Source organism: Alternaria viburni, assembly GCF_023758015.1.
Source record: "Alternaria viburni strain BMP 2772 chromosome Unknown scaffold_1, whole genome shotgun sequence".
NCBI classification, from domain to species: Eukaryota; Fungi; Ascomycota; class Dothideomycetes; order Pleosporales; family Pleosporaceae; genus Alternaria; species Alternaria viburni.
Genome location: NW_026055770.1, coordinates 2,411,293 through 2,545,314, shown reverse-complemented (window position 1 = coordinate 2,545,314; position 134,022 = coordinate 2,411,293). Strand labels below are relative to the sequence as shown.

Here is a 134,022-nt window from a genome sequence, read left to right as displayed (position 1 = left end):
TTTCCATTTTCATCTCTCCCACGGCCTCAACCCCATAAACAGGAAACCTAAACAACACTCCCACTTGTGACATAATATGATTAAACATTGACCAGCCCGAGCACCCTCCTATCTATGTATACATGCTCCTGTCCCTAAAGCGCCTTCCCATATTGACGCCACGCCATACCAACCTCTGAAATGCAACAGCGAACGGTTTTCATGAAATTTCGTTGACGACAAAAAAAATAATGGAACGACTGATTCCGAAGAATGACTCGAAGAGCGCGGGGGTACCAAAGTACATTTGTGTACAAAGATAGTAGCATAGCCGTGAAATTTGCGAATAAAAAGGTCTTTTTTTATTACCTCAACGGCGACCCCACCCTGCCCTCCACCGGCGTCTCACCCGTCGTAACGCGTATACTAGGCAAGCGCTCTAAATTCAGATTCAACGCCGGTAACTGCGGCGCCCTCGTATTAATCGGACTTTCGTAGTTCGGAGGATCTTCATACGCAGGCGCGTCTTCCCCTGGTACCGGCCCACCATTGCTTCCACTCCCAACTCCATTTCCACTCCCACTATAACTCCTCTCCGGATTCAAACTCACAACCTCAAAGCCCTCAGCATGCGGACTAGGACTAGGCCCAGCAGTAGAATGTGAATTCGAGCGCGACGCATCCGCAAAGTCGTAATCGTCTGATCCGCGGGATTCAACGGATTGTGTGAGAGATGTGACGGAGAGGCCGCGGGCGTGGGCGTCGCGGCCGCGGGATTGGCCGGAGAAAGAGGCGGCGGAGTCGAGGAGGGGTCTGTTGTCGCTTTCGGAGGAGTTGGCTCGGAGGCGTGTGCCGTCGTGGCGCGCGACGCCCAAGTCGCCATATGCAACAGCGCTCACGCGTCTGTCTCTCGACCGGGTCCGGGCTTGGTGCTCTGCGATGAGCATCTGGGAGACGGAGAGGTCGGCTGCTTCTTCTGCGCGGCGCCGTATATCAGCTAGGGCTTGGACGTCGCCGCGAGCCCGGGCTTCTCGTCGGGCTTGACGCCGGGCTTCGCGGTCGGTGGCTTCGATGCGGCGGGCGAGCCGGATTTGATAGAGGGATTCCATTTCTTCTTCCCGTTGGCGCTCTTCTTCGTCGATGGTTTCGGGGAGCTCGAGGACTGTGTCTACGCCGCCGCGTTCGCCTTCGCGGGCGAGGACGCGCTCGTTCTCTCGTGCGGCGGACGAGTAGGCGGGGAGGGTCATGACGCTGCGGACGGAGGTGTTTCGGTCGACGCCGGCACCGGTCGAGCTGTTTATCTGCCTTTCCGGATCTCCTGCTGCTGCTCCGCTCATCTCACCACTCGCCCTGCTTGTGCTCCCCCGGTACTCGGTATCCTGCAGACTGGTCGAGTAGTCATTTCGGCGCGGGCGCTTGCGGAACGCTTTCCACGAGAATAACGAGGGGAGTTTGTCGGCGGACGACTGTTGTGCTTTCTTTGCGGCGCGGTACGGGGCGCGGAACTTGAGGGTTGAGAAGTATGTGATTATGAGGATGGCGAAGATGGCGACGGCGATGATTCCGACCTGGGGAATGCAGGGTTAGCCAGTGCGTGGTAGAGTGTGGTAGAGCGATGGCGTAAACTTACTACGACAAAGGTCCTGCCCTGCTTGGAGACTTCTCTCCTCTCGAGGGCGCCGTCCCTTGCATGCCGCGCGGGTAACAACATGGCAATGGCACCCAAACAACCATGCACCGGGCCCGTCCAAACGTCAAATGCGTCAACCAGAGCCTGTCACCGGAGTCTTGTTTTCACAATGAGATCACTTGTTTGGAGAAGTGTGGATCGCCCAGGCTGCCAAAGGCCCGCCTTATTGGTTCTGTTTGGCACTAGGGAGCTGTCGAACCGTTGTGTCGTGCGAAGGTTAAGGCAAAACGTTAAGAACAAGCGGCGGGAAGCGATGTCGTGGATGCGGTTAGGATATTGGGGGTTAATGGGTGTATAGTTTGGCGACTACGGAATGGCCGAACAACAATGGGGGAGAGCCGCGAGTAATGGTCTGGCTAGGTCTGCGCCCGGAAGTTGGTCTTGGCAACCTGGCTGAGTGTTGATGCGGTTGCCGGGATGATGGAGCTGTGACCAGGGGCTGTGGCACGACGAAAGAGGAAGATGGAATGTTAAAGGTTTGATAGCCAAAGTGCTAACACACGTTATCCTACTACAATCGCATCCTCAACAGTTATGCATTATGCAAGATGACAATCAGCCAGCGGCAGACGCCAAAAGCAAGCCTCATGTCATCTCCAAAACCTGCTGCTATTCTTAGGCGCCATCTCCCAGATTCAAGGTCCACACTAGCGCCGGCTCCTGATTGGCGCTCCTACTGCAGGATGATCGCATTCACATGTTTGATCTACAGCGCCGTGGCATAGACAAGACAAACGCTGGTCGCAATAACGGCTGCATGCTGTTACATATTTCAAGAATGGTATACAGTATATTTTTTGAGTAAATAGTATCGACGCTGGCTAATTCAACTCCAAGATGAATACAATAGATACAAGAACCTGGGTGCGCTTTCAATGACATGATAGACTAAAACTTCTTGTCCAACTTTTTCAAGAAACTGCCAATCCCCTTCTCCACTTTATCTACCCGCTTTCCGATGTTGGAGTTGCGTTGCGGTGCATTAGGATTCTCGTGGTCTTGCACTGCGGCTTCGTTCTCCGTCGGTCTGTACAGCTGCTGATGCAGGTTCTGTCCCTGTGGTGGGGTTCCCGTGCTACCGTACTGGTATTGCGCGAAGCCAGGGGAAGCCATTGGCTGGTATTGCTGGGGAGGGAAGCCGGGAGATGGTAATGCAGAGTGCACGGGAGGAGATTGGGGGGCAGGAGGGAAGCCAGGCGAGGATGGGTAGTTGGCGTATTGGTGGACTGGTGCTGTGGAGGTTCGCTTCATGGCTGGGGGTGGTGGGGTGCCGTTGTATTGGCCTGGTGGAGGGGCAGACGGAGGGGGTGCGAAGGATGGCGGACTTTGCGATGCACTCGGTGGGCCTGTGAAGCCCTGGCCAGGCGCTGGTGGTCCTGGGAAGTATGCCCCTGATGTCGGTTGAGGCGCGAACGAAGCTTGTAGCGGGTTGCCGTATTGCGCTGCATGCTGATCGTGGACTGCAGCAGATCCAAGTCCCGTGCCATCATTGGCGTCTGGTGGAGGTGGTGTCTTCTCGCGATGAGCAATTGGCTCAGGCGCGGCTGGAGCAGCCGGGTTGTATGCCATTGGAGCGTAGTTGGGTGGCTGCTCGCTGGGAGGAGGTGATGTAGGGGCAGGTGCTGTGGGAGGGCCGGGGAACGACTGGGTTGTGCTGACACTCGGGGTGCGACTTGTGTGTGATATGGCTGCGCTCTCCAACCTTGCGATCACTGGGCTCAGGGCATCATTCTTGTGTTCCGAGTGTGTTGGTGTGGCATTGGGGTTGCGCACAATCTGCATTTGATGTGGCTGCAGCACCCTGCGGATGGAGTCGAGGAAGAGGCTCGCGTCTTCTGGCGTCCAGAAGTACAAGTCCACCGTGTGCAGCCTGTACATGTATTTGCCTTGGTTCGAGGGATCGGGTGTGGGGAGGTGCCATTGCGACGTGTCTTGGTGGGGGCTCGCGCTGCCATTGTGACTCCTGAACGCGTCGACCGTGAGGGTGAACAGACATGGGTGTTTGTATGTGTGCTCGATCTTGACTGTGTCCAGCTCTATACAGCATGTCAGCTCGTGTGTGATAGGGAAATGTGTCAGCACTCACGGCCTGAAAAGGCATCCTGGTTGGGAGTGCCCGCATGGTTCGCGACTTCTATGCGCCCACTCTGACGCATAGGGTTGTGGTAGAGGTAGACATAGGAGCTCTTGTCGAAGCGGTGGTGCGGGGGAACCTGGGTAGGCGGGGAGATGTAGTAGTGGACGTCTGCAAAGCTAATCACAGTCAGTATAAGATCAAGATGCCCCAAGCTACCACTACTCACAGCGTCAAGAGAGACACTTCTCCCTGCTGCGGAGGCATGGTGTTAGTGTAAGATGGCAGTCTATCAGGCGTCCAAGATATGCTTCAGCCAAGGTGTGGGTTATGAGGTCAGCTGTAGTGAAGTAAGACGGAAGTTAGCACGCTCGCAGCAGCATCAACAGAACAAAGACATATATAGGGTCGCAAGGCTGTCATCTCAGCTCCCCACGGGTGCAGCCAACAGCTGCGCGTTCTTCTATTTGCGTCGTGCTCGAAGCGCCCGCGGTAGTGTCTTGTTTAGTAGGCGCCGGCCCAAGCTCTGCCGAATGGGCAGCGGGCAGCTCTGCTCCACCCGTGACTTGCGGACCTCCGAGCCAATCCAGAAATTTGCTGCATCGAGCATCGTCGAGCACGAGCATCCGCCGCCGACGACGCGCAATTGAGCCATCACCCTGCATTGAGCCTCGCCGTCAACTGGAACACATACACTGGACATACTGTCGCCCACACGCATCGCGCTCGCCCACCGCCGCAGCCCAGCGAGGGCAAATTCCCACGTCTACACCCGCCAACATGTCTCTCGTCAACCTCGCCCACGTCTGCTCGCACATGCAGAATGCGTCCAAAGCCCGGCTCGGACTGACGTCAATACCCGTCTCCAAGATGCACGTCAACATCGCACTCGGCCTCCAGCGCGAAGGCTTCCTCTCCTCCGTGACCCTCGGCGGGCCCACACCACCCAAGCCCTTCCTGCTCCAAACGCAGCAAGACCCCGAGCAACACGAGCAAATGGCCCAGAAGCTCGCAGAAGAGCCCTGGCTCGCCTACCCCGTCGACGCCCCCGCCGGCACAAAACAAAAGTCCCCCCTCGGCGCAGAACAAGTCCACGACATACACGTACCCCAGAACCCCGCGCGGAGACGGTTATGGCTCGGCCTGAAGTACTGGCAGAACGAGCCTGTCCTGAAGAATATGAAGTTGATATCCAAGCCCACACGGAGGATATGGCTGACGAGCGAGGATCTGGCTAAGATTACGCGGACAAGAGAGTCGAGCTATGTGAAGGGTTTGACGAGGCCGGGAGAGTGCATGTTTGTCACGACGGATCGGGGGATATTGGAGGCGAGGGAATGTGCGGAGCGGCAGTTGGGTGGCATGGCGCTGTGCAGGGTGTGGTAGAGAGACGGGGTGGTTATGGACTGTAAGACTGCATTGTACCAGTATCATGAGGGGGCGGGATTGCATATATGAGGGCTTGCATGGAGTAACGCGCGACGCATCTGTAGAAATATCAAACCCAATTACCATGTATTTCGTGTTTGACGGACAGGAATTGGTCGAATGCGTTAGTGCGCTGACACGAGGGCTGGACTGGAGGGGTGCAAGAACCAAGGCGATGCGACTCAACGTCACCAACAGTGAACAGCGGACATCCTGGCACAAGAGACTGCACAACATGGTCAGCCTGCTTCTCATCGCACATTGGGCGGCAAAATTGTTGTTGTGAGCTAAACATCGTTGTTGGACGTGGTTGTTGACATTTCATTTCGCTGTAGTTCAGAGCATGGATTCGCTCGCGACCAAAGGCCAAAATGAAGCAATTATCTACAAAATTCGTGCTAATCTACATAACATCCCAGGATGTATCCTCGTAGCAAACTTCGTGACCACGTTGCTTGCATCCCAGCGTCCCAATTACCAAACATCAAAGGGGGAATATGTCCAAAGAAATTCGTAAAGATCTGACCATGGCCTTTTGCCAGATGTGTCCCAAACCCCAACTCCAGTACCCGTGATGATCCTCATCATGCATCTCTCGTCTTCTTCTTAGACGTAGCTGCGGCGGCTCCGGCTGTGGCTCGCGCGGGGGCTGCGGGAGTGGTGGCCGTGACGCGATCGGTGGACTTCGCGCTTAACGACGACACGGTCACGGTCGTTGCGGTGGTGGCGGTGCACAAGGAGGGCCAGGATGGACGTGATGAAGAAGAAGATGATGTTCCTGCACAGAGATTAGCTTTGGGGGTGGTTTCAATTTCGAAAAGTAGAACTTACATGATACCGAACGCCCACGAGGCCTTGAGCATGGCGCATTGGCGGTTGGTGTCGACTCCGAATCCAGTTCCACTGATAGTAGCAATACCCAAGTCGGCGCTGTAAGCGCCACGCCTGCTGAAGTTGGTGCAATCAGCATCGGCAATGCCGCGAAGAGCGTAGACGGCTCCGATGAAGGCGCCCATGAAGAGAAGGTCGATAAAGGCAACGAACTTGGCCGAGTGCTTTGCGCGCGTGTAGAGGAAGAGGGTGCCTAGAGCCCATACTGCGCCGAGGACGGATACGATGAAGAGGACGAGGATGGACGTGGGTGTGAGCAGGTTGCGGCTGTTGTACCAATCGACGAACCACGCCAGCATACCCAGCGCAGGTATGAGGGTGATGATCTGGAAGATGCGCCAAAAGATGAAGGATAGTCCGGAGAACGACATGATGGCAGTTGACAGGAACCGCAGATGCTTCGTGGGAAGACGAGTTTGCTTTGGTCGGGGCTGTCAGCTGAACCACGGTTGGTTGATGCCGTGTAACTGAGCAGGTGCGATGCGACCAAGTGAGAGATGCAAGACGACGACAAGGCGCTGAGGAAATGCAGGGCAGCGCGCTTTTAAGATCCTGCAGCGACAACAGACCAGGATGCGTCTTGCTTTGCGATCGGGTTGCAGAACGGTCGCGGTGTTGCGGAGTGACGTATAGTCGACGGAAACCGGGATGTATACTTTAAAGTGGGATGTCTGCTCGGGTGGTGGGTATTGGTGAAGGCGGGGGAGGCTGGTACTGTGTGGCTGGATCGTGCCTTCCTCATTTCGAGCCAACCACAACACCAAAACACCGCATCCTACGACGACACCTCAAACACGCCATGCGCCGGCGGTAGAACACGCTTTCAAACTACGCCGGAGTACTAGAATGTGTTCGCATCCTGCCATGCTTTGATTTTCGCTGCTCGCTGCTCAATGCGCGTTAGTTGCTTCGCGTGGAACCACAACAACACACGCCGCAGCTGAGAGTGGGCCTAGACAGCTGTCGGCGCCCAACCCGCTTCCCTCAGCCTAGACGGCACATGGGCGTCGACGTTATTCGTGGATGCTGGGCAGAACCGCCGAGCAAGCGGCCGTTGACAGCCAGCAATCACCTGAGATTCGACCCGACCAAACGTCTTTGCGCTCATCACCCAGCGCCGTGGGCCGAGCGCCCCAAACACAAGGGATACCTTGCGTGAATCCGGACGTTATGGAGCAGCACCGCGGACCACCTAGACGTTCAAATCTCACGCCGCTCGCCTGTGCCGCTCTTCCTTTGCATCCTCGCCTGCGCCTAAGGATTGTTTTTCATTTCCTGCTGCATGGTGATGGGATGTGCTGACCGCCCAGAAGCACAAGAATCAGCCGGACTTATCACAGACTGCCATTGACTGCCATCCAAGCCATTACACTGGGGTCGCTATTGGTCTCTCCACACGCACGATGCACCTCGTCCGCAATAGGGACTGCCATTGTGCTGGGCTGTTCGCTTCGCGGATTAACCTGCAGCAACTCGGTAGGATGCGTTCCTTATCAGCAGCCAGACCGCTTTCGATCACTGCTTACTGCCCTGTGCTCCACATCCTGTACGGCGGGACGAGCGGACATGGGTTTTCGAGAATAGGTTCAATATATACAACTCCGTACCGCATAGCTGTCACCCTTTTTACCCCTCGCGTTTTTCTACGCGCGTGTGGAATTTCTTGCCAATTCGATTCCGTACATTTTGATGTCATTGCACACTCTTTCAGCCGTCATTTTCTAATCAAGTACGACCACGTTCTCAGCCGGCGCATCTCGTTCTTTCCGTGTCTGGATTCACGCGGCAAAAATAGCATTCATCCGAATATACGAGGGAGCGAACCCCAGCATACTCCAAGCCAATTTCCACTGCCTCCCGACGTATCTCTTAATCTTTCGAAGCCCATGCCAGGAACTGATAGAATCTTGGGTGTATTGGAGATATCAAGCGACATTGTCTGAACAAGTCATCCAGCCTGTCGCCGATCGAAATATTGCTATTGACTTCAAGAGGACATGTCCGCACGAGGCGCTCGTAGTCGCAAGGTACAACAGAAAGAAGTTGAGAAAAAGGAAAAGAAAATTGCTGTAAAAGGAAAGGTGCCAGAAGCCACACAAGAAAGCCGAGATGGATTTGCGGAATGGCGCCCATCACCAAACCCCAGCAATCCGAGAAGTGGCATAACACGCTCCTTCACAGTATCCAGCAACAACAGCCATACGACATCTCGAAGTAGTTCAACGCACGATGGCGGAAATGGTAGCAGGCCGCGACTAGCCACCCTTCCGTCCGACGTCTCCTCTGGATCCCGACCTCCGCCAACGAAATCATCGAAGGCAGAGTCAGTCTCTGACACATCTTCGAAAGGCAAAGAGAAGATAAAATATCAGGCAAAGGGAAAAGACACAAAGGCGCCTCGTGGTAGAGGTGGAGGCGTGCCGATCAAGAAGACCGTCGCGCCGTCACCTGGCCCTCCCGTCTTCAGATCTGAGTCGTCAGCGGGTTCCTACGCTCTTCCGCCTGACCAGAAAACATGGTTGAACTTCAAGATATGGACCGACGGAAGAGAAGAAATGCGTCCATACGCCGGGTTTAGCTATGACGAAGATATGCAACACGGCAGTGTACTCATATACTTCAAAGAGGAAGTAGACGAGGACCACCCAATCCCCTCCATTCGGGCAGATTTAGATGTCCTCCAAAACTCGGGATCCACCTGGCTAAGCAATGCACTGCTGTATAGTCTCATCGATGATAACGACGTGGATGACTGGGCTCTCTCGGAAAATGCAAGTTCACCATCTCAACCTTTCTCGCCGAATTTCCCACAGCCAGCACAACGACGAATGCTGGGACCCACATCACCCGGTGGACGGTCTCCACCGCCCTTCGATATCGATCAGTCAAATACCAGTATAGATTCTCGGGCTACTTCTAGGGCTTACCATCCATCCGAGGCCTCTCATGGACGCCAACCTAACTCCCCGCCTCCTTTCCAGCAGGGCTTCCAACGCAATCCAACCCATGAGATCTGGTTTACTGCGCCTGACAACGTGAAGGCACCACAGGCACAAAGACTACATCATGTTGCTATTCGTAATTTCTTGGCCATGCTGCATGGCAAGCCCATAGTTGGGTCAGATGTGTACGATATGCTAAGTACGCTGCAACCTCAAATACACGTCATGTACGATCTCGACACGGACACACGATCTGGAATGACAGCCAGGGAACGAAGCGTGCAGATGATAGTGGAATATCTCGGCCGGTATGGAATTGACGACCTGCGCAACAACATCCGACGAGCTCTTGGGCTTCTGGCTTGGGCAGAACAGGATAGTGTAAAATGGCGACAGGGCTACCTCGAAAGCTTTGTTCACCTGGCTGGTGTCATGACGCAGGAAATTGAGGATCATCCAGATTTCAAGCGACTGTCAGTAGTCACAAGGCGGAACCTTGGGTTGGCTGCCAAGACACTGCAGTTGCGCGTCATGGAAGCCGAGGAGAAGCTGTCCACATTTGATTTTGGTGATCTTTGGGAGGACAAGTTGAAGACCGCGAACAGCCCAGTCTACCAAAGCTATCAATCGTTTCGCCAGTTCCTTATCGGGCATTTCACACGCATCTACGGTAACTGGCCGCCGAACTCCGACAAGACATGGCTTAATCGCAAGGTTGTAAATGCCATGCAAGAAGACTTTGGTTCGCTGTATGATTACTTCGTCGATAGGGAGGTGATATGGAATCCTCGAGAGGAGCGGGCCTCCCGTAAGTGGGAAATGGCCCATAGGAAGAACGACAGCTTCAAGGCAGACCTGCCAGAGCTGGGGATGACAGATATGCTGGTCACCTACGATGCGAAGAATGGGTATGCGCATATCCCGCATCCGTACCCGTTACTTCCGAGAGAAGTGCCAAAGACAAGTAAAGACAAGGAGAAGAAAAGCTTCTTTTCGTCGTTGAAGAAGGACAAACCCAAGGATGCTACGAAAGACGCGAAGGCACAGCTGCAGCTCTCCATTATCTTCAGCGATGCAACGAACATTGAGAAGCTAGATGTCAACTTCAATGGTAATTGATACACGACTGCAATTTGATGACACGCACTGACATTTGCTAGGATCCACACTTATCGACAAGTTTGAACAGTTTGAGCTCACCACCGACCTGAAACACATGTCACCACGCGAAGCCCGTCTCGGACGCTGGGTCCTCCTCTACGGCATACTACAAGTCCTCTCAACCCTATCAGTCGATGTCCAGGGTCTCAGACACACCGACGGCGTCCGCTCCTTCCTCAACACCGATCTAAAGCGCATGCCCGAGTGGGTAAGCAACGGCCAGATCGAGCACCTAGAAGCCCGTCAACAACGATCCTGGTGCTGGCAGCGCGCCTGGGACCCCATGCCCGCGCAGTCCGCACCCGTAGAACTCGAGGCCACATCAACCAACGCGAACGAGCGTACGAACCACCATGATCACCAAGAAGCACGACGTGCAGAGATATCCGCGCATAATTTCCCCAGTCCACCGCCTCAACACGCTCTTCCGCCGCCGCCTCCGACTGCGGTTTCGCATAATCTTGACGGCGCAACGTTGATGCAAAACGACATTCGTCGGCTCGGCGAGAAGATTAATAACCTGTCTCTCTCGCACAACGCAGGCGTGCATTTCAGGCAAGAATTCGAACGGCGCCGCGAGAACGAAAAGGTTATCCAGGATGAATTCCACGACCGCAAACCGCGATTACAAGGCGAGACGTTCGGACCAAGGGCAGCTCGGGATCAAGTCAACAACAACAACCACATCACCAACATCAACAGGAACGACACCTACTCCCCACCCCGCCTAGACTCCCTCGCCCTCCCCCCTCTCCCAAACTCCCACGCCAACACCCGCCCCCGCCCCCGTTCCCGCGACCGCGACCGCACCCACCCCTCCCAACGAAGCACATCCCGCCTAGACGCCACATTCCTCCTCACAGACTCCGACTACTCAACCCCCACCCACCACACCAACGACTTCATCGACCGCCAACAAGCGTCCCTCCTACCACCACCCTTATCCCTGCACACCAACTCACGCAGCCATACAGCTAGTTTGACAACAGACATAGGCCACTATCCGTTTGGTGCAGGTGAGAATGAGGGAGATGGGGATGGTGAGATGCAGTGGCCGGTTCCGCCGGGGTATAGTGAGAGTAATAGGGATAGACGGATGGATGGGGATGGGGGGATGGGGACGTGGAGGGAAGGGAGGGAGAGTACGGTGTTGGGGGATGGGTATCGGGTTATGAATTTTGAAGACGAGGAGTATGGGGGCAGAGATGGTGGGAGGGGTGCGGGTGCGGGTGCGAATGCGGGTGTGAGGAGGGATGCGAGACGTGTGAGGGAGAGGGGGACGTGGGATACGTGAGGCTGGGATTAGGTCGGAGTGGCGGAAAGAAAAATTTGGCATGCATTGGATTTGGAAATGTCTCGGCCTGGATATACCCTTGTTTTCGTTTGTCTTGTTTCTTTCATGGGCTGGAGTATAGTATCAAAAGCAGAATGTTGCATGTAGGGAAAAGGCTTCATAATGGTAGGGTACACTAGTCTTTTCGCATCGTGGATTATACGTGGTGAAGGTGCATGCTTGTTGTATTCGTGTAAGTTCTACTCAGACCAGTCGAGCAGATGGGCGATAGTGTACATGTAGCTGTGTGTACTCATTACAACTTCACTAACACAAACTTCATCGTTATACACTCCATAAAACCACAAAATTGGAAAACCGAGAAGCATATTTCCATACAACAGGTCCGTTTTAGGTAAAACTACCTAACAACCAGCCACACCAGAAACATACACACCACTCTACTTCTCCATCAAACTCTTCACCCACCCCGGCACAGCCGGTCTCTTCTCCCAGCCCTCTTTCCAACTCTCCCTCCACCCTTCTTTACTAGCCGGCATAGCAAACACCGCCGTAACAAACCACACCGTCTCCCCTTTCTTAATATCCTTCTGCAGAACCGGCAACACCGTCCTACTCTCCTGCAGATTACTATTCGCATCCGCTAGAATAACGCTTCCCTCGCGGTTTGTCTGGTAAACATCCGCGATACCCACTGCACCCGTACGAGGCGAAGCCGCAAACGCGGATGTGGAGTCTGAAGCGCCGCCCTCGGGGATGGAGGTATCTAGTGCACGCAGTGTGCCGTTCCATTCGGTGAGAAGACGGCCGTCTGATTCGCGAGCTCCGTACACAGCCCATGCACCCTCTGCGCTCTTGATATCGCGACCAGAAGTCACACGATGGACGCGGAGATGCCAGTTCGGCGTCTCTTCCGCCGGCGGCACCAGATACGACGTAATCTCTACATCATCCCAAGGCTTCATACTCGACACCAGCACGGGCACGCCCTCGAAGTTCTCAATCGACGAGTCCCCGTTCAGCGCTCTTCGCATCTTCCACAGCTCGCCGCCGTCGTCGGAGAAGGCAAGTTGGGATTCTGGCACGAATTGCTCGAGCTCCTGGTAGCCGGTGGAGACGGAGTAGGCAAAGGCGGCGCTGTAGGCGAATTTTCCGTATTTCGCGTTGCTGTTTTTGATGGCGTAGTGGCAGGATTGGCCGCTGGAAAGCATGAAGCTGTGGCCGCCTGAGCGGCACACGATTTGGCGGGGGTGAGGTAGCGAGCGTACGACACGCGTGTTGGCATATGGATGCGGTTCTTCCTTTGCGGACCAGAAGGGATGGGATTCGGGTACTGCGAGACAGGCGAAGGCGAGCATGCACCAGTACGGGCTTTGAGGCGAATTGTAGTTCTCCGCGAGGTAGTAGTTGGGGTACGAGTAGCCTACAGTGAGCATGCCGTTGGATTGAAAAATGTCGTGTTGCGTTGTCCACCACCGGAGATTGCGCATCCAGATTCCTTTTACTACGCCCCAGGAGAGGGGAGCGGGCAGCTCGAGATCTGCGTATGCGATTGCGCCCCAGAAGGCGACCATGGCCCAGCGGTATGTTAGTGAGCGGCCGAAGGTGATGGCGCGGCCTTCGGGGTCGAAGAAGTGGACGAAGTCTTGGGCGTACATGCGTGCGCGCTCTTTGTATTCCTCGGCTTGCTCTGGGTCGATGTCTGCGGCGAGTTTGGAGTAGAGGAGTTGTAGGTATTGGATCGCGAAGGAGCCGGAGTAGTAGTCCATCTGGCGGTACGTATCAGGTCCGTCGTTGGACCAGCCGTCGCCGCGGTAGTACGTGTTCAGCTGTTTGATGTCCTTCTCCAGCTGCTCTTTTGACCACTTGGCACCATTCCTCTCGAGTCCCAGATTGGCGAAGACGCGGAACCAGAGCCTGATACAATGTTAATATCGCATCTTGTGACACACAACAGGGCAGATAAAAAGATATCAAGGGCCATCGTACCAGTTCGTATCCGGCATCTTCTTATCATTCATACTCCCCAACCACGTCTCTACATTCTTCTTCTGCCTCTTCGTCAACGGATCCCAAAACTCTTTATTCGCAACCGCAAGCGTGAACCCAATCGGACACGCCTCCACCATCCTCTGATCCGTATCCTCCATATACCCCCAAAACTCCGGACTCTCAGGATCCGTCCCAGAAATGAGGCCTTGGACAAACTTGTCCGTTGCAGCATACTTGTTACCCCCAGCTAACAGAGGTGCAAGACCCCATAACGGGCGAGCGAAGCCTTCGACCTGCGCACCTGTCTCATCGAAGCGTGTACCTGTGCTACCTACCTTGATCAAAGCATTGTTGGGTGAGAAACCCGGAATGAGGGGATCCAGCAGCGAGCCCACAGCGGCAACGACATCGTCGCGCGTCTTGAGCGGATTCGTGGAGAAAGGATGGAGGTTGAACGCCCGATTGGCGTTTGCCGTCTTCGCCGCCATGCTTCGTGTGACCTAACGGTATTTGCTTCTGCGAGTGGCTTGACAACAAAACGTGACGATCACTGACTTGACGGTGGATATCGCAACGCCAACTTCCGTGTTCCGCTATCTCCGCTGCGCGGACGATTATGTTCAGGCTTTCTTGGCGATGAGTTTGGCCTGGAAGAATCTTGATGTAAGATGCGGGTGGATGCGTATTGGTGGTGTTAAGCGCAGCCGATTAATGCCCAGGAGCCCAGAACCCCAAGACGGTAGAACAAGATGCAGGCAGCGGATTGGGCGTACTGAGGCGAAAGGCTTGACTCCAGTTCGGTATTCGATTTCGCCGTCGTCGAGCACAATCACAGACACACAGTCTTTCCAATGCTTGACGCTGTTGCTCTTGTTTGTGGGGTTGTTGGGTTTAAGTGACGGATGCAACGTATTGGTGATGCGCAACCTCGGTGCAAGATCGTACCAACACAATCCCGAACCCTCTCTCATCAGCCTGAACACATACAAAGTAGACAAGTAGACCAGCACCCCACGACCAAATTCGACAGGCCACAGACGTCCATAACCGTTCCACTCCACAAGTCATCCACAACGCCTCGCCCTCGACCCATCACGCGTCGGCGCGGTCGTGGGGCATCCCTCGCCCCGACCCCATCGCAGGTCTAATACGCGGATAAATAGCCACAACAACCGTAGCGCCTTCCTCAGCGGGGGAGAAGACATGTGTCGGATTACTCACCTTGCCCAACGCGGAAAGGTCGCAGGCCGTTGCTTCCCATTCCACGCCCCCGCAAGAAAACGGAAGGACAGCGGGGGGAGACCCCAGACCGTGATCGAACCTGGAGATATTACTCTTGGCAACCCTTTGATATGCAATCCAACTCGCAACGCCACCCAGCCGTCAATTGGACGGAAAAAGAGGAGGACTTGGCACTTCCAAGACGGCCTTTCATAGCTCCCACTAATCCCACCGCGTGCTTTCCGCCGAGCCAAGCCTATCTCACTACCAAGCATGCTTCGACAGAGTGCGGCGCTCGTCCTGCATGTGCCCCATTGGCCGGAGCCACAAAGGGACGTTCATCTGATGCTCTCGGTACCCTGTCTGTGTGGCTAGCGGCAGCAGCTGTCACTGTGTGTGGAGAGAAAGAGCAGTGTGGAAACGTGGAGTCTGGGGTCTTGAGTCCGGGGTTGATGGAGGATCACGATAGCTTGCAGGCCAGCCATGGGGCAAAGACCGCGGTGACGGACCAGGCGAGTTACCCCGTCTTGAGCAAGGAGCTAGTGCTGCGAGGATAGCGCATGGGCCGCTGTACCGTCTGGCTGTTTATATATCATGGCCATGCACATCCCACTGGAGAGCTTTTTTAGACCAGCAATCTGCGGAGATCTTCTCTCTTCTCTCGCTATTCTCTTCGAACGACACCTGGTGTGCTATACACCAGCGTCTGGTCTAGGGTCAAGCTTGTGGTTTGATCGTTCTCTCTGTCGGTATGTATTCGGTCCTTGTGTCCCATAACAGCTTCTCCATGCGTCATGCATACTGACGATAAGATAGATTCATACTCCCACCGACACGGTAGCATCCCCCGATCTACCCGACATCATGGCAGCTCCATCCACCGGCGCGAAGTTTATTCGCATGATCGTCAAGAACGACTCCATCAAATCCGACCCTCATGAGATCTACGGATGGCGCGCCTTCGCCATGGCGGGTTCCGCCTGTTTCGGTGGCATGTTGTTTGGGTTCGATATCGGAACCATTGGAGGTGTGCTTGAACTGAAGGAATTCCAAGAGTGAGTATCTCTTCTTCACTCCAATCGCTCCGTGACACTGACAACCCACGCAGCAAATACAACATCACCAACCTCGACAAAGTCGGCAAAGCCAACCTGAACGCTAACATCGCTTCCACCCTCCAAGCCGGATGTTTCGCCGGTTGCTTCATCGCCTCCTGGGTAGCAGACCGCTGGGGCCGCAAGACCGCCCTCCAAATCGCCGGTCTCGTCACCATCGTCGGCTGCATCATCCAAGCCGTAGCCATGGGCGCCCTCGCAGCCATGTACGTCGGTCGCTTCATCGCTGGACTAGGTGTAGGAGGCGCCTCCATGGTTGTCCCTCTGTACATTTCCGAAAACGCACCCCGTGGTATCCGTGGTGGACTTACCGGTCTCTACCAACTCTTCATCGCAACAGGAACCTGCCTCGCCTTCTGGGTCAACTACGGATCACTCATGCATCTCTCTGGTGGCGCACAAGTCTACATCGTGCCTCTTGCTCTCCAGGCTCTCCCCGCCGTTCTCCTCGTCGGCTGCATGGCGCTGAACAAGGAATCCCCTCGTTTCCTCGCTAAGCAGGATAAGTGGGAGGAAGCTACCACAGTGCTTGCTCGCATGCGCAACCTACCGCACTCGCACGCCTACGTCCAGGACGAAATCAAGGATATCGCCGACCAGCTTGAACACGAGCGTATGCTCGTTGCGGGTGCCAGTGTCAAGGACCTTCTCAAGGAGATGTTTACTATCCCCGGTAACCGGAAGCGCGCCCTCATTTCCATCGGTCTCATGATTTGCCAGCAGATGACCGGAACAAACGCCATCAACTACTACGCCCCCCAGATCTTCGCCGCCCTCGGTCTCAAGGGCAATTCCGTCAAGCTCTTCGCCACAGGTATCTACGGCATCGTCAAGATGGTCGGCTGCTTCGCTTTCCTCATCTTCGCCGCTGATTCTCTCGGTCGCCGCCGTTCGCTCCTCTGGACATCGATTGCACAGGGAATGGCCATGTTCTACATCGGCATCTACATGCGCGTCGACCCGCCGATCATGGGCGAACCAGTACCAGGAGCCGGATACTTCGCTCTCGTCTGCGTGTTCCTCTTCGCCCTGTTCTTCCAGTTCGGTTGGGGACCCGTATGCTGGATCTACGTGTCTGAGATCCCCGCTGCTCGTCTCCGCTCCCTCAACGTTGCCATCGCCGCTGCTACCCAGGTATGTCCTAATCCTACCCCTTCTCCCTCTACAGAAAAACACATACTAACAGCCCCCCCAGTGGCTCTTCAACTTCGTCGTCGCGCGCGCAACCCCCAACATGATGGCCACCATGGGCCAAGGCGGCTACGGCACCTTCTTCACCTACGGCGCCTTCTGCTTCTCCATGTTCATCTTCGTCTGGTTCCTCATTCCCGAGACCAAGGGCCTGTCCCTCGAGAAGATGGACGACCTCTTCGGTATCACCGAGTTGGTCAAGAACATGGAGGCGGACCGTGAGAACCACGCTGATGATATGGATGCTAAGAATGCGACTGTGGTCAGGGAGGAGAAGGTCGGTCATTAGATCGACGCGTCTCGGAATGATTGATGTTCGCTGGTTTATTTACTGTTTGGGGTTGGCTAGGCGGCTGGTTGTCGCTTAGTTGGCCTGGACATGTTGTAATGAAGTCATGGGCTTCGTGCCGCTCTTTGCACAGATTCTTGGGTTTTGTGACTTGGATATTGTGATGGTGAGGGTGTGGGAGATGCGAACGCTACTGACGGACTGTATGAGCAAAAAACATTCCATGATTCGTGATATATATACTATGCAGGTACTCAATGCCGAAGCAAACCCCCGTACAATTCCCATCTCCATCTCCCCTACCAACGCCGAATGCATTTCCGTATCGTTGTGCACATCCCTCACCCTCCCCTCCCCCTCCCCCCCCTACTCCCTACCAATCTCCCCCTCATCCAAAATCCCCTTCTTAACCAGCTCCTCCGGGCTCGGCCTGGCCTGCAACCCCTTCTCCAGATTATCCGCGCGCATATGCATATCGAGTTCTTTCTGGTGTCCTTGCAGGGCGGGCGCGGCGTTGGAGGCAGGAAGGATGTTGCGCTCGATGAGGTCGGCGCGTTCGGGGCGGGCGTTGAGGCCTTTTTTGAGTTGGTCGGTTGCGCGTTGGCGCTCGAGTTCGAGGGCTTTGGCTTGGAGGGCGCTGGGGGGGTGGGTGTTAGCAGAGGGGTTCGGAGGGAAGGTTTATAGGGGTGAGGGTGGTGGATGGGTGGTAGAAGGGTGGTGTGACGGACGGATGGTGTAGGGAGGGATGGCGAGGGGAAGGGACATACGGAGCAGTCGTAGTATCCAGTAGAATATGTCTGTTCTTCAGATCCTGCGGCTCAGGCCTATGCTGCAAATGTTTCTCCAGACTGTTCCGGTGGTCCAGAGAGCGAACGGGCGAGATGGGTGTCTCGTCGACGATGACCTCAGCCGCGCTTTCGTTCTTGATATCCTCAGTCGCCATGTTGGAAGTAATTCGTCAATTCGCTCGTCGATAGTGAGGTTGAGTGAGTAAGTAAGTCGAGCAAGTGGTAAGTAGAGAGAGAGAGAGTGTGTGTGTGATCAAAAGGGAACTTGTGAAGCTGCAGGTATGGGCTAGCTCCAGGTACTTGTATTTGAAGCAAAGCAAGCTGGTTTGTCGGGTGCCTGCCTGAGCTTCCAAGCTCCCCCCCATCACGTTGCACCGCACCACCCCGACCGCGGCTTGGTTGCGGGGCAGCCGCACATCCCTGCATGAGCAAACCTTGGAAGCGCGTCAGGTGTGTGACGGGCGTCACCTACGTACGCCAGATGAGCGACAACCAAAACATTATTGTCTCCCGACTATTTCATTCATCTGACATTCTGCCATGGCAACAGCTGCCATTCATCCTTCCTTCGTACCCTTGATTGTGTTCGTGGGGTCATCCATCCAGGTACACAGCCACTGCCTTGATTTCGCTTTCGCGTCAGCCGGAAGCTCGTACCTGACCGCCAGAGCGTCCATGCACCCCAGAGCCTGATGTCACGATGGCGGCGGATGAGTCTTTTTACGTTTTTTCTCGTTCAAGGCGCCGAAAGATGCAGCGTCGCAGTGTGAGGCTGCAGTACAGATGGGGGACCCATAGCTTGGGCAGCTACCTACCTGCGGGCGATCATCTGGGGCGCAAGTTGCATGAGTGGGTAATTACGGCGTTGGGGCGGCTTTACTACTAGTTAAACGACAAACACGCTAAGCTGAATCTACACGAGAACGGCCTGTACAACAACGTCAATGCTAACTATAGTAAACTTCTGTCATCTGTTTGGAAATATGGGTGAGTGTTTGGATGAGCGGAGCAGTCACGAAAGACCTTTTTTGGTGAGAGGAAAAGATGAGCATAGGCATATTCTTTGTATACAATATCCCATGTACTAAACATCATCACCAAAGAAGCTAGCTACAAGAAAAAGACCGACCATCATCTACCACCACCTCACACCTCATCCTCATCTCAACCTAAGCCGACTGACAAGCCGTAACAGTCTCAGTCTTCGTCCCCGGAACCGTCGTAACAGCGGCGCACGCCTACACAAACAACCACCACAGTCAGCTTACTAGATCCACCAATAGCCAGAATAGTATAGAAGGGTACGTACCGGTCCAAGACCACCAAGGTTAATCGTCTCAAGCGCACATCCGGCACAGTCGGTGAAGACAGTAGACGTCGTTGTTGTGGCGTTAAAGGTGCAGGTTCCAACCTGGATGTCAGGGAATGTGAAGACAGTCTTGGTGCAAGGTGTAGGCGATGGGGTAGGCGAGAGAGATGGAGGTGGTGTCGTGAGAGGCGACGAGGATGCTGATTGCATCAGGAGAGTTGCGACAACGACGGAGAAGAGTGACGAGAACATGGTTGGGCTTGGTGATGCTGGAAGGTATCGATGTTGAGTGACTTCAACAACGAGCCAAGCATGCCAACTATATAGACATCTGAACAAGACATCTCACCAAGTGAGATGAGATGAGGTCAAAGGGTTAAAGGGCCAAATTACATCACTCGTATTGTTCATTGTACTGGTGCGGCAGCTTAGAAGAGCTCGGCGGTAAGCCGGCACGGATTCATATGGAAGAGAGTTCGAGATCAATATCATTATCGCATTAACTATGAAACGTCCATGTTATGGGCGTCCAATCCCGTGACTATTGACAAGCCTCCAACTCCGGTAATGAGAAAGTTACATCATTGAGGAGAGATACTGCCTAAAGGACAGTCAGAAGCTGAACATGCCGCGTACGCTTTTTCCATCTTGGTCACTGGTTCCGGCCCTCTTAGTCAAGGTGAACCATGCTTGTCGAATCAATCTGTACTCGTGCTATGACACAGCTGACATGCTCACGAGAGTAAGACATTTGTGCTGATGAGGTACATTTAAGCACCGTCATCCTCACCAATGCGGATGGCACCCTCGCGGCTGAGACCGTTGGCCCAGAAGCCGTTAAGCTCAACATCGCTCTCGCGCATGTTGGCGTGGGCAACCAAGAGCCAGGCACCGAAGACAGCCTTGGCGAGGACATCGAGGACAGCGTAGGCAATGATCTCAGTGTCGACGCTAGCCTTGCGAGCACCATCGGCGATACCCCAAACACTGGAACGGATTAGTATGAAATCGGGAGGCGAGAGTATTGATGAGACTTACATGGGGTAGGCAGTCCAGAGGACGGCGGTGTAGGCAGCGATGGAGATGAAGAAACCGCGGAGCTTGTCACCCTTGGCGCGGGCGTTGGCACCACCGTTAAGACCAAGGTGCCAGAAGACGAAGAGGAAGGCAATGCACGAGATGGTGTACCAGCCCCACTTCTGAGCAGTGTCCTCAGTGCCGAAGGCAGCGAAGAGACCAGTGAGAACCATGATGATGTCGGCAACAACCATCATGATCATGTGTCCACCGGACATGCCAGCAAGGAGACCGAGGTCGAGGAGCAGGAGAGGGGTGGTGATGGTCCAGTCGACGTAACGGGCCCAGTAGACCTGGCGGTAGACGACGTTGTAGGTGTCGGGGACGTGGTCGTGCTGCTCGCGCTCAACCTCCTTCTTGAGGGAGACACCAGCGCCGGAGGCCATGGCGAAGTAAGAGAGGGCAGCGGTGAGGGTGATGATGGTGGTGATGACATGGTAGAGACGCTTGTTCTGGGGAATGTTAGAATCTGCTGTCTGGAGTAGCTCCAGATGGTACTCACCAAAGGCACCTTCCAGGACATGACGGTGAAACCGGCAGAGGCGATCAGCATGAGAACAAAGACGACCCAGAGGGTCTTCATTCCAGCATCGCCGGCAACCTCGTAGGTGGGCTCAGGTCCGGGGGCGACGGTTGGGATGGGAGCAACCGAAGGCAGCGACGAGGCCGTCGCGGTGGGCAGCGGGAACATCTCCGAGGTCTTCTTCAAGACTTCCTCAATCATGATGGCGGTTTGTGTTGTGATGGGACTCCGGGACCTGTACAGCAACAATTGGTGCTGAGGGATCTATGGGAGAGTTGACGATGAGAAGCAGGAAGAGGGTGAGACGAGGCGGAGTTATAAAGAGGAGAAGCTAGGCAGCTATGCGGTCACCTGTTGGAGCTGCGGCAGGAGCTATACGAAACAGGAATCGAGACGTCATAGCCCCTCACGGCATGCACTATTGATTGGTTCCCGCTACGGCCTGCGTGAGAAGCAAGGATGCGCCAACGCCAGCTCTGCGCCTGGAGCTTCAGAATAAGGGTCTCCGCCGGCTGCGCGAACATGTTGTAATCATGGCAGCGCTGTCAAGCTGGCTGTCAATTCACCCCATCTGCGCGTGTGGTTGTGACATTGAGCGCTCTCGTAGGGTGGGGCGGGCTGGCAGGCGCGAGGTACTTTGGTACATCATCAGTGCTTCATCACGCCAAGCCGTCCAGGATGTTCCCCACAGCAACGCGCTGTGCACGCCCCCAGCAGCTCCCACTGCTCCCATTCTAGCCCTGGCAAACCGGTTTCAGTACCACCGATTGTATTAACTTTTCGATCTCCTCCTCCGTGCGCCGGCATGTGTCTCATGGATGGGTCCCACGATCGCCTAGATTCTATCGAGTTTGCTGACATCGCCATGCCCATCGAGCTGTACTCCGAGTATATGCGACGCGACCCCGCCCGCTGTACATTGGCGCGCGTTTTACATTCCGTCAGTCCACAGCCCCTCACGGTGGTGTGATGTGGACCAACCATCGAGAGCTACTCGACAGCCGAACGGCCCGAAGTGCATAGCTTTGCACTTTATAGCCAGCATCCCAGACGACTCTTCATTGTAGACGCGCATCGCTGTCCATCACCTCATGTGTTGAGACAATACCTAGGTACATGTCACCGGATCACGCGGCAGTGCGGAGAAGGCGGAGTGCATACGCCTGTACACCCTCACATCAGCGCGGCCGGTCAAACCTAGATGCAGTTACCTGCTACAAGTGGTTCTGCGACTTGCGTAGATCGACAGCCTTGTACGTTGTATCTGGCAATGCGCCAAGCAGGTACATCGCGACAGCCTCATCAGCTGAACAGAAGATTTCCTCCGCTTCACCAATATGTACAGATCTTCGCGCAAGCCTGCCAGGCCTTGTCGGCTACCTGCTCGGTACTTGATGGCTTTGCAAGTCTCACCACCGCGTAGCCCGCCTCCTCTTTTTGGCTGTCGTCAAAGTAATCTTCTTTGTCAAGGTTCCGGCACGGCTCGGAATTGTCCTTCAAGATCTTTCAGCAGTTTCGAAGCGCCAGCTTGATCGTACCTTCTGATCTGGGCGCCTGCATCGTAAGGAACTGTCATTCGGAATTCGGAAGAGTCGGAATGATTGCGCCGTTGCACTTGAAGTTCAGCATCGAATGCGCGCAAGCTAGCGACTTCAACTTTTCATTCCAGCCAGGAACGCGGCCAGTATTTTCCATCAGTGTCTGTAATAGATGCACCGCATCCTGCAGTACCGCGCGACGCCGGTGACCAGACAATCTCGTCTTTGAACCACTGCGTCTATTCCAGCCCGTCTCGTATTTGAACGAGGGCCCAGGTCGTGCAATACGGGCATCGCGCTGCCGCCTTCATGTCCCTCGGTCGAGGCATGCGGCAATGCGGCTTCAGAGATTGATGTAGACGTGGACCTGTTGAGGTTTCGGCAGGTCCTAGCTCAAGTAAGTGGAATCGGGCCTAGGATTGCGGCTGACTGCTACTGAACGCACGTTCGCCGCATCGTAACAACCGCGACGTCGCACATGCCACACCAACACCATGATTGAAAAAGTCCCACGTTCAGCGCGCTCTCGAAGGCACTTTACATACGCCTCCCCCCACGGGTGACAGCGATACTGGACCCCATAGGCCCTGCAAGCTATGCACCAGTGGAATATTCGCCCTTAGCGTGCCATCAGGGTACTCTGAGTAAGACCCTTCTGGTATATCGCCCGCCTTCACACGTCCAACCAGTTCCGTACGCCGTGAATCCTTCCTGAAGACCCATCAAAGCACCGTCAAGCATTTCCACCTGTCCATCAAGGTGCTTGATTGCGTCCAAAGGATCCAATATATAGTGCTTGTTGTTACCCAAGACTGCACAAGACACGCCCAGCCGAACCAAGCTTCTCCCAAGGGTTGCTTCTCCACTGAACCATTACCAAACATCTGGGTCACTCGGGTCCACGCCAACCAGAGATCGACAGTATTGAAGCACATTTGTCTAGATTTGCATCAGGCGAATCTTCCGTACTATCGCTATTCTTCACTCAGTTGCCAGTGTTCTACCCATCAACATGGCTTCTACCGCCCTCGATATTGCACGCCTTGTGCTCCGTCAAGATGATGGCGCAGAGTCCCAACCTGAGGAGGTCATCACCTGCGGCGGCGACAACGAGTACGATGGCCGCATGGGCACCCGTATCTCATCCATCTTCGTCATCCTGGTAGCATCCAGCTTCGGTGTGTACAAAAACCTCCGCCGATCTTCGCATGCTAACATCGCACAGGTGCCATGTTCCCCGTCCTAGCAAGACGTTCCCGTAGCAAGCTGGTCCCTAACTGGGTCTTTTTCGCCGCCAAGTATTTCGGTTCAGGCGTCATCATCACAACGGCATTTATCCATCTCCTGGCCCCAGCAAACGAAGCTCTCGGTAACGAATGTCTGACCGGTGTTATCGCCAAGTACCCCTGGCCCGAGGGCATCGCCCTGATGACGCTCTTTCTCATGTTCTTCCTCGAGCTCATGACAATGCGTTACGCCAAGTTCGGCAGCGACCACGACCACAGCCACAGCCACGAACCCACTGGCATCTCCCCAGCCGCTCACGCTGACGACAAAGCCCACGACCTCGAGGGTAGCACCGGAGGCAGCAGCGGCAACCACAACATCCGCGGCGACGACCACCTCGGCCACCAACGCGACCATGAAGCCGAGCTAAAGTCCGACATGGCCCCCCGTCCCCTTGTCCCAGACGGCTACGCCTCGCAACTAACCGCCGTCTTCATCCTCGAATTCGGTGTCATCTTCCACTCCATCTTCATCGGCCTCACCCTTGCCGTAGCCGGCGAGGAGTTCATCACCCTCTACATCGTCCTCGTCTTCCACCAAATGTTCGAAGGCCTCGGTCTGGGAACCCGTCTCGCGGAAGTCCCCTGGCCCGCGTCCAAGCGCTGGACCCCGTACTTCCTTGGTCTCGGCTACGGTATCTCCACCCCCATTGCTATTGCTATTGGTCTGGGCGTGCGCCAGTCTTTTGCGCCTGAGAGCAGGACTACGCTGCTGACGAATGGTGTTTTCGATTCCATCTCCGCTGGTATTCTGATTTACACTGGTCTAGTGGAGCTTATGGCGCATGAGTTTATGTTCAGCCCGTATATGCAGAAGGGGCCTGTTAGTAGGACGCTTAAGGCGTTTGGTCTTATGGTTCTTGGTGCTGGTAAGTCTTGTCCGTGCCCCATACCATCGACTTTATACTAACGTAATCTCAGGTTTGATGGCTCTGCTCGGTTACTGGGCTTAAGTTGTTTTCCACTTCTCGTATCTTGCACCTTTCAGGATTGTTACATTACTCTTTCCACTGCTTCTTTCTTTGTTCGGGATACCCGTAGATCAAGGCTGGCTTTCTCTGCTAATGTATTGCCTACTTCGGTAGAGGGATGTATCATGGATTAATGGGATTCACTAGGCCTGTTTCATGCATAGACGGGGTTTTCATCATGGTCTCAATGAAAGCATACATTGTTCATTGTTCGCCTCAAGTGACACTTGGCGCGACGTTATGGATGTTGTTGTCAACCTTTGCATACTTACCCTTTGGAGTAATCTAGTCGGTGCTTCGTAGTAGAGATGGTCATGTGATGAAGCGAAATGTTGTACTCACGTGGGTGCCAAACCTAAAGTTGACCAACGTTAAGCGTTGAAACGACCCCATCCCGATAACCTTCAAGCGCATGCAACACTAAATCCCAACAAGTTTCTTCTTCCAAAGTGTAAAGCGACGTATATATTGGCTATGTAAAGATTTCTTGTATAAAAACTCTCTCTCTCGCAACTGAGTAGTAATAGTAGTTGTGGGGGGTATCATAAAAACCGAACTGACTTTGTGCACACAACACGCGTAGACACGAGCCCAAGAAACGGCCAAATCTTGCTATCCCAAGATTTAGGCCATAAATTCAAAACATTAATGGAGTTGAACGAGAGTGTATGTATATATAGCGGCCGTCATGGAAGTGGAGAGAAAGAAAAACAAAGGAAACGGTCGTGGGGGGCGTCGAAATCGCATTCGACGCATTGTGCCGTTGTGCGCCGGTTTGGAAGTAAGGTGGAAAATGCAAAATGTCCTTTATGGTGTAACGCCGTTGTGCCCTATGCATGCAAGATGAAGTGAAGAAAAAAGGTGGGTATGTGCAAAGTTGAGCAAAGCAAGAGAGAGAGATAAATGTGAGCTGTGCGTGCGTGCGTATGTGGTTATGAAGATGCTTCCAGAGCGTCAATGGACGCGTGGAGGTATCTGATTCGCTCTTCGAAGGGCGAACCCAGGGGGCTGAGGGTCTCGTGTTTCTTTAGGTCGGACTCGCGGGTCGTTGCGTAGGAGATCCATGTACCGGGTAGTTTGGGACGGAATTCTTTGACTGGACTTCTAGACTGATCTTGTCCGTCGTCCGTGGGTGATGCTGCACGAGAGTGGTCGCTGTGATGATCCATGTGTTCGAGACCTTCGAGGTCTATACCGCTGTCCCGGTCGATGACGCGGTCAGATTGAGGGAAGAAAGGCGAGTCCAGAGCGTCGATGGCGTTGTGTATTGGGCTCCAGGGACTGAGAAGACCCCTCGATTCCTGCGGTTCGGCGGCATCGTTGTCGTCATCTTCGGCGACGAGTACGCGGCCACCTATCTTGACATCGCTGACGTGCACTTTGTACTCCAGCGCCTTCTGACCGTCTTTGATCAACTGTTCTGTCCATCCGAGACACTTCTTAAGGCTCTGGTTCATCTTCTGGCTGTCGTTCAACATCTCGCGATGTTTGGAAAGGTCGAGCTGGAGGCGCTTCTCGTCACGTGAGCGGTGTGCTTCGTCTCGCTCTAGCTGAGCGCTCGGGCTCAAAGCGCCCTCGTCGAAAGAAGACTCGCTGTCATCTGGGTCCTCCTCTTCCTCCTCGGGTGTTTCGTCCTCCTCTTCTGCTTCAGACATGTCCGACAGGTCTCCTATATTTCCAGAGCCAATGGCAGAAGTTTCAGGAGGCGAGCTAGCCATATCAGCAGAGAAATGCCCAGCTCGGCTCATGCGACGGAAGCGTCTGAGCTCTGCCTTTTGCTTTCGGACTTCCTTCTCCAATGATCGGTTGATAGCGAGGAGTGAAGAGTTGCTGATTTCGAGGTCAAGCACTTTACGCTCCCTTCGTGCATTGGCAGCAAGTTCGTTCATCATCTCGAGTGCGCTCTTGCTGTCACTGTTCCTTTTGCTATCTCTCGTTGGACTTGCTGAGACCGGGGAGCCAACAGGGGAGAATGCGGTGTAGCGCCGAGCGGGCGTAGGTGCTGCATCATCGGGGAGGGAGGCACGATTCTCAGTCTGAAGTGGGCTTGGCTGCATGGCGGATGGTTCATTAGTCGGTGCCTTCTTTGCACTCGTCACAGAGTCAATGGACGACAGACTGGAGCTCTTGACATGCCCGCGCTTTATAGTGGAGGCGACGCTAGACCTCCGTCTGGGGCCGTCAGATACATCTGGCATGTTCGATCCAGTCAACATGGCGAGGGCCGAGTTTCCTGAACTGCCTCTACTGAGGGCTGGCCGGACCTGAGAGGCTCCCTTACGATATGAGAGATGTGCAAAGTCCTTTGTAGGCGAAGGCGGGCGAAGCGACCCCCCTTGTCCGCCTTCCAAGGGCGGGAGCAGATCTGGAGATGTAGGAGGCGGCGGAGTGAGAATCGGCTGGCGGTCTTTTCTCTCCGAAAGGGAGTCGGCGTGGAAGAACTTGCTTTCGGGTTGGGAGTCGGCATGGAAGAACTTGCTCTCGGGCTGGGATCTTCCCAGGGACGACAGCGGTGGCGATGGCACGGTGGGCTTCGCAGGGGGCTCGTCTTGTCTTCCGTCGGCGTAGAAGAATGCGGGCGCCTTCTTGGTGGGTGCCAGTACCGGTGCTGGTTGTTCGTGCGGACGTGCGTCGTTGGCGTGGAAGAACAGGGATGAAGCGTCTTTCCTGCCAGCGTCGGACGGAGCGGTGTTGTACATGGAGAGCGAGGGTCTCGGGGTCGGCGTGACATGGCTGCTGCTTGGTCCTGGTGTACTGCGCGGTCGCCCGCCTACCGCTGATGAACCGCTCCTTCCAACAGCGCTGTGCCCACTGAATCCGCCAGTCTGCTCCCTGGCGTGGTGGTCAACCGTGGAGCCTGGTCGCGAGCTGCTCGGGGTAACAGAGGGGGTGCCGCTGGGCGTGGACGAGGCGCTGTCTACGCCGACCCGTGACTTCCTCGTGGAAGAGCGAGGCGTGACATTGCTGCTCAGGAAGGGCTTGATGGGCGTCACCTCGTTGTGCGAGGGCGCCGGAGCCGCAACCTTGGGCGTGGTGCCATTGCTGGTGCGGGCGGTGCGGGTGCTCGAGGAGCTGACGGTGGAGGAGGCGGTGGGCGCAACGGCAAGTCTCGGGGTCAAGGGCGTCTTCGCGGCGGTTCGGGTGCTGGCGAGCGTCGGCTTCAGCGGCCGTGGGTTATTTCGGTCGGTTCGTTCGATGGGCATCCTCTGGTGAGTGCGGCTATAGTTGTGGTGTTATACTGCGGATGCGGAGGGAGATCATGGCCTTGCCGGGGGGCAATGGGCGCGGCTCGGGGGGTAATGGCGGTGTTGACGATGGTGTGTTGATGGACGCTAGTAGCGTGTCGGATGTCTGCAGGTCATACAGCACGGCGCTCTACGTGTATTGCCCCACTTCTACAATGCCAGCGGTGGAGGAGTGCAGATGGTTGGCGTCCAGTCCATGGTCGGGGGCCAGACAGGAGCAGGAGAAGGGTTCAGGTGGGGAGGCGTCTGTGTTGGTGCGAGATGAAGTAACTTTGGTGGCCCTGAGTGATCCTGGAGCCTTTCAAACGCCGCTAGGCCGAGTGGGGAGTAGACGTGAAAGCGCGTCATGACCTCGAGAGGGCCTCATCTCGCGTTTTTATGGGGCCTCCTGTCGCCCTCACAAAATGACCCCCCACTTACCATGAGCGATGCAGGGTCCATTCACCACCATCATGCGCGCAGCCCTGTCGCTCACACGTGCCCCAGCATGCACCGAGTCATCGTAGTCACGACGCGTCCGACCTGCCTCGAGTGGCCACCGCAACCACCATGACCACCGCCAAAGGAGATGACACCTCCCGAGATATACCAGAGCGGCCGCAGCCTGCCCGAACCACGTCCACTGAGCACGACTCCCTAAAGTACCACCTCCTCGGCCCGTCGCTCACCAAAGCCGGACAAGACAGCGTAGACCAGTCCAAAGTTTCCGAGGTCATCTACAATGCATCCAAGGGCTCCAAGTTCTTCAATAATGAGGAGGTCAAGGACAAGAACCTCACCGAGAAGATCAACAAGATCCTGGAAAAGAGGCGCCAGCTGGAGAAGATCGACTTGACCTCCGACCAACGCAGAGCTGATGACTATATCGCTGAGCTGGAGCTGAGCAGGGAGCTGAGGCAGGTCATTGTACACCTTGACTGCGATGCTTTCTATGCGGCAGTTGAAGAGCTGGATCGCCCGGAACTGAAAGACGTCCCGTTCGCTGTCGGCAAGGGCGTGCTGACTACCTGCAACTACCATGCACGCAAATTTGGCTGTCGCTCCGGTATGGCTGGGTTTGTCGCCATGAAGCTGTGCCCGCAGCTCATCTGCGTTCCTATGAATTTTGCGAAGTACATGGCCAAGGCAGAAGAGGTCCGTGAAGTGCTGGCGCTATACGATCCCGACTTCCAAAGTGCGAGTTGCGACGAGGCATACCTCAATTTGACAGAATACTGCCAGGAGCACCACATGACACCCGAGGAAGCAGTGAGCCAGCTGCGCGCAGACGTCTTTGCAAGAGCCAAAATCACCGTCTCCGCTGGCATCGCCGCCAATGCTAAACTCGCCAAGATTTGCTCAAATCAGAACAAGCCAAACGGGCAGTTCCTGCTTGCCAGCGACAGGCAGACGATCATGGAGTTTATGAAGACCCTGCCTACGCGAAAGGTCAACGGCATCGGTCGCGTCTTCGAACGAGAGCTGGATGCCATAGGCGTCAAGACGTGCGGAGACATCTACGCACATCGAGCATACATGGCAAAGCTATTTGGGCAGAAAGCATTTCAATTCTTGATGCAGTGCTATTTGGGCTTAGGGCGTACCGTCATCAAGCCAGCCGAAGACCACGAACGCAAGAGCGTCGGCACCGAAACTACCTTCAGAGAGCTACAGGGCCGCGATGCCCTGCGCGACAAGCTTCGCCACATCGCCGAGGAACTAGAGGGCGATCTCAAACGCACCGAGTACAAAGGAAGAACGCTCTGCATAAAGATCAAGCTCCACACCTACGAAGTACACACGCGACAGACAACGCCGCCTTTTGCCATACACAAAGCAGACGACCTCTTCAAGTACAGTCTACCAATGCTAGAGAAGCTCATGAAAGAGATACCGAACATGAAACTACGCCTAATGGGTCTACGAGCTACGCACATCATCAGCACGAAGAAGCCTGGAATCGACTTCTTCGGCCGCGCAGCCAAGACATCTTCATCCACCACCAAGACCCCCACTTCCAAGGATGAAGGAGCATGGGAGACATGGCCCGAGGAAGAGTTCGAAGAAGCCGCACGACAAGAACGAAATAATGAAATGAATGAACTAGAGAAGCTGTCACAGGAACAGGAGCAACAGCAGGATGAGCAGCAGGCATCCGAACCGCAATGGCAATGTCCTATTTGCTCCATCCCACAGGCGCCCGATGACGCAAGCTTCAACGCGCATATAGACTTCTGCCTTTCGAAACAGACTATCAAGGAGGTTGTCAAGTCTACAACACCGCTGCCGCCCCCGCCGCCAGCTTTCGAGAAGCAGTCTAGTATCTCCAAGACGATTTCCAAGAAGGGCAAGCGCGGAAGACCGAAGAATGAGGGCACGTCTTCAGAGCAGGAGGCGAGGGAGAAGAGACGAGCGTTCTTCACGCTTGGAAACGGATGATCTTGCATCTCACTGTAATCGAACATAGGTAATGCAGACGTTAATCGACTGTTCGGTTTGTTGTCGCCAAATTTCGCGCGTGTGACGTGATCGGGACGAGAACGTGGGGCAATCTTGAATGCCGACTGTGCCGCTTGAATACATACATGAGCGTACGTACCACAGATTCGCATCCTTTTTACCGGTCTTTATTACACAGCCTCGTTACACAGCCTCTTCTATCTCAAACGATTCGGATGCCCGTCGAGCAGCATGCAGTAATGCGTGCGAGTGGCGGCTTTTATTTTCGATCGAACCAGAGACTCCTGAGTGGCTGGTGCTACCACACGTGAAAGCGCTTCCGATGAGTGTGGCTTTTCCAGCACAGCCTAGCAGCTCTTACCTACACCCAAGTAGAGGTACTTAAAGCTCGAGATCCTTAGGATATAAAGGGTCCCAAGTACGATTGTCATCAACAAACTCTATCATCTGAAGGAAACAGCAAATATGGAGAACGACCTCATGACCCCTGCGACGTCTCTAGGACCAGAGGTCTTTGCGCAGATTGAGAAAATTTCCCAGCTTGAATTCGAACGCGACGAAGCTCGACATTGGGCGTCAAGGCGTATCCGCTTTTTGGTCTACGATGATTCCGACTCCAAAACCAACGGTTTCGATAGCGATGACGAAGACGGAATGGAACGACACGCGGCAAACTTGAGTCTTGGTAATCCTGCAGCTCGAATTCCAAAAAGAGTTGGTATGGCTGTACGACCAGAAAGTCACAACGATTCCGAACAGCTTAAATGCCGAGTTTGTGCCTCGTATCCCGAGTTCCCACACAAGTGGAAGCCCAGGAAATTCCGTCTGGTCAATCCGGTGCTTGAACACCCCGAATTGTTCAATCATGAAAGTCGCCACTCGCGCGACTATTGTGGGCACTATGCGGCAGTATCATATTGCTGGCCCCCTCATGGAGAACCCCCGACTCCAAGAACATACACGGTCCGGGACCTCGACGGGCGTGTTCGATCTAGCCGTGCCCTTGACGACGTTCTAGATCGCGCTGTAGACTTTGCCAATTCATATGGCCTTCGCATGATATGGATCGATCAAGAATGTCTCCCCCAACCGACTGAGAACAGCCCGAAAGAAGACTGGAATGAACAAGAACTTGGAATACAGTCTATGGACATTGTTTACAACAGAGCTGTGGTCACAGTGGGTTTACTGGACGTCGAAATCACATCGCAGGAGCAACTCACGGCCATCGAGGCTTTGCTCTATCATGACCCAAGACGCTATGAAGATATGATAGATCGGCCTTTCTGCGAGGGAATACTTGAATTTCTCGATAGAACTAGTCAGGATCGGTGGTATACCCGAGCGTGGGTTATTCAAGAGGCTGTTTGTGCTGGGAGTGGCTTGATGCTAGCTTTTCGGCGTAGTCCAGGTCTGAAGTTCCGATCGTCTCATCGCTTTGAGCGGACCTGCCGTAATCGTCCTTACCACTCACTCGACGATGACCAGGAGTTGTTTGAGTCAAAACTCGTCTGCATACACGTGCTTGGATTCTGGCGCATTCTCGACCGAATGAAGTCTAAGCTTACAAGCGACTCTGTTCATATGGGATACCATCATGTGCGATTTAGTCTCGGAAAAGAAGCTTATCCGGGAGCTCGATCCGTGCTTGAAGCAGCAGACCGTCTCCATCCAAGGGCCGAGAAAGGAAGCTCGGTGCCACAGATTGTAATGTTTGAGCTGGATGGGTTCTATGGTAAACGACCTGTGATGAATGCCGCAGGTGCTCTGACGTTGTTGAAGCATCGCGAATGTTACTTCAATGCCGACAGAATTGCTATCATAGCGAATATGTGCGATTATGATTTCCGGCTGGACACGAGAAAAGTCAACGCCAATTCCGGTTCACTACGCATAGCTATTCTGGCATTGGCACTGAGCAATGGCGACCTGTCTCTGTTAGTTCCAGAGGCTTACCCACCGCAGGATCGCGACCATCAAGAAGATGCGTGTGCTCGAAATGCACCGACCCTGTTCCAAGACTTTCACCGGACTGCTCATCGAATCGATCACTGCCAAGTTCACGACTATATCAACGCAAGGCTTCAAACAACACAAGCAGGCGAGTTCACTGCTGACGGAATGCTCTTCAACTCGTATCTATGGTCAGTGCATCGTGAGATTGACTTCACACCTATTCAAGCGGTGTGGGCTGATACTTGGGAATCATACAAATCCTGGCACCTGGATTTTCCGCGCCTGAAAGACGAGACCCTGGAACAAGCTCATACGCGCCAAAACACATTCATTCAAAGACTTGATCAACCAAGCATAGCCTCACAAGCTCTTCGCGACTTTCGACATATGGGCCGTATCCCAGGCGAATCAGCTCTATGGAAAGGCCTCGATCATACTGGAATACATTTTGAACGAGTGATTGATGTTAAACGCGTCCGACAGGACCCGCAAATGGGTGACAAAATTGCTCAGATCATCTTTAGTATCCTCCACTATGTCAGGTACACCCTGGCCGCATCAGAAGAAGGAGAATTGATGAAGGGCTTGGCCAACAGCATATGGCAGTCAGTCCGAGCTGATCAGGCTCCGGATTCAGACCACTTTCTACCAGATAAGGTCGACGACACACTCTTCGCTCACCCGGATGTTATGGAGCGCCCCTTTGCCACTTTACAGCTCGACGAGACTCACGGATCCAGCTTCGCGCAGTTATGGTTCATCGACCGAATCATGCAACACGGACGACTTTGGTGTGGAACATACACTCCACGGGATCACCAGATCTTTCACCGCTCGCCTGGCAGCTTACAAGCGGACTCCACCTTGGAAGAAGATTTGGAGGCACACCAAAAGATCCTAGAAGCGAACAACCTGCCCGAAAAATTGATCATCCGGAAACAACTCTCGCGCATGATGTTCACTATGCTGATCGAACGCATTTTCGCTAGCAAGCCCGGATTATCGAAACACCGCCACACCATGGTGGCTTATGCTTCCACTGAAGCCTTGGACTTGTGGTCAGACCGTAAAGAGAGGATACGACAAAAGACTCTCATGTCCACCTTCGACGTAGACGGACCATGCCTGGTGGCAACGCCATACAATTCAGAATGGGAAATACTGCCGCATCCAAGGCTCCGTAGCGCGAGTGTATGCTGGGTCGTTGAACCAAAAGAGAGCAGTGGCGGTGCCACACGGACACATATCAAGAAGGAAGACGACTCCACAGATTTGAATCCTGGTCTTGCAAGCGGATCAGAGGTCGGAGAGAAGGAGAAGGCAAAGGAAGTAACATCTGATAACTCACAGGAAGCAAAGCCTTCCTCAGGCGTTGAGTATCACACCCCCAAGAATCGTTTGGGACAGCGGGATCTTGACTTACGAGTATTGGCAAAGGTGAAGTGGTTGTGGCAGATTATGGATGTTCCTTCTCAGATGTACCTGTTTAGTTAGGGGCTTTGGGCATGATGGGCGGAACCACTGAACAGTTACAACGAATCCCAGGTTGCAGCGATAGATTACTTGGCTTGCGACTTCCCGCAAGCTTCTTACCAATCAGTGATGCGCATCGTTCATTAATACCAAGTGCTCTTCACGCAGCAAGTATTCTCTTGTCTGGAGAAACATATCGTGTCAGAAGCCAGAATTCGATAAATCGTGTAGTGTCCAGTAGAAATGCTCCAAAGCAATGCGATGAATGACTGCATCCAGAAATAGCAGCCAATTTGATGAAGAACAAAGCCCGTGGCTGAAGGCAGAAGTTTGGCGGGCATAGCGCAAAGGCAGGCGGCTACTCTCGCCCCACCAAACCCACTCACATCCCACCCGTGGACTCGTGCAACAGTCTTTCTCCACCCAAGCGCCGACGAAGATCCCCTGCCTTGCTGTTCTCGCGACTGGACCCTTTTATTTAATCATCACCCCCTCGCTCACCACGACGGCGTCACCAGCCCCAGCCCCCGACAAGCCGCCCAAGCCGCCCTCGCCTCTGCGCATCGCCAGCCAGCTCACGACCGCCTCGGCCATCCTCTGGGACCCCAAGTTCACCTCGCGAGCGCCCCCGGGCAGCCTCCAGCCCGTCCACGCCGGCACGCTTGTCGCCCCGCACCGCACCGACTCGTCCATCAGCGTCCGCAACCTCGGCGACGGCTACACCCAGCCCATCGTGCCTACCATGGACAACCGCCGACACCCCAGCTCCTTCCAGCAGCTCGAGAAGCTCGGCGAGGGCACCTATGCCACGGTAGGCAGGAGCGCCATGTCGGCTATACTGTGTGCTAACGTGCCCAGGTCTTCAAGGGTAGAAATCGCCAGACGGGCGAACTCGTAGCCCTCAAGGAGATCCACCTCGACTCGGAGGAAGGCACGCCCTCGACGGCTATCCGCGAGATTTCCCTCATGAAGGAACTACGCCACGAGAACATCGTCCTGCTGCACGACGTCATACATACCGAGAACAAGCTCATGCTCGTCTTTGAATTCATGGACAAGGACCTCAAGCGATACATGGACTCGCGCGGCGACCGCGGTGCTCTGGACCCCGCCACCATCAAGTCCTTCATGTACCAGCTGCTCAAGGGAATCGCCTTCTGCCACGAAGCCCGCGTCCTCCACCGCGACCTGAAGCCCCAGAACCTTCTGATCAACAACCGTGGCCAGTTGAAGCTGGCCGATTTCGGTCTCGCTCGCGCCTTCGGCATCCCAGTCAACACCTTCTCCAACGAAGTCGTAACCCTGTGGTACCGCGCCCCCGATGTGCTGCTCGGCAGCCGGACCTACAACACCAGCATCGATATATGGTCAGCAGGCTGCATCATGGCCGAGATGTACACAGGGCGGCCGCTGTTCCCCGGAACCACCAACGAAGACCAAGTCCAGAAGATCTTCAGGCTGATGGGCACACCGTCTGAACGATCATGGCCAGGCATCTCGCAGCTGCCAGAGTACAAGAACAACTTCCCCGTATACCACACCCAGGACCTGCGCCTTATATTGCCGCAAGTCGACCAGGTGGGGCTTAGTCTACTCAACTGCATGCTGCAGCTGCGGCCAGAGATGCGCATTAGTGCTGCGAACGCCCTTTCACATCCGTGGTTCAATGACCTGCCTCAACGGCAGCAGGAGATGCAGATGCAGGCTCAAGCACAGGCACATGCGCAGGCCCAACAAGCGCAGATGGGCGGCTACCAGGTGCCTCAAAACGCATACTAGACGTATGTCCCCGTTGATCAAGAATCGCGAATTCGGATGAATCTCATAACGGCGCAACTGGAGGCTGCCTATACTGCACGCGAGTATTACAAGAGCGCGCCCGGGTACCAAACGAGTCGAGATTCGTATTGCTATAAAGGAATATAGTTTATCTGGAATGGGCAAACGTACATTCCCGGTTATCCCGGTTCGACATGGCCCGGAGGGCCATTTTAGTCTGAAGGCGAGCGTCTCAAAGTGACGATGACCAATGGTGTGACCGGCGGATTACTAGCGACAACATGTCAGTTGCCACCGCGCCCGTACGTGTCGATGGGGAGGCTTCGTGTGTGGAATGGGGAAACTTTTGTCATGGTTGGGATGGGGCCACTTGATAAGGGTGACTCGTTCAGAAGATTCATAGACATGCGGCATGTTCTTGAGGTCGTTTTTTGGTTGGCATCTTTAGATGGCTGTGGGACGTATATTTATTCCATGAAGCCCTTTCTTATTGGGTAGCTACACCCAAACAACGACGCATTATTACGAAGGTTTACACTGCTTTGACAAAGATACCATGTATTCCTTTGTTCAATGTTTCTAGTAACGGGTACAACGTGTGTAGGCGAGCTTGTTCTCTCTTTTCAAGACCAAGCAGGCACTTGTATCTCTGTCGATATCAACTGACAAGAGTATCATCTTCGCCATCGTCACCCAGGTGTTCACCTAGACCCTCGAGCCTGTTCACTACCTCATATGTTAGTCCTGCCAGACTTGACTAGACCAGTATGTTGAGAACTATCAATCAATACCCGCCAGAATCCATTTTCTTCCTCCCATGTCAGTTCCTCGAATAGACCTGAACGCATTCTAAGCTACATACACTGGTAAATTAGGAAGGCAACTACTGAAGAGCAGCTTCTAGTGTGTTTACTGTTGGAGCGGCGTAATTAGTCTTACCTATCCCTGTTAATAACCCTACCGTCTTTAGTACTTGTTATAGACTAGAAACACTTTTAGTTTTGCTCGTGGACATGCTAGCTCTATTATTGATCTTCTTACCCGTCCGCGTGCGATTTCAGAACTACATGGGTAGCATATACAACATCCCCAGCCGAGCTAGACATTCTAAAAAACATTCTGCATGACCTCGAGAAGCCCACGAAGTGTAGCCCGCATTGTAACACCAAGCTATTCAACGGTCTTCTGTTGCTAGAACTACACCGTCTCCTCTCGCATGCAGGAGGAAGGATAGCAACATTAACACTACGTTGATCTATGGTATAAAGACGCTACCTAGGTACTTCTAGCGCGATGCCTAGTTATTCTATTCCAGAAACGCGACGTGAACAGTTGTGGAATACGACACAGCTTTCCGTATCTTGAGCTCGAAGCTATGCGGGCGATGGGTAATAAGAGATTGAAGTGCGCCATAGATACTAGTTTGCGTGCGCGAAGAGAGTGTCTTGAGTATAGATAAGGCTGTAGAATAACTAGGTAGAGGGGGTGTATGTTAAGAGGATTAGGTTAGAGAAGAAGAGAGAGTAGAAAGAAGAGAGAGTAGAAAGAAGAGAGAGTAGAAAGAAGAGAGAGTAGAAAGAAGAGAGAGTAGAAAGAAGAGAGAGTAGAAAGAAGAGAGAGTAGAAAGAAGAGAGAGTAGAAAGAAGAGAGAGATGTAACTACGGTGTTAGGTTAGTAGAGGATAATACTGCATGGTAGAAGGAAGGACACATTAGGAGGAAAGAAGTAGAAAGAGTAGAAAGTCTTGCGGTTTTGCTTGATTTGTATGAGGTCTTATCTGCGATTTTAATAAACAGATAGAGAGACAGAGGGTGTATACTGCAATATTAGAGCTCCGGCCTGCTGTACTATAGTTGTTAGCACTTTTGCTTATCCTCTTTCTCCTGCGAACCTATAGGATATTGCATTTACTTCGCCACAGCATCTATCTAGACGCTACGTAGTTTCTACAAGAGAGCAACGCGCATTCTGTTGCTTAAATCTAGGTATCTCTATACATTCTTTGCTACATGCGAAGATACTTAATTGTAGTTAACAATAAATTAAGACACGTTCTCGCTTTATAATCTTGCTAAGACACTATTAAATTGACGAAAAGCGCTACACAGATATTGCTAAGAAGATGTTCGCGCGTCTATTTGCTCAATTGTCTCTCCATGCCTTCTTGCAGCATTCTATTAGGCTACCCTGTCCTAAAGCAGCTACGCTTCGCTTCTTTGGATTGCTCTACATGCTGCGGACGGGGGATAATAACAAGAGTTACGCGCGACTCGCTCTGAGACGTGGTAAGTTCTCCTTGAATTACTTCATGTCCTTGTGCATTGTTAGTCTCTTCCTAAGACACGAGGGCTGAGTCTCGCGACTTACGCCCTTGCTTTACTTCTGATTAAGCACTACGACTTTGCTGTCTATGCTACTTTGTGGCTTCTCCTCCGTCTTGTCTTCGCTATTAGGGCGTAGTCCTAGTTTGGTCTGGTCATTGAGATGGTTCTTTGGTATACAGTGTGATCGCGATAGCTTTGCTGTGATTCTCAGCCAGTCACTGAGAAGGGAGCGTAACGAAGACAGGAACTGCGAGCGTAGATGCGCAATTCCATCCTCACATTCTTTCTTTAGACACCAGCAGCAGCACATCATCGTTGTATACTCTAGTCGTTAAGAAGGAACTCTACTGAGAACCATGATACATCTTAGCACTGGCACATTCGTGACAGCAATCGATCAGATAGGATGCGAAGGTAGTGCCAGTCTATTCAACATCAATTGGCCGTATCGACTCGTGAGAATGGGTCGTCTTTGAAAGGATGAGTAGTGTTTGAGAATTGACGATCTCAATCTTCATTCCATATTTACTTTCGAACAAAAGCTTGTACGGGTAGACGGATCTAGGCGAGATGTCAGAAAGATTAGGTTGATACCTCGCTTACTTGTTTCAGATTTCGGGAGTGAATGCCGTGATTGTGGTGAAAGGTACTTTGGGTGTTTGGGAGAAAGTTGGAGAAGACGGTACGCTTCCGCTCGGCCACCGCGGACTCCGAGTGATGCGTCCACCGCGCGAATAGAAATACAAGTCAGCATTTCTACGTAGGATACTTACCACGTTCTAGTTACTGGTGGTGAGACGACTGTTATTCCCTTAGCGAATAGACTCATGATGTGGTGGCGTGATTGCTGCATAGGTACCTTGGTAGTCTCAAAGCTCTATCGGTAACTGTGAGCATGCTCTCCCAGTCGTCTTGCGATCGCACTTGGCTCGGGATAACTCGATTGTAGCGGTTCTAAGCGGTACATTGGGTGGTTGGATATGTAACCTTGGAATGGCGCTGATTTGCCTACAGAGTCTGAGCTGGTACGCCTCCGTTTGCATCCACGGTACTGCGATGTGCTGTCCTAGTCATATCACTTGTCAACAAATCTCTTCATCGCGCAACAGGGCGTCTCGGGGATATCATGGTGCTTTTCTCGATTCATAGCACTAAAAGAAGACTCGGTATTAGCAAAGCAAGTTGGTAGATGGACTTCATACCAAGGGACTGTGCGTACCTGACTGGCGAGACAGTCGTCGAATAGTCGGTAACACTCGACGTTCAAACAAGATATGCAAAGGCCACGATGATCATTCCATGTACAAACAATCCGTCTGACGATGTACGCTGAGTCTTACCTGAGATGTGCAGCCTGAGCTCAGGGCACTGACTCTTCCCGCGTTGTACCTCGTACGAACCTCACAATGATGTGCCGGAGGTATTGCCGTATCTAGTTTTTGATCTGCCTTTTCACGATCCATGACTCAATCAGCATAGACGGATGGCCTTACATTGTTTCGACAAATCGGACGGGCAGTTGTGCCTTCTGTATCGGGGGATAGAGTTCTATCCACACCATGCATGAAGCTGCATGATGTCATCGCAGGAAACCGCTTCTTTTTGACCCAACATCCAGCTCAATGAAGCCATATCGCATGTTCGAGACACCAAAACGCCATGTTCATGCTAACGAGTGACGTTGGCTTCAGTCCTCCGCGGAGCTCATGCCAAGCATCACGAATCTTACCAATGGCGCAGCCGCTAGCGGAGCATAGACATGGGAAGGTACATACATAGCATTGCCAACGCCCCGGATCTACAACAAGCCTCAACACCATCGCTTATTCACCCATTACCAAGACTGACTGCATCTCACGAACTTTTGAGTTTCTTCCAGTGGGCAATCTTGCTGCCTTCCGAGCCATGACGTGTGGCGTACCTGTGATACGACTGGTGGCAAACCTACTTCTGGAGGCGGGTCCAGCGTGTCTCATTCGCGGTCTCGACGCCGTTGAACCAATTTTGATCGCTGCCGGCAGCATCTCGGAACCTTGACTGTCTCGATCCGACGGTGGAGACCGCAAAAGGCCCTTTAGGAAAGAGGATATAAGCCATGAGGGAGTCGCTACTGTCCCCAGTACAGAAACTCTGAGTTTGCTATCTCGTGCGGAGAAGCACAATGGTCGACGACGCCTCGTGGCGAATGCGGCATCCCATGCAGCCCTCACTCGCTACGCTTACCAGGGGTATTTCCGCGAACCTTACCAACGCATCGCCAGCTGCGCCTCGCTGAAACTACCCATCGAATACGGATTCGGATTATGGCTACAGTCTACCTTACCTCCCGACCAGATGCATGACCTCTGTCGTACCTGTTGGGTGGCATGACGACGACTGCGCGGCAAACACCGGCCCATACCGCCAATTAGGTGTACATGAAATCTCTCGAGTATGGAGCAACTGTCGGCGCCATTGCTCCGTTTCATGACCATCCCGTGGGACATGGCCAGTCAGTACCAGTTTTGATGTTCGGGAAGCGGTCAGTCCGGAGTTGAGGCCTTGTCGCCAGTTGGAGCAGTGTTCAGAGGCCTGACATCCCGTCATGGAGACCATTCAGCCTCACGGACGGAACCCCTCGTCCTTGCCCATGCCAGATTTTGCGTGCACAGTTCCCTTTATCATACCAGAGCCGCATCAGCACTTGGAAAATATATCGCAAAAACCCCGGGACATCCATTACGGAATACCTGCCCATAACAGCCCAACGGGGGAATCTCGGCTAGTTACAGTCACCCTAGTAAGGCACTAACGAAGCTCCCGTCGCTTTGCAAGAACCGCCCGTGCCAACGCTGCAGGATGCCCAGCGGTCAGGCTAGGATGTTTCTCCAAGCAAGGTCCAGCCCACCAGACCGCCTAAGCCCCATGGCTTGCGACCGTGTGGTAGGCGTTTGACCGGCGTCCGACGCGCTGCCCTGCAGACTCTTTCCCCAGCCGTGGAACCAGGGACGCAGGCCGCTTCTCCATGCTGGATCATTGGACTCGCAAACCATCACCCCCATGTCACCTCGCGCAGTGATGCTAACTAGTTGAGTCTAATATGCACTTTGGACGCTTGGGCTTTTCAATCGTCCAGGTTACCTAGGTGCGAATGAGCATTCATTCAAGCACAATGACACAAGGAACCTTCGATGATATCTCCCCGAGTGTAGGCGCAACATGTCTGTTGTACTAATAGGAACCAGCGGATCCGCTCGGCGACTGCATTCCTCATCAAGTAGATGACGAGACGTTCCCACACTAGCTTGTCCTCCAACATGGCTTCCACTCCTACCACCACTGCTCCGGTCAAGCGGGCTTGCGATAGGTACGTCGCCGTCGGTACACATTTCACATGCCACACCACTAACATCATCAACTTCTAGCTGTCACCGAAGAAAAGTAAAGTGCATTGGCGAAGGCACGGCCCCTTGCAAAAACTGCGTCTCTGCTGGCCTTGCATGCACATACAATGCCATCCCACAGAAGAAAGGACCTAAAGGCAGTCGTGCCAAAGTCCTGTCCGAACTTCGCGAAACACAACGCAATGCCCAACTTGCTGCCGGATTCCCAACTGACCTTGGCTTCGATGGCCGTTCACTATCCTCGACATTCGCTCGCACGCCGGGCCTCATGCCCCCCGCTCTCGTTGAGAGTTGCATAGAATACTTCTTCGCCCATGTCTACCCCTCAGAACCCGTCCTGCACCGCCAAAGAGCGCAAGAAGCCGCCGTTGGTATGGACCGCTCCACCGAGGCGTATTGCATGGTAGTCGCACTATGCGCATACGTCATGATCCAGGCCAACCACAAACCACCCGTCAACGTCCTACCACGACCAGAGATGGCCCACATGTCAAACGTCGGCATCGGCCATGTCCTGCTGGAAGAGTCTGTCCGTGTGCGACAAGGCTACGACCACCGCGAGAACCCCTCCCAGATGAGCGTGCTCACATCGTGGTTCTACTCTGGTTGCTACTTTGGACTTGCGCGCGAGAACACAGCATGGGCATACCTCCGGGAAGCCACCACACAAGCGCAACTGCTAGGCATGCACGACGAGGAGACTTACAAACACGACCCTCTGGATATATCGCGCAAGCGCGTCTTATACTGGCTCCTCTTTATCGCTGAGAGGTACGACTTCACACCTACGCGCCTTGCTAGACCCTTTGCTAATTGCCCGCAGGACTTATGCCCTACACAAACACCGCCCAATCACATTATACCCCACCATCCACCCTCCTTCGCTGGACGAGGTCCCCTCCGATCGGCCCATTGCCGTTGGCCTGGAACTTATGATCAACATGTTCAAGATTATCGACGACACATACATCAACCTCTGGAACCGAGTGCACAACACACATGCAAGCGCTGCATGGATTACGCAAATTCAAACCCAGCTCTCCGAGGCGGTACCAGCATACTTCGAGTGCACAGAGGTCCAGGAAGTCCAGATTCGCATAACTCAACAATGGCTGCGATCGCAGACATGGCAGCTAAGTGTCTGCCAGGGTCTTGTGAGCAGCGTCTCCAACGACATCCCCCTCACATTCAAATACCCAATCGAAATCGCAAGGGACCTTCTCACAATCTCGCATCAATTCTCGCAACAAGCCATGGAGATGCACGGCGTCGGACTGGTGAGTATTTTCCCGTTAATTTTCCGCATCATCATCCCCCAATTTTTGGAGATTGTCACCGCTAGAGCCCCTCCATCTCCAGCTGCAACAATCCCTGTTGTATTCGATCGCGCTAGTGCCGCACTAGGCAACGTCTATCTCTGACGTCCATGCCCTGACTAGCCAAACTGGCAGCACTGTCCCTTCCACCTATACCCCTGCCACGTTTTACCCTATCTGTCACGCCAAACGTTAGCTAACAGCTCTGCAGATCGAGAAGCTATTCGACATTGCGTGTTGTCTAGCAGATGTCGTTGCATGCACCTCGTTTTCGCCTGACGCATTCGCTTTGGGCCCTCGCGACTATGTATCGCGATTCCTCACCCTCATTTCGACTCTCCGTGGAGGACAGACTCGATACCTCCCTCTATTGCTCACCAAGCTCTCTGAAGTCCTCCCGAACCTTCCGCTTCCCCGGTCTCTGAACCTCCCCCAGACGGTTCCCGCTTCGACGCTCGGCTTAAATTCTACTGGCTCGGGGACACTTCCCTCCAATGTCGCCGACGACTACTCGGCAAACCCGAACGCAACGTCGCCCTCGTATCCTAACAACGATCTGATTCGTCGACTGGCCGCGCAGACTGGAGCCCAACTCCCTTTCAATACGACCCAGCATTCCATGGTCAATGTACCTACTACGCACGTAGGCGACATGTCCCTGTACGACTCCTCCCACAGCGCAGCGCATTCCCACTCTTCTAGCTCAGCTCCTAGGAGCACTTCCACGACACCGGGCCCCTACGAGACTCCAATGGCACAACGGGGGTCGCAACTCGTAGGTCATCCGACCATGCAATTACCCACTTCGCACGGCCACATGCAGAGTCATCACATGGGCGTTAATGCCACAGCATACGACCCACGGTTTTCTATTCAGAGTTACCCTGTCGACCCTATGATGTACAAGCAATAGTTTTTTTCTTTGAAGAGTAGGAATATCAACAACGGCGCGGTGGAGTTTCTGGTCCCGACAATGGGCCAATTTTAGATTCGGTAGCATGGTATAGCTTTTGACCATTCAAGTAACGTTCAGCTTTTACAACGGCAACCGCCCTACAATCTTCGAGTGATCAAAGCTTCGAAAAGGAGCACGTGGAACACGGACGACGTTGAACCGCCATGTCACAAGATCCAAAAGCGTCATGTTGCCAGGGCTCAGCACACGAATACCGCGATTCCCGGTCATTAGCGATCTAATGAGCTACGAATGTCAATCCTCCGGTAGTTCTTCCGACGGGAAGGAGCTCATGGTGTCAGAAGCACACGTGCGGGAGGATGAGCTTGCATGCAGGACTAAGACCACCGTGGATATTTTAAGCGATTTGACATGTGTGCCATGGGTTAATCGAAGCACCGGCTTGCCTCTTCAAGATGAAGTGTCAAGGGCTATCCATGTGCTGGATTACCGCAGCCATGGCCCGGACGCCCTTCTCGATCGCGAGGATTACGAAAGCGTAGCCAAGAGACGAGCACTGGCACTCGGAATCCTTGGAGGTGGACAATGATTGACTGCGGAACGAGGCGGTTAGGTCTGGGAAAGCCGGTTTTGACATGACAAGGTGGCACACTATTGCGGCTGTGTAGCTTCGACGGGACCCGCAACCAGGGAAGGGTATGGCAATCCCGGCCTGTCGTTATTACAACACGAGTTCGGAATCTACCGACGCGTGCAGGATGAAGATCATGAAGCTCAAGGAGCAAGGTATGCGAACCCGGATAAATGGTTCACAAGGAAGAATAGGGTGAAGTGAGCCCTAGTCAGCCTAGCATCATGTACACGCGTTCAACTTGCTTGTAGTAAAGTCAATCGCTTATGCATAAAACAATTCCAAAATAGCGAAACATGATAGGTGTGGTGAAGCAACTTGGGCAGCCTTAGCTACACAAGACAAGTCGAATACGTTAAAACCTCGCGAAACACGTCGTCATGCCACATGCCATATCCCACGCGACTTTGCCATATGCAACAAGGTAGCGACTCATGTCCATTGGGCTGCAACAGGGCTTTCATTTTACCATCTGGGCACCAATCACACGATTCGCGTTGAGAGTGTCTCAAGCTTTATCTCTGGGGTCGGCCCGTCTAACGTCGGAGCGTTTGCTTAGGCACTTTTCGCAAAAGTTTCCTCCGAGTGCTGGCTGAGTGACAGCCGGCCGGGGACGGGGGTGGACCATGTCGCGGTTCTGGCGCTGGAGGCGTTGGATGGGACCCTGGGGATCAGGGACGGGTCAGCCTCGTGGGAAGGAAGAAAAAGGCTTGGTCTTTTCGAGAAGAAAGTCGATTGCGCGTTCCTGTCTTGGTAACAAAGGCCATGTCTCCTCCAACGGCGACGGAAAGGCTTGGCGCAACGTGATCAGATGGACCGTGAACCCATGGGAAGGGTACGGCTTAGTCTCATGGTGAGAAATGCATCGCCGTCTACGAATGCAATCGCCGTCTTAGAGTTCTGTTATCATCCGGTGGCCTTTGCCCGCCCTGGGCGACACAGACAGAGGGATTGCGCGATTAGTCGTACGTTGCTGTCGCGTACGACACGTTAGTATTGCGAGGTTTGGGGCATAGTTTGGTACAGCGCACGCACTGGGTCTGAGACTGGCGGTTTGAGCATTAGCATTGTTGAGATTTGCTGCAATTACAGCTGGCCCAATTGCCCAACGTGGTCCTACGACGTCGTGACGCTCGACCATGGGGGTCCATCGTTTGCAAAAAACTCTAATCCCCTACTCCTGTTGTAGCAAAGTGGCGACTATACCAACTCACTCCATGCTCCTCCCATGCACCGGTATCTTCCACCCTTCTTGCATTCCTTCGTCCATGCTTTCTTTCCGGTCGGACCGAATTCCACAGCGCTACGTTTCGCACTCCGCTGCCATCCCAGTGATGACCACGCCGAGTGATCAGGAACCGATCGCCGGGCTCTTCGAAATGGGGCACACTTCCCCTCCCTGGGCGCTTGGAGATGCAAAGGGTCTCGGCTTACGGGTTAGTCATGTGAGCATGGCAATCGTTCAGCGGACTTGCAGGTCGTCGCATCAACTATCGCGCTACTTCGCATGTGGTTGGTCCAGCTGACTAAGATGCATGCAGACTCTGATTGGCGGGTAAAGAGGCCGCTGACTCGTACTCGGCTGGCTTGTGCGGCACATGAACACCCAGACGGTGGTAGTTGTGCATCCCCGGATGCTCCCATTCGCTCCCTGGTTAGCTGCACAAATTATTATTGTTCAATATTGTACAGATATGGAATGGAACGCACGGCATGCAGCGGCAAGATGCGATGCGACATTTCTGCTGCGCAGCGACAACGGAACGGATACTCATTTCGCAATCTACCCAGATATCATCTGATCCATAGCGACATCGGGACGGAGTCTAATTGCTTCACTTCACTCCCATTGGCGCGGAGTCTTCCTTGCACCGCTGAATCAGCGGAACTGCCCGGGCAGTGGGCAGAAAAAACCGCAGTATGTCCTTGCAACCACACTACGAGTTGCTTTTCCTGCACGCCATTGTGCGTCTTGCAGCGGCATACCTCAGCACGGCTTGAATTTCGGGACGTCGTGTGGCTGGCATGTGCATGCACCGTTACACCGGACGCGCGCGCCGTCGCTGCGCAAGGCTGCAAACGTCCAGCGTTGCACTTGAAAAAGGACTCGTGATCCTAGTCTTTGACGGTTCGCGGTATCAATCGTGACGACGCCTTTTGCTTTTGAGCCTTGCGTTGTCGAAGAACGCCTGGCCCAATCATATCCGGCATGGCCAACTCGATCCTCGCGTACTTCAAAAGCCGCGGCTGGGGATACACATCGCGACGCGCGATCGCAAAGGCTGCAGTTGGGAAAGGGAATCGTATGCCGAGGCCAATAATTGCAGCCACAAACTAACCTTGCCGTCCAATCGCCTCGCCTATGTATGTAAAAAAAAAGCAGAGATACATCGTAATCGTTCTTTGCGCTCGAATGCGAGCGGTGATCTACTGCAATCGGTGTGCCACAAGCGCAGCTCCGTTCCCTAGGATCCGGATGCGCGGATCGCCTTCTCCCGTTCAGGGTCCTATCGATACACGCCAGTAAAGCCTCTGGATCCTTCACCTTCCTGCGTGTTATGCGCTGAGCCGAATCTTGTCCAAGCGATGGAGGTGCGGAAACGTTATGTTGTTCTGATCGGTGTACTCCGAATAAGAATTATTCCTGCATCTGGATTATCACTTCTGCGTTGGTGGCTGCGAGTCACCATCCGAGTGATGTGGCTGATTACCGGGTCATGTAATCTACCCGTGGACGCTGCATATCCAGAGGCAAACGCGACTTCACTCCTACACATACTCTCGGGAATACACTGCCGTGTATGGATACTATCGGAATTGTTTTTGGCGACCCTATTCCCGTTGGGTATTCCTTTGACAATGGTAGCATACGAGCCCAGGACAGTTATTGAGCCAGCGGCAAGATCGCCCATCGAGTTCATGCATATATGGTAGCATTTGCTCTCTGGTATAGTAATTTTTTTTTCAAGACTCACATAGGATAGAGCAATAATCCGTTGAGTCCGAATTGTCGCAAGTTTACAACCATTCCAGAAAATTCGCAGAACGACGACACATTCTAGATTCCAATTTTCCAGCTTCAAGTCCGACTATGAATTCGCTATCAAATTCCGAAGCCAATCAAAGCAAACCCACGAGAGGCGTCGCATTTACATACCGATTAAATCACTTTACCGTTCAAGTTCGAAAGCCAAGCTGCCAACAGCTCTCTTATGCAAGTCGCTGTCGTCATAGCGGTCTCGCCTATTCCATGCATCTCAATATCTCACTTTAACCACCCCGGACCACCACCTACACCAGATGTTTATTTCCTTACCCGGCCCTGCATCACCATTACATATCCTCGGGCTCGATGCCGTCTCCCCGCTTACACACGTCCGCGGAGACTACATCTGCGTAGCTGCATACGGGACGAAGCTTGAACGTGGCAGAATCTAGCGTTATGCAAGTACGGTTGATGCAAGGTTCAAAGAGGATGAGGGTGGCAAGAGACATGAAAACGAAGTACCTTCGATGCCCCGCTGTCCTCCAGTACCTCGCCAACTCCGTTCAGCCTCATCTCACACCAAACAAGAACATAGCCACATACGTCTTACTCAGCAACTAACTCTTCAGCCTTCTGAGCGACTTCGGTAAACTCACTTTAGATGGACAGCTTTCCACCCATCTCCACTTGCCAAAGTCGCTTTTACCCGTTTTACCAGGACTGGCGAAGGCTGCGTTCCGACTTCCCTTTCTGATCATCAGACAATCCCGCATCGTTCTTTCTCTCTATAAAAATTGAAGCAAGGAACCCGCTCTAACCGCGCCCCGCGGAGAGCTTGATGGATTGGACATATGATGACCAAAGTACATCACGAAGATCAACGCCATCGGGTGTAGCATTTCTCCGTAGATGCGTAGTGATGACTTGCAGATATGTTGCGCGTCGCTTACCACGCGAGGATATATAGCAATAACCACGACGACATCTCCTTCGGCATCTGCGGCATCTTCGGCAAAGCCACGGAGTACACATCCCCCCTTCCCGTCCATCTCCACTTACCACATTCGCCCTTGTCCGATGCACTAGGACCTGCAGTCACCACATCCTTTTTTCCCTTTCCGTTGAAGATTCTACGTCAATTTTACATGAATGCAGGGGGCTTCCGCTAGCTGAGCCGCCGGGAATAACTTTTAGACACTGGGTATAACGCCTCGCGGGCACGAACTGCTCAATGAGGCGTTTTTTCTTCTTTTTTTTTGCCTGCTTGACCACGTCGCTGGTGAGCATGCGGGCCAAGAGCGAGCGCATGGCGCATAGATAGGGCATAGACACGGGCGGACTCGGGACAGGGGGGTGATTCCTTGTAGAGGCTTTCACACGCAGCGTGGCTTGTCGAGCGAGTATAGACGGGACGCCGTACGGAGATTGAGTAGGGCTGTGGTGATGACTTGCAGATGTGCTCCGCGGCGTCGCTTAGCAAGCGAAGGTACATGTGTGTTGCCGATTTGTACTGTCGCGTGCGTTTTTGCATACATGGCTGGTCTTCGATGAGCTCAGCGTGGGAGTTGGGACTTTGCCGCGGAGCGCCCGTAAGCTGGGAATGTTGGGGCTTGAGGAAAGCAAGTGCGGCAGTGTTTGGTGAATGGATTGGTAGAGATGTACATGCAGAAGATATCTGCACGACGGTTTGCAGTATCTTGTTGTCGCTCTTAGCTATATGTATACGGATTGAGACTACAAGAGAGCTTCCAATATACTCCTTCACGCCACGGTCTCTATGTTCTTTTGACATCATACTATCTAGTGTGTTTGCCAAAAAAAAAAAAAAAACTATTCGTGTTCTCAGGGCTTCTACAAGTCGTATAGTCTGCTGCTCGTAGTGCTTAAGACCTATATTTTAAGTAGAGAATTTCCTCGAAAGGGAGATCCACGGTTCCAAAAGAAGGAAAAGGTCTTGAGCCTTTTGCAATTGCTCTTAACATTTTCATTCCACTACTTATCCACACTTATATACACATCCACATACGTACGCCTAATTGACGCACTATCTACAATATCAATCCCCAAGTCTGGGTCAAAGGCGCACTCTATCGTTGTTGATGGATAACCAGTCAGTGTAGTTCAGCCCAGCAGCGAGGAGCTGCACCCATTCTGTTGCAAAAAACGACAGACTCGATAAGTTTGGAAGAAGCCGGTCCAGTGTAAAAGACGAGATAAGTTGCCCATAGATTTATTAGACATTATCTTGTCGCTGTAAGGCGCCTCTTCATCTACTGTACTATTGTGAGACGTAAAAGAAAAACATCAACGACTTCTTATAGCTAACCTTAGCTTACTTATCGACACCACAACCCCAGAAAGAGATTATTTGGTGATAACACCTACATCATGACCTTCATATCAAGACTCCCTCCACGACACCATACCATACCACAACAACTGCCAACTCACCAAACCACAACATCACATTAAACGTCTTGACCTCACCCTGACGACAATAACCACAAAGATTGAAGCTTACACAACGCCGAAGCGCGTATCTATCCATTTATACAAAAGCCACACAACTATGCTCATTCTATTTACTCTTCTCATCATCCATTTCGATTCCATCTTCGCAACGTAAACGTGGCATGACGCTGGAAATCTGCCAGAAGGCCAGATCGATGTCAACCAAAACAGCATACAGACTTCAACGACAACCCACAAACGCCAGAGAAATGCCAACCAAACTCGCTATCAGCAACCATGCATTTCTTCAACCTTTTTTCCCCTTTTCTACCTCACCACCTCACCACCTTCACCTACGCGGAGTCAATCACAATCACGAAAACTCAACGCGACTCCCCCCCAACCTCGCCTGCTTAGCCTGCGCCCTTTCCGCCCTCCTTCTCCTCCTATTAGAATCATAATTACTAAGATCCGTCTCAGTCCCATACACCGGACTACTCAGCACCGTATCCGCGGCAGCCGGAATAGGAGGCGGAGGAGGGAAGCCAGCCTGATCAGGCGCTAGATGCTGTTGCTGGCCATTACCGAACATGGGAGGAGGGCCCGGCGGAGGCGGGGGAATACTAGCTTCAGGCATGCGCAAGGTGCTCGAACTAGGCATGGGCATAGGAGGAGGAGGAGCACCACCACCAGACTGTTGAGCCATTTCCGCGGCTTGAGCAGCTTCCATGGCTTCGGTTCTGCGCCAGCGGTCGCCGCCGACGCCGCTCATGGAACTTACGCTGCCGGCGCGGTTTTTGCGTTGGCGTTCGCGGCGGCGGGCTTCGCGTTCGGCGGCGGCTTCTTCTTCGTTGAGGCGGCGGAGGGTTACGTGGCGGCCGTCGTTGTGCATCTTGACTTTGACGGATACGGGAGGGGAGGCCACGTCGTCTCTGCTGCCGCGGCGTTCCCGTTTGGTGGGTGAGCCGGCAGAAGTGACTGTGGCTGCCGCTGCCGCACCGGCGGGTATTATTGGAGCGTCTCCCGTGCGGCGTCGGCTGTGGTGACGGCCTCCCGGTGAGTCATAGGCTTCGGAACCGGAATCTGACAGGACACTGTAGACACCGGCGCGAGGGGGACGACTGGGGTTGGGCGTGACGGTAGAATCCATGGGGCGAGATGGGCGCTGCGCTACTGAGGGCGTGATACCGGTCATATCGCTCTCAGACAGAATGGTGGACGGCGGTCTATGGCCTCTCCTTGGAGGTGCTCCATCACCCGTGTACTTCTTGCGGCGTTGGCTGTTCATGCGGGCGACCCGTTCCTCTTCCAGATCTTGTTGTCTCATCTCTTCCACGCGGTCGTCTTCCTTCTTCTTGCTGCGTTTGCTGAGAGAATGCTTCAGAAAACCGACGACTCCCATCGTAGCGACACCCTCCTTTAGTCCATACTGCCGATCCCTAGGCCTCATCTCAGTTTCTTCACTGAGGCTTGTCCGGCTATCGAAAGAGTCGATGGAGGTAACACTTCCATTTGTGCGGTGACCAGGTCGCATAGCACTTCCAGACAAAGCCGATGCTTGTGGGTTGTCTCGACGCCAGTCGTTTCGACGGTTTGCTGGAGATTCGGGTGCCCTTCCTTCCTCGAGCCTGGAGATATCTGTCTGAGTGACTTCGGATGGTCCCAATGGGCGGCTATAACTGAAGTCGCTCCCTGTCTCGGTTGGAGGATGTTTTGGTTTGCGATTGAATAGTTTCTTGACGGCGAAAATACCACCAGCTGCAGCGCCAACTCCTAGGAGCTTGTCCTTCCATGTGGAACCTTTGTTGCCATCGGCACGGTATTTCTCATCGCTCAAGTACGATTCAGTGAACTCAGAGTCGGCGACACGAGAGCGGGAATCACGGCGGGACCGAGAGTCGGGTCGGGAACTCAGAACTGTGCCACCGTGCCTGCTGCGGGTGCGGCTTCGAGATCTTCTTGACCCCAGCGCAGCTAATCCTGCACCGGCTGCTCCCGCAGCTGCAAGCTTTCCAGCGCCAGGGCCTCTGCTCGTGCGTCGACTTATCCTGGTACTGTATGAGCGGTCGGTGATGTAGGTGCTACGGTCATCAAAGTCCATCTCGGGCTGGGTCCTGTAGGAAAGGACGAAGTAGAGGATGACTAGGATGAAAGTCCATACTGCGAAAAGGATGAACAAGGCCAGTGGTGATCCGTATAGTGTCAGGCCAAGTGGGATCTGAGCAAGTCCAAGCAGTGCGATAGTGCGGCCTAGCCATTGATGAACCTATAAATGTCAGTCTTCGCTATACTTGCGCATGTTGTTCACTCACCATAAGCTTAAGAGGGATCTTGAATCGCTCCTTGCCCTTTTCTAATTTATGAATGAGAGCGCCACCAAGGAATTGGACCATAACAAGAGTGTACAGCGCAACGCCGATGCCGTGGTGAGGGTTGGTCAGAGACCTCTCGAGGCCAACAGCTTGGAAGCTGCAGACGATGGCAGCAGTCGAGAGTAGGACTGCTGCTACCTGCAACCAGATGTGGACTCGCAAGGCGGTTCGTGGGTTGCGATGGTAGAAGCGAGCCATAAAGATAGCTGCCGGTATTACGAATAGGAAAGCAATGACTGCTAATACACCGTGGGCTATGATGAGAGCCTTGTAGCTGGCCATGCTGCGGAAGCGATTGCCCATGCCTGAGTAGTCAGTCTCTGTAGTCTTTTTTAACAACGAAGATTCTTACCATTCAATCGCATCGTCTCAAAGTTCGGGGCTTGCAAGTTGGGCAGCAGAAAAGTGTTGCGCTGCGAGTCCCATGTGCCATCTCCCACATGCATCGTGGCCGAGTCGTAGACGCTCGACCCGGGGTCCGAGAGTTGGTTCGACATTATCGCAATAATGTTCGGTTTCGCGCTCAATGGCCAATTCCTTCAGAACAGTCGTAAAGTAGGTGCGTAAGTCGTTAAACACACCAGGCTGACGGACGAGGTAACGACAGAAAACCGGAATCTCGCTAACAACGCAGGCAAGCAACAATACGTGGAAACAGAGAGTCGTAACGTCGTGACAGGCGTAAGAATAGCGAAAGTAGGCCGGAACGAGGTGGTAGTCGTGTATTCGTGTAGAGCGTGTCCGGTTGGACAGCTCGCGGTGGTGGGGGAACGTCAGCTCCTGGCGCCGTGCAATGGACGTCGATGGGAAGAAGCGGTTTCTCTGACTGCAGGGAGCGAAAGTCTTCTCTTGGGTGCTGCAGCTGCAGATGTCACGAAAGGATGGAATCGGTAGCCAGCTCAATTAGCTCGTCGAGGGCTCCACCAGCCGCATGTTTATGGGTGGAATGGCCTGGCAACGTAATCGATAGGTTGAAGGGCGGTGAGTGGCTGGGGCCGGCCAACCACAGCCCGCCGCACCCCTGCACCCAGCCGCCCAGATTCTGAGACGACTCGAATTTCTGGTTTCCGAGGCCGATTGATTAGCTCGGCACGCTGCTCTTGGGCGCGCATGCGCTGGCAGTGAGGCGAACCGTCGCTAGGCCTTAGGGGACATGCTCAAGCACCGTGTTCGCAGGTGCATGGCCACGAATTAGAACACGGATTAACACGAGTCGATCGCGCAGAGAAAAAGTCGTTTCAAGCAGTGGTATCTCGAGTCCAAACGCCGTAACAAGCCCAACACGCTCACCGCAAGGACGTCATCCCTCAACATCCAACATGTCCCTTAGCGCCTTTTCAGACGCTCGGAGCCATCTGCCTCTCTCTTCTAGTTCATCTCCGATTCCACCGCCCTCTTCCTTCCGTCTCCGGGCCTCTCTAGCTGCCGCCACGGTTCCCTGTTTCTGCGTCTCCAGCGGCCTCAGCTCGCGCTCCAGCTTCTCCAAGTCTCTGGTTCGGTTCGGGATGGTAGCCTGCAGACTTGCGATCTGCGCATTCAGGGCTGCGAGCTCCGCCTCCCGTTCGCTGAGCACTCGCTGAGTTTCTGGAAGTGGGAGAGACAGCTCAGGGTTCGTCGAGACTGGTGTTTGCTCGTGCTTCAGCTGCTCAATGGTCGCTTCCAGGCCAGCAATCTCAGTCGGAAGTGACTCAAGCTGTTGCGTACGTAGTTGAAGACCCTCATAGCGCAGTGCGAGCTCTTTTCCCTTGTCCTCCAACTGCTTCAGGATCTCGGCTACCTCCAGCTTGCGCTCCTTGAGCTCTGCCTTGAGACCCAGTATCTCCTTTTCCTTCTCGTCGTTCTCGTGAGCGTCGACTAGGCGGGGTGGGTTCTCCGTTATGCTGCGCAGGAACTTCTCCTTGGTGACCTGCTCGACGTAGCTGAAGCGTAGCTTGCTGAAGAGTTCCTGCAACAATGTTAGGCCTGCTCTCTCTCGTGACATTTCGGAGACGCGTACTTTGTAATGTAGTAAGTCAGCCTCGAGGGCAGCCGGATGAGTGTCGCCATTCTGCTCGCTGTCCTCCGACGCCGCCGAGTTGCGCTTCTTCGCGGCCTGTGGGAGATCCTTGGGCGATAGTGTTTCTGCAATAGCGAGGAGCTTGAGTGACTTTGACTGCTGCAACTGTTCCAACACTGCGGCTGGTGTTGGCGCCGCCGATTTCCGCTTAGGTCCCATTGTGTTTGTTGTAAATGAATTGGGGCGGCCTCGAGCCCTGGTTTGTGTCACACTTTGTAGAGATAAAATTTTGTTCTGTCTAATTAATTACTAATAATGCTACTAAACCTAATAATCTTAATAAGTTAAGCAGCCTAACAACGCTAAATTTATAATATACAGCCTATCTGTTCCTATAATAGTAATAGTAGAGCTATAATTACTATCTTTAATAGCTATTTGCAATACTATACTAGACTTATATAACTATTCTTCTAACCTCTATAGTAGCGTTAGACTATATAATAACTACTACTAGTATCTCTATTTATATATTAGATACTATATATAAGACATAAGATCTTCTTTATCTATAAAACGCTCTTCTTACTCTAGACGCAGGCTTAGTAGTTATTGCGTATAGAATTTACCTTTATATTTCTCTTTTACTATATATTCTATAGAGTAGTAATTTAGTCTTTTACTATCTTAGTATCTCTACTACTTAGTATAGCTACTTTTAGGTATTCTTTTAGAGTAGTAGCGTTAATAGTAATAGTATTAAGATACTTAGCGTATATTTATATCTTACTCTTTTTAAGTTCTAAATATATCTCTTTAAAGTTAATAAAAGTCTTCTTATTATAGAATTACTAGACTTAGGTAAAGCTTAGGTTTATGTAGAAGTTAGAGACTTAATCTAAGAGAGTAAGTAAGTTATTAGAGATAGAGTTAATAATGCTATAAGAGCCTACTAAGCTAATAAAGGTAAGTCTTAATAAAGAAGGTGTACTAAAGTGCAGAACTTAAGAATAAGAGTTCTTAAAATTACGTAAGATAAGAATATTAGTATTATTAAAAGTATCTATTATATAGTAATAGCTTTAAAAGTAGAGGTTTATTTAGAGAGGTTCTAATATAGTATAAGTAGTAGTAGATATATAAGAAGATATACTAACTTATATATAAGAATATATAGCATTTCTACTTTATAACCTACTTTATAACTTATTCTAATAGTTCTCTAACTAATAAGCTATAGTTATATTACTATTTTATCTAAATTTTAAGAGAAATAATAAAGTAATTATATTACTTATATAGTAATTTTTTTAAAATAAGCTACTTACTAGGGTATTAGTAGCTAAGCTAGAAAGGCTTAGCGCGCTCTTACATATACCTTAGATATAGAGTACGTGTTAAACTTTATTTTACGCCTTTATAAGACACTTAGTAGAAGGCAGTTACCTATTTAAGACTTAATTTTTTAGATTTAAGATACCTATTACGCTGTTTAAAATAAAACGTAAATGAATTGGAAGATTTAATGTTTGTTTGGGATCGCGAATGCCCGCGCAGGGCTGAGTTCCCCGCGGCGACTACCGCATGCAGCTAGCACGGCCCGCCGCGTGGAATGATTTCACATGGCCGCCCGGGATCTCTCAAGGTCAGACTTCTGCGACCCTTCCTCTCCACCCCAACAACAGTCGCCCACCATGGCCAGGGACCTGAATGACGACGCGTATATTGCAGAGCTGCTGAAAGAGGACGCAAAGAATGCGACCAAGAAATACGAACTCGTTGGCATCGATGCCTTCAACCCGAGGTGCGTCATGAGCCTCCGTACACGCCGTGCAGTCGCATGAGCGTTGAAAGTACATGAGCACTCCATTATGAGACTGCTCATGCTGACATGTTGTAGAATGAAATCTCGCGCACCTAGACCGAACAAGGGCTTCCTGCGACACCTCATCCGACAGACTGACAGCCACAACTCTGCGCTCCTTGCCAAAGAGGCCGCCGAGTCTCGCGCCCGACTCAGAATGATGGATCGAGAAAAAAGACAGGCGGCAGGACAAGGGGACGCATATCCGCCAAGCCGATGGGATGTCGAAAGCGCAGGCAACCAGGAACGGTTGGCGCCATCAGGAAGCGACATCGACCGATGCGAAGCAGAGTCAAGCAGACGACAAGATCGCGGCAAGGATGAGGACAGGCATAGGAGGAGGCGCGATGAAACAGAGGCAGATGGTTCGACGACCCCGAAGTCTCGCCGGCATCGAGACCGAAGCAGAGATGGACACCGACACAAGAGGAGACATGATAGTGAGGAGGAAGACCATTCCAAACGGAAACGGAGACGATCAAAGTCGCCCCGAGACAGATCGCGTAAAGACAAATACACCAAAGAGCAAGAACGCTACAAGCCCCGGGGAAGAGACCACAAGGACCGCGAGCACGCAGGGCGCACATCGCACTGGCGAACATCTTCACGGTCACGATCACGATCACGATCACCTCATTCCTCAAAGCACAGAAAACACAGCCGACACCGAGACCGGACTCGCTCCCTCAGCCCAAAACGCAAATCCACCACCTCCAAACCACCCAAACCCAGCCGCCACACCACCAAGCGCTCCCCCTCCGCTGCATCCTCCTCCTCCGACCCCCTCGAAGCCATCGTCGGCCCCCTCCCTCCCCCGCGCTCACCGCCCGTTCGCTCCAAAGGCCGCAACGCGTACAAACCGCAAAACGGCGGCATCGAATCGCGCTTCTCCTCCACCTACGATCCCACCATGGACGTGCGCCCGGCATCCGACGCAGAAGACGACTGGGGCGACGCACTAGAAGCACTGCGTGACCGAGCGCGCTGGCAGCAACAAGGCGCCGATCGACTGAAACAAGCCGGGTTTACGGATGATCAGGTGAGGAAGTGGGAGAGGGGGGATGTGCAGGGGGAGGAGGATGTGGTGTGGAGGAAGAAGGGGGAGGGAAGGGAGTGGGATAGAGGGAAGGTTGTTGATGAGGAGGGGGATGTGGAGGTTAGGGCTGATTTTGGGAGGTTGAAATAAAGGACTTTCAGGATTGAATTCAGAATTGCGTTCTTAAGAGATAATTGCTATTCCGAGATAAGGTACATTGTCTCTCACACTCCTGTTCCCTTTCCACTCCAATCGTTACTACTATTACACGTCCCATCCCCATCCACTCCTCCTCCCCCTCCTACTCTACTCATCCCACTCACTCCCAATGCCTCCCCACCAACCCCATCTTCCTCCCATCCACTCCCTCCTCATAACTCGCACTATCCGAACCCCTATCCGAATCCGTATCCGGGAAACTCAAATCACTACGCAGAGTCTCGACGTCTGCTTTGTCGCCTACGACTGTCGTGTCGTCGTCGCCGAAGGAGTAGCATGGGTTGCGGGGAGGGAGGCGTGTGGGGCGGGAACTTGAGGCATTGTTGTTCCTGTTGTTGTAGTTGGCGGTGTGAGTGTTGAAGTCGCGCTGGGGAATTGGAATCTTGGGAGGTGGTGGTGGTGGTATTGGGCGTCCAGCGTACGTATCTGGATAACGATGATGGATGCCCTGCGGCGAACGAGGCATCACATCCAATTCCACTGGATACGTCGGATACCCTGTCATACCATTATGACTCGTATCCGGCATCCTCGCTGGCATATTATCAAGTTCAACCGCCATCCTCCTCTCCCCTTCTTCCCGTCCAGCCCCAACCCGTTCAATCTCCTCATTCGAGCTCGAGAACCCAGACCACAACCTCGGTATCAAGTGCCCCGTCCCCTCATTCCCACCATTCCCATCATTCCCATCATTCCCATCATCCCCATTCCTCCTCAGCACAGCATCCAAGGGCCCACTGATACTAAGCTGCTTTCCCGCTCGCTCTTCCTCCGGCGCCCCGCTTGTGCCGTCTAGGAAACTTCCTTTTGTAGGGGTCCTGATGAGGAAGATTGTTATAAAGACGAGAGCGAGGGAACCGAGGAGAGCGCTGATGGCGAGGGATGCGGGTTCGATGGCAGGGTGATGTGGGGAGGGGAGGAGGACGGGAGGGGGTAAGAGCCAGAGAGTGGGGAGGGGGGTGGGTGGTGTTGAGGACATGAGGAGGATTGTGATACTGGTGATGCTATACTGTGGGTGGGAGGAGGAGAGTGAGTCTGTCTAAGGTGTTGGCAGTGATGCGAAACCAGGATATGGGAGTATGTACTTGGCAATTGATTGTTGCAAACGCTGTTATCTGCTCTTCACGTCTGCAGCTCTGGCACGGTGTTGTCTGTGAATTTCTAACGACAATCAGAAAAACGGAGATGAAGATACGCTTGAGAATAGATCGTCCCAGTCGGCTAGATCGAGCTGTATCGCATCGTGAACTTGCGATGAAGGTTGGTGCTCCCGCAAGGCATTCGAGGATGTAACTTGGAACGTCTCCAGCGCAATCTCCTTATCCACACATTTTGGATTTCCTTCTCTTATTCTCTCAGCACCTCGATACTTCCCCACAATCTGCATGAGAGACTCGTGTAATTTCGCTGCTGCGAGTGAATCTTCTCTCGCATCCGCAATCATCTGCAATCCTTTCGCCAAATCATTATCTTGTTCTAGCTCGGCCTGCAGTTCGCTAGATCTGTTGAGGCAGGCGTCCATGAGTAACGCAATAGTAGCAATGAAGATACTGTACAGACCAGCTGGAGGACGTTGTGGGCGATGCGCGAAAGGATGACGCGACCGTAAAATTTTTATTTCGAGGTAGATGAGTTGGCTGGCTGAGTAGAGACAGGCGGTGCGGGAAGACGGGCTTGTTGAGATGGCCATAGATGCGGGTGGGCGGGTGAGAGAGGTGAGGTGTAGTTTACAGCGCTGGGTGTGGATGAGCGTGTTGAGGAAGTAGGCTTGGATGAAGGTGTGGTTTGGCTTGCCGGAGGAAAATGTGTTGTCGTAGGAGTCTAGCAGGAAGAAAGCGGGTGTTTCGTGCATCATGTCCACGAGCTGTCTGTCCATTGCCATAAGGTGAGCATCGCGTTTGGACGGATCCGATGTGATCTGGTCGACGAAGTTGCGTGAGATCTCTGCTAGACGGATGCGCTGGAGGAAGTATGACATGTCTGTGTGCTGGGAGAGTGGCAGAGATGGTTGGGGCCCGACAGCAAGTAGATCTACGTCGTTGATGTTTAGGGGCTTGTTTACGTTCATATGAAGGGGACTGGATTGGTATACGCCTTCGCTGGGACCGCCGTATCTTGCTGCAAGAAGCCTGTGCAAATCTGTCAGTCTACTTTATACCATCAATGAATCAAGTCTTCTCAAGTCAACGTACCAGTCCGTAGCAGTCAGATACCACCAAACACGACGACCAACCTCTGCTTTGAGCGTACCTGCCGCATCGACATTAGATATATGATCGATCTGATGCAGACCCATTTCCCGACCCAGCAACAAGCCAGTCGAGATCAAGGAGCGGTATCGTAGAGAGACACCCTCTATATTACACAAGACGTATGATAGAATGATGATGCCTTGTATAGCCTCCAGAGCCAGCGACCGCCCCTCTTGCAATGTCTCGAGTACAGTGTATGTCGCCTTGACCCAAATAGATGTCTGAGAGCGCGCTTGGGTCGAGGAGATAAAAATGGGGCGTTCTCTGTCCAGTCCGTTCGGTACACTCCATACATGTGTTGTATGAGCGATGATGCTTAGTAGTAAAGCTACTTTGCTGGGATCGGTAGGCTCACAACTTTCGATCGAGCAGTATATTTCGTTGAAAATCGCTGGCAGGGAGGGATAATGCGTTACATGTTGAATGTAGTTGAGCTCAGTAATGTAGATGTCGAGGAGTGTCATAGCTTCTTCCTTTAGGGGTAGCCATATACGTGGCATTATTCGGCCGAGTTGCGTTGTGTAGCTCAGTGTTGATGGTATTGTACGGATCGGACCGATCTCAAAGGTGATGTGGTTTGTGGTAGGCAGTTCGAAAGAGCTCTGACTTATGGAGACACCTTCGAGGTGTTCTACCATTTCTCTCGTTTCCTGTATCCTGGAAGGCCGGTGCCTCTCGATTTCGTCTGGAGCGGTTCCAGAAACGAAGGCCGTTCGGACACTTTCTCTGTCATCATTGCCCGCCTGCGGAGGGAAGGTAGTCTCTCGTATGATACGTTCTTCGAGCTCTCGCACACGAGTTTGAAGCGCAGCTATCTCAGCCTGCATGTCAGGTCTTCCGGTTGAAGATAAAGGTGTTTGGACGCTCTCATATGGCTGTTCCTGTGTGAGGGAAGCCCCGATCGAGACGGGTGTTTGAAGGCTTTGAGCTTCGCGTGCCGCCGGAGTAGGATCAAATTGACATGTCTTTCCTCGTGATCTGCAACTTGTGCATGGTAGCGGTCGATCACAGCGAATCTTGCGCGACCGACAGAAGTTGCAAGAGTATTGTCCTTTGCGATTGGAACGCTCTCGCTCGCCCGAAGCTGGCATGGCGGTTCTTGAAATCCTGGTAGACAATCGCAATGAGAGAACAGTGGCAAGAGATCAAGAAACATGTTCTCTAGGCTGGGGAGGAAGATGGTTGGTCACATGAGGTATGTCTGCAGATGAGTGCCAAGCATACCGCGGGTATTCCGCGGAATACCCGTCAACAGAGAAGCGATGCTGACAGCATATTCCTACCTGGGTACAGTGCCACATGGTTACAGAGTCATTCGTACGCTCGAAGGATTCAGGAGGAAGTCGATCTGAAACGAATTGACCCTACAGACGGTAAGGATTTCATAGGAGCGTACTGTGCAGTGCTTCGGGAGGGTGGCGCTTTAGGATCTCCATCGTGCGGACCTGCTATTCTTCGCTCACAAATATGAACGAGCCGATATGGAGCTGCAAGTAATACATGTAACAGGTCCGACGCTATCGCGATCCGTGTAATAACAGGACAGATGCGGATGTTTGGATTCAGTGATGTGATGCGGAAGTGGCGACCAATGGCAATGGCAATAGCGAGACGAGACGCCGACATTCGCACCAGTCATGCTCGCCAAGACGCAGCCACCATCTGACTCGCATCCAAAATAATTCCATCCTCCACTTCCACCCCATCTTCCCCTCCACCACAACACCAATGTAACCAATGTCATTCATCCCCCGCCATGCCTTCCCGCAAATCCCGTCGCTGCCCCGGTCCTACTTCCTGGGCCACCACAAAGCCGGCCTGGCAAAGATGAAATCGCTCCTCTCGTCCATCGACCTAGTAATCGAATGCCGCGACTACCGTGTCCCACTCACCTCGCGCAACCCTCTATTCGAAGATGCGCTGGAAGGAAAAGAACGAGTCATTGTATATACGAAGAGGGATTTGGGTGGAGGATCGCGCGATAACCGCAATGAGGATGTCATTGCGAAATGGCATCACCCTACTACGACCATGTTCGTGCGGAACGGGAAAGAGGCCGAGGGCGAAATTAGCGGACGGAAGAGCGTGATCAAGCTCCTGGATATCCTGCGCGAACACGCGCAGAAGAGGTGGAAGCTAGTCGGCCACCGCGTCATGGTAGTAGGCATGCCCAACGTGGGTAAATCCACGCTCCTCAACGCCCTGCGCGCGCAAGGAATCGGTCGAGGGAAAGTCGCAGCCACGGGCGCGCAACCGGGTGTAACGCGCAAAGTGAGCAGCAGCGGCGTGAAGATCATACCGAGCGAAGACGACATGGAAGCAGCGGAGGCGGCGGCGAAGAAGAAGCTGCAAGGCGTGGGCGGAGGTGTTTATCTGCTTGATACACCCGGTGTCTTCATCCCGTATGTCCCCGACGCAGAAGCCATGATGAAACTAGCGCTCTGCGGCTCCGTCAAAGATACCATCATCGCGCCTGTTATGCTCGCGGATTACCTGCTCTACCACCTGAATCTCCAGTCGCCGTCGCTATACTCCGAATACGCGTCGCCTACTAACGACATCATCGAGCTCCTTACTGAGATTGCGAAGAAGACTGGTAGACTGGGTAAGGGCGGGGTTATAGATACAGAAGCGACGTCGTTGTGGATGATTCAAAAGTGGAGGCAAGGCAATATGGGACGCTTTCTGCTGGACGAGGTGGACGAGAAGAGTTTGGTGAAGGCGAAGATTGATGAGGAGGGGCTTACGCCTAGTTTTAATCAAGCGAGGAAGGCAGAGCGGGAACGCAGGAGAGAGAGGAATAAGGCGAGGGGGGAGAAGTAGGATGGTGAGGCGGAGTGGAGGTGGGCATGTGGCAACGGGTTGCGCAAAGCGTCTAGTACAGATGTTTAATGCGACCACGGCCTAATGGGACCACGGCTTCAAAGGGATGTCCGCCATACTCATGCTCTGCGATTGTTCTTTACCGCATCCAGGACAAAGGACGGTACAGTTGGCCTATAAGTCAGACCGAAGCCCTCATCTCACAACGCAATAACCCTAGCGAAGTCACCAAATCTTCCTTGAAATCTTTCTTTCCCATCCTTCAAACAGATCTGGGCGCAACATTCCATCTTCTTACACCCCTCCATCCACAAAACTCCTCCTCACATGCCTTACCCCACTCCAAGTCCATCAAAAAACCAGAACTCGCAAAACAAATACATCAATCCGCTCAAACAGCCCCCACCGGACCCCCCACATCAGTCCTACCAAGCATCCTGTTATACGGCGGCGGCTCATCGTGATACGGCGGCGGTTCCTCGGTATGAACAGCCATCTCATACAACCTCGGCGCAGCATCCAATTCATGATACGCCAGCGGCCCCGGCCCAGCTTCGAATACATTAGGAGGTTCAGTTGGAGCAGCCTGCCAATCCGTAACCACCTGCACAGGCTGCGTACACGCAATACCGGACCACTCTCTATCCGCACATCTCCCCGTGATCTCGATCTGGAGTTCGTATTCTAGGTTTAGGCCGTAGCTAGTGAAGCTCGGCGCGATGGTGTTATTGTTGCAGTCTTTTGCGAGTTCGATGTTCGCCACGTCGAGCAGGTTGAGGCCGTCGTAGAGGGATTCGCCGTCACCTGTTTCGTATTTGTGGTCGCAGAGGACGATGGTGCGGCGGTCGGTGTGGTTGGTTACTCTGCTGGGGTGTTTGAAGAAGGCTTCGTTGGGGAGGAAGACGTTGATCTTTGCGTTTAACTGCACTTTTAAACGCCGGATGAAGAGATCAGGTAGGGAAGGCAGCGATTCCGAGCGTTTGGTGTGTTGCACTGTTACGATGGCTGGGAGGGGAGATCCGATGACTAGGATGCTGGGTGGAGTGGCGAGGACGTTGAATTGGGCGTAGGGGATTTCTGCAAAGGACTCGATGCCGAAGAGGAGTTCTTTGTCGGCGAGTTTGTCTTTGAAGCGGCCGAGCTTGCTGGAGTTTTCGCCGTAGTTGGGGAGGAGTTTGCGTGTCCGGATTAGCTTCGCTGCGCTGCAGTGTTTGGGTAGCTTGGTGCCGAAGTTTAGGTCGGGTTGCAGGAGGGAGCGGTCGTAGGGGGGCGCTGGTGGCATGTAGGTGATTTCTTGTCGGACACGCACTGGTGGTGTGCCGGGTAGATCGGACTCCATGTACGCTTCTAGGTGGTACACGACCCGTGGACTTGTGGGCGTGGGACCGTTTAGTGTTGGAGGTAGAGGGAATCCAGGAGAATGCTGGAATCGGGGGTGGTTCCATTGGTCCCCTGGATGAAGCCATACTCTACCTAGACATAGGTGGAAGAAGTCAGTACATGTCTCACATGCAGTTCGTGCAGCGATATTTCTTACCAGCGGGAGGCGGTATCGTAGCATGGTTTCCGAATGTGAAGGAGAAAGGCAGCTCGACTCTGACTGGATCTCTCGCATTATTGGCGCGGAGGTGGAAGTCATCGGCTGCTATTTCGTGTATGTAGAGGAATTGCGATAGTCCATAGAACTCAAGGTGCACGCTTCGTCCATGGGCATCTTCAACGGCAGAGAAGCCTTTTAGACTTATGCTTATGCGTTTAGGTTGTGATGTGGGCACCACGATTAGCTGGCCTTGTACGCAGTCCCCGCTTGTGTAGGTCGGTGGCGGATTGAGCACTTCGATGTAGACGGGATTGTCTCTGCGATTAGCTCGGCTGCCGGTCGCAGCAATTGTTAATACCATGATCAGCTGAAGGACGATGGACGACTGTATGATAAGAATAGGAGAATGATTGTGGTTATGGAAAACAATGGCATTGTATAAGGCTGCCCACGGGGTCAAGTATCGACGGCGATGTCGCTTCGGTGCCGCCCCTGTTCCTCGGGACCTGCCATACCAAGCCCTAGGGTGTCACGAGTGAGAGCCGAAGTTCCATCTTGGTATTCAAACCCGGGTTTGATTGTCCTGGACGCCCTATGGGCCTAAAGACCCGCGTATCAGCACCGGTGGCTCAGCCTCGATGCTTCGACAAGCAAGACTCGCGAGATCGCCGTCAAATCTCCGTCTGTCAGGCCTGCCGTGGTGTTGCAGGTGTCTTGCGCGATGACGAGGCGCTTTGTGGTGATGCTCATTGGTGGTGTTGGCGGCGCCGGGGTCGTGCCGTCATCGATGGAGGGCGCGACTCGCGACTTCTGGACTTTTTGACCCTCTAGCAGCCCACGCCCGTCCCAACCAACACGGCCAGCCATGTCGTCCAGCTACACCTGCACGGCCTGCTCCAAGGCCCTCTTGAGGTCCTCTACCTCGCTGCTCCAGGTACACAGCCACAACCCCCTCCCCAAAGCGGATAATTGACTCTCGTAGCGAACGAATCGAGCGTCTCTGCGCCAAGCACGTCGAACAATCTCCACCACCTCACCCACCGCCTACCATGCCTCGCAATCGCTGTCAGCAGATGTCAGGCCCGAAGCGATCAAGAAGCCGCACCCAGCTGTTGCGTCGGGCGTGACTGGCCTCGCCCAGAAGCTGCGCGAAAAGGCACCGCTGATGACCGAGACGTACGTCGCATACGGCGCAACACGAGACCTCATCAAGGAATGCACGAAGCCCGGTGAATACAAGATACCCCAAGCGCTGCTGAAGCGGGGCGAGATACCCGTCGACGAGAACGGTGTGCACCTGGGCGAGGCCGAAGGGTGGTGGTATGACAGTAAGTACTCACAATGAGAATACCCAGGCCTTTCGCTAACGTATTATTGCACAGCCCTCGGACTCAAGCCAACCTTTTCAAATTGGGCCCAAATCACCTTCATCCACATGTACATGCTACAAGTCCGCTTCCGCATGTTCCCCCAGTCACACGCACCGGTATGGATCCAGCACCTCACCAACCAAGCCTTCTACGCCGCCGAGGACAGACTGGTCATATGGCACAAGTTCAACGCCAATTCGCTGCGTCAGAAGCATCTCAAAGATATGTTTTCGCAGTGGCGGGCGGTGCTGCTGTCATACGACGAGGGGCTGATGAAGGGCGACGCTATGCTTGCGGCGGCTATCTGGCGTAATCTGCTCGGCGCAAAGGAAGATGTTGACTTTGAGAAGCTGGCCCAGATTGTGGGGTATATGCGGAGAGAGCTCAAGAGGCTGGATAGTGCTACGGATGATCAGGTCGCAGATGGGACGTGGACGTTCCGTGGCAGTCCCGGAGACGAGGCGCCTGTTGTTAAGGCGCCGAGTAGGATGATGGCGGCTGAGACTTCCAAGGCGTGATTTATGAACGGCACGAACGGGATGTAAGAGAAGAACCATGTATCAACAATATGTATATATCTTATGAGAGATGCGATATGGAAACAAGCCTGTTCATATTCCTGCACATTTCACTCATGCGCCTGCATACTCAAGCTCAACGCCTTCTGCAAGTCTCCATCGTCTTCACCCTCACTAGCTGAAGCTTGACCTTTTCCTTTACTTTGATGAAGCGCCTCTAAAAGACTTTGCTTCTTGACATACTCCATCACAATCTCTTCTTCTGTCTTTTCTTCCATCGTCTTCTCTCCTCGGTGCTGCGCCTGATACTCACCTTGCGTTGTGCCTGCGACATGGCCAGGATCATATGAAGGGGGTCGATGGCCGCCTGGCGATCCATCACTCGGCGTAGCTGCCATTTGCTCTGATGTTCCTGCTCGCTCCCTATCGAGATCTTCACATCCATTGTCTTCGTTCATCTGACACTGTTCCTGGCGACTTTGCGCGATGGCTTGCTTCAGCTGCTTTTCGTATTCCAGGGCTTCTCTTAAGTGTTGCTGCGCTTCGACTTCGCTGGAAGCCATCGCCTGGAGTAGTTCCCCACTGGAGTCCGCTTCAGCGTCTGCGCGTAGTTCGTTTTGTACTGGCTGATCGATGGACCCGCCAGTCTCCGCCGCTCCGAGCGGTACTTCGGGCTCGGTATCCATAGTATACGAATTGTACTCCGATGTGAGTGTGGCACTTTCAAGATCTTGGATAGAAGCATCCGCAGACCGGACTGAATCCGCAGTAGACTCATCACCCACCTTTCCCTTCCGCTGCGCATCAAGCACATCCTTCATCATCTCATCGAGTCCATCTTTCTTCTTCAAATACTTCTGAATCAACCCCCACCTCTCAACAACATCCTCCCTCTCCTCCTCCCCACTCTGCACCCACTCCTGATACCCCTGCGCCGTCCGACTCGTAACAATATACGTCTGCACACTACTCCCAAATCTCTTCTGAACCTCCTTATGCACCCCCTTCATCATATGACTCGGTATCCCGAACAGCGCCGCCCCCGGCTTAGCTATAAATCCCCCAATCCCCTTTCCAACCCCCTTGAAGAATCCACTGGCGCCTTCTTTCTGAGCACCCTTCCAGGGCTGCGTGAAGAGACCGGTGACGCCGTCGTACCAGCCGAAACCGAATTCGCGGCCTATAGCTACCATGCCGGATTTAAGGTCAGAGACTTTTTCTTGGGGCCGCACGGTGGTGTCGTTCCAGAGTTTGGGTGCGTTGTGGAAGCCTTTTGTTATGCCGACAGATAATTCCATGGGGGATTGGACGCCGGCTTTTACAATGCGGCCGAAGCCTCTGCTTGTGCGTAGGCCAGTGGGGCGTAGCATGTCATTGTCTTTGCTGGAGCTGGATGCTACGCTGGGAGTCCGAGATGTCGGAGTGGGGAGGTTGGGGGTGGTCTGAGAGCGGGCAAGCGGTTTCCGCTCCATTGCGCTGGGATGGGGGTGTTGTTGTGAGCTTGAGGAGGCGGAGCTTTCTCCTACAAGCGAAGGTTCGCTCCTCTTTGCGGCTTTCCGTATTGAAGTGTCGGACTGCTGTCTACTAGGTCCAAATGGAGCTTGAACTGCCTTCGCCGTCTCTGAAGGCATTTCAGCTATTCCCATGCTCATGCTGCCCAGCGTTCTCAGTATACCCATACCAAATCCAGAGATAGGCTCCAGAGGACCCTCATCAGTCTCGTATTCTTGCGCCCTAAAGAGTTTGAGGTCATGGAAATCCAGAAGATTGGCATTTGCCAAAGTGCACGCAGCGAAAGCGCTCAGTCTGATTTGAGTGCGTTTGATACGCCACACGGCTACTCGAGATGGTGCAAGGGCGCAACGGAGCCGGTCGGGATCGAGATACTGGTGGAATGACTGGGCGCCCATGTCACTGCCGCGCTCCGTAGCGATCTTACTTGCAAGGTCTTTGGCACGCTCGAGACTTTCGGGCTTTAAGCAGAAGTTGATGGCATCTGCTAGTTTGTCCGATGTGAGTTGCCGGTAGGGAATTGGATCGGGGCCGGCGCCAGCTCGTGCGATCATTGCGCCCCAGAAGGGTTGATCACCGAAAAACGGGATGACTAACGTAGGTCGGCCTGGAGTAAAGTCAAAAGGTCAGCTTTTGGTTGATTCATCGCTCGTGAGGCACATAACTCACCTGCTGCAATGCCTGCCGCCGTAGTACCCGCGCCACCGTGGTGAACAACACATTCGACGTGCTTGAAGAGCCAATCATGAGGCACATTCCCTAACATGAAGACGTTCTCGGGAACACGAAGTTCCTCGGCCCCCATACCTCCCCAGCCCTTGGAAAGCAGTACACGTCTTCCGCCTGCAATCCTTTTCGTGGCCTCGAAGATTAGTTCAGTCATGGCATTCGGATCGTCCAAAACGATACTTCCGAATCCAATGTACACCGGCGGTGGTCCATCATCAAGGAACTTTTGCAGCTCAGGCGTAGGCGTGTAATTAGAGGCCAGATTCAAGAAGTAGAAACCAGAGATGGATATGTGAGAGCCCCAGTCCTTCGGTTTCGGAATAAGAGCTGGAGACCAGCAGTATGTGTGAGGAACCTTGAGGCGCTGGAGCATTCCTGGGGCCCAGATCATACTCACGGGCTCTAAGCCGAGGCACTTAGCGCGAAAGCGGTTGATGATGTCGCCTAAGCCTTGCCATGAGAGGGCTTCGATCATAGCGTAACTGATGTAGTTGGTGAGTTGAGTATCGGCGTTCGAAGACTGGATGTTTGCCAAAGGATGAGGGAAAGCCTGAGTGGGAGAGTATGGCATGGTGAACATGATATGCAGGGGTATTCCCAGCTTCTCAGCGCAATGAATATGCGCAAAACTCGGTGGGTTGGCAATGATACAATCCGCGACGAAGGGGAAAGAACCGGCGTCGTTTGCGGAGCGATCTGAACGATGGTCGTCGGGCATCCCATCACCCGTTTCGTAGCACGATCGCCAGCAGCCTTGGATGTATTCCGCGACATCTCTTCTCCGGCGACCGACATCCCCGCTGGCCAGACTACGGAAACCGGGCATCAACCCGGGATTCTTGACCATGAAAGCCATCAGCTGAGAAGGGTCGCCGCCGATGCTGAAAAACTCCAAGCCGTTCTCTTCTACAAACTTCTTGAAAGTAGGATGAGTTGCCAGACGAACACGATGGCCATAGGTCTCTTTCAAGACTTTCCCGAGAGCAACGAAAGGTTGCACGTCTCCGCGCGAGCCGACGACCTGGATGACCACATTTAGGGCTGGGGGTGGAACTCCTTCTTTACCTCCTAATGAAGGTGGTATGTATGCAGGGGGAGGCGGGCTGCTGTCTTGAACACTCTGAACGTGTTCACGTAAAGCTGGAGTAAAGACCTGAGATAACCGACGGTTGAGCTGGTTGATGCGGATGTTGACACGGCCGTCTTCGGTGACGCTTGCGCTGGTGCCTAGGCCGTCTTTTTCGTTCCGGATCTCGCCATAGATGTCGCCATATGGGGGAGGCGGAACTTCTTCGTCGGTCGCATCTGGAGTGACGAGGTCGGTCGTTTGCAAGGGAGGGTCATGTGTCGTTGATGCGGCGGTTTCAGTCTGGACGGCAGAAGCAGCAGCTTGTGCTTGTTGAAGCATTGCATACTGCGCACTGGTATTAGAAATAGAGGGTTCGTCTTCTAGGCGAGGCTGCGTGGTCATGGTGTCAAAGAGGGCAAGCAGAGTGCACTGTTCTGGCCTTCCCAGGTAGGTACGGCATCAGTAAGTACTTCATTGTCGAAGAACGGCTTACGCCCTGGTGGAGGCATCGCACGAGTGCATTCGTGTCTACCAGTCGTTAACGATGCTAAAGTCACATTAGTGGTAAGCTTTGCGCCTGCGAAGGATGCGCCTGCGTTCGCGAGAGGCTGAGGCAGGACCAATTAGGCAGACCTTGCGAGCTGAACACGGGAAGTTGGACCCCTTAATTACGTCATCATCATCACCAGCCTCCATAGACACGTACGAACCACAGGTGCGGTACTCACGCCATGAGTGTGTATTCATTAGGAGAAGCGTGCGTGTTCCAGATTTCCAGCTTGAGTGCATACCAAGACATTAATGTCCAACATTAAAACAGACCTTGCACGATACCGAAAAACAAGCTTGTCATAGCCAACGTGCACAGCGCGTCCCAAACACCATGTACGCTCGCAATCGCACCACCAGTGAAATCCGCTAGTACACCTGTGGCGGTACTCGTCGGCTGTCCGAGCCCTCCGCTACCGCTGTTGATAGAGTTGCCGTCGTTGCCATCCGCGGTAACAGACGCGGTGATGAACATCGATCCCTCGACTACAACCACGGGTGTTTCTCCAGGAGTGAGTGAAACTTCGATGCCATTGATAGTAGTCATGGCACCAGGCATCAAGGTTTGACTGTTTGGTAGCAATAAGCCTCCTCCATCAGTTGCGGGAATGAAAGAGACCCCGGAAGGGAGAGAACCAGGCACAATCGTTGTGCCCCCAAGGACCACGCTGCTTGCTGCTGCATTGATCGCAATCGTTGTGGTACCGGCAATCAAAGCGGAAACATCGCGTGAGATGGTCATAGTGCCGATGACGGTCACCTCGCCTGGCTCCAGTTCCGACGCAAGCTCGCTGACGTTGACGGTCGTTCCATCTATGATTACTGTAGATGGACCTGGTGTCTGAGTAGCTTCCAGTAGCGGAATGGTTTGGGTACCGCCGATGACAAGAAAAGAAGCTGAAGCGTCTCGGGAAATCGCAACGTCGTTGATGGTAGTCACTTCTCCTGGGTCAAGTTGTGTGGCGACTTGATCAATGTCAACTGTCGTTCCACCGACTACCGCAGGATCTGATCGAGTTGCCAAACTCGGTGGAGGGAGCGCAAAAGTCGTAGTGCCGCCTATAACAACGAACGAAGCGGAAGTATCGAATGAGATTGCAACGTCGTTGATGGTGGTTTGTTGTCCAGCAGTGACCATGCTCGTAGCACCGCCAACCATGATAGCCGAGCGCGATGGGTCAATTATGATGGGGCCAACACCAGGTAAGACTGTAGTCTGCACTTCGTCTGGACGAGAGATTACTGTGGAAGCCGGAGGGTTAATAGGTAACGGAGGAAGTACAACCGGAGGTGGCACAGGACTTGTTGCTGTCGGACGGCCTGGAAGAGTATTTTGAGGTGATGCAGGAATAGTCGGTTGGTCAGTCGTACTAGACTGGAGATTTGCCGGGGTTGTAGTTCTGATGATCGAGGGCCGGGGAGCCAATACTACTGTAGACGTACTTCGATCTGGTCAGCTGGCAATGTTACTAACATGAACTTGCTGCTTACCTGGATTCTGAAATGGTAGGCTCCAAGATGGCTGGATCAAGTTGGCCATAATCGAACAGTGTTGAAGCAGTTATAACGGTCTCGGTGAATGGAGGTGCAGCACTCGATTGCGGTGCTCCCGGCAACACTATCGTCACGACGCTGGTGAATATTGTCGTCTGGGTAGTATTTGGGCAGTCAGTCCGTGGCTCTGTTCGAGTTGTCATCATCGCGATAGAGCTATTCAGATAACGATTTGTCCTGCGAAAGATAAGCATGCTGCTAGTCCAAGCATGGTGAACCTACGTGAAAGTCGTCGCAGCGGCCTTCGCCGCCCTTTTCTCAAGGGCTGAATCAGATGTAAGTCTCGTTCCCTCGTCGGATGTAATTGGCACTGCCTGGTCGGATGTAACTCCCACTACCTCGGTTCTGGTCGATGTTGTGCCGTTTTTGAAAGGGGTGATGTGGACTATTATGGAAGCGGTTACAGTAACTACGTTTGGAGGAGGGGTAGCAAATTCGGTCGGGGTTGAGGTGACAGTCGACACGTAGGTGAGACTAGTAATGAACGCGGGACATTCCGATGTTGGTGTCAAAGAACGAGCGAAGTTTACCGCGACGCCAGGACCTGTATCTCATAAGTCTATATCATGTGTTTCTAGCCAGAAAGCTACCTGAAAAGAGCAAAACAGCAAGTGCAACCACTCTCATCCGGCACAGTAACTCCGTGTTCGCGTTGGACCACCACATGTTGGAAGATGTGAGATCTTGGGGATTGTCGATGTATGTATCAACCTACAAGCAACGCCTTAGACAAAACGAGGACGAGTGGTCGAAGGGAGCCGGCTAGATACGATATCTTCTATGGCGTGAGCTGATCGGTGGGCGACCAGCCAACATTTTTCAGCCTTGCGACCGGCCCCCAACCATGGTCTGGGCACGACCGTCGTGGTTGGCTAGAGTGTACTCCAATGCCTTAATCCGGCGAAATACGATAAACTTTGATTTTCTCTGCAGGCTACATGGTGTAAGGCTTTACATAGCCCACCAACCATATCATCGAATGTCTGGTTGTGGAGAAGGGCGAGACCAGCCGCAGAACTCCGGTAGTAATCAAGTATAGGCGCATCGACGCATGCGGAGAATTGCAGTTCTGTTGTTATCCTCAATCGCCGCCACCTGCAAAATACCATTATCCTTTACAGCCTGGGGACTTTGAAAAGATGGCGGAAGCACTATCGCTCGCTGCGTCAGGGGGCTGGCTTGGTAACGACGGAAGCTGGTCAACGTACGTCTTCCGCACTTTGTTTTACATATATTCAGGTCTGAGCTGACAATGATAGGTTCCTGGTTCAAGTAGGGACGCCACCGCAAACATTTAATGTGCTGCCGGCGACTCAGGCTCAGAACGTCTGGCTTCCGATTGCCGATGAGTGTGTGAGACTGCAAGGCGGATCAGCCTCGTGCGGCAGCTCTCGCGGTGCAGCTCCGTTCCAACAAAGTCCAAGTCCTGGGTTTCAAGCGAACATGTCGTCGACCTGGGAAGCCATCGGTCTTTATGAACTCGGAATGGGAAGGATCCACGGAATCACCGGGAACGGCCTCCATGGGTTTGATAGTGTTGCGCTGTATAACTTCACATTGGAACATCTGGCGGTCACTGCGTATGCCTCGCCCGGCTTCTGGATCGGACAGATGGGACTGTCGCCGCTGCCACTAAACTTCTCAGAGACGATAAGCTCGCCATCGTTGATCTCAGCTCTCAAAAGCGATGGTCATATACCCAGTCTGACGTATGGATATCAGGCTGGCGCCCCGTATCGCAAGACGAAGATACCCGCCAGCCTCGTTCTTGGAGGCTATGATCTTGCACGTGCATCAGAGCCTTTGACGATTGACATCAACACCGACATGTCCAGAGCTCTTACAGTCGGTCTCCAGGATATCATAGTAACCGACTCATTGAACGGAACACTTTCGCTGGTTGACAATGAGCGAATCCTTGCTCCGATCGATTCGTCCATCCCAGAGATATGGCTTCCGAAGTCTGTTTGCGATCGTTTTGAATCCGTATTCGGTCTGGAGTATCATGAGAGGTCGGGCAAATACGTCCTCAGGGATTCGGCCAGGGATCGACTTCGGGGACTCAATCCCACATTGACGTTCACTATTGGTACCAACGCCGTCACGGGTGGCAACACTACTTTGATCCAACTCCCATATGCGGCTTTCGATCTGCAGGCAGGGTATCCAATCTTCGCGAATGCGACGAACTATTTCCCGATTCGAAGAGCTGATAATGAGAGCCAATATGCAATTGGCAGGGCGTTCCTACAAGAAGCTTACATCGGCGTTGACTTCGAGAATGGCATATTCAACGTCAGCGCGGCGAGATGGGATGATGGGGAAGCTGATATAGTAACTATCCTAGCTGCTGACCGTGATTCCGAGGTAGCCCGCGGGCAGGGCATCTCTGATGGTGCGATAGCTGGGATCGTCGTGGGCTGCGTAGCAGCGATCGTACTCTGCATCCTATGCGCATGGTTTTTTGTATGGAAACCTAGACGAATGCGGAAGCAAAGCACGGTGCTGGTAGAAGAGAAGGGGGCTCACGACGCGCTAGATCCAGCTCCGGAGCTAACAAGTGTGACCTTTCACGAGTTGCCAGCCAAACACGGCGATAGCGAATTAGAGGACATTGTGACTATACCAGAGCTGGGTAGGGAGGAGCATGTTCATGAGTTGCACCCAGATTGCGTTCGATGAAGGAGGGCTGGTGCCGGATGAGGCCTGCCGAACGAGAGACGCGCCGATGACTAAGCACGCTAGCATGATAGCTTCCGAGGCTGTCGCGCTTATGGTCAGCTGCGCCAGGTTAACACCACCTTCTTTCAACATATTATTTCTCAGAAGACTTGTACCTTCCTTTATTTCACCTACAGAGCTTGAGCAAGCGGCACAATTCTTAACCTCTTACTGAATCATATCATCACCTTTTGCACCATGGTGCACCGGAGAATGAGCATATACCTTCTTTTCTCGGCGCCTTTTACATGCAGCAATCAGTTGGCCTATCAAAGCAATATGATCGTGCTTCACATCCATACCGCCTCCATATTCGCCCAATCCGAACTGCTCGATGATCGGACAAGATGACCTCCACTAAGGACCGGCTAGACAGTGTGAAATAACAGTAAGCAGTACGTGAATACTATGTGGCGGATCGCGACTGATGTTATCTCGTTCACAATACGACCTTCCCGGCAGCATGTGAACAGAATCCTGATTCTTCTCCTGATCAGCGCAGCCCATCACAAAGTCCCAACGCAAAACAATGACGGTCAACCCACACACCCTCACGCTGTCCACCGCTCTCGAAGCTCGCTATTCGCCCTCTGGCGAGAAGTGTGCTATCTGCCAGGAGTCATTAGAGGATGTGCCTCCTGTCTACGATTCAACAGATGAACATACACCCGACACGAATCACCAGGCTGGGATGGAAGCCGTTATCACCAAGGTCTGTGGCGACAAACACTTCTTCCACCGAACTTGCATCGAGTCATGGTGGAAGTCCGGTAACCCTCATCTAAACACTTGCCCTATCGATCGTACACTTTGCTATGGTGGCGTACGTGTACCCCAGGAGCCCGTCAATCTTCCTACGTATACTACATTCCCAGGCCATGACCCGCATGCACACGGTACCGTTCACATAGGACGTCTTTCAGCTGATGATTTGAACTTCATTACCAGCGCACGAAACCAGGCATTCATCTCAATGCTCACTCCGCATCAGGTCATTACGATCGGTCCACTCGTGGGCAATCTGCTTGAAAGTGCGATCGAGACTGTGCAGAGACGTACATCGGAGCTTGCTAACGAAGTTACGATCGACTGCTATCTGGATGCTCGCGACCTTGCGGAAGGGCTGGCCGCAGGTTACATCACGCGCGAAGATATAGATTTGGCCAACAGCATCGCCGAGAATATAATGATCACGGCTGTGAACCGTAGCATTGTGCCGGTTGGAGCGAGGGAAGGTGTGCAGGCTCCTTCCACTGCCGGTCCACATATTTCTGACGACATGTTTGGGCAAACGGTAAGAACTGGAGCCGACGAAGCCGTTCCTAACCCCCAACGTGATCAACTCGGCCACAATGGTTTTGTGATTCACAGGACTGTACGCCTCCAGCTACAAATGCACGGGCCACAGCATTACCTTGATAGTATCACTCATATGGTTGGCTTCTTCGACGATGACCAAGATGATTCTGGTGGGGGTAACATGGGTTAGGATTCTGTTAACGAGCCTGGTGATACCATCAATGCCAGCTTCTTCGAACCTCACCATTGAGATTATTGTAGATAGGCAATGGCAAAAAGAGTGTTCGTACGATATACGTGGATGAGCTAGGTGAAGCTGAGTCAAACTGTGAAATCGTCTTCAAGATACCCCGACGTCTACGTCGCTTTCTACAAGCGTGCGCCTTGCCACAAATACTAGCCACCATACCCCTGAAATTTTCCGGATTTATCCATCGGCTCTTATACCAGGTAGAAAGGGAGGTTAATAGCAAGAAGGCAAGCCGGTGGGGAACATACGCAGTTCACACACGGCTCGACTCGAGCTGACACCCCACCCCGCCACCGCATGCGGCAAAGCGCCAGATCCCGCTCAGGATGGCTGGCTAGCCTCCCAAATAATCTCAGCACGTCACGAGCACGAAAGCAACGGAAGCACGGTGTTCTAAGCCCGCAGGTGAAATCGCAAAGATCTCCGACTATTTCCATCTCTTGCAGCTCCGATGGCCATGGCCCCTTGGATATGTCTCCACTGAAGCGTCCGAGTGAGGATGCGGAGCATGAGGACGGGCGCCGACCTGCACCACGAACGCCGAGGATTCGAGCTTGTAAGTACATGGACCGCGCCCCACTTCATCATTGCTTCTCTTGTTTTTCTTACAATGTGTTGTTGTAGGTGCGGAGTGTAAAAGGCACAAGATCAAGTGTGAGCCCGTCGACAATGAAGCGAAATGCGCAAAGTGTTTGCGCAGCGGAACGGAATGCGTTCCTTATAATTTGAATCAACGGCTTTTGGATGAAGATGCGGCGTAGGTCCATACAGCACATGCTTTCTGTATTGTCGCTAAGTACCTCAGTTGGAAATCGAATGCGACAGCCGAGTTGTCGCAGCTGCGCTCTGCGGTGCAGCGTCTGCTGCAGCACAACAAACTGCCCGGCTTGGATAGTCCAGTCAGTCAAGATACGCCGCCGCATTCAGCAGGACGCACCATGACCATCAGCCCGACAAACGTCATGTCTGAGAGCGGTCATGCGACATTTGTTGTTCCGCCGCCCATGGATATGACGAGGGATACCTCTGTCGAGCGCGAGTCTGGAGAAGAGTCTGGCTTGGTGACAGCGCCCATGAAGAGTTTATACGACCTTACCCGGATCCGGAACCTTCGGAGTAGCGTACGATGGAAGCCCAACTCTAATTCTGTGGAAGAGGACTTTATAGCTCAAGGCATTGTGTCGTTACCGGAAGCTGAGGATCTGTTCAGACGGTATATGCAGGACATTCGGCTTTATCTCTGGGCTGGTGTACTTTTCCCGTATGACTCTCTGGATGCAGTCCGTCGCCAGTCCACTCTTCTCACTGCTGCTGTGCTCACCATCTCCGCACTACACACGCCTGGTCGAGACGAAGCATTGCAGAAATGTTACAACATCTTCGTTTCATTGGTCTACAGTGCCTTTCTCGCTCGGCCTCAGAACCTGGATGATATCCGTGCGCTAGCACTTGCCGCTTTCTATCTCTCGAATCTGAGCTGGAAGTTGGCTGGGCTCGCAGTGAGAAACGCTGTCGAGATGAATCTGCATATGTCATACCAAAAGCTGATGCGAGGGCATGAGGACCAGCGCGACAACGTGCGTCTATGGTACGCGTTATACGTCTGCGACAAGCAGTTCAGCATCGCATATGGACGACCATCTATTGTCCACGAAGACATTGCCATCAAGAACATTGAGAATTTCCTCGACAGTCCCAAAACGACCCCAGGAGATATCAGACTGGGAGCGCAAGTGACTTTGTTCAAGATCCTGACAGAAGCATACATTGCCTACGGCAGCGATCCCGAGCAACCGCTGACAGAACCCGACTTCCAACAACTCCGCCTCTTCAACTTCGCCATTGAGCAGTGGCGACTCGCATGGCAAGCCCGATCCGCTGACAGTCCATCCATCGGATCCTACCCATCGAAAGGCGTGGTACTATACTACCACTTCGCCAGATTCCAGCTGAATTCCCTCGCGCTGCGTGCTCTACCCCCGCCCAGCGCAGCCACATCCGAATCCCTCTCCTACGACCGCCGCGAAGCAGCCAACATCGCCATCACAGCCGCAACCAGCACCCTCACTCTAATTTTCGAGGAGCCTGATCTGCGCAAGGCCATGACAGCAGTACCCATCTTCACGCACACCATGGTCGCTTTCTGCGCTACTTTCCTGTTGAAAATGGCAAAGACCTGGGGCGGCATGGCGCAAGTGCAATCGCCAGAATGGGCAACCGAACCCGTTGGCCTAGGTCTCAATTTCAACATCAACCAAGTCCTATCCTTGTCGCGGCGCTCATCCTCTTTTCTCGCGAAGGTGGCGGAGAATCTGAACGAGAAACATATCACGACACATATTGTTCAGGGCATCAATGATCTGTTGAAACGGCTGGATGTTGCGGGTACACCGTCGGGGTCTGTGACCCAGGGAGGCTTTCCGGCTGCTTCGCCTGCTGCCACGACTGTGTTTGATCCTGTCAAAGCGGCTACGGCGCGCAATGATGAGGGTGTGGATGTGACGGCAGGGAATGAGTATAACATGTATGATTTGATTGGTTCTTATGGGTTTGGGTTTGACGAGACGTTTCTGGGTCAGGTTGCGCCTACGAACTTGGATTTCTGGCAGACGGAGCCTTTTTGATGGGCGGTATGTATTCGTAATATGGGGGAACCCCTCCTACCTTGTTCTCCAATGCACTTGAGGGTCTTGGGATCCTTGTGACAATATACTCCACACCTACCTTTACATTATATCACTCTTGAGGTTGTATTCCAGTCATGTTTGACGCTCCTGATTATTCCTACATCACACCTTCATCCAGCCGACACCTCGCATCCATCGTGGTTATTCGAGCGTGGTGAGAGGCGGCGGTATCGGGAGGTGAAGGTGGGTGTGCAGAGCTTGTGAAGGAAGCTGGCAAAGGCCATGGTGATGTTTGGCGAAACGAGCTGCAGTTTGCTACGTCGATGGGATAGGCAGCAGCAGCGATTGCTGTGGCGGAGCGAGTATGTAGGCAGCTATGCAAGTTTAGTAATGCGCAAGGCTGGACAAAGCTGCCCAGGTGCTTGAGGCTGTCCAGGCGAGGCTGATGCTCTGAGCTTCCGCGCGCGCTCGTGAGGGGAAGCTGCGACGGCCGCCGGGGAAGCTCCTGCTCTCCATCGAGACGGTGACAATAATAGAAGCGAGGTTTCTAAAAGTAAATTGTGCGGTCTCGCCGGCGGCACAAGCAACGTGTGAGTGCATCGACAACGTCGCGATTGTTCTGCCCCTCGCTACTAGGCGTTGCTGGGGAAGGCGCGTTTGGCGGTGAGGCGCAATTGGAAGGCGCGCCCCACCGTGATTGGCTTAGCCGCGGCCTTCTCTGCGTTTCTGCCGCTCTGTCTAGAAGATTCTCGAGCTCCACCAAAGACTATATCAGCCCCAAACTCGACTCCTCCCACTACTTTTTCTTCATCGAATTGCTCTCTCCCACTGCCACTACACAGACATCGACGTCGCTCTGCTTGCTCTTACCCACGCGCATTAGAAGAGCTCAGCAACCGAACTACCCCGCCTAACTGTACGTCTTCCCCACACTCGCCCACTCGCCTATCACTTCAGCCTAGTACCATTGAGCGTTGGCTGACTCTTCTCCCACAGCTCAACACCCACACAACCGCCACCATGTCTGGGGAGACCTTCGAGTTCCAGGCTGAGATCTCTCAGCTGCTCGGCCTCATCATCAACACCGTCTACTCAAACAAGGAGATCTTCCTGCGAGAACTCATCTCCAACGCCTCCGACGCCCTCGACAAGATCCGATATGAAGCCCTCTCAGACCCAAGCAAGCTCGACAGCGGCAAGGATCTCCGCATCGACATCATCCCCAACAAGGAGGCCAAGACCCTCACCATCCAAGATAGCGGTATCGGTATGACTAAGGCCGACCTCATCAACAACCTGGGTACGATTGCCCGCTCCGGCACAAAGCAGTTCATGGAGGCGCTGTCAGCCGGTGCCGACATCTCCATGATTGGTCAATTCGGTGTCGGTTTCTACTCCGCATACCTCGTCGCCGACCGCGTCACCGTCGTCTCCAAGAACAACGATGACGAGCAGTACGTCTGGGAGTCCAGCGCCGGTGGCACCTTCAAGATCACCGAGGACACCGAGGGCGAGCAGATCGGCCGCGGCACCAAGATCATCCTCCACCTCAAGGATGAGCAGATGGACTACCTCAACGAGTCCAAGATCAAGGAGGTCGTCAAGAAGCACTCCGAGTTCATCTCATACCCCATCTACCTTCACGTCCTGAAGGAGACCGAGAAGGAGGTCGAGGATGAGGACGCCGCCGAGGAGACCACCGAGGGCGACGACAACAAGCCCAAGGTCGAGGAGGTCGACGACGACGAGGAGAAGAAGGAGAAGAAGACCAAGAAGGTCAAGGAGTCCAAGATCGAGGAGGAGGAGCTCAACAAGCAGAAGCCCATCTGGACTCGCAACCCTCAGGACATCACCACCGAGGAGTACGCCTCATTCTACAAGTCCCTCTCCAACGACTGGGAGGACCACCTTGCCGTCAAGCACTTCTCCGTTGAGGGTCAGCTCGAGTTCCGCGCCATCCTCTTCGTTCCCAAGCGCGCTCCCTTCGACCTGTTCGAGACCAAGAAGACCAAGAACAACATCAAGCTCTACGTCCGCCGTGTCTTCATCACCGACGACGCCACCGACCTGATCCCCGAGTGGCTCAGCTTCGTCAAGGGTGTCGTCGACTCTGAGGACCTTCCCCTCAACCTGTCCCGTGAGACCCTCCAGCAGAACAAGATCATGAAGGTCATCCGCAAGAACATCGTCAAGAAGACCCTCGAGCTCTTCAACGAGATCGCCGAGGACCGTGAGCAATTCGACAAGTTCTACTCTGCCTTTGGCAAGAACATCAAGCTCGGTATCCACGAGGACTCGCAGAACCGCGCTTCCCTCGCTAAGCTGCTCCGCTTCAACTCCACCAAGTCTGGTGAGGAGCAGACCTCGCTTACCGACTACGTCACCCGCATGCCTGAGCACCAGAAGCAGATGTACTACATCACTGGCGAGTCGCTCAAGGCTGTCCAGAAGTCGCCCTTCCTCGACACCCTCAAGGACAAGGGCTTCGAGGTTCTCTTCCTTGTTGACCCCATTGACGAGTACGCCATGACTCAGCTCAAGGAGTTCGACGGCAAGAAGCTCGTCGACATCACCAAGGACTTCGAGCTTGAGGAGTCCGAGGAGGAGAAGAAGGAGCGTGAGGCCGAGGAGAAGGAGTTCGAGGGTCTCGCCAAGAGCCTCAAGACTGTCCTCGGTGACAAGGTCGAGAAGGTTGTCGTCTCCCACAAGCTTGTCGGCTCACCTTGCGCCATCCGTACCGGCCAGTTCGGTTGGTCAGCCAACATGGAGCGTATCATGAAGGCCCAGGCTCTCCGTGACACCTCCATGAGCTCGTACATGTCTTCCAAGAAGACTTTCGAGATCTCGCCCAAGTCCGCCATCATCAAGGAGCTGAAGCGCAAGGTCGAGGCCGATGGTGAGGATGACCGCACCGTCAAGTCCATCACCCTGCTTCTCTTCGAGACCTCGCTCCTTGTCTCTGGTTTCACCATTGACGAGCCCGTCCAGTACGCTGAGCGCATCCACAAGCTTGTCTCTCTCGGCCTGAACGTTGACGAGGAGGTCGAGACTGAGCAAGAGAAGACCGAAGCCGCCGAGGCACCCGCAGCGGCTGGCGAGAGCGCCATGGAGGAGGTCGACTAAGCGCATCGCCCGTCTTGACTGGTTTTGAAAAGTTTGGTCGGCGCTCTGATATCCCTTTCATGTGTCATGGCTTTCTTTCACTTTCTACACCTCACTTGCATGGTACACGAAGCTTAATCTTCGATGGCGTCTTAGAGTGGTGGTACTTTATGCATCACGAGTAATGGATATCCCGAAATGTATCTTACGTAGACTTGCCTCTGGGTAGTTTTCATGAATGATGAAATGTTCAAACAATCTTTGTCTTGACTGTGCTTTTGTTGTTGCTTTTGCTTTTGTGGTGTTGATTCACGGCCTTGCTTGTCGACGCGGCTGGGCATAGTCCACCATACCAGCTACCCACCGACCGTCTCAAGACTACTCACATTTTTCCGTCATCCCTCACTAACTGTGCGCCCTGTTTGGAAGATGTCAGATTTGACAGATGCCAGTTTGGTGTTGCGACGCATCTCACAACGTCAGGGTCCAACCCATGCAACGGCGATCGTCCCGTGTCCGAAAAACAGGAATCTCCACAAGCCTGGGCCGTTTCGTACCTCCACAACAGCAGGGATGAGAAGCGTGCATGACGTATGACGGAGCCGCGTTCAAGATGTCTAGAACGCGGTTTCTTGGTACAGGACCATAGACTACCAGACTCTGTCCTCCCTTTTCGCTGTCATTACGATACCTTGACGTTCCAGCACCAACTTCCTGAAGCTTACGTTGTTGTTATTTCGATATGTCGGCCGTAGACCAACTCAAGCAGCAGAATGCTGCGCTGCAATGTATGTTGGTAGATGATGTAAAGGACGGTGGCTAATGCGCGCCCAGCAAGTATTGGAAACATTTCCAAAGTTGCTGGATCGACCGCGACGAAGCCGGCTTCTACGACTCCGGCAAAGACAGCGACGTCGGCTACCAAAGCTCCTCCTGTGAAGAAGCCTGTTGCGACAGCTACGGATACCGCAGGATCAGCTGCTGCGCCAGCGAAGAGAGTACCGAGGAAGCTCAATGCAGCGGGCGCTTCGGCTTCAACCCCAGCAAAGACCACGCCTGTGAAAGCGACCCCAGCAGCATCCTCCACACCAGTAAAGAAGCCGGTAACCGCTGCTTCAGCAAGCAAGCCCGCCCCCACCACCACACCCGTGAAGAAAACGCCCGTCACGACAGGCAAAACACCCGTCAGCGAAGCCTCCAAGCCCGCCCGCCAACGCACCCCCCTCGGCACCACGAAGCCGCTGCCCATACGCAAGAACCCCACAACCGGTGCCGCGCAATCGCAGCCCGCAAGCGCAGTCAGCAAAGCGCCCGTGAAGAAGACAACAACCGCCGCGACATCTTCCCCCGCAGCAAAGACCACTCCGGCAGCGAAAGCAAGCCCCGTCAAGCGCACACCCACCAAGGTAAACCCCGACGGCACAGCGCCCACCAAAGTAAACATCGACGGTACCTACCCAACCCCTCTTTCCGTAATACTAGCTCATCCCGCTCCAGGCCAACCTACTCCTCAGTCTACCATTGCTACCGCGAAGAAACAGCCGGGTATCGTGGGTAAAAGTGTTAATACGGCTACGGGCACGCTGAATAAGACTGTTGGGACGACGACGGGGGGTTTGAACACCGTTACCGATTCTGTGACTACGGGTGTGAATAACACGGTTGGTGGCGTGACAGGGTATGCGGGCAAGGGACTTGATAAGTTGCCGGGTGGTGTGGGCAAGCCGGTCAAGCATGTAACTGACAATGTGGGTAAGACGGCGACGGGCGCGGTGGACAACGCGTATTACACTGTTGGGTCTGCGACCAAGGGGCTGCAGGGCACGGTTAGTAAGACGACGGGGGCGATTGGTAGGGGTGATGCGAAGGGGACTGTTGCTGGGGCGAGCAGTGGTGTTGGTATGTTCCCCCTTTTCCCCACCTCGTACTCTTACTTCGCTACGTCGATATGCCATTGTCATATACATCTGAACGCCCTACTAACCCACACCCCCACAGGCAACACAGTAACAGGCGTAGGCAAAGGCGTCGGCAACACCGTCGGCGACGGGCTCGCAGGTCTGGGCAACACTGTCGGCGGCCCTGTTGGCGGTGTCGTCGGCAATGTAGGCAAAGGTGCTAACAATGCTGTTGGCGGCATCACCAGCGGCGTCGGCGACGGCGTTAGTAAGCTCGGCAAGGGCGATGTGATTGGTGGTGTGGGCAGTACGCTGGGTGGTGTGGGAAAGGGTGTGGGTGGCCTGCTGGGCGGTATCACGGGGTATGGAGAGGATAAGGAGAAATGAAGGTGCAAGGTTGAGAGGTGGTTGGAGAGGGTCGAGGAGGGTGATGAGGAGGGTGAGGGTGTGGAGGAGTTGGAGGAGCGGCAGCAAGAGAAAACTAAAGAAGAAGACGCCAGAGAGGGCGATGGTGTGCGGGAAGAAGGAGGAGAAGGAGAAGCGAACGCGAAGGCTGATGTTGTTGTTGAGGAGGAGGGGTTGAAAGCAGATTCCGTGCATGGCGGAGGGGGATAGTAAGGAAACCTGATTTTATCGCATGTATGTCTATGTAAATTGTCATCATTACAGTACTGTTAGCTTACCGACATCTCCTTTACGTCTTCCCAAAGCTGTCTGATACTCGAAACGAAGAGAGAGCGCGAAGGTATGCGGGCGCATGTCCCCCCTATCTCACAATAGAACCCAACAACACATTCCAAACCCACCGGCAGAAACGGCGTTGTGTTGCACGGCCTAACTAACGCTCACCCACCCTTCGCTTGGAAACAAGCCACAACTGGCACGAAACCTCGCGCTGATCACTTTGGAGAAATAACGCCGAATCCGCTCCTTCTGCGGTGGATATATTATACGCGGTATACGGGTGTTGCGGGACTAGGTTTTGGGACCTGAGTTCGGGGGTTGGTCTTGTTTTGATGGGTACTGATGGAGGGGGTGTAGTTGGGTCTTGGGAAGGAGGTGATGGGATGAGAGGGTGGGGGAAGGGTGGTAGTGATGATGCTGTTGGTGATATGGGAGGAGGGCAAGGGAGAAAGAGGAGGAGCTACCTGTGGACGTAAAGGCTAGTGAGATGCTTTGTAAGGCATTTTGCGGTAGACTTGCAAGTCTTTTCCACGTTGCCATGTTCAAGTCGTATGCACCGTATGTTGAAAAGATCGTTGGTACTCAATCATCCACGCTACCTAATCTCACCCCAAACCCAACGAATTACCAAGCTCCCCATCTGGTTACCCAACGGCCCTTTCCAGCACGCCTAACACACCGGCCTTGATCAAGAAATTGAACCACAAACCTGCGCCTCTTTTTGCGTCGTCACCTCAGCCACTAACCCAGCACCACGATCGGCGCTTGCCCGCTAGCCATCTCGTGTTCCCAAACGCACCCACCCAGAATTGTAATTATTCGCGAACTGGACTTTCGGAGTCTACGCCGGTCCGCGGTGTTATGTGACGCAGGTCTAAATGGTCCGATATACGCTGCGGGGGCTGTGATAGGTAGGTAGGGTCGGTTTCGAAACTAATTAGGCTTTCGGGAGGCACGTTGCGTCCGGACAGGGAAGGGGGGTGAGGGATTTTGAAGGGCGTGATGGTCTGAGAGCCGGGAATATCGTGGCTTGCGCGTCAGGGTTTGTGGAGGGATAAGCTTTTTGAGAAGGCTTGGTATCGTTTTGACAGGTGTCTAGGAAAGCTTGGTATTATGGCTGGTGACGATCGGGGAGTCGTTGCTCCTATCAGCTTGGAGATGGGACTTTTTGATCAGGCGATTTGCTGCTTAGCTTGTATACGTGGGCATATCTGCACCACTTTGCTTTCGTGGCATCGGTTGCACGCAGCAAACAATCTCCCCTCGAGGAAGACATCAGGCAACATCTCACGACACGGCACACTCAGCCAGCTAATCCCAGCTTTGACCCCGTAGCACGATCCCCAGGACCCCCCAACCCACTCTCGTAACCTTCCAGATTTGTTTCGCGCATCATCAGCCCTTTTTGACGCCAGCGCGTCGATTCAAGCCACAAGCACAGACGCTGCGAGCACACGCACTAACTCCATCGCAGCCGCAAACCAGTCGATCAGGGACCAATCCGCCTACATCCCTCACAACGTGCACGGAAACGTGTGGCTGAGCTAGGCAATTATCACCGGCACTATCCTCCTCTTCACGAAACGTGTGGAACAATAGCGCGTGCGACGACACCGTACCGGTGTTCCTTCTGTCGACGGGTCTTGAAGCTGGAAATGTGACTATCGGAACTATTGGCTCGCCGGAGCCGGCGTATAGGATGACCACCGCTCCGGCGGCCGCTCATGCAGCAGCGTGAAATCTGTCGTGTGAGACTTGATTATGTGCCTGGGAAAGTCAGGATCGCTGCAAGGGTGTCGTGTGATATTCACTCACGCATCTCGGCCCCCAAGTAAGCTACCGAGGTTTAGCGCCACGCGAGGGTGAATGCAAGCTTGCGCATACGTGCCTGGTTCCAACGCTCATACCCACGCTTGTTTCGAACGGGTTCATAAGCCACTTCTGTCGCTCCCCTCGACTGCACATGTGGCTCACGACGATTATTACTTCAAGGTACGCAGATATTATTCATTGGTGAGTTGATGATTGAGGGTGTTGTCTGTTCGCTTAATCAAGAGGAGCAGATGTACGAGAGTGAGGGCTGCGCTAATGAGGGTCTAGATCGCTGCGCATAGCTCTTGGACCATATTACCTCCAACCCAAAGTAGCAGGTTAACTCTATATCGTGAGGTTTCTCCGCTCCGCCGCTGCGAATCCAGAGTCGTTGGGTTTCCACCTTTCGCCCGAATTCAACGCCTGCGATTTCAACTGCAACAACGATCCAACTTACCAAACACACAACAACCATGTCGCCCAACCAACGAATCCCCCTCCTCCTCACCATCATGGCCCTCACCAGCGCATCTCTTGCCGCCCCGACACAACCTCAGCCTACACCCCAACTAGAAGACCTCCAATGCCGCTGCCTCACCTTCTCCACCAGCCGCACCCCAACCCCATGTTCCTACCAAGAGCTGCTCACTCTAGACTGGGAAACCGCCTTCTCCCTCTCCATCACCAACGCGCTCCCCATCCAATTCGCCAGCCAAACCACCATGGACACCTTACTCGCCATTCCCAAGCCCCTCCCGCTTAACCTGCTGCAGAGCATGCATGAGGGAGGGGAGGTTAGTCCCTTGGATCCGAGCAGCGGGGTGACGAGTGAGAACAGAGTTGTCTGTGGGTTTGGACAAGAGGTTGACGGGGTGAGTGGGAGGGGGAGGGGAGGCGTCGAGCAGGAGGTGCATTATGTGGGGACGGTGCTGGGGCTGTTTATGTTGGCTACGATGGTTTGGGTTGCGGGGGAGTGGGTGTGGATGAGGTGGGTTGCTGACAGCTTGTGTGAAAGAGACTTACATGCTAACATCTGGCATAGGTTCTTCTCGAGGACTGGAGCTATAATGCTGGAGGGCGATGAGAAGGCTCTAAGAGCCGAGTTTGACGCGTTGACGGCTGAGGTCAAGGCCTTGACCGCGGAAGTCAGGGCTGAGACAAAGCGTCTGCCTACCGACTATTCTTGAGCTTAGTCGACGCGATTGACTATTCGGTCTGATCACAAGACCACGGCGAGATGTCCGTTACGAGGTTCCTTCGAAGCGGTCCACTTCCAGTACTCACATCCCCCACGAGCAGCAAGACTACGGCCGAGAAACGCTCGACCGAGCTCCTTGCTACCCACCCACACCTACCATCGGCCATCGTCCCGGACAGGCATATCCCTGGAACATCCCCTTCCGCACTGCCCATCCTGGACTCTACTTTCATCTCTGGAGAGGCCAACACAGCGCAGTACCCCTCCCAGACCATCCAAGAGGTCTTGTTATCTGTCTCCACACACACACACACACACGCTCCTGCACTCTGCATCGCGCTATCCCGCACTTCGTCCACCTTCGTGGGGACCGTTGGGAGACGTGGACCAACACCACACACACGGTGGCTGAGGGACAATCAGCCTCGCTGCAACAGCCAGGCGGGGAATACATGTAGGCGGTCTGGGATTAGCACTGACTGTCTACGAGATCTTGTATCAATACCAAAACGTTACATTTATACAACTCCCTCTTTCACGTGTCTGTAAACGTTTCAAGTGTGAGATATCTTTTACCATGTGTCGCAGATTCAACAGCACTGAAACGGTACTGTAGCCGTGTGTATTACGTCATAAGACCCTCACACAAGATACACGCCAACACGTCCAGATCTCATGCGTGTGAACTAGTTATGTTTGAATCGATGCTATATTACGTATTACTCTACATAGTATCGTAACTAGTTAACATCGCTTTTACTTCCCTCTTCTAAACCCTCCCATCGACCAAACAAGTAAACAAGATTCGCAAACACGAAAGGGGTATAAACGCTCTCAAATAGCTATCCCGCCTATACTCCAGAAGATGTAACACCGGCCAAACAAGGTCAGCTGCGATATAAGTGTGCGAGCGAGTCCGCAACTCAAGCTCAATGCGCCGATTCCGGGTACGAAAGTTGGATTTTGGGTTCGTAGAGCCTACCAGGTTTGTTAGCCATCCATATCCTCACTTTTCACTCTAGTCCGAAGCAACTTACATGAACGTCTCATACCTTACCCCCCTCCTCCTCACCCTATTCCTCTCTTTCGCCATCCCATCCTCTCCACTCCCAGCAAACAACACCGGTTCCCAATCGACAACATCCCTCCACCTCTTCATGAGCTTCCGCCAATAACACGCCTCCGCCGCTTGCGTCAGATATCTTTCTCTGAATACCTGCACCGAGTTATCTGCTATGCGCTTTGCCTTTTCAGGGTGGTCAAGCAGATCTTCCATAGCAGATGCTAGATCGGAAAAGTCGCGTTCGACTTCGACGAAGTTTTGGTTGGAGCCGTTGGAGCGGAAGAGGTAGTGGTGGTGTTGTATCCATTGCAGTTTGTGCGAGACGATTACTGAGCGGCACAGTTGGCGGTATTTGAGGGAGCCGGAGTAGGAACGACCTGGTGGAGGTTGTTAGTATGCAGAACTCTATTCGTGGTTGGGTGTATAATACCTTCGGCGTGAGCAATGAACATGTAATTACACTGATCCACCGGCCCGAGAAACTGCTCTTTGAAATTTGGATCTGTCCACTTGAGTTGGCCGACATCACTCCATGGCTTGCCTTTCGCTGCATCGAGGAGCGCTCTCCGCAGCTTAGGCGCAAAAGTGATTTTGCCTCTCCAGACTAGCTTCTCGATCTTTTGGTCCCACGACTCGACGGCTTCCCTTTGAACCGCCTCTTGAGCAACTTCGTCCAGTGTGCCCAGCGCGGGCATGTCCCAGCTCCAGAACCCAAAGTCGGGTATTAACCAGAGGTTATGGTCCTGGACACGGCGGGTGAGGGACCATATCGGTTTGTGGGGTTGCGCAGGGAGGTCCTCTACGGAGAAGACGAATTCGATGTTTGGGATATCGGCGGTTGAGGGGGCGGCGAGAACGGCGCGGTATATGGCGCTGAGAGTTGCAATGGCTTTTTGGCGGTTGACGTTATCGACCATGTGAGTCTCGAGGATGTAGAGCTGTTGTATGTTAGCATGCGCTCAGCACTTGCCAATTGTCCAGAACTCAACAAACCTCTCTATCATAAACCATAGCCCTCACCATCCCCTTCGTAAGCTCGAAGCTATTGAGATCCGCCTGCGTCACCTTACCCCAGCGACTCCGCACCTTGACCGCACGCTCAATATCCTCATATTGTCCCGGAAAAGCGCTATCACACTGCGCCTCATCTAGCCCATAATTGTTCTTATCCCTTGGATACGTAAAAGTCCACAGCCCATTTTCTTCCAACTCCGTCGCATTAGTCGTGAGAATAGCCTGGTTTGCAGCGCAATCCAGACAAGTGTCGCAGGAGAACGTCGTACTGAACTCGCATAAACAGCGGCCGGCGGGCATGTACTCCTTGACGAGCGGGGGCAAGGACGGGTTTTGTGTGCGCGTGCCGTAGAGAATGGTGCAGATGATGAGGAACAGGAGGGCGCATGCCGAGACGAAGAAGAAGGAGAGGACTTCTCCGCCGGTCGGACAGCGGCGACGGTATACAGTCTTGTCCTTCCGCTCCTCCACTATCCACATCTTCTTCATGAGCATGGGTGCTAGCGGGATCCGGGCGACGTGAACCGGAGCGACGATGGGGGGTGCGGGTAGCGTGGACACGCGAGCGAAGTCGGTCGCGCGTGTCTATATTATCGAAATTGGGGAGCTTCGGAGCGTGGCTGGAGGCGACATGGATGGCGACACTACCAATATGAATATGTACAAGTGAAAGGGAAGCGAAGCGCTATGACGGCGTCGACGAAGAACGAGGACCGGCACGCGACTGGCAGAGGTGAAGGGTTCCAAAGACGGTTGTGGAAAAAGAAGAGGGGCGGCGATGGGGACAGCCGGCGGGAGGAATGACGATAGACGCTTCACGGTGGAGTTGGCATGGTGATGGACAAGACGGGTTGCCCCCAATGGGAGATACGGTGAGGGCGTTGCGGAGTGCAGTGCGCGGCGGGATATTTAGATCGGTCAACGCTTAGTACATTACAGTAGTACGTATGACAGGGGCGAGAAGGTACCGACGCCTCACATGCACCTCGTCGTTACCTCAACATCATGCCTCCAGATTGTTCGCAAGCAGATACTCTAACCTCGAGTGCAAAAACAAGAAGAATATAGACTACATCTGCATAAAATACTATAGAATCAACCTCCACCACACGCCCCGCCTTCCCCACGCGTTGTCAGTCGCATGTCAAGCATTCGGCTGCACCCGCTGCACGATGCGAATACGAGCAAAGGATCCTCGTCTATCAACTTCAGGCCCCCCGTGCAACTCAGGGTGCAACTATCACAGTATACCAGCACAACCGCACTGCATCCGTCGTGAGATGCGACCCTGCGCGCGCTTACCTTGGAACTGTTGAAGCACGCGCGGCCTCTAGCACCTGCCAGCCCAATCCAGTAAGGTGGCGCACGCGACCCACCTGCATCAATTGATGTCATTCAAGCCACCTGCTTCAACGTGTCTAGGTGTATTGTCGAGACTATTGAACGATGGCAATAGTGTAGGTATCATCATTACATTATGGGTGTACTGCGAGCGCATGCAGATGCACCTATTTAGCTCCATACAAGTATACAAGTTAATACGGTAGGACGCGTACGTGTTCGCATAGCGCATATACATATACTTGGCCAGTAGCGTCCCGCGGCAGTTGAAATGTAACCGACGTCAAAGCAGGTGTTGATCCATCGGGCATTAAATTCTTCTGCGTTTGTGGGTCGTGGGTCGGTTCCATGGTTGTTACGCTCGTGGGTAGTGGGTCACCCGTTGCATGTCTGCATCTGCGCAAGTGCCGGTTGTGGAGTACCCTTACATCATCGAACCATGTTATGTGTGACGGGTGGAGCACACGAGAGTCATGGGGGAGGTGAGGACGTTGGCAGATTTTTTGTGGTGATGGGAAAATCAGTGTGATGCGCGAAGGGTGACTGTAGCGGTATGGGATGGACACTTGCAGTGTAGCTACACTCGTTACTGCAGGGCACATATGTGTTTACTTACTCAAGACGTCTAGAAAGACACACGGTGGAACTCACGAACAGAATATCGATACGGGCGTTTTATCTGCGGGCCCTACATTGCGATGGACATGGACCTGAATGATGATAACCAAGTCACATATAATAAGTCAACGTCTAGCAATCTCAATGGCACAACAGTCAATCCACAGGACATGCACATCCTGCGATGCTATGATAGATTCACATAAAACTCCCCAACCGGCGCTCAACCCGCTGTACCCTACGAGGAGGCCATCAATGCTACGCAAAACTCCTAGATCCTAGATGCAATAAGTCAAGTACAAAAGAGACACTAAAGATACGTAACGTGAGAATCCCAAAAGTAAGTGTTTGGCAAAAAAAATATAGATAAAAAGGCTATGTACATGAGAAGCCCATAAGTAGTGAAAGAAGCTCGAAAAAAGAAGGTAAGTAGGCAAAGAAGAGGAAAAGAACAAGGAGCCTAAGAAGTTGAAATCGCTGGGTGCTTCCATAGCAACCCTAACGAGAAAGTGGGATCAGCGACCAACAAGCCCTACAACAGACTGCAGGGAACATGTAAAAATGCCGAATATATACGGCGGCGCTGATCCTCACCTGTACAACACGTCTGTCGTCTACGCCGACAAAACATGCATATCCTCCTCATCCGCATCTTTGCGGATTCCAAACGGTTGGAAGGCATTTGTCTTGCCTTTGTGAGCGTGTACCGCGAGGCCCATCTCGCGCATGCGTTCTGCGCCGCGACCAGGAGCGGGACGCTTTTCTTTGGCACCTTTGCGGTGTTGCTTGCGGTACAGCTTCTCCTTGCGTCGTTGCCTCTTCTTCTCGAGCCCGACTTTGATGTCGATGGCGCGGCGAATGGGCATGTCGGAGCCGTCGGCATCTTCGTCCTCGTCGAGGTCGAATGGGTTGCGCATGGTGATGGGGGTGCGTGGGACGGACGCTGAGACTGTGGGTGCAGGACGCTCGGCGATGCCGGCGAAGCGGATGGAGGTATCGCTGCGCTGACGTGTGGTCATGTTCACAGGGTTGACGGAGCCGCGACGTGTAGGTGGTGGAGACCTAAGGCGCATTGGAGGCGGAGGAGAATGGTGGCGCTTGGGGGAGTTTCCAAACAGCTTGCGTGGTGGAGGGGAGCGATGCACAGCACGCTTTGCGGGTGGAGGAGATCGTAAGCGCTTCGGTGATGGCAGAGGAGAACGCTTCTTTGAAACCTCTTTGCGGCGACCTCGTCCATCGATGTTGACAGGGTCCATGCGGCCATGAATCATGAGATGATCAGTCTCGGAAGCTTTCTCGTCTTCAGAGACCTCATCCTCATCATCGTCAGGAAGCTCCGGATCCGATGTTGGGAAGGTAGGGTCAATGTCCTGTGGAGTGGGCTTGTGCTTGGCCGCACGTCGACGTTCGAGTGTCGACATGTACGCAGCTTCAGCTGGCCTATCCTCATCAAGCGTACCGCAAACAAAGTCTGTACTGTCGGGCAGCTCAGGGGTGGGAACGCGGATGTTGACCGGCTTCGATGACTTTCTGCGCTTGGAAGGCTTGTCCATGATCTTGAGACCCTCGCGGCTCTCCAAAGACCCAATCGATGATTCAGAGACGGTTCGGTGAGTCTTCAGTCGAAGCTGTTCCAGGTGCTCTACAGATGTCGCTGCAGTTGATGCTCCAGGCGCCCACCAGTCGTAGTCAGACCCGGCATCGCTGTCATCATCTGAGACGGCAAATCCGTTCTCATCATCAGTCTGGAAACCCTCATCAGTCGCATCGCTGTACGCGGCGTCTTCATCCTCGTCTAGCAGATCGTCATCGTCATCATCCATTTCGACGTTGTCCTCATCATCGTCCTCGTCCTCTTCGTCAATGGCTTCCTCTTCAGCGACCTCCTCGCCCAGCTTACGCAGGTTGTTCTCAATCTTGAGCGTATCCTGGACCGTAAGCCGGCTTCGATGGCAGGTAACTTCTTGAGTCCACTCTTCGACCTCCTCTTCTGAGCTAGCAAACTCGTGGAACCGGTATGCTTCACAGCGGGCAAGATCGGAGTTGGAACTCAAGCGCCGCGTGTGGTCAACCGGGCGGACTTTACGCACGCTCACGGGGGAATTGTTGCGGACCGTAGAATCGGAGTCGCGATGGACTTTGGTGGTTGGCTTGGGAGACGAGGGTATCCGGCGTGGTGGCGGTGCGGGGCTGGCCATGCGGCGGGGTTTCGGCGCTGCTTCTGTAGATGGCTTGGATGGGCACGCGAACTTGATGGTGCAGACGCGCTTGGGAGGTTCCTCGGCCTGGGGAGTAGGCACAGGCGCGGGCTTTGCAGGTGCCTCTGCTGGCTTCTTGTCCTCCTTGGGCCCGCACGCAAACATGATGCGCCTCTTCCTTCCCAGAACAGCCTCGATGCTCTGCTCGGTGCTCTGAGCAGGCGCGGTCTTGGGTACTGGGGTGATGTTCTCGTCGTCGTGTGAGACCACGGAGATGGGTAACTCCAACGGTTTGTTGTTGAACGTGGGCAGCATGCTGTGGAACGCTGCCGAAGGAAGTGGCGGGCTCGGCGTGCAGGGCCGTGTGCCAGGGCTCGTGAAGCCTCCGTCGCTAGTGAGATCTGCGGTGCCGCTGTTGTTACTCCATGTCGAGACGCACGACATGCCGCGGACGGGGCTCGCATCCGAGTGTTCCTCAACAGGCGAGCTCGCGTTCGAGCCCGACTTGAGCGCGGATGTGAGAAGCGATGCTTTGCGATCGATGACGGGTTTCGATTTGGTGAAGGATGTGGAGGAGGAATGCTGGAGCACCAGGGGGGCAGGGCGTTGCGCGCGAGGTTCAGGGGGTTCGTCTAGGTCGCCGACCGCCTCCTCCTCTGCTGTCATATCTGGCGGACATGTATTCGACATGTTCTGCTGTGTGTTTACTTGCAACGCGCCCTGTCTAGCAAAGTAATCCTGCTCGTTCGCCATGTGTTCTGTAGTCGGTGGTGTATCGATCGAGGAACGTGCGTGGGGTCGGTGCAAGGTCGTGTATCAGATTCAATTGCGGAGTGCGAATAATATTTCGAAGTGATGCCGTAATAGTGAAGTTGTGTGGTCGTGATGCAAGCGGGTGAGGCGTTTCACGGTTTCTTTTTGGCGCAATGCACCTGCCGCAGCGTTCCTGGACCCTCGTTAGAGCAGGCGGCGTGCTATGTCGATCGTGTCGAGTGCAATGCAATTAGAGGCGGTTCGGCGGATTACTGCTGGGCGGTATGGATGGGTGTGTGGGAGAGTGGGGCCCCAGTGAGGCGAAGTGTTATAATATGGACAGAAACATGGTGGAGCTGTGTGTGAGGAGCCGTGGGTGGAACTAGAAGCGGGCTCGAAGACGTGTCAGAAGCGACAAGCGTCGGGCAGTGTCGAGTGGGAAGGGGTACCTGGAGAGGATGAGGTCGAGTTCCCACAGCGACAGCGACGTGTGGCGACGGGCCGCAGGCTAGCAGAGGGCCCGTTGACAAGTGCGTGAGTGAGCGGTGCTAGGGAGGGTGCAGATCGAGGGCCAAGCTGTGCTGTCAGGCGACTTCAGACTGCAACAGTAGTGGCGCAACGCAGGTGGGACTGGTCGTAGGAGAGAGGGAGCGAGGAATTTGATATGCGCTCTGGCGGCTCGGCACCAGATGGTCTGCAAAGCACAAACAGTGGGTAGCCGGCATTTTAATTCGCGCCCACGCCCGCGCAGCCAATGCCACGCTGGGCCTTTGTCAATTGTGCACTGGTCTAGCAATGCACCTGCTCACGCTGCCACACCTGCACTTCCGTGACACGAGCCCTCTGGCCGTCAGATTCGGCAATCTCTGCGCGCAGTCACCCTCACTCATCAACAATCAATGAACTTTGTTGCGGCTTTTGTATTGCTTTGTTATCGCCTTTGTTGTTGATGATTGACTTCCTCCCCTTGTCAGTGCGGAGATGACATCTGCGACTAGAATACTCCAGCACCTGGGAGTACCCCAAAGCAGGTTTCATCCTTCCAGCACAGCCGATGCAAGACGCAATCGAGCAGCGCAGCCCATGCCATGCTGAATTCCGCAAGCTTCGGAAACAGGACCCTGATCAACGCGACGCCGCCGACAACGCCCCGCTAGCCAGCCCTCACACCTTCTTTTGTACCATCTGTCCGACGTCGCATGCATCAACACGACCACATGCACGCCCTCTGCTCAACCCCAAGCACGGCGGCTTAATATCGTTTTCCTCAAATGCCTCATTCCTCGCCATGTCTCCATACCTCCTCCCTTCTCCCTTCTCTCAGCTCCACATGGCAGCTTCATCTCTTGCTACCACCTCCACACCGCTACTTGACCGCTTCTCCTACACCCGCGCCTCACCTTAGTCCAAAGAGGACGCGTCTACACTGTGGAAAGTAGTCCATCATCTGACTCCATTCAAGCCTCAAGAACGGGATACCGGTTTAAACCACCGTGCTCTGCCGCCAATCTGCAGCTGCACGAGGCTTGTCGTGCAGTGCCCAGCAAGAGGGTCCATCTCACGTCTGGGGTTCCGTTCGCTGAGACGCAGTATAACATTTCGCCAGCAAGCGCCTCAGCCGGCTTCAAACGAGCTTATCCCAATCGCCGACATTGTATTCGCGGGGAAGGAAGCCGTACCCCATGACGCGTGACGCTCCTGCTTAACAACCCCCACGCGTGGTTTTCGCGCCAATGCCATCGTCCTGTTGCTTCGTACTCCATACATACGTATCTGCTACGGCTGTGTAGGAAGAAAAGGTACCCCACACAACTTACGCAGTGTACAGTACGCAGCTTGGGTATTACCCGGTATCCGGCACGGCTTGCTACTTGCGGTCAGGCCTGAACAGCTGTCTGCCGTCCTCTTACACCTAATCCTTGTCTTTGCATCGCAATATGACGTAGTTCCTTCCTTCCATTCCCGAACAACCGACTCTCACATGCGCGTGATATCAGCAGCGTCGTAAACACACATACATCGGCGCTCTCCTCCACCAGCACCACGTGTTGGAATGTGGAGAGTACGAGCGATGTAGTTTGGGATTACCCCTCATTTGCTAGTTTGACTCGGCAGCGGCGCGCGTACTAATGTTGCTTGCTTGCGCCATACTTGCCTGAAGTGTGCAGTGTGGTTTCAAACTGGCTAAAACGTTACAAGCTGGGTTACTCGTCGCGACATGCGAAGAGCTAGCAGTGACAGACCGGGATGTTGCTCTGCTGCGAACAAGACCCTTGGTTCATAACACGCAGAGAAGTACATCGACAGTGCATCTTGGAAAAGAAGTGTATGCTCTGCACACCTCTAAGGCTGGTCGTCTTCATCGTGCTGTCATTCCACATCACCAGACACTACCTCCCCTCCCCACCTCTTTCCCACACCAATCCCATCTCTCCCATCTCCCACCGTCGCACAACAACGTCCCGTCGATCCCGCACCTGGGGCCAAGCCGCCTAAGCAACACACAATCTTCCCCCCAAGACACTCCTTACTTCAGCCAAGCGGCTCGGCATTTCTCCCAGTCACATGCTTGTTTCACGATCCGCTGATCCAGTGCGAGTAATACCGAACAAGAGACCAACAACATATAGTACACTGGGGTAAACTCCGGGGAGAGTGCGTGGAGGCTATGGGGTAAGACGATTGCTGGAAATTGGTTGTTATGGGACACAAGACAGGTACTCTGTCTAATCTTCGTTCCCTGCAGGATGCAGTACCAGATACGTGCCTCATACATCGCACAATACAGATATTTTGCTGAAAACGTTCATGTTAGAACACCTGCTCACTATCGAGAAAACAGCTGTGGTGATTCTCAGTCTCGCCCTGAGACTCGCCCCTGTGCAAAGATATCACTTTCGATGTAGTGAATCCAATTACGAGGCCTACAGCTGCACTTGAACTCCCATCTTATTCATCCTCCCCAGGTATACTCAACCGTCTCAACTCCTGAATCTGATTCCCCAACTGCCGCTTCTCAACCTGCAACTCCTTCCTCCAATTATCCCTGACAAAATCCAGCGTCCGTGCAAACACCAATTCCCTCTCACTGCGCTCATGCTGAGGCACAAAAGTATCCGGAAACTGCGTCCAACCATGTCTGCACCCAGGCGCGTGCCAGACCTCCATGCCTCCGTTCTGGCTACTGGGTACATTGTCCGATCCCGCTTGTCCACCCTGGCGCCCGTCCCAGTCGCCTGAGCGCCCGTCGCCGAAGCGTACAGGCCCGTTCCAGTCGTTGTTGTTCATCTTGTCGACCCAGACGTCGCTTTGCACGGCTAGAGTGTCTTTTTCAGGTAGGACGAGGAGGATGGCGGCGTTCTTCTGGATGTGCATTGGGTCGTTCAAGCCGGGGCTGGCTCGCGGGTGCGGTCGTAGTTTGCGCGGGAGGTAGGTTGGACCCATAATTGAGAACAGGCCAGGTGCTTTCGGCTTTTGTTTGTGGTGGTCGTCCGGTCGCAGCGCATTGGGTAGTGGCTTCATGGGACGTTCGTGTGGGAGTAGGCGTGCGTCGAGCGAAGGGTAGAATAGGAGGAGCGGCAGCATGCGGGGCTGTGCTTGCGCGGGAGGTAGGAGAGAGGGCCACGACTCGAAGGGATCGTCTAGAATCGTGGCTCTGCGGTTTTCGGGCATGATAGGCGACATGGTGTCTGCATGCGCAGGATCATTCGTGCGCGAGCGAGGACCGATTGTAGTCGACATGCCGAGTTCAGGACAAGGCGGTACTGATATAGCCATGTTCAAGGCAATGTTTCCTCCTGCCGAGAAGCCTGAGATCGCCAGACGTGTAGGGTCGAGGGTGATGGTCTTGACGTGCTCAAGATGTGGTGCAAGAGGTTCCTTCTTCTTCTTTTCCAGTGCGCCATCCCGTACTATGGAGTAGTACCGCTGAATTTCCTCTCTAAGGACCTTGCCGGCTTTCGAAACTCCACTCGTGTCTAGAATCGCGGACAAGACGTCTTCCGCGTCGTGAATAGCGGCGGGGAATTGGTGGAAGGGTCCGATGCGATAGGATACGCTGATGACTACGGCTCCGAGCTCACGCGACATCATCGACGCATACGGGGCTTGCTCCAAGGGCGATCCCATTATGAAGCCTCCGCCTGGTTCTGTTAGCCACGAGCGTCCTCATAAACACCCCGCTTTCGTACCATGAAAATCCAGCACCACAGGCACACGCCATTCCCCAGTCTCTTTCCTCTCCTGGTCGCCATTGCCATCGAGATCGACCGGTTTCGGCGGCACAAAGACGTAGCAGTAGATGAGGTTGTCCTTCCGACTCGGCAGCGATATGAGAAAAGGATGGGGCCCCTTAGGCGACGTGACGTGCAGGATGGAGAGAGGAACGAATCGCGGTATTTGGACAAGCGCAGTGCTGGATGCAGTCAGTGTCGGCCTCGCGCATTATTCATTGCGGAATATCCTACCGCCATTGTATGTGGAAGGGGAGGCGGAAAAAATAGGCAATCGAATGGAAATAGCTGCTCATCGTGATTATGACACGGAGGTAGACAGGGCGACGGCGTTCATGACGCGGAGGACTCGTTGTATGCGGCTGCGTCACGCATTGAATGCTGAGTGAGCAATGTGCGTTGCGCGTGCAAAAGGACTAAGGGGGACGCGGACTGTGTGCCCAGCTGGAAGGCACGGAAGCCATGGTCGGGTGTGACGTCAGATGTTGTTCGCGCTGCGATGCGATACAGGGAGATCGTGCGTTGCCGAAATTGTTGATGGTGTTTCAAGCCGGCCCCGGCTAGGCCAAAGCTTGATTGCGCGAAGCATCGCAGGGGTCATCCACCACACCTAGGCACTTCCTATTAGCACTGCGTTGTGTCAGTTCATGCCCAATGTAGATACCTTCGGGTTCTGATTTTGACGACTCCGGGGCATACGCCTATGTGAAAAGGACCCGTTAAATGAACGTGCTTGTTGCTACACCTGGCAATGTCAAAAGTACCGAACGTCATATCACGAAAGCATTAACAAGAACATGGTTTCCAGATTTACTCTGACATTTGGTATATGTAGACTAGCTGACCATGATCATCATGCCACATATCAGCGGTACTGCACCCTGCAACTCATTTGCAAGGCCCTGGACCACCGCGAAGGAGAAGTCGTTGTCGCGTCATGTCGTGAAGCGTGAATCGTTAACCGGAGTACTCAGCCTGAAGCCGTGGAGGCGCAGGCGACGAAAGCAAGCCGCATGAAGCAGGCTAGCTAAGCACTTTTGGAAGACGGCGAAGGACTTTGGAGAACCAAAGAAGCTTACCAGGCAGCGGCCTTGTCGTCGGCGTCGGCATCAGCAGAGAAGCCTCCTCCACCTCCACCGAAACCGCCGTCATCGCCACCGAATCCAGTATCAGCGGCAGCCTCTCCACCGAAGCCAGTAGCCTCAGCGTCAAAACCTCCCGCGTCACTACCGCCAAAGCCACCACCAAGACCGTCATCAGACTCATCGTCAGTGCCGTCGTGCCACTCGATAGTGTTGGGATCCTCGGGCATGTGCTCTTGGAGAAACTCTGGAATTGCCTGCTTGCTCTCGCACAGAATCTTGCAGAGGTCTTCGCCGATATCTTCGTTGCGGTCATTGAAGAAAGACGTAGCTTTGCCCTCATTACCGATACGCGCGGTACGGCCGATGCGGTGAATGTATTCCGTGATACCGTCATGCATGGTTGACGGAAGATCGTAGTTGATTACATGCTTGACGTTGGCGACGTCCAGACCACGCGCAGTGACTCCGGTAGCGACGAGAATGGGGCAGCGGCCGGTACGGAATGAGCGAAGAGCATCTTCACGCTCACGCTGTGTGCGGTCTGAGTGGATCGAGGTGACAGGCATTCCCTTGTTGTACAGGAAGTCATCAACCATGTCGCACTTCACCTTGGAGTTGGTGAAGACGAGGGTGCTGTAGTGACAGAGTTAGCATCTTGCGCTCGTCACAGATGTCAGAGGGGATTGTACGTACCGCTGAGGGCCTTCACTGAAGATCAAGTCAAACAGTGCCTGGCTCTTGGCGCTCTCCTCGGCGAAGATGACTTGCTGCGTTATGTTTTGGTGGGTGCTGCCAACCCTACCGACCTCTGTATATTGTGAGTGGGCTATTCGTCAAACTGGGGAAGTGGAAACATACTGATACGGACGCAATCCTCGTCCATGTATTCCCGAGTCAGGCGACGAGCTGACTTGGGGAACGTGGCGGAGAACATGAGATACGTGTGGTCGGCGTCGTCGTTCTGATCTGAGCGGTTGTCAGTAGGTAATACAGAAGAATGATCCAGCAAGTAATTCATAGAAGTCCATGCTGGGAAGAGTGTGTCGACCTACCTGAACCAGCGAACAACTTCTCCATGGCCTCTTCCCAACCAGAGGAGAGAAGCTCGTCAGCCTCGTCAATTACGGTGAACCTGTTCGTGTTAGTCAGTTATGAAGTACCTTACAAGATTGCTTGACTTACTTCAGGCGGTTGAAGGACAGCAGGTTGATGTTAGACATAAAGTCCATGAGGCGACCCGGAGTCGCGATGAGAATGTCACAACCCATCTCGAGTTGTTCCCGCTGATTCCTGCTGGGGGCGCCACCGTAGATGACGCAAGGACGCAGCATAGTACGGTAGCACACTAAACGGAGGGTATGAAGTCAGTATGTGTCTCATGTGAGTTTCGTACTGGGGTACCTACGACGACGCGCCTCGTCAAAGATCTATCACGAACCCAGGTCAGTATACGTTCAGCATGTACTTCGTATAATGGAAACTTACCTGACAAGCAAGCTCACGCGTAGGACAGACGACCAGGACGAGCGGCTCCGCACGGACTTTGTCGGTGAGAGGGTTGTAGCGGACCGGGTTGGGGCGCGGAGCAGCGAGTTGACGGGCCTTGCCCATGAGCTTGGACAGGATCGGGAGGAGGAACGCAGCAGTCTTGCCGGAACCTGAGTAGTGTTAGTAGGGATGAGAGAGTGAGTACGGACGAGGCGACTTACCAGTCTGTGCAACGGCGACCACGTCGTGTCCAGTCAAGATAGCAGGGATGCAGTAGGACTGAATCGGGGTCGGGGCCACGTACTGGCACAACTTGACGTTGTCAAGCATGATCGGGTGAAGACCGGCATCTTCGAACTGACAAAGTTTAGCAGAGAAGCATGCAAAGACCTGCAGGCCCAAGTTTCAGTGACTTACGTTGCGGACGGGGCTGATCTTGGTGGGACCCGAGAGAGTCACGTCGAACGAGAGCGCCTTGATTGCACCACCGGCGCGCTGGAGATACTGGTCGGTGAAGAGCATCTTCTCGAGCTCAGGGTTGGGCTCTCCAACATCGCCGAACTCGTCGTCCCACTGGTAAATAGCAGCGTCCGAGAGCCAGACAGCAGTGTCGCGAGTATCGTCCTCGGCAGGAGTGCCACCAACGACTGTCTCATACTGGAAGGGAACTGGGTTGTTCCATCCGGCTTCCTGGGCGCGCGCAAGATCTTGAGCCTGCTGCTCCTTGCGGGCAGCGCCGGCGTCGGTCGCAGTCGCCTCGGGAGCTCCTGCGTCAGACATGGCGATGAAGGGAGAAGGTAGAAAGTGTAGAAAGTGTAGCTATTGCTTGAACGATACTGCTAATTGCAGCGTGTGTGAGAGTTGGGGATGTGGGGTAAGGGAGTTGGAGGTGGGGAGAAAAGCTTGCGTTGTTTATATGGACAGAAAGGGTAGGAGCTGTGCGCAGTAGCGTCCCTTAGCGCGCTTTCCAAAGGAGATACTGGTGCCTGGGTGACCACAACGATAAGCGAAAGGCCAGAAGCTTCCACGGCTGAGGTGAGTGAGGATAGGTGAAGGAGAGAGGGAAAGGACTGCCCGTATCTGCCCTACGGTATCAAGATGATGTCGACGTACTGTACGATGACGCAGTACTTTTCTGGCAGCTGTGACGAGTAGACTGTTATCTTGGACTCAGCATGAACGAGTCGATCCAAATTGAAGAAGTAACAAGCCACATGAGATGCGAGCTCTTATATCTTGCACGCAGGTATAGCGGTGAAGTGACGCTCGAAGTGATGGCCCCAAGTGAGAATAATAGTGAGAGGTTATGGAACTGGCGAGCTTCGCATGAGAGATGCTATCAGAATGAAAGTGATGTGTTGGTGGGCACGCAGATCCATTCGTAACAGTACACGTCTAACATGCTCGTTGCCGTTTTCTCACGCAACAGCAACATGGAAGAATTGTTGCTAAGAGCAGCGAATAGCTGTTGGCTTCCTTTCCTCTTATCTCGAACATAGGTGTGTTTTTCTTTTTCTATAATACGTGACAGTCAGGGCGCTTTGCGAATATGAGGACTGAGAAGTGACTTGACAATGGATTGGGAGATGTCGATAATTAAATGAGAAGGATGCAATGGAAGATCTTCTTACATGTGCACACGTACTGTACCTATTATCGCTTGATTCACATTCGCAACATGGGCAGTGTTCTCAAGACTTCGCCTCGTCTCACAAGTCGTTGTGTAGGACCAACTTACATTTCCAACCCCTTGTGAGGTAGATGCAATGCACATAGCCCAGACAGGCCTGTCTGCACATAGCACGGCTCTGTACTGTACATCACCTGTGACTTGTAAGATAGTACAGAATCGCGGCCGCAAGAAGTCGTAAATATGTAAAGAGATGCAGAAGACGTCTGCAGCAGTCGTCGTTAAGACGTGACCCAAGGAGGACACTATGCCGGAACCGAGCTGGCGTACCGTGCCTGAATCATGCATGGCGGGCCGACTGAACCAGACACGCGATGACGCGCCATGCATGCCGACTTCAACTTCGCTCATAGCCGTAACGTTCGTCTTCTTGACCATGGCGATCGAGATGGCGACTACGGAATCGCGGTGGTCAGCTATACGTTCTGCGGTGCATAGGGGAAGGCGCTACTGACAAACTTATTCGCAGCCCCCGCGGCTTCAGCCCCTCGATACTCTCCTCACCACCGCGACCGCGACCGCACGACCGTATCTACTACAGCAGTACACATCGGCCATGTGCCCTACGATAGAGAACGCACAATTCCATCAACACTCTGCTCCTCTTCACGCGATCTCGATACCGCCGACAGCAGCTTCGACGGCAGCCATAGCGCTGGCTTAGACTCGCTTACCCATATGCATCGGCGGTGCCTTGTCGTCGGCCATAGGCACCTAGAGGCTTTTGTAGAACCATGGGACTTCAGCTGACAGACAGGGCTGTGGCGCGATCATGTAGCGCCGAGAAGGCACACGATACTTCGGCGTACTCCAACCTGTCGACGACACCACGTAGCTGCACATGCTCCAGCAACTAGAGCGATAATGTATGATTCTACCGAACTGCGGAGTGCAAGCACTATTCACCAGTAGGGCACCCGCCGCCTCAAGAGCGACCGAAGCTTCTCGTTGAAGAATCCACATCATAGGAATACCTCGCCCGAAGGCCTCTAGCCCGACATGCGAAGCTACATGCTCGAAGAGAGAGGGAATAACAAGGACACACAGCCATGACGATGCGCGCTCTCTTTCTGTACGAGAGGTTCTCTCTCGCATTCGTCATGTTGGAAGCCGGCTACTGCAATGTGAGCCGTGAAGTCCAAGTGGTCATCAACAACCCTTCCAGATGATGAAGGATACAAGACGTTCCGGTAGTCGCAGTCTCAGCGCCGGAAATTCCCCTTAGTATGCTTCGTTCAACTAGAAGTTTGTCAGCTTTGTTTGTCATGCGTGTTCCAAGAGGATGTTGTCTCTCCACCAATGGAAAAACTTTGACTTCTTCCAAGTCGATGTGGATCGGGCTTACTTGTTGCGCTTCCATTTTGCAGGCGGTTTACCCCAGCCTCCCAAGAGGTTGCTGTAGCGGCGTGGGTCCATGTTGGGATCCCACAGCGACTCTCCAGGACGGAGCGGCATGTACTGCTCATCGCCCCTGGGGCCGTCGGGAACCGGCTTCAACCTCTGTACCTTTGCAAGACGAGACGGTGGGTATCGCTCGTTGACCTTGGGGTCGGTAGGGGTCGCCTTATTCATCACCACCTTCTCCGCCTCTTTCGCCGCTGCCTTCTTTCGCTCCGCCTTCTCTTGCTCCGCCTTCTGTCGTTCCTCCCTCTTTGCGAGGGTGACCTTGGTTGGCTCGAAGCCGCCCAAGTCGAAGCGCTTGGTCTTGCCGTCGACGAGACGGTTACCGAGAAACATAGCGCCGTGGTGCGCGGAAGATCTCGAGTTGTCCATCTGATGTTACGTTAGCGTTAGTCAACAGTCGAGGGGGTCGGAGCTTACCGCGGCGGAGATGTGCGATGCAGATATATCTGTTGTGATAAGTTAGTATGCTATTAGATCTTTTTCGAGCTTCCCCCTAGAGCAGGTAGCATTGTAGTCATAGGTAGACTGCTACCCCGCCGTCATGCTTGTGTATGCTCGCGACGGCGCGACCGTGGTCTGATCGAATACCTCGAGGCGACTGCGAGACAGTCGAAGAGCATTGAGAGACTTACTGGTACTTGCGTGTCGGTAGCTGGGGTCCTTATTATAAAGGTGGCGTTGAGGGTAATGCGGTGATTGTGTTAGGAGCACGAAGTAACAGGCAGATTTGCTTGGAAATGCTCGGACAATCTGTTTGCACCTCCGCACTCACCCCCATCACCTTGTACTTTGCCACCTCTTAGGAGCAGTGCATGCGACGCCGCTAGCCGCTGGCGCCTCCGAGATCCCTCTTGCTCATTGAGCCAGTTCGCCTCTCCGAAGGTAGTCCTCGGATACCGATCGATGTCCCCAGCTTGCGACACGCCTCAGACGGAACCGCTGTTCAACGAGGTCGCGAAGGAAGATAGCAGCAGGCCTAGTCATGATCACCTGATGTCTCTCGAGACAGTCGGTCATCCAACGAGCATGGACTTCAACAAACGATTGAGGGGTCAAGGCGGGAATACAGCAAACAGCCAGCCCGTTCATTAGCTGCCCGAGTCATCGTATGGCAATCGGAGAACGTAAAATGTTCTCGAGCTCGACAGACTGTCCTTATTAAAGCCTGCAAGAAGTATCGCTGTAAAGCACGCCCCTCGATCTTCTGATATGCTAGGCCAAGTCACAGTGCCCGCATAGATAGAGGCACATAGTCCTCTCTGTTGTCACTTGCTCAAGTCTACATCCACTGTTCCTTCGATATGTTCTTCCAACATTCCTAGGGGCTATGCCTTCTGCTTTCCCTTCTGACATTTATCCCGTCGACACAGTAAGCTTCTACTTGTGTAGCGTGCAATGGGCTGGCGAGCAATATCAAGCTCGATGGCGAGCTCATTATCTAACGCTTGTGGATTGCTGCATAAGATCTGCAGCATAGTTCCACAAAAAGACGTTGGGTATCACACACGTACGAATGCCTAGAGAGCTAAACATGTAGCCGAGTCAGCCGCTAAACGCGAGTCTGTCACGCATGTAGTTTAGGCGACCTTCTACCAAGTCGTTACCCTATGAATTTCGGGCCGACATGGTATTCTAACAGTACATCATACCAGTGCATTCCGTCGTCCATCGTAACAATTCTACATTTAATTTTTTCTGATGTTGTGCTTGAAGGCACCCGAAATTGGTGGCTTGTTAAGATTAGCGAGACATACGTCATCACTCCCTGACTTCCCTGGCGTTGTCCACGCGACAACCCGCGCATCTTGGTTATCTCACATGCACGCCCCTCGTGCACATACCTGCAGGTAGATCTCCAGATCTCCAGATTTGATTTTCTTCTTTACACAACATGCACTCAGACTCGTTGTTGCCTACTGCAGTCTTCACCACTCTACCAATTGACTGACAATGAACGACCCCGGCCTCGACGAGCCAGCAGGCGCAGCAGCGCAAGATGTTAATGACACAGTCCACGACGAAGACGAACAAGCTGAACAGGAAGAGCGGGAATATCTCGATCCAAGTTATGTCGCTCAGTATATCGAAATCGCTTTACGTACGCTGACAAACCCAGTCAATGGTGGTTTGCCTCCACAGCGAGTCCCCTCATAGCGGGAACATTCGGGCCCATCGCCAACGGCTTCTCTATCTGCGCTCTCGTTGAAAAATGGAGAGTATACATTCCGCCTGGAAGCGACGAGGGACACGGCTCGAAGATTACCGATCCGAAATGGCTTATCGCGGTCAATTCGGTCTCGCTCGTCTTTGCGTTGAGTGCAAACATCAGTTTGCTGCTCAACATGTCAAGACGATTGACGTTTGAGATTGCGCAACCTATCACTATCATCGGCTTCTATCTGGCTGGTTTCCTTTTGATGGCGCTCGTGGGGGTCGCTTCGTCATCTGTGTTCCGGATTCAGCCTATGGAAGAACATGCTCTCAGCCAAGCGTATTACTACGCTATCATCGCTGCGGGTATCTACTTCATCATTGCTTCGCTAATGGCCTTTACTGCTTTCGGAGCGTGGAAAGGGCATTACGCTAGAGATTTCCGACTGACGGCCAGTCAGAGGACGCTGATGCTGCAGACAATCGCCTTCATGGTCTACCTGCTTATCGGCGCTCTGATATTCTCATACGTCGAAGGCTGGATGTTCCTGGATGCCGTGTTCTGGGCCAACTTTACCCTTCTCACAATAGGTTTCGGTGGGGAGTTTGTGCCTAAAACGCATACTGGTCGCTCACTCCTCATTCCATATGCAATTGGTGGCCTAGTCACCGTTGGTTTGGTCATTGGTTCTATTCGATCCCTCATTCTAGAGCATGGAAAGCAGAAGATGGCTGCTCGCTTCATGGAGGTCAAGAGACAAAAGGTCCTCAAGTCTATCGACGGCGACACACAAACAATCCGCATCTCACTATGGGAGAAGGTTGAGTTCTCCTCGAAAGGCTTGACAGAAGCCCAGAGACGAGAGCAGGAATTCCACATCATGCGCCGCGTGCAAACACTATCCGAGCGCAAGAGGCGATACACCGCCTTAGCCCTATCAACAACAGCAGCAATGCTATTGTGGTTCCTAGGCGCTCTAGTATTCATGTACTCCGAAAAGCCCCAAGGATTCAGCTACTTCGTCGCCCTCTACTACGCCTACGTCTCGCTCCTGACAATCGGGTACGGAGACTACGTCGTGGAGAGCAATGCAGGAAAAGCCTTCATGGTCTTCTGGAGCCTCCTCGCCGTCCCCACACTAACAATTCTCATCTCAAACATGGGCGACACAGTCATCAAAGCCTTCAAAGACTTCACCATCTGGCTTGGCTCCCTCACCGTCCTCCCAGACGAAGAAGGCCTCAGCGCCGCGCTCAAAGTAGGATGGACGCGCATCAAATCCGGCAAGATTGGCGAAGAAGAAAAGGCAGGCTACCGCAACGATTCTAACGATTCTACAGAAAATCGCACAGAAGACAGACTAGCAGCCTACATCGAAGAAGAAGAACTAGGAAGAGCGACAGAAGCCGGCGAGCACGGCGACTACCTCGAACGCGACATCCGCTTCTACCACTTCGTCCTCGCAAAAGAAGTCCGCAACCTGATGAAAGACGTCGAGAGCTCTTCGTCAAAACAATACGAGTACCACGAGTGGCAGTACTACCTCCGCCTCATCGGCCAGGACGAAAACGATCCTTCGCACCACCGTCAACCCAAAGCGAATACTTCGCATAAACATGACGATGGTGAAGCTCCTGATATCGGGTCTGCGGATGACGGCAAGAAGCATGCTTGGAGTTGGCTGGGGATAAGGAGTCCGCTCATGGGCAACCAGTCTGAGCCGCAGTGGTTGCTGCAAAGGTTGGCTATGAAGTTGGAATCAGAGATGCGTAAGATGAGTTCGTCTGACGAGAAGGTGAGGAAGGCGAAGCCGCCAATTTCTATGGCGGAGTTGAGGAAAAGGAAGGGTAGTGGGAAGGTGTCGGAGGAGACGCAGACGAGGACGTTGCAGGAAGATGTTGAGGCTACGGCGGTTAGTCAACGGGCTGTCAAGAGCGGTTGATGGTGTGAAGGGACATGGCAAGGTCAGAATTGGTGTGTATTCTCATGGTTAGAGCTTTGAAGATAGATTCGATAATGAAGCACGGGGATGAAGTACGAGGATAACGTATCTTAAGTAATGGTCCACTAGAAACACTAGACCTTTAAGCAAACACAAAGTAGTATGAACACACCATACCCGAAGTTAAAATGAGCAACTTGGTGGCCTTGGGCCCAACAATCATACTTCAACTAACGAAACGACACTAAACAATACAAACAGAATCATGCTTTGACAACATCATCAACCCAGCGCAGTCCTCCTCCTTTACTCCGACAAGTCAGAGACAACTCACAGATCACGCAGCTGTTGGCGCTTTGAGTAGAGGGTGGTGTAGGGCGTGGGCGCAGATCTTCCAACGACAGTGACCGTGTCGCAAGGTGGCTCGGGGGCGACGGTGACCGTATCGCAAGGTGGCTCGGGGTCGACGAAGACGGTTGTGGTTGTGATGGAAACAGGTGCGGGGGTGGTGGTGCAGGGTGGCTCAGGGTCGACGTAGACGGTTTTGATGGAGTAGGGTTCGGTCGTGCAAGGTGGCTCGGGGGCGGCGATTATGGTTGTGGTGACGGCTGCAGGAGGAAACTGATGAGTGACGGTGACCATGGCAGGAGCCGAGATGGTGGTGATAGTAACCACGGGTTGAGAGCCAATGACCGTGACGACGGACGGAGGAGCGACAGTAACGATAGACGGAGGAGCGACGGTGACGATAGCCGGAGGATAAACCGTGGAGGTGCTGAAGATCACAGAGACAGTAGAGTAAGGGAGTACGACAGTCTTCGTCTCTGGAGTGGCGTCGATGTACTGCACTTGCTGCTTCGGAGTGCACTTCTTCATGTCTTCCTTGGGTTTTTGGATTCGGACTTCTGACCCCTTCGATCCACGCTCCTCCCATTCAGCATCTGCGCACATCTCTGTGCCAGGATACCACGGGTGGGTGAATCTGACGGCCCTGTGGAATGAGCGGCGTTCTAGATCGGCTTCCTTCTGGCCGAGCGTAATGGTCTGCATTGGCTGAATTGGGTTGCCGCCGATGACCGTTGTAATCGCATGCCCAGCGGTTACTGTAACGACTGACACGCTGGTGATCGCTGCACCCTGGGTTACCGTGACATCTGGAGTATGTGTGACGGTGACGGTTTCGTTGGGATCAGGTACCGGACCCTCGCATGAGACGGGGTTGTTCGGTCCAGAGCGGCACTCGAACTTCCACAGATTGTCATGAGCCTTGGCGTAGCATTCGTAGCAAATGACCGCCTGAGACCAAGGGTGCTTCATCCATACACCAATTCGAGGGCCCTTCCACTTGCTCCTGCGGCGTGGCTCCAGAGCATGGGCCTCGGGCTGAGGGTCGGAGCGACGCTCGCGCGGGTAGTGGCTGTCTTCGACATAGGCGGTTACGGTATGGGGCCGAGAGCTAGGAAGCACGGTTCCGTAATGCATCGGGGTGATAGTCTCTATGGAGGTCGGCATGATAGTCACCATGGAGGTGGGGACGGTCCTCTTCGTAGAATACAAAGTCTTGGTGGAAGTCGTCAAGATAGTCGAGACGTAGTTGGTAAAAGAGCTGCCAGCGTGCTTCCATGTTGTGAGATAGCCGACAATCCCAACCTCGGTGACCACGGTGGAAGTTGTGATCGGTTGCTGAACGATATAGGTGCTATTCGGTTGCGGAAGTACGGTGGTGACGGTGATCGTTGGTGGATATACGGTAACGGTATCTTTCGCTTGTTCAATTACCGTAATGGTGGTTTCGGCCGGTTGTTCAATTACCGTAATGTAGGAAGTTGAGATCGGCTGCGGAGCTACGGTAACGATGGTGGGTGGTGTCACCACGACGGTAGTCGTAAAGTTCTCTGACTTCGCTTCTCGACATCCAAACATCATGGAGAGAAACTGTTCGGGTGGTGACAAGCACTGATCGATGGCCCCAGGGAGTCCTTCGGCAATTGATGGGTAGCCTGCGCAGCCATGATGCTTGTATGTGGCGACCCAGCACTCTTGCTGTCCGAGGTTGATCTGGTTGAGCCAGTCCTGGTGCTTGTTCGTGGAAGGCCTCATGCTGTTGGCGCCGCTGACAATGTCGTGACACTTGTTGGGCTTGAGGTCCTCGTTGCCGCCGATAGTTGGTCCATTGCAGTCGTCGCTGGTGAAGAGGTACGTGCGTATTTCGCTCTTGATCTTGGCCTGGGCGAGGGGAGATAGGAGTGCGAGGACTGCACTCGCGACGACGAGGGTGGAGCGAGGCATGGTCGGGGAGCTCTGCTTTGCGTCAGTGAGGGTTCATACTGTGTTGGAGAAGAGAGGGAGGAGGAGGGTAAGAAGACATACTGGCAGTGGAGTTCAACCGCAGCTCAGTTCGACGATGACGGCTCAGATCGGTAAGAAGGATCGACTATGTGCATCAGCACTTGTTGATGTAGAGCAAGAGGAGGCGACCTACTCAACCAAAAGGCAGGATAGAAGTTCGACTGAGGCTGTAGTTCAAAGGTATGATGTGACCCTGTGGTGTGTCAGTATACATGCCCTGAGCAGCATCGGATGGGAGACGAAGTCGAAGGGGTTGGAGTGTCGGCGTGGTGCGAACCAAGGGTGAGGCCGAGAAGTAATAGAGAGACATACCAACTGAGTAGAAAAGCGGTGCAAGAGAAGCAACTGTCCAACGGTACTGTTGCTGTTGGGTGGTTGGGTGAAGAAGAAACGGAGAGACGGGTGAGGAAGTGGGATTATAAGGGTCCCGGAGACGCGCTAAAGCCAGATCTCGGGCATCGTCACCGAGGTGTAGTTGAAGAAGGTAGCTTCTGTGGGTTGTGGAAGGAAGATGATCCATCTCGTGTGGTTACTGCGCTTTGTGTGGAGGAATGACGAAGTTGTGGCGTTTGTGAACGGTTGTGCTGGGCAGGAAGTTAGTGAGGAAGGCAGTCGCGCCAAAAGCTACAGCAAAACAGGCCAGGATACTGGACTAACAGGGAAGGACTCTTTGGCCAGCGTAGCAGCGACAGGTTTGAAGAGGTCATCACACTCTAGGAATCTGCCCAGAAGTCTTTGTCTCCGATTTCCAGAGATATAAAAGTGAACAGGATCGATTGTCGCCTAGGTGAGATGAGATCGCGACGCAGGAAGGCATGAAAGTGGTGAGAGTGGCTGTTGGGAAGGTACGGTTTCGACGGCGATCATAGGAAGGAGCGGACCAAATACGCTTGACACGATCCCTACATGAAGTAAGCTAAGTAAACTCAGATGAGATATGAGTATAGTGTAAAAGCGTACCTGAACCTAGGGCGATGACCATATTGGAACCCATTGATACAGGTGAAGCCATATGCAAAGCCCAAAGATAAAGCACTCTTCACAAACCGATAACAATACTTCCCATTCTTTGTCTAACCACCAACCATACCAACCCAACCCACACCCGCGTACCCAACGCCCAAACGCCTCACCCCTCCCTCAAACCCTCTCTCACCACTCCCCCCACTCATCATCCTTCTTCGCCCCTCCACCTCCACCCATCCCCCCACCAGCACCACCCTTCTTCATAGCACTCGTGCCAATGCCACTCGGTTTCTTCCCTGCCATACCCCCTCCACCACCACCCGCCCTAGCCTCCCCCGCACTCCCAAACTCATCCCAAAAGTCCTGTTTATCCTTCGCCGGCCCCGCTGGCGCCGCACCAAAGCTCTCCCAAAAGTCCTTGCGCTCAGGTTCGCGCTGACCAGACAACGGGGCCCGAGAAGAAGAGGAAGAAGAAGAAGGGTGTGCAGAGTCACCTCCTTCGACGAAGCGCGTGAACTGTGTGTTTGCGTTTGCGACGCCGGATTGGAGGGTTTGGCCGAGGGTGCCGGCTGTGGTGCGGGCTTGGGTTGCGAGGTCTGCTTCTGCGAGCTGTAGCATGATGTGTTAGTCGTTTGTTTGTAGGTTGGGGTGATGTGTGAGGAGGGTAGGTGTACCTTTGCCATACCGGGTTTCACCCAGCCTTCATACCCCGTTTTGCCTACTTTGCTCACGCTTGCGCCTAGCCAGCCAAAGCCCTTGGTAAGCGCTGCAACGGGGTCTTTCTGGAAGTCGTCCAGCGCAGGAGGCGCACCAGGCTCGTCGTCCTTCTTCCAGGCATCTGGCTCGCTGCCGAAGCCGCCGTATTTACCGCCTTGGTTCGGCGCAACGCCATCGGGTCTGTTGGCGTTTTCCTGGCCCATCTTGGCGAAGTAGGCTTCGTTCTTTACTTTCTGACTAGACATGGCGTTGGTGCCGAGGGCGGGGGAGCCCGAGCGCTGGAAGCCCGCGTCGTTGCTTCGTGTCTTTCCGAGGGGTGTCTGGCTTCGGCTTCCGGCTGCGCTGGCGCGTCCGCTCAAGGGCGCGCCCATGCCGGCTGTAGATGCATTGTCCTTCTTGGGTAACCGCTTGGGTAGGTTTGCCTTGTCAAACTCCCTGTCCTCGACCTTACAGCTGAGTCTCTCCTTCCACTCGTCGCCCGCTTCCGAGTCGTATCGCTCTGATATGGACGAGGCCTCGAATGTGCGTCCGTCTTTCGTATTCGAAGGATGTGTGTTGAAGAAGTCTTGGAAGGGCTTGTTGCCGCCGGCAGCCATGCGCACGAGTTCCGAGCCCTTGAAGGCGTCCATGGTGATACTGCGGATGAAGGAGATGTGCACACCCAGACCGCGGTGCACACCCGAGCAGGAGAGGCACATGAAAATACCGAGCTTGGGCGAGGCCTAGGACAGTTCATCTTAGTAGGTGTAGGCGGTGATCGCGTGCGCAGGTGGAGGAAGGGCGGTTGCATACCCATTGCGGACTCGGCGCATTGCAGTCGACGCACTTGTTGTTGTCGTTGGTCTTTTGGATCTCGAGCAACTGCGTACGGAACTGATTAGCCTCTGTCATATGCGCATGCTCGACTCATCACCTGTGCTGCCTTCACGCCGCAATTGACCCCTAACGTCCCCCTCTTTCAGCTGTAGAAGGCGCAACGTACCTTACTTCGCGTCTCCGGATCCACCTCCCACATTTTACTCATGATGGGCAACCGAGAAACTGTGCGATTATAGTGGAATAGAAGGTGAGGTCTGGTCCCAGGCTGGGGGAACGTGGACGGGGTCGGTGTTGCGGTCGAGATTCAGGGTACGTGGGCCTAAGAACGCGTGGCGCGTGTGCAGTTGAGCCTCACAGGGATCTGCGTGATTTGGGTATCCACGCAGTCAAGTGCACCACGTCTAATGCTGTCGCTTTTGTCGCCTCACCATTTCTATATCTTTTCGTCTGCCTCAGCGGATAACATATCATGGATATGTTGAAAATAATGGCACCGTAAAATCGTGGAATAGGCTAATTCGGTAGTATTCTTGTAACGCATGCTAAGCAGCATGTACGCAGAAAGAGAATTAGCAGTCTGTATAAAAGAAGCAAAAACAACGGTGTCTTAGCAGTAGAGACGGGTGGGATAAGCCTGCATTCAACTGCACTTCTTGACCTCAACCAACTCCGCGTTGCCGACTACATACGTCCTCGCATGCTACCTAATACCCTACTTGCACCCACAAGAAAAAAAAAGCGATATATCCTTCCAGTCCCCAGAACCCCACATCCCTCCCTCAAACTTCCAATCCACCGATCCATCAATCCATCATCGCCATCACATCAACCCACACCCCTCTTGGCGGCCCCCTCGCTGCAAGATACTAATCTCATCCTCGATATCCTGCCTCGTCAACGGGCGACCTCCGCTAGGTTGAGCATCCGAGGCTGGCGGCGCATCGTCATCATTGTCGTGATCGTTATCAGACTGTCCATCGGTAGTTGAACCCGTCATCGTCATCGTCATCATCATCATCCTCCTCCTCACTGTCATACTGATCTTCCGGATTGAAATGAGGCATACCAGGCAACTTGAACATCCGCTCCTGAGCCATCATTGTACGCATCTTTTCCTCGATTTCTTGTAGGGTCAGGTTGCTAGTGCTGGGTAGAGGTTCTAGGGCTGGCGGCGGATTGTTGTCGTTGTCGTTGCCGTTGTCCGACCCGTCTTCATCTGGCTCGGCATCGCTGTCGTTCGACCCTTCTTCTTCCTCTTCATCATCATCATCATCTTCATCCTCGTTTTCCTCATCCCCACCCTCGGGTCTATAACCAGGCATACCAGGCAAATTCAAGATCAGTCCCTGACCCATCATGATCCTCATCTCATTCTCGATATCCTGCATGGTAAGCGGGCGGCCGGGGCCAAATTGAGTGTTCGAGCCTTCTTCTCCATCATCTCCATCCTCTTCATTATCGTCGTTTGTTGGCTGCATACCAGGCATACCCGGCATTCGTCCCTGAGCCGCAAGAATGCCCATTTCCTCCATGATATCTTGCATGTTCAGCGGTCGGCCACCAGCACTGAGATTCGGAGTTTCGTCGTTGTCGTCTTCATCTTCCCAGTCGTCCCCATTACTGTCTTCGTCATCCTCGTCACCATCTACCTCTTCCTCATCACCATCTACCCCTTCCTCTTCCTCATCACTATCCCATACATCGCCATTCAACTCATCCCCCCTATACGAGCTCCCAAATCGTGCCGTCCACGGGTTCTCCCTTTCACCCTCAAAGTCCTCCAGAAGATGCACCCAGACATAGTCTTCTTCAATCTTGCTCGAAGCACCAACGCGCGTTTTAGTGTACCAACGTTCAGACTCGCCTATAGTATCATGTTCCGACACAATCTTTACCCCTACCTGCGCAAACGCAGACTGGAGGGCAGCGATGCGGGTCTGGCATGGAAAAGTGCCTAGTTGCGGGTGCCAGCCAAAGAACGTGATAGTTCCGAGATCAGGGAGGAGAGATTTTATAGCAGAGCCCAGGGTGAGCAAGACATCGAAGCAGGTTTCCGTCACGTCGTGATAACCCGTCTTGGTTGAGATGCGCAGGTTTTTGAGATGCTTGGGCAGGTTCCCGAGGTTTCGTTGGAGCGACTCGGCGAGGAATTCCTTGGTAACTGAACGACAATGAACTTTTTCGTAGAAGATGGACGTGGTCATTTGGAAAGTCTCCACGTTCTCCAAGCCGCGCAGTTGTTCAAGCGCGCCTGGGTTCACCACTAGACGGTCATCGTCGATGGCCATGTTGTTGAGGGACGCACAGTGGTTTCCGATGGCTTCGAAGAGCGTTTGTACGTCTCTGTTGTGCTTCTTGACCGAACCCCCGCCGCCGCTGAACTCGTAGTCGAGTAATTTGAGGTTTTTGAGGCTTTTCAGCAAGCGGGCGAGATCGAATATGCAGGTGGTAGTATGAGAGATTTCCAAATGCTCCAGATTCGATCCTTCTTTTTCCAGTCGTGCCCAAACGAGGTTGATGGCTTCCAATTCGGCGTCCTCGTGTAGAGTGGGTGCCAGTAGATCGGACATGATCAGCGTTTTCATCTTCGGCAGCAGAAAAAGCGGAAGGAGGTTTACAACGTTCGCTCCGCCGTCGAGTACCACCTTTTGTAGGTTTGTGCCAATCTTACCGACAAGCGATTGCACGAACCACATGCCTTCAGATCCCCATCTCTTCGTGGAGATGCAAAGCTCCTTGACGTTCGGCGTAAACAACATGAACGTACTGAGATACAGGTCGCGTTCTGTACGAAGACGCATCCAGTTATTCACCTCCACCAGTTTCCCAGTGAGGAAGGTAGCATGTCGTGGCCACGCTGCGGGGAAGGGAAATCCCACTTTCTCCTTGATCTGATCGAACTCGGCTTCCGTGATCAGACGGGGGAACTTGAAGGCACCTTCATCATGAATGGGACTGTTCCACTTGACGTGTTGAACGCATCGCTGGAGATTGGGATTCGATGCAAGCGCTCGGATGAACAACGACGCGTCCTGACGGTCAAGTACGTAACAGGAGTATATGATATCGTTGGCAATCGCATGCAGCTTTTTGTTTGTGTAACTGATGCTCCAGAGATCCTTGCGGTCGCGGAGCAACTCGACGATCTCGGCGAGGACTTCTGTTGGAAGTTTATCCATCCTGATGTTTGAGGGGGCGATGGTGACAAGTAATCGGTTGAAGAGATTGAGTTTAAGCTGAACGTGTAAGATGCGACAGGTCGTGCTGGGTGTCTCCTTCCTTCGCGCCTTAGCGCCTTGGCGGGACGCAATATGGCCAGGGTTGATGATTCGGATCGCCGTTCACAAATGAACAGCAGGAACGAAACTCCCAAACCACATGTCACGTGGCCGAAGTAAGGCTTGGGCTTCAGTGTTTCTTATATGAGAACTCCAGTTTTAAAGTAAGTTTTCATAATTATTCTTCTTCTTATCTAGGAACTCAGTAAAATCTCAACTCAGCAACTAAAGTACACCACAGTCATGTGCTGCTCTAGTGCCTGGAGGGAAAGAATAAAACTTCGCACTTGCTGCTGCGTCGTTCCTTCCTAAAACCAAACCACATACTAACAAGTAATTTCTAAATTCAAGTATCGAGTGGTGATGCAGCTACTCGCATTCACGTACGCGTAGCAGTCCCATCTCTTCCAACTAAACTAATCTACCAGCAAATCCCTATTGCGACTCCGCCATCCCCATACACCATGACGGTGTGACCCATTAGGTGTGGCAAGGTGCGTCCCTTTTCTGCCGAGTGCCGTGAGGCCTTTCTGATGTTGTTCTTCTCCCACACCCCCTAAATAAGTATATACATTGCCGCATAACAGAGATCCAGCGAAGAAGGAGAAATAGTGTACACAGATGCTGGCGCCCATTAATGATGTGATCGAACCGGACAGGAGTGTCTCGAGTAGATGTGTGGCGTGAAGGCCCCAAAGACAGTAATGAAACAAACTAGACGGCCGTGCGTCGGTGCTATGGATTACGCCTGGTTATTTTGGATATGATGTTGTAGGTTCGTCAGTCATAGCGCGGTGGTGACATCCAACTTTTCTGATGGTAGGTGTGCTCTGTGAATGTACGGAGTTTCTCCGGGTCGTGATGTAGTCGCACCCGTTATCGAGTCCGCAGATGGTGGTTCAAGCTCTTCCCCTAGTTGACGTTCGGATCCGGGTTTCGCACGTTCAATTGTCGTCCGTAGTCTCGGCTGTCATCGATGCTTCCAAGACTTTCCCGGCTGGCGTTCGCGCCATGGAAGGTCAAAACAGCAGTTGGGTTGAGTCGCGAGTCGACTAGGATGGGTTGACTTAAGCGGCGGCTCGACGGTGTAACGGGCGTGATCGATTCCTCGTCGTGGCGGCTCCGTTGCGAACCGAAGTTTGTAACAAGCTGGGTCGGTGACTTTTCGCTACGTCCTCCTAGCAGGCCGGCTCTGCTCATGGTGCTCACATTGCGCGAGATCCCAGCGGAACCACCGTCATGTCCGCCGTTTTGCTCGTCTTGCTGCCTCTTCCTCCGCCAGAGGACGAACAGTACACCACCTACGATGGCTAACAAAGCTATGACACCGCCAGCAACACCACCGGCAATAGCGCCCACGTTGGGGCCGCTGTCATGGCTGGTTTCCTCGGAGGCAGCCGCGGTCGGAGTGAAGACGACTGTTCTGGTAACGACACGACCGCTTTCGGTGAGAACGGTTGGCGTGGTGACAGGTGCCATGGCTGAGGTCGGTTCATCGTCGGCCTCGGATTGAGTCGCGGATGGCTTTTCGGTCTGCTTGATGTGTTAGCTATGTGCTACAGACAGGATTGAGAGCAAATACAGTAGAAGAAGAAGTAGAAGACGGTGCCGTGGTGACCAGAGAGATGACAGTCTCCGGGTCAGGCGTCACAGTGACTGGTGGCGGAGCCGGAGCAGACTACCACGAAGTCAAACACCGGTCGCACAAAATAGTACGCATAGAAATCAAGAAAGCAAGGAGGAATGAAGAACGAAACAGGACGCGCGCAAGACAAGAGGGGTAATACTAACAGTCGGGGCTTCTGTAGGTTTGTCTTTGGTCTTCGAAGGCTCGGCGGAGGACGTGGGTTCCGAGCCTCCGATGGTGCCGGATACCTTGCCGTCCATTTGGATGTACATGAACAGGTTGTTGTCCTTGTCGCCGCACTTTTCGGCCGGGAAGCCAGGACAGTCCTTCTGGCAGTCGCTGATGTCGGCCGTCTCCCCGGGGGCGTAGTTTGAGCACCAGCAGTCGGTGTATTTTAGAACGGCGAAGGCATAGGTACCTTCCTCCTTGCAGTGGTTGGTGCAGTTGCCATTGGATTGGTATGGCCATGTGTCTAAGGATGTTAGTTGTGGAGCGTGGAAGATGTGGATTGACATGTCACTTACAGACGTCGTCATCGCTACCCGTGTTTAGACTGGAGCAATATGATTGCGTGAAGCCCTGTGCACTTGCGCGCTGGATGGACGATAGCAGAACAAAAAAGGCGAGGAAGCCCAGCAGCGTCGAGGCGAATCTGTGCTCCATGGTGATGGATGTGTGAGGTTGTGGGTGGGGTGGTCGAGGTCGCTTGTATAGGCGCGGTCTTTGTGCGAAGGTCTTGACAATGCTGTTTGTCCCTCGGTAGTGAATGGGCGCTTGCGGCGATGGGGACTTGGAACAGCGATTGAACGCCTCCGACGTCGTGAACGGGCGATGAAGCTGGTGATGGAGGTTGGGAGGACCTCGAGAGGATTGCAAGTGGGGTCGATGGGTGGAAGTGGTGTGAGGTGGTACGGGCCAGTCGCTGGCAGAAAAGCGCCGGCTCGGTGGGATAGGCTACTGGGGATGGGCGCGAGGTGTTGCTGGTATGCTTCACACTATCGTCAGCATCGCTGCCCGTGATGGATTGTCGGACGGGTGTCGCCGGTAGCACAGCTGGGTGTGGAGAGGGAAGAGGTTGATGGCGATGCGGCTGTTGAGGATGGGAGCTGGTGGAGCTGCAGGACTTACCAGCGCTAACAGAGGTCTGTGCTGGTGAATGGAGCACTTTCTGGCTAACTGATCTCTCCCGCTTTGGCCGTTAGTTCAAGAGTAGCCTCTTCCGCCTCTTCCGCACTGGCACTAGGTCTGACTCGAACCGCGGTACTCCCTGCACTGCCAACTCTGGGTTTTTGGTTGGCGCCCTGGGTGCTCCGCCGGCGTCGTGGGATGGCTGTGGGTGCTGAAACTCGACGAGGGAGTCGTGTGGTCAAACGTGAAGCACTCGGCCTATCTCGTGGGCATGACGTGCTCAACCTCGGACACCTCGCAGATCACGACTCTTTCGATCGCGATAACGCAGTGGACACGACACACAAGCCGCCGGTGATTCGCAAAGCCGTCTTGGTGCTGTCGCTGTGCTCCCGTGTCCAGTGCTACTAACGCGGACCCTTTCCCGGAACTGATATGTCTCGCGATAATCGATAAAGCGACCGTCCTGGGCAGTCCAACTACTTCTGATCTGTACCAAACACAACACAAACGAATGTATAAGCGCACTTTCGATAACGAGCGTATGAAGAGAAAAGGGAGAGAATGTAATGGTTGGGTGCACAGCGCGGGACTTGCTGCATGTTTTGTCTTTTGATGCATGCTGATCCTCTGGCACGGGGCATACTAAACACCTCGGTGGCGTCGTATCGGACGCCTCCCTGTCGCTTACACCCAACCCAACCTGCAGCGACATCATCGCTACCTGCAGCCTGCAGTAAACAACATAAGCAGGTGTCCGCGCTATGTACCTGTTGTACCTGCAGCCCTGCTTACTGGCCGCTCTGCTATAGTCCAGGGTACAAGAAAGGCCATTCCCTCCGTGTACCTCCCACCCGCACCCTGTGTACAACCTGCAGAATTCATGCCTCTACCTGTGCGACCTTCCAAAACCAAGTTGAGGCTTGCCATCCCATGAAATGCGCAACCTTGGAAGGCGCTTGGGCGCGCATGACAAAAAGCGCCGGCGCCCTCACGCCGTCGTCTAGCAACGGCGTTAAGCCTCATCGCTCCCTCACCACTCAAGCGGCGCGCGAAGAGCACGGCGACGCGCCCGCGAATCGAAACGTGTCAGTCAACGGCACCTCTACGACCCGACAACCAGTCTGCACGCCTGCATCTTCAATCAACATGAAGTCGCTTCCCCCTCGGAAGCTCACTCACCCTATCTCTCCTCATCTCTTTTACGAACCCTCCACTTCAGCCTAAACCCTCCGAGAATTGCCCAACACCACAGTAACCACACAAACACGCGCGCCGACCTTTAGCCAAACACTTCGACGGCCCTACCCACCGCAGCGAAGATGCCGGCCAAGCACCCGCAAGCCACCGCTTGACCACGCGTCTTAGCCCACGCCAGTCCCAAAACACGCCAAACCTAAACGCTCAATTTCGCTAACCGGGCACCGCGCGCTCGCGTCTGTCTCCTGAAAAAGGGCTATGACGCATGCATGGCCAGCCACCACCAGCCCAGTCCAGAAGGAGCACCCCTGGGTATCGATAGTGCGATCGACAGGGGAGCAGGGTAAGCCGTTGCTGCGCATTTTGTATTAAAACTGGAGCGCAGGCCTGGCATGTGCGGCTCGTCAAGGGGCGCAGATGAAGATGTTCACTCGCTCCAAACCTGGTGCTGCAATCCATTTCGTCATTCCGCGGGACCAAAGTTGGTAACGAGTGGGTTTTATTCGTGGATGCCTTGATGTGCGGCTGGCATCACTGGGTAGGATCGATGTGCTGGCATGCTGATCCGTGGGGAAGTGTGAGATTTTCTTTGATGTGCTGACGACGAGATGAGTTCCCGCTCAGGGTCGATGATCTCAGACTCAAAATACACCTAGTCGACGATCTGATGCTTGGATGTTGGGGCGCGATGCTTACTGAGAGATTGACTGCTATATTCGTCCGTCCGCCTTTACGCCCAAGGCTCGAGGCGGAGGTAGGTCCTTGGACAAGTCTCTCAACGTTTGGTGAGATTGCAGCACCAGTACCTGATGATCTCTCTCGATGATACTTTTGCTTTTGCTCAGCCACTACAGCCTTGACACAAGGTTCATTCCGTTTTGAGCTATCGAACCTGGTCCAAAAGTCGTTGAGATTCGATTTCGATTCCCGGTGCTATAGTGCTCCGAGGTATGGAGTGGGCCGCGCGCTATACAACAGCTGGGATACTTAGTGCTGCCCGAGCGTGCCTGCACACCTCAGTGTCAGCCTGGTCCAGCATCACAAGGACTGTGACCAGGCGTGGTATACATTTTTGTTTCCAGGAAAACGTTGAAAAAGCTGAAGTTCTAGGCAGGAATGCAACTGTTTGGCATCAGACGCTGACAGAGAGGTCTGTCTTTGTAGGTTACATCTCACATGCAAGATCGATGTGTACGTCTAGTCGTATCCTCTCATAATCATACTCAGCACTCCTCGGAACCGATGTATACATCATCTTCTATCATGCATATATTGCATCATACATTGTGCTCAGACACATACATACCCTTCTATTGCGTCGGTCTACGAACCCGCGGAGACCAAGTACATCCTCATCATCAGATACGCTGCTGTTGAGCGGGGCTCTCATCCAAGCTTCCGTTACTGCTCCGAAAGCTTCCATGTACATGACACTGGTGTAGATGATCTCGCGGAATGACAGGCGCAATGGATACGTCTAAGGACGTTTTACCAAGTTACTCACGGTGCGAATCTCGTCATTGTAGACCTCAACAGTTATACGTGAACGAGAATAATCAAGGGAACGCAATGCAACACATGGCCGGGTTACTTACGCTTGAATCGCAACTTGATGTGAGATGTGCCAGTCTCACTACTCTACTTGACGAAGACGCTCGCTCTGAAAGGGTTGTACGCGTTACCAAGAGACGCTTTGATGGATACATTGCCGTTAGATGGACACGACTATAAGCAAGGGATCTGTTGGATGCCTCCACGGCAGCGTCAGAAGGTACAACTCATAAATCCAGCGTCCTCGTAGCCCGCAAAATCGTTCTTCAATTTCCACATCTACCAGTCTCTACATCTCTTCTCTACAACTTACTCTTCTTCCCGCCCTTAACCCCCGTAACACTCTCCCCACTAAGCATGAAATCCGGATACTCGAACCCACCCGCAAAGCCCGCGGTATGCCACGCGCCACCATCCACAACAAGCGTCTCGCCGTTAACAAAGTTGCCCGCATCAGAAAACAGATAGATAGTCGCATCCGCAATCTCCTTGACAAACCCAAAGCGACCAGACGGCACGGCCTTAGCCACCCTACTCTTAGCATCCGACTTGGACAACCTCGCCATACCCTCAGTCTCAGCAATAGGCCCAGGAGCAATGATATTGGATGTGATACCACGGGGGCCTTGCTCAATAGCGACAGACATGGCCATGGCGTCTACACCTGCTTTCGCGACCGAGACGTGGGACTGCATCGGTGTACCTGTGTAATGCAATGTAGCGCTCACAAAGATAATCCGCCCACCCGTCCCATTAGCCGGCAGCGTCGTCCCATCCGTCCTATACCTCCCCGCCGATTCCTTAAGATACGGCAGCGTCGCCTTAACCGTATTATAACTCCCCAACACATCGATATCGATAACGCTCTTCATCGCATTCGGACTGATCTGGTCGATGGTCGCGAGGAAATTGCCTGCTGCGCCTGCGATGACAAAGTCCAGGCTGCCGAGTTCGCGGGCGCACCGGTCGGCGGCTTCTTGCAGGAGTTCGGGTTTGCGTACGTCGATGGCGCCGATGCCGAGGACGCGGGCGCCGGGGCGCGCGGTTGCGATGTCTTTGGCCATGTTTTCGGTTTTTTCGACGTTGCGCCCGATTATGCAGGCGTTGGCGCCCAGGGCGACCATGGCGCGGACTTGGGCCGAGCAGATTGTGCCGGCGCCGCCGGTGCAGAAGACGACTTTGTTGTCTGGGTGGTTGTTAGCATGGAGAGGTTGGGCTGTTTGAGCTGTGGTTATAGGCCAAGTCTGCCTATCTACGCCTACGTGAGACATACCGAAGATGCCATCCCTCCAGACATTGCTCATAAACTGGTACTTCTCCATAGGCATGGTGCGCGGTGTTTTCCAGGCAGGTTCTGTGCTATCGGGGTCGTCGGACTGGAAGCGTGCAGGACTAGCGGTGGTGAGTGAGCAGGTGATGACGTTGGGAGTTATCGTCGAATGCGGAGATCAATATGGAGTGGAGTATAAGTAGCTGAGGTTGCTCACGTCGTGTGAAAGTTACGGCCGCAAGCCCCGGCTGATGCGAGCAGGATACGCGTTGGTGTTGTAAGCCGAGGTACGACTACTGGCAAGATTACTCTCTTGATGCTTGCGATCCGCCCTGGGCGATGCATTGCGCGCATCGAATACATTTTATAGGTTTGATAGACTGTGCAGAGTATGTACGATAAGGAGCGTCCTGATAATAAATCAACATCTTTCTTTCTATAGGACGTGTAGCCTATGATTACTGATTAACATGTGCTCTTTCTCCGCATTCTGGAAGGGGAAGCTTGGGCCATCTGGATTTCTCCGAAAGATGACAGCCTGCTCCGGATGATGCCCGCAGCATCTCCGCAATCTTCCAAGCGCTGCATGCACGTCAACCTGCATTGCCAACAGATAACTCCACGACAAAGAACCCGCGCGATAGACAGAGCAAGGCAATCTCCCAAAACCCTCACGGTATCATCACAATGGCCGCCCAAACAGTCTCAATATGTAAATTCGTCGGAACAATCACCCTAGGAATCGCAACTGTAAGTCAACCACCCGCCACTTCACTTCTCCAGGCTCCCCGCATGAAGCTATCAGAGCTCTAACCCTCCCCTCCCCATATCATATCCCCTCAACAAACTCTAGACACACTGTTCACATACTAACACCCCCTCAGGGCGTCTCAGCAACCGTCTCGACCGTCGCCCTCCCCTCCCTCCTCGCCCTCCCCACCGCCATAAACGCCCGCACCTCCCTCATCTACCTGACCACCAAATCCACAAACCTATCCTCCTACCTCCGCCACATAACAACCTTCACCCTCTTCTCCGCATACTGTCTCTCGCCCGCCCGCTTCCGCCACCCGTACCTGCTCTACACATCTATCTTTGCGTTTGTGTCTGGACCCGGTGTCGACTATGCGGTTGGTCTGACCGAGGGCGGGAATGAGAAGAGGCAGGTTATGGAGTTGGAGGCGCAGGGCGATGAGGTGAATGGCGAGCAGGTGCGCTTGGCGGTGGAGCGGAAGCAGGTGGTTGAGTGGGTTAAGACGGGGTTGGCGGGTTGCGCGTTTGCGATGCAGGTTGTTGGGCTGTGGGGGGATGGCGCGTAGAGGGGGGTTGGATGATACCTGTGGAAGATGGATTGTAGGGGTTTGCGTGGAGGGCCATGGTGGCTGTAGGACATGGGTGGTGGATATACGATACTGGTGTTTGGTGAGTTTGGAGTAGGAGATGTGGATTGCTGTTGGTGTACTGTATGGTTCGACTCTCCTTTCATCTTTCGCGTGCTGGATACATACACATTTTCGTTAGCGACTATTATTATATCCCTCTCAGTTCCTCTTAACAGACGAAGGTCTCAGTGCACATTGGAAGAGCGTGAATGTTTGCAGCGTGTCAGAGGCACCGAGTTAGAGACATCAAGTGGACGACCGGGTTAATCACGTATACCATGAACTGGAGGCAAAGGTATGCTGGTATCTTGAATGTGATTCATGTTGCTATGACTGAGTATGTAAGAAAGATGGCTCGATGATGAGGAACTTTTGCGCAGAACAGACCGAACCCAGAGAGTGGGCTCAAAGTCGCCTGCTGAATAGAACGAAAGACATCGCCAAAGTAATTGCTGCTGTCGCTGAGAAAAGAAACCGTAAACGCTGGAAGAAAAGCAAGAAGCATACGCCCTAAATGATAGTTTGCATACGCCTGCACGGCGATCGCGGCGTAGTTCCAAAGTGAAAGGCTACCATGCAGCATGGCTCCGAGTTTGGTCTAACAGAGAGCCTGAAGTAGAGAAAGGATGATATGTAGCCACGACCATCCCGTTTCGCGTAGACAAATTGCCGAATATGTGGGAACCTTGGTTGACGAGTAGATGATCAAGAGTTGGTCCTGGAGGTACACGCCAGATCCTGTGTTGTCGAGATAGCCTCAGACAGGCTCTGTCTTGATCCGCTTGGGTCGCCGGATAGTAGGCTCAGGATCCTTCCGCTTGGTCTTCACCATCTTATCGTAGAATATGGCGAGGTTGTCTTCGTCATCTCCATCGAACGCGTCGGTATTAACAAGCGTGAGAGCCATTTCGTCTTCGGGCTTTACTGTCTGTGGCAATTTGCTCCTTAGTTCCATGGCCTTTTCCTCGAACATCGGGATGTGCTGCGCTAACTCGGCACGGATAGCCTCGCCTTCTTTGGTGATGCGATAATCGATAGGTGCCTCTGCCCGGAGACTTGCGCTTAGGTTCTCCAACAACTTGTCGATGCTAACAAAATGCTTCTCTAGCAGAGTGCGCATTGCGTCGTTGAACTCTAGTTGGAAGCGCTTGAGGACCTGGTCGATGAAGTGTGAATCTGGGTTCAGGAACAAGTCTTCCATGCGCTTCTTCTGGAACTTGATCTTGGGCATAACGTACCGTTTTGCTGGCTTCTTCTTTCCTGATTTTACCGGTAGAGGTGGTTTCTCTTCGGGTACCGCTTCGAAAACCTCGGTGTAGAGGTCATCAGTCATGTATGAGATAAGGGTCCTCTCTTGACCGAATTCCATGGTTGCCGATTCGAACATCAACTTCTCCAGCTTGCTGACATCGTCCATCAGCACCATAAGCTTAGCCTGGAGTCGGGTGCGCAGCGGTTCCCACTTCTTCTTGGCCTTCTCGATAGTGACCATGTTTGCGCTAGAGTCGTTGATCATTTTACTAATCTTCATATGGAGCTGGTGCAAGCTCTGACTCAGTGCTGGTTTCATGTTCGCCATGCACAACCTGTGCGTGTTGTACCATTTGTTGAAACCAGGTGCAAGTAGATCTGCCAGTTCCTTGTTCCAGTGACATCCATCTTCGAGGCCTCTGGCTCTAGATGCGCCTTTCGGAACGACACCACGGCACTTGACGATTCGGGTGAAAGCTGCCGCCTTGAGTATGAACCATTCTGCGGTCATTTTCTCTTCAAGCTGCTCTTTGAAGTTAGGGATGTCTTTCTCAATCTTCTTAATGCTGTCATCGGAGCATCGCTGGAATGCTGACTTCGCTTCTGAGAGGAGTCGCGTCATGTAACCTCTGCGGTGAGCGTCGAAGTCGTCAGCTATCGTTCGGAAACCCCCATCACGCTCATTCTCTGCCACTGTCTTCTTCATCTTCTCAATGAAAGCTGAGACCGTGACGTTGATATGGCGTTCGTAGTCTCTCAAGCTTTGTTGTGCTGGCAGTGAGAAGAGAAACTCGCGAATGGCAGGAATACCAGTCATGTCGGGCGACAAGGATGGCTGGTTTGCGAAGGTCAATTTTGGTTTGCGTATCCAATCCATGTACTCAGAGGCGGATGCGTGGAAAATTTGGGGCATATCGTTGGTTGACCGACTGCGAAGCTTTGACATCAGCTCTGCGGAGATGTTGTCTGCACGTTGCAGTATCTTTCTCTGCTTTCGTGTTCGCTCCAGGTAGATACGATATTGACCCAACAATCTGCGCTCTTTGGCATTGACTCCATCATCGTCATCGTCGTTATCATCGAGCGCGGCTTCTTTTTCTTCGACCTCCTGGAGCAGCTGGTTGATGCGATCAAATTCTCCGCCTTTGCATTGAGACAGCTGGTTTTTGGTGAGAGACTATAGGAATTAGCCACATGTTGAATGTTAGGAGACATAACAACTTACATCGATCTTTGTTGCGACGACTTTGACCTTCGAAGGGCCATGATGAGCAACAGCTGCCCGTGTGCTGTTAATGACTTTGTCGTCAGAGGCGATGCGTATCGTGTCTGCTAGAATGATCTCAACGTCGACGGTATCCTTGATCTTCTCCGCGTGTCGGACTCTGGAAAGATTGATGTCACCCCAACCTAGTGTATGGTTAGCAAGTTCCGACCAGAAATGAAGACATAATTACCTGGAAGATCAATGATCTCGATCCCTCCTTGAAGGAGTTCATGATGGAATCTGACTGAAATGTTGTCCACAAGCGGCCATAAACACTTTTGACCCTTGATGCTAGTAAGAAACGGTCGCAATTGCTCCAGCAGTTCGATTTGAGTATCTGCCATCTTAGTCGCGATCCCCTGAGAGTCGATTTGCTCCTTCTTCAGAGCCTCGTCGCATTTCAGTTGGCACAGGCGCACGAACTCCCCTGCTTTGTAATCCGGTACGTTCCAGTGTTCGGAAAACTCGTCGTAGGAGCCAAACAGGGTTGTGAAGATGTCTTCGGCTGTATCGTTCAGGCTGCGATCCATCTGGTCCTGGCCGACCGACTTTGTCCGCGGAGACTCCTCATCATCTGAGTCGTCGTCTGCGTTGTGGTAAAAGTAGTACGACCGAGCGTGCTCCTTGAGCAATGCTTCGCGCTCCTCTCGGGTGAAGAATTTGATCTCAGCAAAGAACTTGTCCTCACCAGTCGTGCTCTTTGGATACTGGACGTATCGGGTGATCGAGCTGGTACAAGCCGCGCCTTCTGCACCGGTGAGCGAGAGACCATCACAGTCGAAAAGAGCGTTGATCGCCAGGCTTTTCCCTGCACCTTAAGCTCCGATTAAGGCGACCTTGACAGCAGCGCTTCGCAGGACATAAGCTAGCTCTTGTGTTAATAATACTTCTCTTTTTAAGAGGACCTAATTAGATAGGTATATATAGATTTTAGAAGTTATAAGTTACTTATTTACGTTGCTACTATAGTACTATAAAATAAAAATAAAAAACTAAAGTATTATATTATACTTAAATATAAGTTAGAAGAGAAATATAAGATAGTTACTACTACTATATCTTTATTACTTATATAACGTATATATAACTATAAATAAACTAATTATTACTACTACTTTCTTAAGCTTTAATATCTAGCTTAGCTTCTATAGCTATATAGTACTTATAAGAATCTTTTTTAAGTTTTTTTACTTTAGATAGTTTACTACTATAAGTAAAGATATATTATAAATAAAGAGGTTTTTTCTTACTTATATTCTCTCTTTTCTTAAAGAGTAGATTATAAATATAAAAAAGTATTACTTTTATATTAGCTACTTTTAAAGTATATTATAGTATTAATATTAAAGATATAGCTAACGTCTAATTAGAAATAATTAATAATAAGGCTTTTTTTATAGCTAAACTAGCAGCACTAGATAGCTTTCTTTAATAACTTTAAATACTTAAGTATACTCTAGTATTTATAGAATAAAAGTTCTTAAACTTTACTACTAACTTTATATATAATTTATAAAAGAAATAAGTTAACTATATTTTTATAAGCTATAGTATAAAGATTATAAACTTTAAAAATTAGAGAGTTATAGAATAGCTAGCTAAAGTAAATAGAATATATTATAGAGTATATAATTATATAGGTAATAATAGCCGCAGGTGAGACACAAGGGGGATATAAGCTAGCTTAATAGCTGTACGTAGCAGATACTGGAGCTCTTTGTCGGTATCCGGGGAGCCTTTGAGAAGTTCAATGATAAGGTGTGCAAATGCTTTCAGCAGGATGTCGATCCCAGCTTTGTCAAGTTTCCACCAGGGAAGGTTCGGCTTGTTCTCTTGACTGGCATCATAACGCGACACCACTCTTCGGGGTTGGACATACGCTGGGAACTCCTCAAGACTGAGGATGGGTTCCAGCTCCATAGTCTTGAGTGGTACTTGAGTCTTGAGTTGTCCCATAAGCCGGTGTACTATGAGGAAGTTGTTGGGAGAGAAGAGAGGTGACAAGCGTGGAAGAGGTTTACTTATAAAGTAGAATGGAGAAGTTGATGGAAAGGAAGAGAGAGGACAAGAGTAGAAGAGACCTGCTTATATAGCCAGCCACAGCCTAGCAGAAAGCCACGTGTAGGCCGTCGTGATGAGCGTGAAAGGTGAAGGGTGAGAGAGCGTCCAGGCCTGGATAGAGAGGACCTGATGGTGACGAAATGTGTCTGTCCCGCAGTAGGTGAGAGAGGACATGATACCAGACTTCCGAGTCCAGCAGCAAAATGTGGATAGGTAATCTCCTGGGTGAGGTAAGTGTAGTTATGGCACAGCAATGGATAACTGTGATGGTTCAACTGGCATGTCGTGTGCGTACCCACGTGTTGACTGTAGCTAGAGATAGCAGCAATCCCATCTTCAAGAGGCAAGTGCGTAGCACATAGCAGATGTCTCAGCCAGATTCGACGCTCCTCGGCGTGACATCGTGTTTGAGCATAGTGACACGTGTCAGTTTCCAAGATATAGGTGATTTCATGACAATGACGAGTATCCTAGGGGCCAGTATGGATTTGGTAAAGCAGCAAGTCGAAAGCCATAGGCGCAATCTGGACACGCGCACCTCGCGACGCGTCTAACCGCGGGGTACACGATACCTAACAGCGACGGGAAAATGCCAGAGACGATTGCTGCGGCGGTCGTATGTTGGGCTCGGTGAGGCCATATGTTCGCGCGATAGCATTTTGCGAACGGGAGTGTAGGTTCAGCGTCGGGGAGGAGCGGAGTCCCAGCGTCTGCGCGAGATACCTTAGCGCGATCATGTAATAGGCTAGTTCACTTATGGAAACCACCCACTGGTCGCTTGCAGCAAACAGTCCGAACACCCTCGTGCATTTCTGTACTATGCCATTTCTTCGCTTTCCTAACTCCAGTATCTTGTGGGTATTAGATATCCTGGAGGTAGCCGTAGGTTTTCCCGTAAGCCCCAGAATTTAGCGCGAACTATCTTCCACCGCGACGTCCACATCGGCCCTTCACTTCATGTTCTGCAATCTCAATACCTTTGTATGCTTTTGAGCAACGAAGCGCACTCTATAACATGATATCTCTTCGCGTTCGGTGCACGTTTTGGAGCCTGTTAGATGCTGTCACAACGGCTATATACCACCTGGGCAGTGTCTGCACCAGCTGAAGCTTCGAAGACCTCGGGAGTTCGTCTGATCTTCGGTTTCGGTGTAAGCCGGATGCATTTATACTTCCATGCGCGTTAATTCCATGTCAGCTAAACTATCTCAAGCCTAGTCGGCGGGACGTGACGAGCACGAAAGTGACAGGCACGGCGCGAACGTAGCCTGCACGGCGCGAACGTAGCCTGCACGGCGCGAACGTAGCCTGCACGGCACGAACGTGACAAGCACGAGGTCTTCTGAAACGCGACGCGTCGCGCCCGCGATGTGGTGGGTATGTCGTCGTCGTCCCTCAGGCGTACCCTTCGAACACAACGCGAATTCCTACAAAGACATCTATCCATGAGCAAGCATGGCGCATATGGTACCCAGTTCTTATTTTGCAAGCACTCTTCCTTCGGAGGTTGTTAGAGCTCGCGAACACTCCCACGCAGCACGCGACAGCATCATGAGCTCGCCTCCACGCTCACGTTCTTCAAGCCCAGGCTTGAACGACTACGCCGGCGAAGTTGTTCCTGGAAGCGGCCGATGCCTCAAATGTAACGCCCAGGGACATTGGGTCAAGGATTGTCCGTTGGCAACTTGCTTCCATTGTCGAGGAAAAGGTCATATCATGGATGACTGCCCTGACAAGGCCAAAATACAGTGCTACGGCTGCAGCGAATTTGGACACCTTCGCAAAGAATGTACGAAGAATGGAGATGATACGCGCGGCACCGCGATGCGAGAAGAATTGCTTGAGACGCGTCAAACGCTACAAGATAGGCAACAACAGCTGCAGCGCGCCCTGTATGAGATTGGTCAGCTACGCGAAGATCTACGAGTAGCAAAGACTCAGCACGAAGGCTGGCGTGCGTTCACAGCGAGTATCAACACGGATCCTTACGCAATTCTCAAGATGCAAGGTCTACACAAAAGTAACCTACCCGTTGACATCTTATCTATCATGCTACTGTACTAATGGCAACGAATAGACTTGCGATACACTGAACTACGCAAGGTTGACCCGAGTGCAGCCAAAGCGGAAATGCAAGTCTACGAAGAATACGTACAGAATCTTTTCGTGGAGAAGCCACATGACATTTTCCCCACGGTCGATATGCTCATAAACGAAATCGACTTCGTCGAGGTCAAGGAAAGCGGTGGTGACCTGAGATGGAGATTTGATGCAGCCCTCGTTCTCGCGACGCAGCTTCATGGAGCACTGGAGACGTACAGGCGTATGAAAATGCGTATGAAAAGCGTATGGGATCGGAACTATAAGACTACACTGTATACCGTGGATATCCAGTTTAGTCTCCTCATCCTGGACATAAATGACAACTTTGGGAACGACCCTGACTTAGTAAAAGCTCAGAGGCAACCCCTAGATGGTGCAAAGAATCTTCGCAGAACTTACGGTATCACAGAATACTACCCGGAGAGCATTTGCGCACTTGAAAAGAGAATTGGACGAGCCTGACGGTCCTGGGTTGGTGAGCTAAAGCGTTCGTCGAAAGAGTGCGGGACGGTGACATCGGGATGTACCAGACACACCTTCTTTGTATTACTAGTCTCGCAGATAACTATTCGTGTAAGCTTTCCTGGCATCTTTCACACTGTCAGCTCTCATTAACGACGTGCTTAACCATGCCTCGTACGGGGAAAACTGAATAGGTCTGTGGCCTACATTGAGATGAGAACATGCAAACCAGATGACCTAACGTTGATGTAGGCTTTAGGATGTTCATTCTTTCTCTCAAATAGGGTAATCACACACTGATGTCTTGGATCTAGAGTCACCAAAGCCTGGTCTTGGTGGAGGCTGTGTCGTCTCATCATCGCGCATTATCACTACAATGAGAATGATCTAGAACCCGTTGGAAGAAAGCTCGCTCCTCAAGTCAACACGTAACGGAAGCGACCCTTTCGATATGCGCGGCACTGGATTGGTTGTTGTGGTGGGGTTTGTTGGTGATGGTTTCATGGTACGTTCCTCGCTAATAATTCTCAACACTGCCAGATAACTCAGCTCACTCATACCATCTCACCACTTTCATCATCTCCTCTCGACCAGCCTACTTCTCTACGGCTTCCCTTAAAACGCCAAAGATCCACGCCAAAATTCGACATGGTGGCACCTTGTTTCGATACCACTTGCAAGAACCCAGCTCATCTGTGCTTGAGCTGTGGGGAGCACGGCCATTACCGAGAGACGTGCGAAAAGTTCCCACCCAAATGCCTCCACTGCGAATTACCAGGCCATTTCATCGACGATTGCCCTCAGACGGAAACTATCCGTTGCTTCAACTGTCAGAAGCTTGGGCATACGAAGACAGGATGCCCTCTCCCACAAAAGAAACGTAAGTCAGACACGACTGAGGAATCAGTCGGCACAAAAATGTTGGCAGAGGCGAACAAGAAGACGAAGATTGTGCACGACGGGTGGGTGGCAAAGTATGGAGAGTTAGAGAAGAAGTTTGGTATTTCGGAGGGGATAAACAAGGAATTGTGGAGTGAGAATAAAGACTTGAAGAATGAGAAAGAAGACTGGAAAAGCGAGAAAAAAGACTTTCAGGGGAAGATCGATCGCTGTAAAAAGGATCTTCTTAAGAGGGAAGCATGGAGTGAGGCACAAGCGACAAAGATTGAGGATTTGGAGGGGGACAATATTGCACTATTGTTGATGAATGATGGTCAAAAAGTGGAGATTGAGAGCTTAAAGGAGGAGCCAGGACGTTGAAAGCATCAGTCAGGGAATCGCTGCGGGAGGCAGAATCTCGGCTCGATGCATGATCGGTGAGCTTGTTCCCACCCGCTATCAATACACCAAACTCATGGAGTCAACAGGTCCGGCATGCAGTACCTTCAACACCCACGTCCGACAGTCAGACCGACAGAGACCCTGCTATCCGATGTGTGATACGCAATGACAAAAGATAGCCCTCCTGGCTCTCACAGCAAAACGAAAGCATATTCCACGCAAAAAATCCCGCAACGTAGGAGCCGTCCATATATCTCAGCAAAATGCGACAGTTCCAGTCGGAGAGGTTTCCACAAGCTCATCAAAATGTAAAAGCGCACAGCAAAGAGGCATAGTGTAATGAAGAAGACCAGGACTTTCACGTTTACTAAGTCAGTACCAGTAGGACAAGCAATACCACTCTTACAGCCCACTTTTTACACTTAGGAAATTTCCGATACCTTGCTTAACCTAAGACCGTACCTAGATACCTGCGTCGAGAGTGCAGTAGAAGCAAGCAGTGAGGCCATCGATACCGACGAGCGCTACATACTGTCCAGGTGAAGCCGACCCGCCGCCACTCCACCCACCCAATCTCCTCTTCTTTCACTATTGTTACATCTCATTCAATCCTAAGATTAGTCATCGAAAACACTTCAAGGGCATGTGGTCTAGACTCAAAAAGCGAGTATGGCAAGGCGCCCGTAAAGCCGCTGTGCGTGCTAGTCCACGAGTGTATGCAGGGAGACGCGGATTCGAGTTTCGCCATGTCCAACTCATTATCTTTCTTTTTGACGCTCTTTCTGCTCTGGCAACAGTGCTGTTTGTATACTTGCTTAGGAAGATATGTTTTTGCCAAAGTAGTGGTGACGCAGAAGTCTACTTCACCTCAGCGTGCAATGGTGGAGTCGCTATCTTGGGACTAGGAGACGACAAGATGTTTTCGCGTTAGATGTTTCATGGATATAGCGCAGGTTGAAGTATACGTTACCTTCGGTAATACTTGTTCAATATCATTTGATAGTGTGTATTTAGAAAAGGGCGACCTAGCTTCGGTCATCCCCTAGTAACGTCCACTGTCTTCGTTCCAAGCCAACCCACCAGCCCAGCTTTTGTCCGCATCTCCGCCATCGATACCTTGACCCTTTGTTACTGCAACACCTTATCTCACTTCTCCAGCGCGCCCATATAGACGAAGGCCATTTTCTCAGTAACAGGTACCTTGCGTGACCCAGCAATTTCCTTGCTAGACTCACTCCTTTCTTTCGCGTAGAGAGTATGGAACAACTCAATCAGCCTGAGCTCCTCTCCATGGACCAATGCGAGTGAAACATTGTGTTCTATACGCCATGCGTGAGGCGCGAAGCAGTTCTGGCAGAGGCGTGCGAGAGTCTTCATATTCATATACTGTGTGATATTGGTGTCACAGCCCTGAGTATCACAGATCCGGCGGTGGAGGGCGGTATGAAGGTCAGCGAGACTAAACGTGGCCTGCGAGTGAATTCCAATGGCCATTCTTAGGGTGCTTGGAGCGAGTGCGATGATCTACGATTACCGCGTTAGTCCGAAAGCTGTTACTCTGAGCATCTCTCGCTTACCTCTTTCCACTCAAACATTTTAGATACCAAGTCCATTGCCATTCTGTTGACTCCTCTCCACGTCAATACAGTAGCAACATCCATGTGCAAGACAATTTGCT

General features: G+C 53.1%; 42 protein-coding genes across 42 annotated transcripts; 19 read left to right on the top strand and 23 right to left on the bottom strand.

The window, feature by feature from the left end:
- Window positions 1–561: 561 nt before the first annotated feature.
- J4E79_000907 (uncharacterized protein) lies at window positions 562–1,690 on the bottom strand (the record flags this gene model as incomplete). The annotated part of the gene is made up of 3 exons (XM_049349818.1): window positions 562–570; window positions 591–1,547; window positions 1,610–1,690. 3 exons carry the CDS (start codon window positions 1,688–1,690, stop codon window positions 562–564), a joined length of 1,047 nt encoding a protein of 348 aa, XP_049216605.1.
- Window positions 1,691–2,557: 867 nt separating this feature from the next.
- J4E79_000906 (uncharacterized protein) lies at window positions 2,558–4,010 on the bottom strand (the record flags this gene model as incomplete). The annotated part of the gene is made up of 3 exons (XM_049349817.1): window positions 2,558–3,705; window positions 3,756–3,922; window positions 3,973–4,010. 3 exons carry the CDS (start codon window positions 4,008–4,010, stop codon window positions 2,558–2,560), a joined length of 1,353 nt encoding a protein of 450 aa, XP_049216604.1.
- Window positions 4,011–4,523: 513 nt separating this feature from the next.
- J4E79_000905 (uncharacterized protein) lies at window positions 4,524–5,129 on the top strand (the record flags this gene model as incomplete). The annotated part of the gene is made up of 1 exon (XM_049349816.1): window positions 4,524–5,129. One exon carries the CDS (start codon window positions 4,524–4,526, stop codon window positions 5,127–5,129), a length of 606 nt encoding a protein of 201 aa, XP_049216603.1.
- Window positions 5,130–5,777: 648 nt separating this feature from the next.
- J4E79_000904 (uncharacterized protein) lies at window positions 5,778–6,433 on the bottom strand (the record flags this gene model as incomplete). The annotated part of the gene is made up of 2 exons (XM_049349815.1): window positions 5,778–5,949; window positions 6,003–6,433. The coding sequence occupies 2 exons, from the start codon at window positions 6,431–6,433 to the stop codon at window positions 5,778–5,780; spliced, it is 603 nt and encodes a 200-aa protein (XP_049216602.1).
- Window positions 6,434–9,229: 2,796 nt separating this feature from the next.
- On the top strand, window positions 9,230–11,239 carry J4E79_000903 (uncharacterized protein; the record flags this gene model as incomplete). Its single annotated transcript, XM_049349814.1, has 3 exons — window positions 9,230–10,115; window positions 10,165–11,181; window positions 11,217–11,239. The coding sequence occupies 3 exons, from the start codon at window positions 9,230–9,232 to the stop codon at window positions 11,237–11,239; spliced, it is 1,926 nt and encodes a 641-aa protein (XP_049216601.1).
- A 660-nt stretch (window positions 11,240–11,899) lies between these two features.
- On the bottom strand, window positions 11,900–13,939 carry J4E79_000902 (uncharacterized protein; the record flags this gene model as incomplete). Its single annotated transcript, XM_049349813.1, has 2 exons — window positions 11,900–13,376; window positions 13,449–13,939. 2 exons carry the CDS (start codon window positions 13,937–13,939, stop codon window positions 11,900–11,902), a joined length of 1,968 nt encoding a protein of 655 aa, XP_049216600.1.
- A 1,597-nt stretch (window positions 13,940–15,536) lies between these two features.
- Window positions 15,537–17,267, top strand: J4E79_000901 (uncharacterized protein; the record flags this gene model as incomplete). Its single annotated transcript, XM_049349812.1, has 3 exons — window positions 15,537–15,727; window positions 15,781–16,921; window positions 16,983–17,267. The coding sequence occupies 3 exons, from the start codon at window positions 15,537–15,539 to the stop codon at window positions 17,265–17,267; spliced, it is 1,617 nt and encodes a 538-aa protein (XP_049216599.1).
- Window positions 17,268–17,633: 366 nt separating this feature from the next.
- Window positions 17,634–18,210, bottom strand: J4E79_000900 (uncharacterized protein; the record flags this gene model as incomplete). The annotated part of the gene is made up of 2 exons (XM_049349811.1): window positions 17,634–17,904; window positions 18,035–18,210. The coding sequence occupies 2 exons, from the start codon at window positions 18,208–18,210 to the stop codon at window positions 17,634–17,636; spliced, it is 447 nt and encodes a 148-aa protein (XP_049216598.1).
- Window positions 18,211–20,134: 1,924 nt separating this feature from the next.
- On the bottom strand, window positions 20,135–21,165 carry J4E79_000899 (uncharacterized protein; the record flags this gene model as incomplete). The annotated part of the gene is made up of 3 exons (XM_049349810.1): window positions 20,135–20,351; window positions 20,403–20,893; window positions 20,944–21,165. 3 exons carry the CDS (start codon window positions 21,163–21,165, stop codon window positions 20,135–20,137), a joined length of 930 nt encoding a protein of 309 aa, XP_049216597.1.
- A 2,349-nt stretch (window positions 21,166–23,514) lies between these two features.
- Window positions 23,515–24,741, top strand: J4E79_000898 (uncharacterized protein; the record flags this gene model as incomplete). Its single annotated transcript, XM_049349809.1, has 3 exons — window positions 23,515–23,680; window positions 23,728–24,657; window positions 24,710–24,741. 3 exons carry the CDS (start codon window positions 23,515–23,517, stop codon window positions 24,739–24,741), a joined length of 1,128 nt encoding a protein of 375 aa, XP_049216596.1.
- A 950-nt stretch (window positions 24,742–25,691) lies between these two features.
- On the bottom strand, window positions 25,692–27,962 carry J4E79_000897 (uncharacterized protein; the record flags this gene model as incomplete). Its single annotated transcript, XM_049349808.1, has 1 exon — window positions 25,692–27,962. One exon carries the CDS (start codon window positions 27,960–27,962, stop codon window positions 25,692–25,694), a length of 2,271 nt encoding a protein of 756 aa, XP_049216595.1.
- A 591-nt stretch (window positions 27,963–28,553) lies between these two features.
- J4E79_000896 (uncharacterized protein) lies at window positions 28,554–30,422 on the top strand (the record flags this gene model as incomplete). Its single annotated transcript, XM_049349807.1, has 1 exon — window positions 28,554–30,422. The coding sequence occupies one exon, from the start codon at window positions 28,554–28,556 to the stop codon at window positions 30,420–30,422; it is 1,869 nt and encodes a 622-aa protein (XP_049216594.1).
- A 2,469-nt stretch (window positions 30,423–32,891) lies between these two features.
- Window positions 32,892–35,651, top strand: J4E79_000895 (uncharacterized protein; the record flags this gene model as incomplete). The annotated part of the gene is made up of 3 exons (XM_049349806.1): window positions 32,892–33,888; window positions 34,397–34,683; window positions 34,731–35,651. 3 exons carry the CDS (start codon window positions 32,892–32,894, stop codon window positions 35,649–35,651), a joined length of 2,205 nt encoding a protein of 734 aa, XP_049216593.1.
- Window positions 35,652–41,271: 5,620 nt separating this feature from the next.
- Window positions 41,272–43,587, top strand: J4E79_000894 (uncharacterized protein; the record flags this gene model as incomplete). Its single annotated transcript, XM_049349805.1, has 4 exons — window positions 41,272–41,321; window positions 41,380–42,129; window positions 42,182–42,635; window positions 42,886–43,587. The coding sequence occupies 4 exons, from the start codon at window positions 41,272–41,274 to the stop codon at window positions 43,585–43,587; spliced, it is 1,956 nt and encodes a 651-aa protein (XP_049216592.1).
- Window positions 43,588–50,071: 6,484 nt separating this feature from the next.
- Window positions 50,072–52,527, bottom strand: J4E79_000893 (uncharacterized protein; the record flags this gene model as incomplete). Its single annotated transcript, XM_049349804.1, has 4 exons — window positions 50,072–50,104; window positions 50,149–51,924; window positions 51,971–52,335; window positions 52,383–52,527. The coding sequence occupies 4 exons, from the start codon at window positions 52,525–52,527 to the stop codon at window positions 50,072–50,074; spliced, it is 2,319 nt and encodes a 772-aa protein (XP_049216591.1).
- Window positions 52,528–53,330: 803 nt separating this feature from the next.
- Window positions 53,331–54,245, bottom strand: J4E79_000892 (uncharacterized protein; the record flags this gene model as incomplete). The annotated part of the gene is made up of 2 exons (XM_049349803.1): window positions 53,331–53,975; window positions 54,027–54,245. 2 exons carry the CDS (start codon window positions 54,243–54,245, stop codon window positions 53,331–53,333), a joined length of 864 nt encoding a protein of 287 aa, XP_049216590.1.
- A 1,475-nt stretch (window positions 54,246–55,720) lies between these two features.
- J4E79_000891 (uncharacterized protein) lies at window positions 55,721–57,076 on the top strand (the record flags this gene model as incomplete). Its single annotated transcript, XM_049349802.1, has 2 exons — window positions 55,721–55,830; window positions 55,927–57,076. The coding sequence occupies 2 exons, from the start codon at window positions 55,721–55,723 to the stop codon at window positions 57,074–57,076; spliced, it is 1,260 nt and encodes a 419-aa protein (XP_049216589.1).
- A 1,240-nt stretch (window positions 57,077–58,316) lies between these two features.
- J4E79_000890 (uncharacterized protein) lies at window positions 58,317–59,213 on the bottom strand (the record flags this gene model as incomplete). The annotated part of the gene is made up of 1 exon (XM_049349801.1): window positions 58,317–59,213. One exon carries the CDS (start codon window positions 59,211–59,213, stop codon window positions 58,317–58,319), a length of 897 nt encoding a protein of 298 aa, XP_049216588.1.
- A 1,921-nt stretch (window positions 59,214–61,134) lies between these two features.
- Window positions 61,135–62,220, top strand: J4E79_000889 (uncharacterized protein; the record flags this gene model as incomplete). The annotated part of the gene is made up of 1 exon (XM_049349800.1): window positions 61,135–62,220. The coding sequence occupies one exon, from the start codon at window positions 61,135–61,137 to the stop codon at window positions 62,218–62,220; it is 1,086 nt and encodes a 361-aa protein (XP_049216587.1).
- A 391-nt stretch (window positions 62,221–62,611) lies between these two features.
- On the bottom strand, window positions 62,612–64,121 carry J4E79_000888 (uncharacterized protein; the record flags this gene model as incomplete). The annotated part of the gene is made up of 2 exons (XM_049349799.1): window positions 62,612–63,672; window positions 63,758–64,121. 2 exons carry the CDS (start codon window positions 64,119–64,121, stop codon window positions 62,612–62,614), a joined length of 1,425 nt encoding a protein of 474 aa, XP_049216586.1.
- Window positions 64,122–64,625: 504 nt separating this feature from the next.
- On the top strand, window positions 64,626–65,648 carry J4E79_000887 (uncharacterized protein; the record flags this gene model as incomplete). The annotated part of the gene is made up of 3 exons (XM_049349798.1): window positions 64,626–64,694; window positions 64,743–65,088; window positions 65,143–65,648. The coding sequence occupies 3 exons, from the start codon at window positions 64,626–64,628 to the stop codon at window positions 65,646–65,648; spliced, it is 921 nt and encodes a 306-aa protein (XP_049216585.1).
- A 110-nt stretch (window positions 65,649–65,758) lies between these two features.
- On the bottom strand, window positions 65,759–69,360 carry J4E79_000886 (uncharacterized protein; the record flags this gene model as incomplete). The annotated part of the gene is made up of 2 exons (XM_049349797.1): window positions 65,759–67,767; window positions 67,830–69,360. 2 exons carry the CDS (start codon window positions 69,358–69,360, stop codon window positions 65,759–65,761), a joined length of 3,540 nt encoding a protein of 1,179 aa, XP_049216584.1.
- A 409-nt stretch (window positions 69,361–69,769) lies between these two features.
- J4E79_000885 (uncharacterized protein) lies at window positions 69,770–70,666 on the bottom strand (the record flags this gene model as incomplete). The annotated part of the gene is made up of 1 exon (XM_049349796.1): window positions 69,770–70,666. The coding sequence occupies one exon, from the start codon at window positions 70,664–70,666 to the stop codon at window positions 69,770–69,772; it is 897 nt and encodes a 298-aa protein (XP_049216583.1).
- A 1,374-nt stretch (window positions 70,667–72,040) lies between these two features.
- J4E79_000884 (uncharacterized protein) lies at window positions 72,041–73,743 on the top strand (the record flags this gene model as incomplete). The annotated part of the gene is made up of 3 exons (XM_049349795.1): window positions 72,041–72,094; window positions 72,183–72,265; window positions 72,321–73,743. The coding sequence occupies 3 exons, from the start codon at window positions 72,041–72,043 to the stop codon at window positions 73,741–73,743; spliced, it is 1,560 nt and encodes a 519-aa protein (XP_049216582.1).
- A 568-nt stretch (window positions 73,744–74,311) lies between these two features.
- J4E79_000883 (uncharacterized protein) lies at window positions 74,312–75,271 on the top strand (the record flags this gene model as incomplete). Its single annotated transcript, XM_049349794.1, has 1 exon — window positions 74,312–75,271. The coding sequence occupies one exon, from the start codon at window positions 74,312–74,314 to the stop codon at window positions 75,269–75,271; it is 960 nt and encodes a 319-aa protein (XP_049216581.1).
- Window positions 75,272–75,628: 357 nt separating this feature from the next.
- On the top strand, window positions 75,629–77,955 carry J4E79_000882 (uncharacterized protein; the record flags this gene model as incomplete). Its single annotated transcript, XM_049349793.1, has 3 exons — window positions 75,629–75,887; window positions 75,956–76,088; window positions 76,137–77,955. The coding sequence occupies 3 exons, from the start codon at window positions 75,629–75,631 to the stop codon at window positions 77,953–77,955; spliced, it is 2,211 nt and encodes a 736-aa protein (XP_049216580.1).
- Window positions 77,956–78,978: 1,023 nt separating this feature from the next.
- HSP90 (heat shock protein 90) lies at window positions 78,979–81,081 on the top strand (the record flags this gene model as incomplete). The annotated part of the gene is made up of 1 exon (XM_049349792.1): window positions 78,979–81,081. The coding sequence occupies one exon, from the start codon at window positions 78,979–78,981 to the stop codon at window positions 81,079–81,081; it is 2,103 nt and encodes a 700-aa protein (XP_049216579.1).
- Window positions 81,082–81,802: 721 nt separating this feature from the next.
- On the top strand, window positions 81,803–83,345 carry J4E79_000880 (uncharacterized protein; the record flags this gene model as incomplete). The annotated part of the gene is made up of 4 exons (XM_049349791.1): window positions 81,803–81,848; window positions 81,895–82,509; window positions 82,558–82,959; window positions 83,059–83,345. The coding sequence occupies 4 exons, from the start codon at window positions 81,803–81,805 to the stop codon at window positions 83,343–83,345; spliced, it is 1,350 nt and encodes a 449-aa protein (XP_049216578.1).
- A 2,582-nt stretch (window positions 83,346–85,927) lies between these two features.
- Window positions 85,928–86,641, top strand: J4E79_000879 (uncharacterized protein; the record flags this gene model as incomplete). The annotated part of the gene is made up of 2 exons (XM_049349790.1): window positions 85,928–86,442; window positions 86,497–86,641. The coding sequence occupies 2 exons, from the start codon at window positions 85,928–85,930 to the stop codon at window positions 86,639–86,641; spliced, it is 660 nt and encodes a 219-aa protein (XP_049216577.1).
- A 940-nt stretch (window positions 86,642–87,581) lies between these two features.
- On the bottom strand, window positions 87,582–89,224 carry J4E79_000878 (uncharacterized protein; the record flags this gene model as incomplete). The annotated part of the gene is made up of 4 exons (XM_049349789.1): window positions 87,582–87,630; window positions 87,690–88,092; window positions 88,146–88,653; window positions 88,709–89,224. 4 exons carry the CDS (start codon window positions 89,222–89,224, stop codon window positions 87,582–87,584), a joined length of 1,476 nt encoding a protein of 491 aa, XP_049216576.1.
- Window positions 89,225–91,302: 2,078 nt separating this feature from the next.
- Window positions 91,303–93,639, bottom strand: J4E79_000877 (uncharacterized protein; the record flags this gene model as incomplete). Its single annotated transcript, XM_049349788.1, has 1 exon — window positions 91,303–93,639. One exon carries the CDS (start codon window positions 93,637–93,639, stop codon window positions 91,303–91,305), a length of 2,337 nt encoding a protein of 778 aa, XP_049216575.1.
- A 2,949-nt stretch (window positions 93,640–96,588) lies between these two features.
- On the bottom strand, window positions 96,589–101,224 carry J4E79_000876 (uncharacterized protein; the record flags this gene model as incomplete). The annotated part of the gene is made up of 11 exons (XM_049349787.1): window positions 96,589–97,781; window positions 97,830–98,053; window positions 98,951–99,589; window positions 99,650–99,764; window positions 99,815–99,922; window positions 100,009–100,088; window positions 100,139–100,301; window positions 100,362–100,383; window positions 100,442–100,614; window positions 100,666–100,801; window positions 100,862–101,224. The coding sequence occupies 11 exons, from the start codon at window positions 101,222–101,224 to the stop codon at window positions 96,589–96,591; spliced, it is 3,216 nt and encodes a 1,071-aa protein (XP_049216574.1).
- Window positions 101,225–103,475: 2,251 nt separating this feature from the next.
- Window positions 103,476–103,907, bottom strand: J4E79_000875 (uncharacterized protein; the record flags this gene model as incomplete). Its single annotated transcript, XM_049349786.1, has 1 exon — window positions 103,476–103,907. The coding sequence occupies one exon, from the start codon at window positions 103,905–103,907 to the stop codon at window positions 103,476–103,478; it is 432 nt and encodes a 143-aa protein (XP_049216573.1).
- Window positions 103,908–105,488: 1,581 nt separating this feature from the next.
- On the top strand, window positions 105,489–107,632 carry J4E79_000874 (uncharacterized protein; the record flags this gene model as incomplete). The annotated part of the gene is made up of 2 exons (XM_049349785.1): window positions 105,489–105,636; window positions 105,678–107,632. The coding sequence occupies 2 exons, from the start codon at window positions 105,489–105,491 to the stop codon at window positions 107,630–107,632; spliced, it is 2,103 nt and encodes a 700-aa protein (XP_049216572.1).
- A 330-nt stretch (window positions 107,633–107,962) lies between these two features.
- Window positions 107,963–109,921, bottom strand: J4E79_000873 (uncharacterized protein; the record flags this gene model as incomplete). The annotated part of the gene is made up of 1 exon (XM_049349784.1): window positions 107,963–109,921. The coding sequence occupies one exon, from the start codon at window positions 109,919–109,921 to the stop codon at window positions 107,963–107,965; it is 1,959 nt and encodes a 652-aa protein (XP_049216571.1).
- Window positions 109,922–111,133: 1,212 nt separating this feature from the next.
- J4E79_000872 (uncharacterized protein) lies at window positions 111,134–112,688 on the bottom strand (the record flags this gene model as incomplete). Its single annotated transcript, XM_049349783.1, has 4 exons — window positions 111,134–111,556; window positions 111,622–112,386; window positions 112,457–112,525; window positions 112,647–112,688. 4 exons carry the CDS (start codon window positions 112,686–112,688, stop codon window positions 111,134–111,136), a joined length of 1,299 nt encoding a protein of 432 aa, XP_049216570.1.
- A 760-nt stretch (window positions 112,689–113,448) lies between these two features.
- On the bottom strand, window positions 113,449–115,662 carry J4E79_000871 (uncharacterized protein; the record flags this gene model as incomplete). The annotated part of the gene is made up of 1 exon (XM_049349782.1): window positions 113,449–115,662. The coding sequence occupies one exon, from the start codon at window positions 115,660–115,662 to the stop codon at window positions 113,449–113,451; it is 2,214 nt and encodes a 737-aa protein (XP_049216569.1).
- A 1,011-nt stretch (window positions 115,663–116,673) lies between these two features.
- On the bottom strand, window positions 116,674–118,051 carry J4E79_000870 (uncharacterized protein; the record flags this gene model as incomplete). Its single annotated transcript, XM_049349781.1, has 3 exons — window positions 116,674–117,294; window positions 117,553–117,860; window positions 117,913–118,051. The coding sequence occupies 3 exons, from the start codon at window positions 118,049–118,051 to the stop codon at window positions 116,674–116,676; spliced, it is 1,068 nt and encodes a 355-aa protein (XP_049216568.1).
- A 3,518-nt stretch (window positions 118,052–121,569) lies between these two features.
- J4E79_000869 (uncharacterized protein) lies at window positions 121,570–122,595 on the bottom strand (the record flags this gene model as incomplete). Its single annotated transcript, XM_049349780.1, has 2 exons — window positions 121,570–122,453; window positions 122,541–122,595. 2 exons carry the CDS (start codon window positions 122,593–122,595, stop codon window positions 121,570–121,572), a joined length of 939 nt encoding a protein of 312 aa, XP_049216567.1.
- Window positions 122,596–123,224: 629 nt separating this feature from the next.
- Window positions 123,225–123,856, top strand: J4E79_000868 (uncharacterized protein; the record flags this gene model as incomplete). The annotated part of the gene is made up of 2 exons (XM_049349779.1): window positions 123,225–123,287; window positions 123,422–123,856. The coding sequence occupies 2 exons, from the start codon at window positions 123,225–123,227 to the stop codon at window positions 123,854–123,856; spliced, it is 498 nt and encodes a 165-aa protein (XP_049216566.1).
- Window positions 123,857–124,676: 820 nt separating this feature from the next.
- J4E79_000867 (uncharacterized protein) lies at window positions 124,677–128,393 on the bottom strand (the record flags this gene model as incomplete). The annotated part of the gene is made up of 4 exons (XM_049349778.1): window positions 124,677–126,347; window positions 126,396–126,580; window positions 126,628–127,238; window positions 128,146–128,393. The coding sequence occupies 4 exons, from the start codon at window positions 128,391–128,393 to the stop codon at window positions 124,677–124,679; spliced, it is 2,715 nt and encodes a 904-aa protein (XP_049216565.1).
- Window positions 128,394–130,322: 1,929 nt separating this feature from the next.
- On the top strand, window positions 130,323–131,063 carry J4E79_000866 (uncharacterized protein; the record flags this gene model as incomplete). The annotated part of the gene is made up of 2 exons (XM_049349777.1): window positions 130,323–130,518; window positions 130,576–131,063. The coding sequence occupies 2 exons, from the start codon at window positions 130,323–130,325 to the stop codon at window positions 131,061–131,063; spliced, it is 684 nt and encodes a 227-aa protein (XP_049216564.1).
- Window positions 131,064–134,022: the final 2,959 nt, after the last annotated feature.